This window comes from Hyaena hyaena, unplaced genomic scaffold (genome assembly GCF_003009895.1).
Source record: "Hyaena hyaena isolate Hyena2069 unplaced genomic scaffold, ASM300989v1 scaffold_74, whole genome shotgun sequence".
NCBI classification, from domain to species: Eukaryota; Metazoa; Chordata; class Mammalia; order Carnivora; family Hyaenidae; genus Hyaena; species Hyaena hyaena.
This window is the reverse complement of record NW_024080706.1, coordinates 1,336,507-1,475,140: the sequence shown is the minus strand read 5'-3', so window position 1 is coordinate 1,475,140 and position 138,634 is coordinate 1,336,507. Positions and strand designations below refer to the sequence as shown.

Below are 138,634 nucleotides of genomic sequence, written 5' to 3'. Positions count from 1 at the left end.
GCTAGGCGGCTGCATAGAAGGTCTGTCCAAGCCGACACATGTTCACTGGGAGTCTGCCATGATTTGAACCCGACCGTGGGCTGTGGGCAGCATGGAGGGTGCTGAGATAAATAAGAGGGTCCCTGCGTCTAAAAAAGAAGCGTATCAGCTGAGGAAGAGATATAAATGTGTAGCTGTAGAAGGGAGCTGGCCAAAATCTTATGGGTGGCTGGCAGGCCTTTCTCAGTGGCTCCCTCCACCCGGAACACCATGTCGTCAGCAGAAGGCAGCTGGCCCAGGCCGACTGTGGACGGCGCTTGATCACTTACAGGCCCTCGGGAGTTGCCGTCCACAGCCTGACACATAGAGCACTTTGCTGCCTGTTCTCTCTCCAACTCTGACAGTGCTTTTGGAAAGGCACTGTTTCTTGGGTCAACATGAAGGTGACCCTGTGGAAGACCTTGGAAATGTTACCTATAAGTAACCCCAATGTTATTAAGGGCTTGCTACATGTGAGGCGCCAAGCCACAGTCCAGGAATAAAATCCCTGTTTTTAAGGCATCATGGTAAATTAGAGGAGAATGTGTATGTAAGCAAATGACAAAATAAAGTATGCATTAAAAGTGGGCATGGGAAAGGGACAGTCAAAAGTTACCTAACCTTAAATCTCAGCTCTGACTAGCTGGCTCACTGACTGTAGTTAAGCCCCGTAACTTCTCCGGGCTTTGGTTTATTTGTAAATAGTCTGTGGCTGAGGGGACAGAGATCATCTGTCTGGGTTCCAAGCTGCCTTTCTTTTAAAAATTTTCTGTCTCTTTGAACCTCCTAGAAATCACCTGTGCTAAATAGGCAAGATTCTCTTTGACCTGTGTATCAGTTTTCTAGGGCTGCCATGACAAAGTACTACAAACTGAGTGTAGTCTAAACAACAGAAATTTGTTGTCTCAGAGTTTTAGAGGCCAGAAGTCTGAGATCAAGGTGTTGGTAGGTTGGTTCCTTCTGGGGGCTGTGTTAGCATCTGTTGCATGCTTCTTCCCTAATTCTTGATGGTTTGCTGGCAATCTTTGATATCCCTTGGCTTATATAGCTCTGTCTTCATGTTCATATGGTGTTTTCCTAGATGAATCTGTGTGCAAATTTCTCTTTCTTTTATACATATATCAGTCTTATTGGTCTAGTTCATCTACCTCAGTATAACCTCATCGTAATTGTATAACTTGATCTTAACTAGTTATATTTGCAATAAGCCTATTCTCAAATAAAGTTGCATTCTGAGGGCTAGGACTTCAACCTATGAATTTTTAGAGGGCACAATTCAACCTATTTTAATAATGCATTTTATTCATTTCTATCTTAGAATCTTTGATCCATCCTTATTCAATATGATAAATCTTTTTCATTTCAGTTGCCAGCTGTGATCAATTGGGATGATTACCTGAAATGTTGCATAGAAAAGCATTATGAATTGACATCCAAGATTAATGGGAAAGGTGATTGGAATTGGTTTGGATTATGGGGACAGGATATAAGGAATTAGGGGGTTTGTCGTGTATCTGCTCACTGAACAAGCTGATGACTTTAAAATCCTGCTGCTCACTCCTAAAGGAGGGATCTCACCAGAGAGTGAAAAAACTGCAAATAACTGCTTTTTTTCAGATCTCGCCAATTGAGATGATCCCCAAAAGGTGGTTGCCCATTTGTAGTCTTGATGCATTCAGTAATCTTTAGGGCCTTTCAGTCTAGCCCATGAGAATGATCAGATCTTCCGTAGGACTCAGCTAGTCCATGATAGGCATGAAGGGAGTTAAACCTTCAGGAAGGCATGATCAGTATGGACTTCCTGAATGTCTTCCCTGTTGAAACCAAGAATTTGCTTTGGCTAAAGCGTTGCTGCTGGAACCAGATAGCTTCTGGAGTCACCAAAAATGAATCCTCACTCCCACTCTTGACACCTACCACATCCAAACCACCAGATGATGACAGCTGCTGTAGAAATCTAAGCAAGGGGAATGATGCCCAGCTTGATACAAGAGCCAAGTGATGGGAAGTGACAGGAAGTGGGTTGTCTGTGTCATTGTGGATACAAAGAAAGTACTTTCAGGACACAGAGGGAAGTGGCTGGGGACCCTAAAGCCAGGTTTGACTATCCAAGGAAATCCTTCATTTTTGCTTCATCTTCTAAGGTCCTTGAGGAAAATCTAGCAGATTTTGGCCAAAACCAAAGCCCACTCAACACCAGAGAAGATTTCAATTGAGGCTCTTGATCCTAAGACATTCATCTGAATTATGACTATCATTGATTTGAAACTTTTCCCATCATGAGATGGAATCACGATCACAGGCACTGTTTCAAATGTTTCCCACTGGTGAAGGTCACATTCTCTTCCATGGTATGGTAGATTGATTGCATTAATGGCCCATTTTTATGCCTCCCTGCATCTACCTCATTAGTAGTATCCTCTCACACCAATTCTTGGTTTGGTCATGTAATCAACTTTGACCTCAACAGAGGCTTGAAAAGCACTAGTTCATTTCTGCTTACCCTCTTTGACCCTGGCCCTCATCATGAGAACATTCCCAGGCTAGTCTGCTGGAAGTAAGTCAGGAACACATGGAAGAGAGTCAAGTCATCCTGCCATCTTAGACCAGCGTCCCCCAGTCACCTAACAAACTGACCGCAGGCACATGAATGAGCCCAGCTGACCAACCCATCAGCCAACCCCAACCCAGACCAGGAGAACCACCCACCTGACCAGTAGACTTGTCAGAAATAAGGAATCGTTATTTTAAGCCACCGAATTTGGGGGTGGTTTGTTATTCAGTAATAACTAACTGCTACATATGATCTCCCACATGTAGGGCTAAAGAGGGATAACTAACTGCTACATATGATCTCCCACATGTAGGACTAAAGAGGGATAACTAACTGCTACATATGATCTCCCTCATGTAGGGCTAAAGTGGAAGAATAACAGATTAAGTATAAGCTGTGGTGTCCACTGCTAGAATTCAGTTGTGACTAAGAAACTCTATGGAGCTGACAGGGCAGGTCTGTTAAAAGAAAGTTATTTGCATGGAGTGCCTCCCAAGAGAGAAGAAATCCCAAGGGAAGAACAAGTCAAGCAGAGAAGCTTGGGCTGGAAACAAAGACTTAGTCATCAGAGGCTGAGAAAATCCACCCTAGTGTCTACTATTCTAATGGGTCTTCTGGCTTAAGCTCAATGGAGTCTTGTCTGACTTTTATGGTAGAGGGTAGAGGAAGGATATGGGCAAAAGATGATTTCCCTCCCAGCCCTGTAGGACCCTGGGATACAAGCTCCCCAGCTTTGGGATCAGTGTGGAAAATTGTAGAGCTAAAGCAGGAAGAAGGGATCTACGTGAACAAAGCACAGGTCTGGCACCTGGAAGATTCCAGCACCTCCATCAGAGATAGGGCACCCAGAAGACTAAGTCACATCTGTCTAAATAGCTACCTTAATTCACTATTTCACTCATTTATGCAATCAACCAATACTGAGGGCTACTCAGACTATACCAATTAGGTTACACTGAGGGGAGACAAAGGCATTCAAAAGGTAGGGTCTCGCCCAGTAAGGAACACACAGATCTATCTACATTTAAATTTTTGTTTAATGTTTTCTTTATTTCTGAAAGAGAGAGAGACAGAGAGAGACAGCGTGAGCAAAGGAGAGTTAGAGAGGGAGAGAGATACCGAATCTGAAACAGGCTCCAGGTTCTGAGCTGGCTTGTCAGCCCAACACGGGGTTTAAACCCACTAACCATGAGATCATGACCTGAGCTGAAGTCGGACGCTTAACCGACTGAGCCACCCAGGCGCCCCTGGTTTACATTTAAAACTAGGTTTGATCTCCTGCGCTCTGACTAATGTATAACTGCTGAGAGCACTCTGGAGCATTTGAAAGGTCACATCCTGATTCCGAGGAGTGCTGTGATTGGCTAGCAATGTCTGTTTTGGCCACATAATTGTCATCTGGTGGTTGGTCTAGTTTTATGTCCTGGCTTCACAGTAGCATTTGGTTACAGACCAGGAACTAGGCCTCTTGCTTGTATTATATGTAGGATCCATCTCCCACTGCCTGTTCCCACCTTGGCTGGGTGACCAAGGGCTGGACAGATACTGAGGAAGGTGGTTCTGAGCCAGCATTTTTTTTTATGACAATAGGACATGATATTTTCCCTCCTCTCTTTGTGCTCCTCCCCTGTGAGTCAGAGATGTAATCCTCAAAGTGGGGATGGGGTGGAGTGGCGTATGGAGCACAAACCCATGCTCAGTGACAAAAATTACCCCACCTTCCTCCGGCAGAGTGATACAGAGTTTGTGGATGTCAGGGACAATAACCCAGCCTCGAAGATAAGCACCGGAATACTACCAGCCCATGCTGACTTGGCGTCGTATGAGCAACAAAATAAAGAAAATCCCACCAGTCAGGTTTCTTGTATTTACTGGGTATGGATGTGGTTAATCTGTTGACAGCCTTGGCAAGCCTGCAGGCCCGGGAGAGTGCCAGGCCGAGCTCCCAGCGGGCATTTAATGAACACCGTGGAGGAGTCCTCAGTAGCTCAACCGAGGAGCCCGGCCTGGATTTGGATACACGATCCTTGGGCCTCTGAAGGGGAGCCAGAGGGCTAGAATTCACTGTACTGAGTTCATTGTTCCTTAAGGTCTCTTTCGTGAGCCATCTAGAACTCAAAAAGCTGAGTACTTAATAAGTGCGTAATTGAATACGCCTTTCGTAAACTGCACGACTTGTTCTCAAATCTTTGTTTTGCCATTCTCTAATGGTGTGACTTTGGGTAAATATCTTAAACCTTTTTTTGCCTGAAAAATGGGGATAATGACAGTACCTACCTAGGGGTTTTGTTCAAATAGAATGAATATGGGAAGTGCTCAAAAGAATGGCCGGCGTATGGTAAGTACTGAGTGAATGATAGCCAGAATAATTAGCAGTTAAGTTCTGGACTCTTTGGAGTATCTCCTGTAACCCTTTTATGTCTTTTCATTTCTACTCACAAGTAGCATCAGGCTCCAACTCATGTGGCCAGAAGCTCTGGGCACAGCTCCCCCCCCCCCCAGCTCCATGGGCCTGGGTCTCCCCAGGTTTGCCTCAGGCTGCCTTGCCAACACCAGCCATGTGGCAGTGTGCAAGTTTCCAAAAGGAGATGCTGTCTCTCAGTGGCCCAGTTCTCATTTCCAAGTCTCTTCTGGCATGTGTCACTCCGGACAAAGCAGTGTGTATGCAAGGCTCAGGCCATTGTGACACGGCATAATGAGAGAGGCAGGCAGGGAAGGAAAGAACAGAGCTCCCGCTCCCGCCAGAGCCAGCTGGCACAACGGAAGCCACAGTGCCTCTGGCCAGGTACCGTTTGCACTCACTGAGGACAGCGCCTGCTGCTCATAGGGGCATTCCAGCACCTGCGGCCGCGGTACCCAAGCAGAGCCATGCCTGCCGGACGGCCTCGCTGGGCCACAGAGATCTGGTCACTTGGCATGAGAGGCTGTTGGGTACTGGGGACAAGTTTTAGAGAGAAGGATTGTGGGAGAGGGAGGTAGGAAAGATGCCTTCTGGTTCTTCCTCTCTGGGTTTCAGTTTCCTTTACTGTTGAGGAAAACAAGATGGGGACACAGAGCACCTGGCCCGTTGTGTGGCAGAGCGGGGAAAGCCCAGGGTTTGATGGAGAAGTGTCTGCTCAAACACTTGCCTCGGCCGCCTTCTGCCTACATAGTCTTGGACAAGTCCCATAGTCTTTCTGAGCAGTCTCAACTTCCATACCTGTAAAATGGGGACAGTCACGAGGTTGACCGGAGGATGCATGCCTCAGCCTTTTTAAGACAGGCAATTGTGTACACAAATAACTTCCTTCTTTTGCTTATTTGTCTTTCTCTCTGTGCCTCCTTTTTCCTTTGTCCTGCCTCCTTCCCACCTCTCATTTATTTCCTTTTTTTCCCCCCTACTTTCCCTTAAGCTAGGGATTTTCAAGATGTTTCCATCAACATGCCCTTAGCAACCGAAAAGAATAAGAAGGTTAGCCTAACAGTGGCCCAGACCAGTGTGAAACTTCATGGACACTGGCCGGTGAGCCTTTGTTTTGGCTCCATGACCCACCCACCCATGTGTAGCAGTCACAGCCCTCGGCTGACAACGGCAGATCCCGTTCCTGCAAGTTCAGGCGGAACAAGACATTAAGGGCAACTGTGGATTTTAAAGGCGAACCAGAGAGTCGTGCTCTCCACACACCGGAACCATGCCCAAATCAGCCAGCAGGGGCTGCCCCGGCAAATCCCCAGTGGCACCATGCTTGAACACAAATGCCACAGCTCATTCCATGTGGGCCTCCTCACTCTGACCCCACTGGAGATGATACCGAAGACCAGGCACTACTGCCTGTGGAAAACGATGCTTCTGCCACGATGCTGCCAAAATGTAGAATCCTCCAGGCCCCCTCTCTTGGACGGCTTCCTGCCAAGTTGAATGTACCTACATGGCGCCACCAAGACACAGCCCATAGCCCAGCTACAAGGGAAACGAAGAGTGAATCCCAGCAGTGCTCACAGCAGAGGACGTTTTCCCCATAGAGAAAAACTTTCAGAATATACGATATGGTCATCAATAGGCCTCGTCAATATATTATATACTTTAACGGTAATGTTTATTTATTTTTAAGAGACAGAACAGAACGTGAGGGAGGGAGGAGCAGAGAGACAGGGAGACACAGAATCCAAAACAGGCTCCAGGCTCTGAGCTGTCAGCACAGAGCCCTATGCAGGGTTTGAACTCACAAACCACGAGACCCATGACCTGAGCCGAAGCCAGAGGCTTAACCGACTGAGCCACCAGGTGCCCCTATTTTTAAACTACCAACCCACAAGTGAAAAGAAAGTTCCGGAAACATATTTGTTTTCCTAAACTTCATGAATCTGCCATAGTTCATGTAATTCCAGGGGATAGTTACTCCAGATTAGGAAGCCAAGCCATGGGCCCTCCAGAGGCATTGCCCAGCCTTCTCAAGTATACCTGGGGTTAAAGATGAGTCATCATCCCCCAGAAGAGAGCCTGGTTTCCATCTCCTAAAAGTGGAAGCACATTTGAAACATTTTGAATAATGCCAGCTACGTAACTATCATGTCGTGCCAAAGGACCTGACTTCCCTTGACTGTCTCAGTCCCACTGTGTAGATGATCTAATGTTTCAACTGAGGTTGGCTTCTGTGGCTTCCTCCCATCCACTCTTTCCTGGGCACGCTTAGATCCTCTCTAGTGAAGATACTTCAGGCCTGTGCAGCACATCTCATGTTCAGTTTTGTTTACAGGAAGGACTTTCTCCTCTGTCCATGATTCCTCCCGGAATTGGAACCCACTGGGAGAAAGTCACGAAAGGGCTGGCGTTCTTCTTGGAACTCCGACTTTTCTTCCGTATGCATTCTAAAGTTTCATCATCTTCATTAGCAGAAAGCCCCAAGGCCATAGTTGAATCCCAGGGAGAAACAAAACATAAATTCAAATTTCCCTGCGGCTGAAGGTGAGAGGGTTGGCGCCATGAAGGTTAACATCTTTTCTCGCAAAATACAGGCTGACATTCTCCTAAAAGCATGGTCCTGTCATTGTTTGGAACTGATTCTTTCTTGTACACTCTCTCCAGGGAGTGGACTCTGAAGCCACTGGCCAGATTTCAAATATGTACATGCAGAGTGAGAGAGATTTTTCCAGTTGGTCACTAGAAATAGAGCCCAGCCAAGAGCCCTAAAATTGGAAAGTACATTTCATTGCAGTTTTTTTCCCCTAAAAATAGAAAGTTAGCTTTGCCATGCAAGAGGGAGGACTTGGGGCCCCAGCCTGGAAGAACAGGAAAGCTACCCTGGCTGGCGGGCCCTGAGGGTTTTAAGTTGGGGAGACTTTGCTTCCCCCATCTGTGGGAGAGTCCCATCCTCTGAGAGCTGACATCAAGACCCTGAGCAGGGCCCTCCTGATGCCCAGCCCTGCTGTCTTCCACCGGGAAGGTACGACCCTCTGTCTTTCATAATCCTGCCCAGACCAGCGTGCAAGGTTGGTTGCCAAAGCTTGCTTTTGGCATAGGGCTGGGGTCATTAATGCTATGTGTACTTGCTCCAAGAAAAACCAATGTTTTGGAAGAGGCAGCAGATAGGTACTTAAGGTGGTGCCCGTGTATTTGCTGAAGGGACAAGGATATGAATGCGTGTATTTTCACCTGCATTTGAAACATGACTCGCGTCTCCTGAGGGCACACCAGACAGGGTAGCAAAAATGGAATGCAGGTGACAGCGATAAATCACCTTTCACTGGTCTCGCCTGCTATTATACACTTCAGCTCTTCTCAAAGTGTCAGTAAAGTATTTCTGAGCTCTCTGAGTGTTTTATTAAATGCTCTCATAAATGAGCCCTTGTCACTTCCATTTGGTGCCTGCTAGTGTCTCCTTGTCTACCGCTGGCCCCTCCCACTGGAGACCCGTGTCCATGATTCTTCAGCCAACAGGCACTGGAAGGACATTCATGCCCAGGACCCTCTCCAGACACTCAAGGCCACCGCTCAACTCAGAGCAACTGCAAATCTTTGCTGCTCAGGTTTTTCTCATAGCCTGTCTCTCCCCAGAACTCTTACATTGGTCCATATGGAGCTGGGCTCACTAACATAGCCAAGTGACGTCACCAATACGGGGTCCAGAACCCTCCTGCCTTTCTCACAGTGAATGCTTTGTTATCAGGCCAAGCTTCTCTGCTGACATTCTCTCTCCTTAAGGTTCCTGGCCCAGCTCTGCTGTTAACTTGCTGAGTGATCTTGGGCAAAGCGTTGAACCTCTCTGTGTTTCAATTCACTCTTCTCTAAAGTATGAGAGATGTGCCAGCCGGTTTCTATAGTCCCAGCTATTCCTGCATTTGATGACTTTTGGAGGTACAGTGCCTTATCAATCGATACACAAGACGGTATTACACACCACCGCGTGCTAAACACTGCCCAGATGCTCTGTAAATAAGGAATTACTATTTTCTTTCTTCTCTCAGACAAGAAACAGACCTCTCTGACCGTCGCTTTCCTTAAAACCCTCCAATGGCTTCCCATCATACTTAGAAAAACTCCAGACTCAGTGGCATCCTACCTTGGTGACATCACCTCATACTTCATTTGCTCTGGTTTAATACATTCCAGATGCACCAGCCTTCATCCTGTCTCTGGGACATGCTGCGTCCTTTATCCCCTGGCTTTTGCAAGTGCTCATTGTCATATCTGGACTGCTTTTCTCCAAGACCACCCATGATTGGCCCTTATTATTATTATTATTATTATTATTATTATTCAGATCTCCAGGCTGTTAAACATCCTTCCCACTCTTCCCAGCTGGTCCCATCCCAGGGCTTGGCAAATTATGGTCAGAGGGTCACATCTGTTCACACCTATTTATTTTCATACTGCCTTGTGGCTGCCTTTGTCCTACAACAGCAGGGTTGAGTACTACTTACGAGAAGTAGCAGCAGAGACCAGATGGCCCGCAAAGCTGAAACTATCGTCTGACCTTGACAGGGGAAGTTCACCAGCCCCTGTCTATCCCATAGACTCTCTTATTCACAGCACCTATCAGTATCTGCACAGATGAGTCAGTCAGCTTCCTTGTTTTTCTGTTCTTCTTCCTCCACTAGACAGATGTAAGTGCCATGCAAGCCAATGGACTCATCTGTCTTATCTGGGTGCTGTTCTCATCCCTTCAGTAGCTCAGAGCAGAGGACTGTAGTTGACTCCTTGGGCGCTGTCCTCAGTTCTAAGCACAGAGCCTGCCACTGAGCCAATAAATAATGGTAGCCCAGCTGGATGTTGATCTATTTCCTTTTACTTTATTGCAGCAACAGTGAAGTTTAGCACGAGTCGTCCGATAAGTCCCACCACCTCCATGGTCACTTCCATACCCCCCTTACTGACTGCCAAGCTCCTCTCTGCTCCCACCTCTTACCACCATTGTCCCTTTCTTATTCTGCCCTGACACTTCTAGCCACCAGTGTCCACTTACCTTTCACTCTTCATGTATTTTGAGCTCAGCTCTTGCCCTCGGTGAAGCCAGCAGCCCTCCAGGGAACAGCTCATCACTAGGAGGTCAACCAAAGGGCAGCACTGCATTCCTTTCAGATATTTCAGGGTAGGGTGGAGATGTGATGGACTCACAAACTCAACGCGTTTTTGAGAGAGCTTCATACCTTCCCAACTGGAGCTTTTCTATTTGGGGCTTTTTGAAAAATGAATCCAAGCTCTAAGGGAGTGGAACTCAAGTGCCAGGATCTAAGGAGCTCTGGAGGTCAGATATGAAGGCACTCTTGAGAATCCATTTAGTGCTTGCCGAATTCCTCCACCAAAGCCCACTCGGTGGCATGTAAGAGTGATCATTTCCCCAACACAGAATAGGGGGTGGCACTTAAACTTCACCTCCCTAAATTCACAAGTAGAAACATTGTGCTCTATTTCAGGATACATTATAAAGAAATAACGATTTGTTTTTCAAACCCTCTAGCAAAACTCATGATCTACAACCCACCATAGCTTGAGCCAATGTTAGCGCTCTCCTGCCTGTGTCCCCAACCCTACTGGTACTAAGACAGCTTGGCAAGCATGGAAACTAAAGCTCCTTTTAGGGGAGAAGACTGAAGGATTGACAGAGGTGGTAATATTACAAAGCAGAGTCTTCTGCCATGTAGGCCAAATCCATTCTTACCCTTGAGAGGATGACCTGCTCTGCAGTGGGATTAGGCATGTGCTGAATGGTCTCTGTCTGCCCCTCCAGACCTACCTGCCACCCTGGTCCAGGCTCTGTGGTTCTGGAGGCTGACATGTGTGCACATCAGCAGTCTCGCTTGCCCTCTGACATGCGGTCGATGGCACATGGCAGATGAGGGCAGGGGAGTGGAGAGCGGGATGAGAGAGTGCTCGGAGTGTTTACTCCCCAGCTCCCTCCAACCAGGCCACCACAATAGCTGTGCTTCTCCACAGAAACAAGCTCTCCCTTACAGCGAGAGGCCCCCCTAGGTTCTGGGAACTACTCCATTCTTCTCCTTCTATGTAGGAGTGGTGGTGGCTTTCTCATTAGTCACCCCCAGAGTGCTTCAGTGTCCCAGCAACACACTTGTGAATAGCACTCTCTTGAATTCTCTTCAGTCCCCTTAGTCAGAGTGCTGATTGTTTTGTGCCAGGACACTGATGGTAAATGGCACCAGAAGTGGCCCAAGAGAACAGCTCTTCAAAATGGGAATCGGGGACTGGGTTGCTAAGACTATTAAGCAAACATACAACTATCTTGTGCGTCAGGGGGCACTGTTTATGCGGCTTGCTGTGCTCCTACGAATATTTACATCGTTTGCACTATGGCAAGAGATGCAATGGGATGCAGATGGATGGTATTGTTTTGAGATCAATGGCTGTGGTTCTTAGTCACGCACGCAGGTGACGATGATTATAAAGATTATGGTGCAGGCGGGCTACCTTTGGAGACCCTAAAAGAGTATTCACAATGAAAAGAACAAGTTAAAAGCTTTGAACATCCAACTGAGAATGCAGATAGAAAATCAACAAGTTGGGGCACCTGGGTGGCTCAGTCGGTTGAGTGTGCAACTTCAGCTCAGGTCATGATTTCACGATTTGTGAGTTTGGGCCCCGCATTGGGTTCGCTACTGTCAGCGCAGAGCCCACTTCGGATCCTCTGTCTCCCCTCTCTCTGCCCCTCCCCTGCTCATGCTCTGTCTCTCAAGAATAAATTGAAAAAAAGGAAGAAAGAAAATCAGCAAGTTGTGTGGTCTGAAAGGCACAAGTACTCTGCATAAGCAAGTGGCTCAGACCCCAGTGGCATTTAGTCCTTCTCCTTGCAACCATATGGATGCTTTCATGGAAAGTTGTCATGGTTAGTTAAACAAGAAAAGACAATGGCAAGTCAAGTTTATGGATGGGTCTACATGGGATCCTGACACTGACAGAAGTGGCTGCTCAGGGGTGGCCCTAAGAGATAGTGGTGATGGGAAATGCTCGGAGTGGAACTTTTGATAGGTTGGGGACTTGGAAAGAGCAGAACTGGAAGACTAGTGACAAGGAGGGTAGGGAGAGGTATGTGGATGGATCTCTGGGAACAGGCACACAGAGGGAGGATATCTGTGTCCCATATACTTACTCCCCAAGGGCATTTACTGCAGATGGAGCTCCCAATAATCAAAATGGATAAGGTGATCTGTCTGGGGGATATCAGTCTTTCTTCTATGAGACTGACGCGCTGCCTACTGCGCTAAGGAGGCACCTATCAGTCTTTCTTCTAGATGACCCTGTGCTTGGTCCTGTGTGAGAAACAGTCATGGCAGCAGGAGTGGTGGCATACGTGGGCCCAACAACATAAATGTTCCCTTGCCAAGGCTGATATTGCTATCACCATTACCAAGACCATTCTGCCCAAAAAAGAAACCAATATAAGCATGTGATGTGTTTCCATTCCCCAGGGACCAGCCTGGTAGCAGGATGATTATACTGAGTCCCTTTTATTATGGAGAAGGCAGGGTTTTGTCCTCATAGGAAAAGATCCCCATTTCATTCGTAGAATTTTCTTTCCTTACCCTCAGTACTTTGCCAGCATTATATGTTGGGGTTGTATAGAGAGCTTTATTTATTAGACTGGTGTTCCATACGACATTGGCTCCAAGTAAGGGAATCGTTTTGTAACAATAGTATAGCATAGGGTTCATGACTACAAAATTTACTGATGTTTCCATATATCCTAACAGCCAGAAGAAGTTGGCTGGATGTATTAGTAATATACTGCTGCTTAACAAACTACCTTAAAACTTAACATCTTAAAAGAACAAATATTAACTCTTCAGTTTCCATATGTCAGGAATATGGGCATGGTTTGGGTGGGTTCTTAGAGTCACCTACAAAGCTAGAAGCCAGATACTGGCCAGGACTGTAATCATCTCAAGACTTGACTAGGGTTGGGGTCACTCACCCACATGGCTGTTGGCAGGCTGCAGGTCCTGCCTGCCTCTTGGCTAGAGAAATCAGCTTCTTTCCATGTGAACCTCCCCAGAGAGCAGCTCACAACAGAACAGCTGGATTCCATCAGAACAAGCAAACAAGAAAGCAGGAGGAAGTGAGGAAGACAGAAGCCAGAGTCTTTGTAACCCAATCTTAGAAGTGACATCCCATCCCTCTTGCTATATTCTATTCATTGGAAGCAAGTCACCAGGTCCATCCCACATTCAAAGGGAAGAGACTATACAAGGACATGAATACATAGCAGCAGGGACCATTGGGAGGCATTTTAGAGCCTGCCTATCACGCTGGAAACAATAGTAAGACAGCCTGCAGAGGCCTCAGTTACAGATCTGTCTGGCAGGCAATACTCTGTGAGGTTAGGGTGCTGTCCCACAGTCTGCAGCATATGACAAATAGCCAACATATGGTACCATTTCCCCACCTGGAGAATACACAGGCGTGGAGGTAAAAGTGTCCCCTCTCATTATTACAAGAAATAACCTACCTAGAAAAATTTTTTCCTCCTTTTCCTGTGTCCATGAGCTTAATAAGACTGGAGGTCCTAGTGCCCAAAATAGAATGCATCCCTCATTGACCACAGTTATGGTTCTAATAAATTAGCTGAGTTTGCTACTGGCCATTATGGGAACCTCATAGACCTGAACCAAAAGAAAAGAGAATCACTACATTAGTAAGGAAAAATTGGCATGCTGCTACACAATGGGGTCAAGAATGACCATGGTTAGAATTTGGAGGGATTCCACACATAGAAGACCAGGAGCATCTCCTGGTACTCTTTGCCTTTTAGTCCTGATCATTGGGTAACTGTGGCATCCAAATGAAGAGAGCCACACCCAGGACTCAGGTCTTGTGGCAATGAAGGTTTGGGTCATAAAAGGTAAAGGACTTCATCCAAATACGGTCCTGGCAGAGGGTGTAGAAAGCATAGAATGGATGGTAGAAGGAAATGATGGTTATTACCTTAGACCTCACAGCTAGGTATAGAATTGGGCTCTGCAGAAGCTAATTTTATATCAATTATTTCTTTGCCTCTGCTTTCCTCCATTACCTTATAAGAAAAGCTCTGGTGGGGGGACTAAGTTTTAGATCTCAGGTGAGAGTGTGACAGAATTCATCACCCTGAAACAACACAATCATTGAGGGACTTTGAAGATGCCGAGGGACAACAGGGGTGGGCTGAGATGAATAGTTTCTGTTTGCTTCTCCAAATTCACTCTACCATTCTCCACCTATTTGCCTCTGTGCCCTGTGAGACTGACCTCTGCAGACCACATCGACTGGGTTTTCTCACCTCTGGCTTCCAAGAGGCCCTGGCAAGACATGGTAGGATGCAAAGAGGTAAATATCATAATTTGTTCCCCGAGTTCCCTTCATGCCAAGTTGTGGATTGGCAGTGGTTATAGTCCTCCACACCAGATCAGCTTTCTGTGTTTTAGTGTGAGTTCCCTTGAAAGCAGCACCTGAGAAAAGAACTGGAGTGTTGGTGGTTTACTTGGGAGTTGGTCCCAGACAGCAGAAGGGAGGGAGAAAAGCCAATAAAGTCTTCATTAATAATCTAGTTATTGCCATGGACAACTGGGGCTCAGTCACTTTGGGGACTCTCTGAGGAACTGTTAGCATGTGTCTCAGAGTGATTACCACAGAGGCCAAGGACTTTGGCTATTTATCCACTGAATCCTATTCATTACTGATTGAAATTGCTCCTGGAAACACAAACTCCTTGAACTTCTGTGTTGACTAAGTGACCTCATGCACCTTGGAGAAAGCAGCAAAGAAGAGAAATTCTTTGAGTAGCCTTTGCTACTCAAAGAGTAGCCTCTCGCTACCCTCTTGATCTGGGACCCCGGTGAAGTGCGTGGAGCTGCCCAGCATGGAGTGCTAAAGCCTGGTGGACTGAGTGCCTGTGGTATAGTACATCATCAGCCTCCTTGCTCTCACAGCTACAGGACCCGGGCTGCCTTCCTCCCTTTCCCCCTACAGACCTAACCAACCTAACACCTTCTCGCCCTTATAGCCCTGGGGTGCTTCCTTATCCCTTGTCTGCTTCCACCAAGGAGACCTACACCTTCCTAAATAGCCCTTCCTTAAACTCTCTTCAGTCATCCTTTTGAGTGGCCATTTGTTTTGTGCCAAAACTCTAGCAGGTAGAATGAATGAGTTTCCAGAGAATGAGCTAAAATCGAGACAACTAGTCTAGACAAGGCCTAGTGCTTCTGCAGCCACCATGCACATATCGGTTCCTTACTGAAATGTTCAGAGCTACTGAATCCCACTTTCTGACTCCTCAAAATCCAGAGACTTTAGGAAAACATTTTTCATAACACGAAAACGCATATTTCCTTTCAGAACTAGCGTGCAAATTCATTATTTAAAAACATTTTCTGCATGACTTTGAAATATCTGAAGAGTAGAAGTTTTAAGGAAATGAATTATATAATGTTTAACATCCTAAAACTAGCCAAATGGACATCTATCACTCTGTTTGACTGCCCAGCACCTCAACCTCTTTGCTGTATTTAGAGAATTTCCCATCTTGTGACTCTTGGTGGAAGGAAGAGACTACTTCCCAGGCTCCTTTGCAGCAAAAGCAACTATACGTGACCTGGGAATGGCCAAGCAGACTCACTCATACCAGGCTTTGCCCAGAGACGGCCAGTGAGGCAAAGAAACGGGAATCCTTGTAGCAACAATGGACGGAAGAGGAGCAGCATCATGGGCTTCCTCAAAGCAGCAGTGCCCATGCCCAGTGATGGAAGCAGGAGCGACACAAGTGCCCAGCGCCGGCAGGGGAGGTGTCTGGTTGAGACTAGTCGCGGCATGATTTTGTGTGTCGTCCTTGGCTGTGTAGATTCGAATCCTGGCTTATTGGCACTTGGAGAGTTTTGTGAGTTGATCAATGCTTTTCAAATTCCCCCTACCCTCATTTTGTTATTGTTTCTCTCTCTCTCATTCTTGCTGTCTTCCTCCCTCCCTCCCTCCCTCCCTCCCTCCCTCCCTTTCTTTCTTTCTTTCTTTCTTTCTTTCTTTCTTTCTTTCTCTCTCTCTTTCTTTTTTCTTTCTTCCTTTTCTTCCTTCCTTCCTTCCTTCCTTCCTTCCTTCCTTCCTTCCCTCCCTCCCTCCTTCCCTCTTTTCTTTCTTTCTTTCTTTCTTTCTTTCTTTCTTTCTTTCTTTCTTTCTTTCTCTTTTCTTCCTTCCTTCCTTCCTTCCTTCCTTCCTTCTTCCTTCTTTCTTCCTTCCTTCTTCCTTCCTTCCTTCTTCCTTCCTTCCTTCCTGCCTTTCTTTCTCTTTCTTTCTTTCTCTTGTTGTCTTTCTTTTTTTTACTATACTGGCCAGAATCAGTTTCTTTATTTTGCAAATAAGTACTCTGAAGTAAGAGGGAAGTTTTCATTGATAGCTCTTTGCAGGTATATAATGCCTTACAAAAATAATTATTAGATTTAGTAGTGAAACTGATTAAAGTAAAACAAATATGAATCACTAAATTCTACTCCAGAAATCATTCAAAAAAAAATCAAACATCTGTAGCTCTAAATAAAACTTACCTTTGTTCTTTTTTAAAAACATAAAACAAACAGTGATGGTAATGCTAAGTCAAAGTTGTCTGTTCCACTCAATTTAAAAAGCTTTATTATCATGAGAATCACTTACATTATATGTGTGCCTGGGTGTATGTATATGAATATATGTATGTGTATGTACCACAAATATAAAATTATGGGTTAATGAGGCCTGTTTGTGTGGAAGAGTGTAGGCTATGGAAGGTGTTCCACTTACATCACTGATAAGAGGTCCTATTTTCCTTTTCTGGGAAAAGGAGAAGTTCCACGTGACCAAGGAGTCACAAAGTGTCGCCAGACTTCCTTAGTTCAACTACCGTTTATTTTGTGCCTTCTTGAGATACCAAATCTGACTCTCCCATTTCCCCTATAAATTCAAAGGAGTGTATGTGTGTGTTGATATTTAGGTCATTCCTCCTACCAAGACACTCCTTCCTCTATCTCCCTGAGTTCTACTGCTTGTAGTCACAGGTTTCTGGAAGTCCTCCCTCTTCTGGAAATGTCCTGTAACTAAAGGATAAAAATAAAGAGAGGTCTACATGTGCCACGTCTATACAAGGTGCTCAATATATATTTGCTTCTACATGCCAGCCCTCACCTAAGGATTAAATCCTCCCTTGTCCATACATTCTTTCCTTTTCTTGTTCTTACATAGTTTGGACTGAACAACTAAGCAAATTCAGTCTGAGCCTATGAAACACAAAGTAAGGAGGATCACCTTATCAAGTATTAAGGCCTGCATGTCTTCGTTCTGAATTCAATCATAACCTCAACTACTAGTGACCAGTGTTTGCTAGGTATGATATCAATGATGGTTGTTGCCAATGCAGATTTACAAGTCTACACCGGTGCTTCTTAGAGTGTGTGATCCCTGAACCAGCAGGCTCTACCTCATGGGGCAACACGTTAGAAATGAAAACTCCCAGGTTGCACCCCAGACCTGCCAAATCAGAAACTTGGGGAGGGGTGTGTGGAGCCCAGGAGGCTGTGTCTAAACAAGCCTCTCACGTTTTCTGACGCACACTGAAGTTTGAGAACATCTTCTCTAGCACTGTGGCTCTTAACTGGCTGTCCTTTAAGAGCCTTTCAAAAATAGCAAAGTCTGAGTGCCTCCACCAATGAATTGAATCACAACATCTGGGGGTGAGGCCCAACCACTGGGAGATTTTAAAAGCTCCCCAGTTACTTCTGTTGAGAACATTGATCGAAGCACTCACACTCAATGGAGTCCTGGATTGTAAGTGGCTCTAATACAGAGTAAACCATGACAGCATTTTAGCACACAGATGCACACAAAAAAGTGCTACTGATAAGTAAAGAGTAATCTATAAATACTGCTGGCTGCTATAATAGATAAACTTCCAAAGTACTGGTTTGGTACCATTAAATTGATTTCTTGCCTGTAACAGCCTAGAGCAGATCTGCAGGTGTCTGTTCATGTAGTCACTCAAGAGGCCCAAGTTCCTTCCATCTGTGGCTTCATTCTCCTCTAAATCTTTGGAACTCTTCCCAATCAGCTGGCCGATGAGCAAAGGGAGTGAGGATCTGCGGTTGTGTGGCCCCCAAACTTCATGGGAGGGTGTGAACCCAGAAAGAAGAAACTGAGAGGGCATGAGCAGGCAGCCCTGTTGCATCATCTGTGATTTTCTTCAAATGACTGTCAACACATCTTGAACAGATGAAGCCACGGCTGCCAGGACTGGGCAGAAAGAGGGAAACACGGAGGATTCCCTCAGCTGGGAGGGAATAGAGGGAAAGCAAAAGTGGGGGTGGGGTGGGATGCCTCGTTTCTCCAAGGGCAGTTCAGAGCAACTCCACCCTGAACCCAGCGGACAGGCTACCGACGGCCAAGGAGGCCTTGAACTCCAAGTTTGGAAATAGATGGATTTTGCATTCTCATTTTTAATATATGGACTTCCGGTGCTTTTCAAAAAGCAGGAAGATGAAGGAGTTATACAGTTGGATGTTTAAGTTGGATAACTTGGACACAAAAAAAGTGTGAATGTTTTTTGGGATGTAGTGAAAATAGCAGGTTTTGAGGAGAGAGTCACAATAAAGGAAAGAAGAGGAAGAGAGGAGACTGTCAGAACCTTCCAGAAGTCATGGAGAAAGTAACTGTACAAGTCTAGAAATAGCTGAAATGTTTAAGATAGGAAAGCAACTTGAAAAATATGTCTGTGGATGTTTCCATGTACACACTGATGTACAGTCAAGCTCTCTGTACGTTGTGGAATGTGCCATTTCTCAGCTGTGCTAATCACTTGGCATCAGAATCTGCCAGAGCCTTTACATGAATTGCCTTCTGGGACATGTAATGGCAAGTTGAGGGCGGCCATGATGGGCTGTGGGTGGTTAGGGAAAGGCAATCATTCTGTGGGAGGCTGGGAGAGCTATTTACAAAGCTTTCAGTATTTTAGGTGAACCAGATTAAGAGCTGACTTTTCAAAGATGTGTCAATAGAGGTTTCAAAATAGGCTGGAGATAGTGGTTCCTAGGTCTAAGGCAAGTTAGCTACATCTCCTAGAGTCAGAATTACAGAGTTCTTTCATTCATTGATTCAAGGAAGGTATATAAAGAAGCTAATGTTTGCCAGAAATTGTCACCCTCTGGGGATGCGTTGGCGGACACTGCCTTCCCTGAGTTTGTGGTCTGGTGGGGATTATCTGAGCAACCAGGTCTCACAGAGCAGTGGGATAAGTCCTTTGTGGAGTCTCACAGGATGCCCAAGGTGGCACTGACCTAGTCTTTGGAAGAAAGAGTGTATTGGTTATAGTTGTGCTTGTTGACAAGTAAGAGACTCCGCTCCCCCATCTGAACCTCTCTCCAGCAGGAAGTAAACAGTGGCTTTAACAACTGGGAAGGTTGTATTTCTAGAAGTAGGTGGTCCAGGGTTAGACGGCGGCTCCAAGATGCCACCAGGGCTATGCTCAGTCATTCTTAGCATTTGGATCTTGTCCTTGTGGTTCCAAAATGGCTCTTAAAGTTCCAGCATCAATTCTACATGCCAGGCAGTAAGAAGAGGGCAGATGGCAAAATGCCAGATGAACCTGTTGGGTGTTTTCCAGACTCTCAATCCAACACCTTCTTATCTTTTTGGCCACAGCTGTGTCCCATGGCTATTGTAAATACGGGGTTGGTAAGAAATGTAGCTTTTGGCTTTGTTCAGACTGAAGTGGACTTCCGTCCATCAAGAAGAAGGCAAGATGACTACAGGGTGTCAATTATGACAATTTGTCCCAGGGGCAAATTGTAGACGGACGAAGAGAGCGTCCCGTGCCTCGGCACTGTGTTGTTGACCCACTGACTGCTTTGTTAGCTTTTGCAGTTACGGGGGATCGCAGGCTGGAGCAGGTTGAGAGAAAGCCTGGAATCACTTCCCCCTCAGCCCTGCCGTTTCAGGCAGAACCACCTCCAAACATGCTAGATGTGCTCCGTGTCGGGAAGCGACAGTGAGCCAGAAAAATTCCTCCCCTCCAGGGGCTTCTCACTTAGTGAAGGAGTCAGAACACACAACCATTCTTAGTTAAAACATTTCACTGTTTTTTTTCGCATCGCATTAAATCCTCCCAGCACACTCTAAGGTGAAGCAGGTGTGTGGTCTCATTATATGGATACAGAAACAGCAGGCCAGAGAGGGTAGGAACGTGCCCAGGGCCAGGCTGCTGGTTAAGGAAGAAGATTGGACCAGGGCCCAGGGATCCCACTTGCCGGAAGAGCGCTCTGTCCTCCCCGGAGCGTGTCGTGCAGGCTGCGGAGACCTAGCAGCTGCAGGCAGAGCGCAGCACTGAGCTGAAGCATCCCTCGGGGGGCAGGGAGGAACAGAGAGGAAGACATGCTGTGTGGCAGGCGTCAGAGCAGTCACATGTGTCACCTACCTGCGAGCTGATTAGGCTTCTCTGCCTACTCTCATCCAGTGCTTACAAGAGCAAACAGGGGTGTTTCTTCCTGTGATCAGAGACTTCTGGAAGGAATTCCCAGGCCAGGACCTGCGGGAATATCACCTCCCTGGACTAGTTGTCTTTTTTCTTAGTCAACCCCTCTGGTTCCTTTCCCCTGTGAACAGCTTGGGAAGGGTGGCTGGCCCTATTACTGTCCCTTCCTGCTCTCCTGGGGCCTGCGTGGCTGTCAGTAGCCTGTCCGCTGGCTTTAGGGTGGAGTCGCTCGGAAGTGCCCTTTGGTAAGTGAGGCCTAGTCTTGCCCACCCCCACCCACTCTCGCGTTCTCTTCATTCCCTCCCAGGAAGAAGATTTCCCTCTGCCTGCCAGTCCTGGCAGCCATGGCTTCAGTGCTGGATGCTACAAGGAAATTTGATGGTTCCCCCCATGGACCAGTGCCTGGGGACTAGGCTTGGCACCATGCTTGGTCCTCAAGGAAGCTCATGCAGGTGGCTCTGTGGACAGGGGTGCTGGCTCTGTCTTTCTTCCAGTGTTTCTGCCGCCAGCAATGGTCTTCTTGCTCCTCCCGAGGTCTATGTAGGACTCAGGACCCGGCTCAAGTTTATCTCCTCTGGTGGGCTACCCTTCCTCTTGTTTGCCCCCTCCGCAACTACACACTCAGGGAGGGGGAGGACGCCTCCCCACGGCCCCCAGGTCTCAAATTACAGCGCACATACCTGTTTATGTCTTTCTCCTCCCTCCCCTTGACCATGAGACCCTTACTCTCTCTAGGTCTCAGATGGCATCTTGCACTTGGCAGGCCCTCAATGTGTATTGGGTGAATCAAGGACACATTACAGTGGAAAGGTTGTAGAAGCATGTGGAAAAAGCTTTTGCCACACTCTTGAGGTAACTTAAGCTAAAGTAACTTAAGCACTTAATATATGCCAGGCACTATTACAGGCTTTTTTGCATACATTACCCAACTGAATCTTCACAATCACCCTAGGAGATAGGTGCTCACCCCTGTTTGCTCATTAGGTAGCAGAGGCGCAGAAAAGCTGAGTGACTGGCTCACGGCCCCACAGCCAGAAAGTGGTGGTGGGATCCTGGCTGTGGAGTTCAAGCCACTGACCCTTTACCACACATGCTGCACCTTTAGGCTCCAGCTCCGCGCCCTCCCTGCTGCACCAGAGCCTGTATGTAGCATGGGCAAGATATGCTCGTGTGAATCAATCAGACAAAAAGGCAACACAGCCTGCCCCAGCCCTTAACACTCGATCCGTGTCCAAATGCTAATGTGAGGGTGAGAAGCAGGAAGGAGCACTGAGAAGTGGAGCGGAGGGAGGGCCTGGAAAGCTTTCCCCCCCAAAAGGCATGTCCTTATCCAGCCCGGGCGGGCACAGAAGGGGAAGGCCCAGAACTCCCAGCTGACATACGTGGGCCATCCCTGAGTGATCTTTCCAAGATCCAAAGCCAAGGTGGGAGAGTTGCCTTCAACTTCCAACCACTGGAGGAGCAAAGTGACTCCTGTTTATCAGTCAAGGGTTGACGGAGATGACGGAGATCAGATCTTAGTAAGACACTGCTTTGGCTTTTGGAGCAGGATGGCCATTTCTCCCCTACTCCAAGAGGGCTAGGAAATAGGAAGCATCTGGGTAGGGCTTGCTGTCACCCACAGATGTCACCTTTCCATTCTGGCGCTGCCATGTTCTCTGACACCATCAGGGACAGATCTGGAAATGTTATCCCTTCCTCTTCCTCAAGATTAAAAGTTTACATAGCCATAGAGCTTGACAGGTGGCTAAAAGCATGAGGTTCCTTATCTCATGTGGGATCTCCCAGTCCTCCTGGGAAGTATGAGGGACCCTGTAAGTCGTTGTTCAAGTGCCTGAGTGATGAGGCTGTTGGAATGCCACCTCTGACCAGCTCAACCTCCCGTTGCCTCAACTTTATTTGCTTGTAAGTGGGGTGATGATAGCACTCATCTCATAGAATTATTAGGATTGAAGAAGTAACTAACATGATCAGAACAATCCCTGGCCTGTAAGTATTACCCTGATCCCATTTTACAGGTGAGGGAAACTGAGGCCCAGAGAGAGGAAGGGCTCTTCCCCAGGCCCGATAGCCAGTTGGTGGCAGAATGAAGATCTGATCTCTGAGACATGATCTTCCAGGTTCAAAGAGCCTGATGATCCCCATGAGGAGGAGGGATCCTCCTCCTTCCCCATCCTCCCCAAATAGTGATGCTCCTTGCCTTTTGGATGGGATAAACAGGCACCTGGAAGAGAGAAGTAAAAAGAAGACAATGAGAAAAGAGACCGAGGCTTGTTAACACTCCGCCATGCACCAGACCATCAGATTGGGGCTCGGCAAACTTGTTTCTGTAAAGAGCCAGCTAGTAACTGTTGAATCTTTGGGGGTAACTGTCACCACTATTCACCTCCACATCTACAGCACAGGGGCAGCCACAGGGAGCATATGAATAAAAGGGCATGGCTGTGCGCCAATAAACTTTAGTTCTGGACTCTGAAATTGGAATTCATATGATTTTCAAACAGTATGAAAAATCACTCTTTTTATTTTTCACGGCCATTTAGAAATGTTTAAAAAAATCCTTTATAGCTTAAGGGCCATATAAATAAGAGCAGCAGGCGAGTACCTGAGGGCAGTAGCTTGCTGACCCCAGATGTAGAGGTTAGAGTCGGTCAGTCTTGCCCGCAGCTTCGAGACTCATTTTGCACATGAGGAAACTGAAGCCTGGAGGGGGGTGGGGGGGCAGGGGGTCACCAGCTCAGGTGACAGGGGAGTGGAGAGCAGAGCTGGGATTCAGATCCTCTGCTCTGTCCCTCTGGTCCATAACGCCCTCGGAGCTGGTGGCTTGGGTTCCCTCTGCATTTGTCACCACTATATGAGGACATTGTGAGACCCACCCTTATGGGACAGGAGAAGCTGTCTCATTGGAGATGCCCATGTGATGGCGTTTTGGGGAAGCAGCATCTACTGGCCAATGTTTAGACAGGTTCCAGCCAGGGCACCAGGCAGGCGCCACAGTCCTGACTTTATATGCGGCATGGGACAATGCTTCTGTCTAAACAAACCCTCTCTGGGTGCTTGAGTGGTTCAGTTGGTGAAGCTTCTGACTTCAGCTCAGGTCCATGAGTTCGAGCCCCATGTTGGACTCTATGCTGACAGCTCAGAACCTGTAGCCTGCTTTGGATTCTGTGTCTCCCTCTCTCTCTCTCTGTCCCTCCCCCACTCACGCTCTGTCTGTCTGTCTCTCTCTCTCAAAAATAAATAAACATTAAAAAATTTTTTAAATAAACCCTCTCCAAGCCCTGTGGCCCTGGTGATGAGGCTCACCATTTCAGAGCTCACTGTTCTTGCTGTACAAGAAGGACAGGAGGTCCACATGATGGGTAATCATTATGGAATAATCCAGAAAAGTGGTTAGGTCTTCAGGACATACCTCAGAGGGGGCAAGTGGCAGAAAATGTGAATGAGATGTGCATGTCTGAAAGGTGAAATCGGACCATGAGGTTTCCTGGCGGGTGTGGCTGGGGGCTGGGAGAGTTCCCCAGAGGGCCATCCGGCCTTTATCTTGCTCTTCCCCATTCTTCACAAGTCAGCTCCCATGCTGGCCTCAGTCTCAGACCGCCAGACACACTCAGCTGAGCCAGCTGTGAGGCTGGGGTCTGGCATCCGGCCCGCCCCCGCGACGCCCCTGCCCCCCCCCCCCGGGGACACTGGAGACCCAGGAGTGCCCTGAACCCACACTGCTGCTCCCACAGACTGCAGCAAACCACAGCTGGGGCCGCCTGTCCTCAGGTCTGAGCTTGTCGCGGACTCACCGGAAAGGAAAACGCCACACCTTGTGCAATGGGTGCAGGCTGTTCTGGGAGCTTTGGCAAGCCTGGCCAAGGGAAGGTGGCTGGGGACCCTGGTACCTGCCTATTTATTTTGTGCCTTTTTTAAATTGTCGCTACAGAAATAAACAGTCTCAAAATAGAAAGCTGAGAAAATGCGAGTAAGACAGAAGAAGGGACAAATGAAAGGCACCCATAATCATGCCCTCCCAGAAGTAAATTTGTTTTACTTCTCCTTCTGGACTTTCTTTTCTGCGAGACCATGTGTGTGTGAGCTCCTTATCCAGATGGGCTCATAGGAGACATTCTGCTTGGAGACTCCGTTTCCTCTTCATTTCACACTGTATTTCCGCAGCAAATGCATTTTTCTTTGCCATCACTTTTGTCCGACATCTGTTTTTGGCAAGTCCCCTTTTGAAAGCGTATAAGCCCATAGATTGGGGTCTTAGGTCCCAACCAGATCACAGTATACAGCCCTATTTAGGGAAGAATGCTCAGGGCGGGCTCTGTGGCTCTGAGTAATGGAAAAGCCCCAGGCTCGCTGATGGCAGCAAGAGCTCCCGCCCAGCCCCACCCTGACTCACGGAACTCTCTTAGACTAGTCACTTCACCCCTCTGGGCCTCAGTTTCTTTTCCTATAAAACGGGATGGTTGGATTAAGGGCTTGGCCAGCTCTAATGCTCCATGACTAAGCACTTGTAGACTCACAGGATTCCAGAAGCCTCTGAAAAATGTTAGCCGCTGAAAGGAAGTTGCTTCTCCCCTGGCTCTAGGCTAGCCAAGCGGAGGGTCTTGGCCCGGAAGATCTGAAAACCGCCTGCGGGGTGGCCAGGGCCTGGTGCTCTGGGTACCAGGGACTCTGGGGACTGTTGGGCTCTCCCCACCTTCCTGCCCCCCCCCCCCCCCCCCCCCCCCCCCCCCAGTGTGGAGAGAGCAGCAGCCACTCCAGGGCCAGCAGTGACCTCTCAGCCCCACTGCTCCACAGCCACGGGAGTAAAAGCCGGAACAGGGGCCACCAGCTGTCAGTTACATTTGGAAACACAAACGACGTGGCTGCGCAAAAAGCACAGCCAGCGCTGGAGTCACACTTGGGAGCTGGTGGGATCTGGGAGGAGCCTGGGAGAAGCCCTTCTCCGCCCCCAAGTCCTATCACCCCGCCCCCACCCCACCAGCCCTTCTCCTCCTCGCTCTCCTCTGCTCCTGGAGCAGCCACTGACCTTTGTCGGTCTGGTTTGGAGAGAGCCTGCCGTGAAACTTGGCAGTCAAGGCAGCTGCTATGTGGAGGCTTCAAAAGGGCAAGAACGTTATGAAATATAAGTGGCAGAATCCCACCCCCCGGAGGCGTGGAGTGGGGGTGCCTTCCACATTCCCTTGCAGAAATCATCACCCTAACAACAGTCATAGCAGCATCACTACTGGGTAATGAGCGCTTGCTGTATGCTAGGCACGGGGCCCAAACTTTCATGTGCTTGCTGTCTTCAGTCCCCATGAAGAACTCTCCAGGGTGAGGGCCAGCTATTATTGTCCCCATTTTGCCGATGAGGATGATGAGGCTCAGAGGTTAAGCACTTTGCCCAAGACGCCCCCCCCCGCCGCCCCACCCCCAGGCCTAATGAGTTACAGGACTGCGACCAGAATCAGGACTGCCTGCACTGGAACTTGTTCCATAAATACTCCACCCTTCCACCTCCTCTAGTTTCCTGCCTCGGTTGGTCAGGATTCTCCCCAGCAATGTCAGCTTGTTCCTATATGCAGATCTCCCCAGAGGCCTCAAATTCTATTGGTCCCAGGCATTATGTACCCCAAATGTGTAAGGCTTGGTCCCCAAGCTGGAAGTGTACAATTTCCTCGATGAGACATGGGACGTTGATCCTGTGCTCCTGGGATGCATGTATCTTCCCCATGGTATTCTAGAAAGAGTGCATGCTGTTGAGCTATGTGCCCGCTGCAGTTTGAATGCCAGTTACCAGCTGGGGGACTCTGGGCAAGTCTCCTACCCTTTCCGTGCTTTGGGTTGTTCCTCTGTACAACAAGGATAGTACTATCCTTTTATATGTTGACTCTTAAGGATTAAAGAGAATGTTGATAAAGTACTGTCACAAAGTACAGTGCTTAATAAATGTTAGCTATTGATATATATGATGACTAAAAGAATATGGCCCTGAGTCAGATAGTCTGGGTCTGATTCCACCTTGCCTACTTACCAGTTATGTGACTTCGGGCTGTTTACTTGTACCATTCCGAGCCTCAGTTTCCTCCTCTGCAAAATGGGGATAATTTGGGGGTTGTTTGTAAGGAATAAATGATATACACATTATCATATACACAGAGCAGCAAATATTCACTAAGTCTCTACTATATGCCTCATATGTGTTAATTGCCTGATATATACTAAGTTTACTATTAATTATCATCATTTTGTCATTATAAGCATCATTTTATTATTATTATCATTGCTATTAGTCATGCATCTGATTTATGGATTCAAAATTACCTCGCTGCCTCTCCTAGATGATTATATTTCTATTCATGGCACCACATGTTTAAGTCATTAATTCACGATGTCATAATCATTTTTAATTTTTCTTTCCCCATCTACAATCATCCTGTCCTGTCTGGAATGTGTCTTCCATTAAAATCCTCTTTTCCATTCCCATTGGCATCATACCTTATCAGTTATTTATACCTGATGTGAATGACTGTAGCAGCTCCCTTCCCGGGAGTCATTTTTGATGTGGAGAGAAGGAAAAGATATGATGGTGAGGGGCACATACTCTTCCACATCCGCTCTCCTCTGCTTTATTATTTCTTATAGAAACATCTAACTAATTTCACCTTGAACTCAGTTCTGTTTACTCCTCTGCTGAAAAACAATCAATAGCTCCCAAGCCTTTTATTATACAGACAGATTTTTGAGATCGAGATTCAAGACTTTTCAGTCTGGCCCTACTAGTACCTACTATAGAGGAACCATTGTGGCTGACTTCCTACGTTGCACTTGGCTCGAGCAATTATTTTTATCCCATTCATGGTAGTTCCCCTGTCATTGACTGGTTGATTTTACATCAGTGGGATCGGAGAAGAGTTTGTTCAGATCAAACCATTTTTTTTCTTTCTCTCTTTCAACATGAATAACTTATGCCCTGGATGTAGTTGGCAGCCATCTTGCAACCATGAGGACGGCCGCCATGTGGGCAGCATGAACACACAGAGCAAAGCAGAGTCAAGAGAAGAATGGAGAAACAGGCATAGAGCCCTGATCAAATGGCTCTTGGAGTTCCCTTGCCTCTCTGGACCTCCAGCTGTGAACTATAGTTTCTTACTGCCTACGCCTGTTTGAGACATACTTTTATTACTTGCAGCTCAAGGAATCCTAACTGATAGACTCCAGCTTTATCTCCAGCCATACAGAACAACCTGCCTGTTCTGAAATGTTCTCACACCCTGCTGACTTTGCTCTTCTTGTCTTCACCTGGAATGCGCTCCCCAGACTCTACTTGTTAAGGTCTTTCACATTCTTCGAAGTCCAAAATCAAATGCACCAATGCGTCCTCACAGACAGAGAGACTCCTTGTCCATCTGAATCTCCAAGATGTTTTGTATTTGCCTGTGAGCTCTAGAACTCTCAGATTTACAGAAAGCTCATTTGCCTCCTTCACTGGGCTGCATATTCCGGGAAGGCTGTTCCCTTTTATTATCTCTGAATCCTTTAATCTGGAACCTGGTATGCTTAGTTGATATTTGTTGCATGAAGGTGTGGAAGTCAATACAAATGACAATCAAATATCAAATGATAGTAACAAAAATAGTCATTGTTTTGTAAGGGAGATGATCTCTATGGGTTGAGTAGTAAGGAGAGGATGCTTAGGTCCTGAGACGTGTATGCCCCCAGTGACAGGTAGAATCTGAATAGGGGGGCTGGCAGGAATTCCTCCGGGGAAAGGGCCAAGCAGGTGCAAAGGACCTGTGTTTCAGTTCCTCTAGCCGCTGCAGGATGTCTGACGGGCTCTTTGTACCCGTTGGGAAATGCGGTCTCAGTAATTAAATTCCTGTAGGTGGAGGAAGAGCAAAAGAGGTTTTGTCTGAGTAGAAACGACATCTTCACTTTTGTATGATTAAAAGTGTCCATTGGGAGTGGGATGGGAGTATCTGGAGATGGTTCTCTATTAGCCCAACTGCCTGGGGGGCTGGGGGGGCTGGGAGGAGCGAAGAGATGTTTCTTTTATCAGCAGCCTTCCTTTGGGTGGGCAGGCAGTCCCTCTGTTTCAGGGGACTTAAGTGCCCTAGGTTGTTACAAGGGGAGTTGTCCTTATAAGGTACTATGACCGGCACATTGGTGTGTGCTCACCAACGAGCTCATTTTCTTTATGGCCACACAAGACCATGAAAACCATCCTTGGTCTCCTTGCGTCCCAGTGCTGCAGGGTGACCACGTCTTGCCAGTAGAATGCGGGTGGCAGTGATGGATGCCACTTCCAAGCCTGGCTCCCAAAACAGCCCATGCAATTTTCCCTGCCCTCTCTCAGCTTGCTGTCTGGCTGAATGCAGAGCTCCTGCTCTGGTAGAAGATTCTGACAAGGGCTCAGGGCTTGGCGGAGCCACCAGATGGAAGAAACCCAGGTCCCTAAGTCATGGCTTGGAGGAGAACTGCGCAGGGAGTCAGCCAAAAACATCTGCATTGCACCTTGTATAAAAAAAGAAAGAAAGCTCTACTGTGTTAAGCCATTAGCATATTGAGGTTTTTTGCTAGTTCGCCAAACCTGCCTAAGATGGGTAATGAAGAGAGGCCTTAGGGGAATCGCTGGGCATAGGTAGATGGCAGTTCTACCAAGATGACCAGTGAGTAACAGGAAGGAGGCCTTTACCTGATGGCTGGGAGGAAGACAGCTAATAGAGGCCCTCACTGCTAGAAAGTTCAGGGTTCGTGCAACTGGCAAAGGGGTGGTTTACCCAGTTTCCTAAGGTTGCCTGCAGGTGGTCCTTGCTGGGCAGAGGCTGGGCAGTCTCTGGAAGCAGACTCAGCTCCTACTCTTGGGGCCCAGTTATATGATGATCCTTCATTCAGGCCTCATGAACCTCCTCCCTGATAATGTCCCTTCCACTTTCCTCCTTCTTCTGCCTTTAATTGTAGTAGATATTGCCCAACCCCCATTCCCCCAAAATAACCCCATTTGAAGTCCCATGGACTTGTTTATAAGGTGAGGGTAACTTCTTATATCTCTATGTAATATCCAGCACTGCCTATTTTTAATTTAAAAATTTTAATTTGGGTGCCTGGGTGGCTCAGTCGGTTAAGCATCCAACTTTGGCTCAGGTCATGATCTCGCAGTTTGTGGGTTTGAGCCCCGTGTCGGGCTCTGTGCTGACAGCTCAGAGCCTGGAGCCTGCTTCACATTCTGTGTCTCCCTCTCTCTCTCTCTGCCCCTCTCCTACTCACTCTCTGTCTCTTTCTCTTTCTCAAAAATAAATAAACATTTTAAAAATGTTTTTTAAACAATAGAACCTTCTATTATGATCACAGATGCATAAATTTTGCCATCTTAACCATTTCTAGGTGTATATAGTTCAGTGGCATTAAGTGCATACAAATTGATGTGCAACCGATCTCTAGAACTTTTCTATCTTGCAAAACTTAAATTCTCTGTCCAATGAACAGCTCCCTATTTCCCCCACCCTACCAACCACCATTTTACTTTGTGTTTCTATGAATTCGACGAGTCTAGATGCCTCACGTAAGTGGAATCACAGTACTTGTCACACTTTCTGTGATTGGCTTATTTCACTTAGCCTGATGCCCTCCAGGGTCATTCATGTTGTAACGTGTGCCAACTTTCCTTTCTCTTGAAGGCCGACTGATGCCACGTTTTGGATATTCGTTTGTTTGTCAGTGAACATTTGTGTTGCTTCCAACTTTTAGCTATTGTAAAATATGCTGCTGTGAACGTGGGTGTGCAAATACCTCTTCAAGATTCTGCTTTCAATTCTTTTGTCTATATACGCACAAGTGGGATTGCTAGGTCATCTTGTAATTCCATCTTGAATTTTTGGAGGAACCACCATACTGTTTTCCATAATGGCTACACCATTTCACCCTCCCAGCCCCAGTGCACATGGATGGCAGTGTCTCCACACCCTTGCGGGCACCTGAGATGGTAGCCATCCTCGTGGATGTGAGGTGACGTTTCACGGGAGTACAAATTGCATTTCCCTAATGATGAGCGGCATTGAGCATCTTTTCATGTTTGTTGGTTCAAACTGCTTTAGTTTGTTGTTAACATTTTTTTTTTTCCATTATATTTGGAGGTTAAAGAGGAACTCTTGCCACAATGATGTGTTTCCTCTCTCCAGCCTCGCAAGGACTACCCAGCTTTGCAAACAACAGTTCAAGTCAGGAAGGAGTTGCACTCCAGGGGTGGTAGGAGAATTCATGTTCTGATCAGCACGCTCCTCGGATGCCAGGTTTACACAATACTAAGTAATATGCGCCGTCTCAATCATCACAGCAGCCTTGCGAGGTGCAGAAGGCAGATGAGGAAATTGAGGTCCAGTCATGAGAACACAGAAATAGAAGGAGGCTGGTTCTTTAAAATCACAACCACTGAAACAGATGCCTCATGATGCGCAGTCGATGTGGCTGGCTGCCCTCCCCACCGCCCCCCCACCTCTGTTCTCCCCTTTCCCTCGTGTCAGAGCCCCGGTTTGCTCAGTGCAGACACCCCAGCTGGCTAGGAGCAGGTCCAAGACAGTAACAGGGACCGCATCCTCTTGCTTAGAGATTGGCTTTTGTCATGGTCAGCGCAGCGTAAGGAGTATTTTAGGGAAGCGTTCCTCATTTAAAATGGTAAAACAGATGGCGTGGTCCCTTTTCTTTTCCCGGGTGAGGTGATTCCTGGATGGGATGCCTAGAATTGCAGCATGTACCGCAGGACCACGAGCAGGACCAGTCTTAGGATGAAGTCAAGGGGCAGCTGACAGAGCAGAAAAAGAGAAAGAACTTGGGATATCACTGGGTATTGGTAACACCACCTTCTTGTGATAGGAAATAATGAATCTCTGTTGCCTGAGCCAATTTGAACTGGGAGTTTTGATCTTTGGGAGATGTTGGTGTTACTGACATAATCCTATTATGCTATGGATGGAACTGTAAATTGGCAGAAAAGCAATGTGACAACATGATTCGAGAGCCATCAATGCCAGGGGCACTTGGGTGGCTCAGTCGGCTAAGTGTCTGACTCTCAATATAGGCTCAGGTTATGATCTCATGGTTCATGGGTCCAAGCCTCGTGGGCTCTGCACTGATGGCGTGGCGCCTGCTTGGAAGTCTGTCTGTCTGCCCCTCCCCTGCTTGCACTCTCCATCTCTCAAAAACAAATAAATAAACATTAAAAATAATTTTAAAGAGCCATAATGGTCAGAGCTGCTTCCCTAGCTGGGGGTAGGGGGGTGCCAGCTATTGATTAACACTGTCCGGGGAACAGAGACTGTTCTGGGGAGTTATGGGGAAGGTGAAGAGAGGAGGAGGGAGAGAGTGGGTGTGACCACAGCTGAGGTCCAAATGGTGAAACTGAGCCTGTCGTCATCACGTCCAGCAGATCACTATGGGATCAAATACTGGGTCCCAAAAGAAACCTATTGTTCCCTGGCCTGGCATTTCCATGCCGAGAAACTGGAGCTAAAAACACTTGTGGGCTCTAACTTTTGCACTCTTTTTTTTCTCACAGTGAGTTTGGAGAAAGACTGAATGTTCTCCATGGGGTTCCTCCCTCTTCATCTCTTTCAGATGTGCCTGCCTGCAGCAGGGTCCCTTCTAGGCTCCCATCCACTCCCTGGCAAGTGCCAGAAGCCTGAAGGCTATTTGGAGCGTGGGTGGGGGGAATGCTTCACATTCATTTCTGTGGCTTCCCATTTAGTCCATATTCTTTTCTTCAGCTGCTCCTGCGAATAAAGCCATAATCTTCACCTCCATCTCTCTGACTCCTGAGTGTACTTCCTATTTGATTCTGAACTCGAGAAGGAAGGCGAAAGGCACCATTCATTGGACCCCTAGGCCTTGACCCAAAACACAAAATTAGCAAGTAGTTAATTTATACCAAAGCTCACATCACAGCTACTAGTCTCCTGCTCCCATATAATTATATGTCCTGCAGGATGGGGAAGGGGACGTTTTAATACACCTGTGGTCATCTGGGGCCACGGGCCCAAAAAGGCTTTGAAAGAGCCTCGAAAGAGATCAAGTAAGGGCTGAGATTTGACCAAAGTCTGAGACTAAGGACAGACACATTTTTGAAGGGAGCAGTTGGCACAATGGAGAGGTATCAGTAAAGCAAGAAGATCTAAAGTAATTTGACCCATTGGATTATTGCAAACCAGTCTGATTTTGCCTCTAGAAACATTTTCACTTTCAGCCACATGAGGTTGAGTCAACCTCGTTGAAAGGAACAGAAAAATAGTGCGAGTGCAAGGATAGTAACAGGAGCCGTGGGATGCATCCTAGTAACAGCCAAAATATATGGAATATATGGTATTTTATTTTATTCTGTCCTCACTACAACCATATGGATTAGGGACTCTATTTGCCTTCTTTTATGTCTGAGGAAATTGAGACTTAGAAAGACAGTTTGTCCAAGGTTATCCAGCTAGCAAGTGCCAAACCTATGTTTTTAACCCTATGGGGACTCCATTCTCTATACTAACTCCATATTGCAATCAAACTATTCCAACCGTTTTCATTTCTTTTTTTTTTTTTTAAATGTTTTATTTATTTCTAGGAGAGAGAGAGAGAGACAGTGTGAGCAGGGGAGGGTCAGAGAGAGAAGGAGTCACAGACTGAAACAGGCTCCAGGCTCTGAGCTGGCAGTCAGCACAGAGCCCGACGCGGGGCCCGAACCCATGAACCGCGAGATCATGACCTAAGCGAAAGTCGGACGCTTAACTGACTAAGCCACCCAGGCGCCCCCCAACCGTTTTCATTTCTGATAACTTTTTGAAGAAATCATGCAAGGAAAAGAAAACATTGTGGGTGTAAACATTTCCACTAGAATGTTCTATATAATTGTGACCAGAGGAAGCCACTTAAATGTATATCAGCAAGGAAATATTTATAATATATATAGCTGTATCCAATCAATGAAATGTTGGACACAATTTTGTCTTTTTTTTTTTTTAAGTTTATTTATTTTTGAAAGAGAGACCAGGGGAGGGGCAGAGAGAGAGGGAGGGAGAGAGAGAATCCCAAGCAGGCTCCTAGCTGTCAGCGCAGAACCAGACACGGAGCTCAAACTCACGAACTGTGAGATCATGACCTGAGCCGAAACCAAGAGTTGGACGCTTAACCGACTGAGCCACCCTGGTGCCCCTGAACATAATTTAAAAACTGTAATTCTGGAATTTACATTGAAAAAGGAGGACTACAGAATAAATGGTAAGGGAGCAAAGCAGGAAGGGAAATGGTGCGTACACCATCATGGCAATAGAAAAAAACTCAACCTGTCCATCCGTGATCCAAAACTGTTCGAATCGGCAAGAGCCCATTTAACTATAACTTTTAATAGTAAGTGGAATCTAGGTTGATTTTTTTCCTTCTTCTTCTTAAAAGTATTTTCAACATTGTAGAGGCACTACCTTGTCAAGAAATGCAGAACAGATCTGCATGGGGCCCCATAGGTGGAATCATGTGTTTGGACACCAGCAAGCTCTTTGGTGGGGAGAGGGGTCACCGGGCATACTGGTGGGAGCTTACTGTGTGGCTCAGCCTCCACTGACCTGCAGCCTCCCTGACCTTGAGAAGGCTGTATATGGATTCTCTTCCTCTCTTGCCTCAGGTCTCCTGTACTTTGAGGCAGACCCCAAGGTCATGAGTGCAGGTTGCTATAAGCATCTCACAAAGGGTAGGAAACGCTGGCCCTGACTCCAGACAGCTTTAATCCCAAAGCTCCAGAGTGGGGAGATTCTCTGGAATTTGCCCCTGGTGCTGGTGATGTCACCAGACGTGGGCGGAGAAGTGTACGGGCCAGGACAGGGGAGGAATCAAAGAGGAATACACCATAAACTTTTGTAGAGGAAATGAGATGCAAATTAGTAAAGGGAAGGAAAGAGAAAAACAAACGCTGTGGTGCTAGATGATGGTGAGAGCCTTTCTCAGATGGTTAAGACAGGAAAAAGCAGTCAATGGCTACCCTCCAGACAATAAAATGAACATGGGCTTTAACATGAGGCCAGACTTCATCACTGGCTCCACTGCTGTGTGGCTGTGGGCAATACCCTCCAGACAATAGAATGAACATGGGCTTTAACGTGAGGCCAGACTTCATCACTGGCTCCACTGCTGTGTGGCTGTGGGCAAACCACTTAGCCTCTCTGATCTTCAGATTTTCTATCTGTAAGTGACAATAGCCACTCCTACAACAGAGTTCTGTGAGATGTCCTGAAGAAGCCCTCCTCCTGCGAACAAAACTGGTACTTCCCTTGTTCTTCATCTCTCTGTAACTATTGCGACAGCCAAGCATTCTCTGTGCCCTCCATGCCCATCCCATGCAATAGCTTCTTGTCATTCTGTCTTTCTCTCAAATAAGGGACCAGAGAAGCCTGTCACTGCTTCATAGAGGAAGAGAGAGGCGTGAAAAAAAGATGTCCTGGGGGCTGCACCCCAGAGCCCTCCCTCTGCTCTGAGGGTGAGTTTCCAGATTGCGTGTGATGAGAATGGAAACATGAGAGGTCTAGGTAGGGCCACCAGGGACTGACACTCCGTGGGTGGGGAAGAAAGAGGGACAAACCCCGGCTGAGGAGGTGGCAGATGGGCAAGGCCAAGGTGAGGGGAGAGAGAGCGAAGTTGTAAAGAAGAGACTGTGTGTGGCTGGTGGAAGGGGATGCCAGTCAAGAGACAGGAATGAGGGGAAGCTGGGGAGAGGCTGGGCCATGTGAGGAGGGCAGCGGGAAAGAGAAAGGAGGCACATCAGGAAGAAAACAGAAGTTAAAAGAAGGTGGAAAAGGGTGCCTGGATGGATCAATCGGTTGAGCGACTGACTCTTGGTTTCAGCTCAGGTCATGATCTTGCAGTTCCTGGGATCTAGCCCCACATCCAGCTCTATGCTAACAGAGCTCTCTTTCTCTCTGCCCCTCCCTTACTTGTGCTCTCTCTCACTCTCAAAATAAATAAACTTAAAAAAAAGAAAAGAAAAGAAAAGAAGGTAGAGAGAATAGGAGCTGAGAAAGACAAAACGCGTCTGACAAACTGACAGACTTCCCATCACCCCTCTGCATCCTGCCGACATCAACACCCATACCCCCACCCTGTGCCCATCACTGGTAATTCTGGGCACCACCTTAAGGGGACCAGGCATCAGCCACTGGACATGGGGCTGTTTCTCCATGAGATGAGGCAACAGAAGTACCATTGTTGGCTGACTTACCTGTGGAGATACATGCCTTCCATCTTGGGGGGTCCCCCATGCCTGGGCCAAAATAAAGGGAAGTCTTCATCTTTGAACAAGGGCAAGCCATGGCTTGAACATGCCATCACTGGGGTAGCCCCATCTGGACTGGAAAAGGGGACTGCTTTTGAGAAGGCCAGCTTAGGTACACCCTCTCTTTCTGGGGTTTCCCTCTGGCTTTTCCTGAGTGCTCTGAGTTTCCATGCCTTTGCCTACAACTACTGTCACCAGGCCAAACTCACTGGTGAGGAATGGTCTCCTAGATATTGACCCAGGGGCTAAAGTGATCAAGAAGGCTTTAAAAGTTCTGAGGATAGACTTTGGAGCACCAGCTATGTGGCAGAAGAGGGGGCTGATAGAAACTTCTCTGAATAGGGGCGCCTGGGTGGCTTAGTCGGTTGAGCGTCCTACTTTTGCTTAGGTCATGATCTCGCGGTTCGTGGGTTCGTGCCCCGCGTCGGGCTCTGTGCTGACTGCCAGCTCAGAGCCTGGAGCCTGTTTCAGTCTGTGACTCCCTCTCTCTCTGACCCTCCCCTGCTCGCGCTGTCTCTCTCTCCTAGAAATAAATAAATAAATAAATAAATAAATAAATAAATAAAAAGAAACTTCTCTGAATAATGTCATATGATGGCCCTGCCTCCTGCTGCCCAGATTTTGTCATCCTCCCTGACATCGCTTTTCAGAGGCCACTCAGGTGCTGACAGAGCCACTTACAGCACCTGTGAGACCTGGCCAATTCCCCCATCCCCATTTCCCACAGGGCTGGGGTATGTGAAGATGGGCGGGACTTCCTTTCCAGTTCTATCATAGGCAGAACGGGTCCACCCAGTGCGTGGTGGAGGCTGCCCTCAGGACCAGGGTGTTTCCTTGGAGATGATGTCACAGTTACTCAGCGTGTGTGTGTGTGTGTGTGTGTGTGTGTGTGTATGTGTGTGTATGTGTATGTGTGAGTGTGTGACTGCGCACATGTGTCCACATGCACCTGAATACTCTTTATGTTTATTGCATCTTAATAAATTTTTAAAATAAGATTATTTGATTCAAAAGTATATATATATATATGTGTGTGTGTGTTATCTATAACATATATATACATATATTTTTATATATATAAACCACTAGTGGTGAAAATTCAGAATCATCAATAACGTAGTGACAGTATCGTGGTTATTTTATTTCAAAGAGCCCTTATCTTTGAGAGACACATATTGAAATATTTACTAATAAAAAGAGATGATGTCTGGTATTTGTTTCAAAATAATCAGGTGGTGAGGAAGGAAGCAGATAGGTAAATGGGCCATGAGTTGCTAACTGTTGAAACTGGGTCATGGGTATGTGGGAATTTATTACACTACTTTTTTTTTTTTTAAGGGAAGTGTCTGTGGTCAAATAATATTGGGGAAAATTGCCTAATATGGCCCTCTCCTGGAAACCTACAGTGTATTTCTGTGCTATCTTTTATACTGCTGGAGAATGGGGACCCCATGAGTGTGTTGAGGAATGATCCACAGGGCTTCGCATGGTGTCTGATGTCAGCTAACACTCAAGAAATGGTTGCTGTGTGAAAAAACAAGGAAACGTGCTTATAGGAAGGAAGCCTGTTCACCTCGTTTAACCTAGTGTTTCCCAACTGCATTTGTTTATGAAAAGCCTGTTATTGAGGAGCACCCTTGGTCTCCCAAGTTCCCAGGGAGTTGGCAAAAAAGTCACAAGTTTATAGTCCAGGACTACATGGACCATTTCCTGCCTGTAAACTGTGTTCAAGTTCCCAGATGGCTGGTCTTGGAATCAAACTCATGCTGGCTGTCCATTTTCGTTCTATTTTGCCCCAAACCTTCTCCTGATGTCTTCAGTTGGGCTTACCCAGTATTCCAGTGGAAAACAAGAAGAAAAGTGAACAGGACACGTGGAAAGTGCAGGAATGCTCAGTGCGTGAGGCCAGGCTCCTTTCTCGTGGTTGCGGCACGGTGGGTGAAGTAAACCTAGGGAAAAAGTGAAGAGACAGATAAGAACGTGGACATCTCCTTGAGGAAGTGTAAATCAGGAGCCGGAATGCAGGAAAGGATTCAGCGGAAGAGCCAGGGATGAATTCAACTCCACTTTCACCCCCTTTCCACTGGACTCACAGATGAACTCCATCGCCCAGGTGTGGCTGGAACCCCATTCAATGAGATGTGTATGGAGGTGATGGTCCCATGCCAGGCCTGGTTCATAAAACCCCCATAAACAGTGCTCCCACATGCTCCTTTGCCTTCCACTGATTGAATGGAAATGACCCCGGCAGCATTGAGAATTGCAGAGCCTCCATCGACATGAATCCCCCATCCTCCCCATCGACATGAATCCCCCATCCTCCCCATCGACATGAATCCCCCATCCTCCCCATCGACATGAATCCCCCATCCTCCCCACCATCATACCTATCCAAAAACCCTTAAAGTGGTAGATGATTCTAAAATAAATTTCTATGTATTTGAGCCATTACATATATATTGCTGAGTTAATTTGTCACCAGCTAAAATTAGACCACAAAATACAGAAAGAGAAGTCCATCTGAAAGGTAGAGTGAAAAACGGGCTCAGGAAGTACCTTTAAAGACAAGAAAAGACAGAATTTAAAGGAAGGGTGTAATAGTAACTACATATGGTAGAACTTGAGACATGAGGAGGTTGGCTGGGGAATGACGAGCTTTTGAGGATAAGTTTTCTCTTTGATTAAAGGAGAGAACCATATGATGAAAGATCCTTTTCTTCTTGCCTCCCTCCTTTCTTCAGCTTTGCACATTGTCAAATGAGGATTTAATGCCCAGATGTTCGGTGACTATTTTGTGACATGAGGCGAGCCACATGGAGAATGGAAGCTGGCATGTTAAGAGTGGTACAGAAGGATGAATAGACTTTGTATCTGTAACACTATCATTGAGCTACTGAACGAACTCTGGAACTACCTTTTTCTGTACTTTTTGTTAATAAAAGAAAATAAAGGCTTTCTTTTTAAAACAATAATAGTAACTACAATTTTGGGGGGATGCTGCTCTATTCCAAATCCCACATTAAGCTAAATAGATGCATTGTTACATTGTATCCTTTCATTTTCACAATAATTATATAGAGCATTAAATGAGTAACTTAAGCTGTAAGAGGTTGAGTAAATTGTCCAAGGTTACACGGCAAATAAATAACACTCTTCAGCCTTATATGATATTGCATCCAAAGTAATAAGTTTAAAGAGACAGACAGTCTCTTTAAAGACCCTATTGCAGACGACTGGATGGGATTGGACCAGGAAAAGAAAGGATTTAATGGGTTTGGAGTGGGTAAGATGGAGCTGGAGGGTGACCTTCTAACAAGACTCTCAAGTTCACCCCTTCTCTGTAGAGCTTTTTGGGAATACACCTGGTCAATCTCACTTCTTTCTGAACTCCTTTTTTATTTACTACTTCTCAGCCAGTTCACTGCAAACTGCCTTGGAGGGTGACTGGACTTTCTTTAAAGTAGACTTACATGCTAGATTTTTACTGCTTACTTATATTTGATTCTCCTCTACATTTAAGCACATGGGAGAATTACCCTCTCTCAGCTCCCTTACAATTAAATGGGGTCATGTGACTAGTTTTAGCCAATGGGATATAAGCAGAAATGGCATGAATTATTCCCGAGCCAAAGCATTTAATCCCTGGGATGAGATCCTCTACTGTTCTCTTTCCCCGACGCAGCAATTCTGTTAAAATGAAGGTGGTGCCAGAAAACCAAACACTCGGAATCACTGAGCTATTGCATGGAAGACAGCTGCTTGGAAGAATTGCCTGGATCCACAGAAGACTTAGCATGATAAGAAGTCACTTGGATGATCACCTTAATATGCTGAGATTTTAGTGATGTTGTCACTGCAGCATAACCTGGGACTCACCTGACCAACACAACGTAATATTCCATCCTTCTCAGGGTGGCAAACATTGATCCCAAGCGTTACCATTGCCTCGTCTTGCAGACGTCATATGTATTCTTAAGCCATCACTCAAGTCCTCCCCGCTGAGCTGTAAGGTTTCAGAATCTTTCTCATCACAGTGACCTAAGCAATCACTACTAGTTCGCCAGGGCTGGAGAGTGAGTGAAAACCCACCCAAATCATTCCGATGAAATCAGCACAAAATCCTGGCTTCTTACTGTGGTCTGCAAGGCCACCAAAGAGCGAAAGCTTACCCTCCTTTACGATCTCATTTCCTACCACTTCGCTTTCTCGCTCGCTCACTCAGCTCCAGCCTCGCTGGCCTTTTCTGTTCTTCAAACACACTGAGAATATTCTCATCTCAAACCTTTACATTGGCTCTACCTTCTTTTTTGGAAGTGCTTCTCTAATATGCATGTATGGCTCAAATGTCACCTCTTCAGACAGACTTTCCCTTCCACCTTATTAAATTTACTCTGCACCCTCCCCCAATTTCTTCAGTAATAGCAAAACACTGGTCTCTCTTTCTCTCTCTCTTTCTCTCTCTCTCTCGTGTTGTATTTCTAGTACTTAGGGTTGTCCTCGATGCAAATAAGTGACTGGCCAACCCCGATCTAGACCATAATCATTTTGAGGGGAGAGGAGGGATCTAGTTCCTCTTCGGTTTTTCCTTGGGACTGAATCCATGTACTGTGTACTGGAGATGTCCATTGAATTCCTGGTTGATGGTTAGAAGACTTTTATTTCTCTTCCTATCACGGTGGGCTCAGCTCTGTGCCTTTCTGTCCTCCCTCCACCGCTCACACACTCTCCTTCCCCTTCCCTCACCACATCCTCCCCCAATTAAATACAAGTTTCTTTCCCACCCACACAATGCCTTCTACAGCTACAGTCTACTGCGGCTGAGAAACAGTCTCCAGCAACAAAATGGGTTTTGGCCTGGCCTCACATCCAAGTTCAGTACCTGTAACCTTTTCTGCAGGAGTTAACACTGAGCCCCATCCAGACTTGGCTAGAGCGTTATGCCTGTACATTGGAACCCAGAAGTTTTACCCGTTGGGTGTTTTGAAGAGCAGCAGCTGTTACCATTTGCCAGCTGAAAGGTTTTGCTTTTGAAATAGTCTATGAGGCATGTTCAGGCAGAAAGGAGCTTTCTGGAGAAGGCCTGGGAAGACCTGCCACTCATCTGGATGGCCTCGCAACTGTGGACAAACCATCAAGAATGTCTACTGTCTGTAACAGTGAAAGAGAAATCATTGCATTCCTTGGTACGACTGGATGATAAGGGGGAGGGTTTGTAGGTGAGTTAAGGAGTGAAAAAGAACATGGAATGCAGGATCACAAGTCCTGAGATTAGAGTCACAAGTCCTGAGTAAGAACAAGCCATCTCTACCCTCTACCTTAGCAACCTTCTCTCCTCATCCCTTCTCTAACAAAAGTTTCTAAAGGACATCTTCCCTCTAAGAAGAAATTTACTGGAATAAACCTCAGTGAAAACTAATTAAAACTCCACTTGGCTTGGCATTTTTGCTAGACCAAGAATCAGAAAGGGGTCAAGATTTTCTATCCCTGCATCTTGTAATGGCAAGAAAGATTTCCTTCAAGTAAACTAAAGAGACGTTAGGCAAGTCACCAAACCTTTCCAAGCCTCTGTTTCCTCATCTGTAAAAGAGGAATGAGCTTTTCATAGGATTGTTTCAGTAATTAAATAACATTAGGTTTGGCATGTACTAAGTACTGGTGGTAGTGAGGATGGTGGTAATTGTGGTGGTGGTGGTGGTGGCGGTGGTGATGGTGGTGACGATGACGGTGGTGACGATGACGGTGGCACTGGTGTCGATAGCAGCAGCGGTGGAGTGATGATAACTAATTATTACAGAAACAAGAATGTTTAAATTGTGCTCAGCACACAGTGGTCACATAGTGAAGGAATAAAGGGAGTGATTTTCAGACAACCCCAAGGACATCAGGCACCCTTTATATGCCAAGCACGAATGTGACCAGCACAAATCATGCTGAGATGTTCATTAATCCAGTCCCTTAAAGCTTTCCAGTAGAGGTTTAGCTACCAATTTGTAGGAAATGGAAAGAAAATGAATACATCAGGATTTTAGTTACTATACGAACTTAAAAGGAATACAATTACATTTCTTTTCAATAATAATAGTACACACAGTATACACTCTCTCACTTCTCTCACTTCACTCTCTCACTTCCCCCCAGTTAACCTTCTAGATAAAGCCACGCACGATTAATTCATATTTCATCTTGAAAAATTCACATTTCTAAATTACCTACCACTGAATTGTGGGATTTCACCTATTGGCATACTATTTTAACTTCCAAAGGTCTGCATCACAGTTGCAACTGACATGGAAGAATCTAGAATGTCCCGTGGGCATTTCTAGGGTGCAGTGGCCACACCGGCTATTTTATTTACCATAATTTGAAAGCCTTAGTAATGCTAAAAGCTCAGCACTGTAATCATACTTGGTTAGCTCGAGACTAATTAGTCATTCAATGCCATTTATGCGTCAGGGAGATTACTTCCCAAATGACCAGTTTATTTAGACTTCACTAATAATTACTTCACAAGAGCTTTTCCACCACTGTTCATTTGCATGTGTAGAATTCGCTCACTGAGAATGAACCCAGAGTGGATTTTTTTAGTTAAAGTTGAACTGGAATGGCACTTGACTTACTCTGCCAGGTCACTCCTTCTGTGGTAAGCAGCCCCATGCAGGAATTCACTGTTGTCCCTTTAAAAGCGTCTAGTGGCCTGCTGTGTTTATAATCCTCAAATCCCATGATTCAGGCCCACCTCCCAGCCTTGCTCTACACACTCCTGCTCACATTTGGTTTAGATTTGACTTTTCTCTGCTTAAGAAGAACAAGATTTATTGCCAGTCAGAAGCCAGCAGGCCCCCACATTCAGGAAAAAATAAACACACGAATCCTAGCCTGCTCGAGTGAACCACGCTCAAATTCCAGTGGGTCTTCTGAAAACTGGTCGCCCAGACCAGACGCCGCTGCTTGCATGTGTCTAGAAAGCATCAAATTGTCCAACTGCTGTTGTCTATCGGTTCATGTGATTCCCAAAGTCAACCTATAAAGTGTCTTGGGAGGAAGAAGAAGTCATTCTTTATCGAGAAAGGTACAAATGCCAGGGACAGGGAATAGTCAGGAATGGAGAGTCCAGTACGGACAGTGTCTAAGGCAGACCCGTTCCTGTCCTCAGGTAGCCTAGTGGTTGGAGGCTCATTGAGTCTTGCCACGAGGCAGACGTCCCAAGAGAGAGTTCTGATGCCTTCTTTCACTTACTGTTCACAACAGACTGTGAGAAAGTTCTTCTGAACCTCATTTTGTAGATGAAAAGTACCCAAACTCCCAGAGGTTAACTGACCGAAGTAAAGTCACCCGGCTGATAAGGGGGTGAGCCTCTGCTCAGGTCGGAGCGTCCCCAGTCCAAGGCTGTGTCCTGGACTCTTACCTAGTAGTGTGACCTCATGTTAACGCAGATCAATCAGGCTCTCTCCTACAGTTTCCCGCAACCCCTGGTTTGACTTGGGAGGGTAATTGGTGCAACACACAACAGGTACTGAACATCTCAAATCAGTAGCTTTCAGGGCTTAAGCTTTATAGAGGCTCAAAAAAGAGCATGGGAACATCTTTTGAGACCATGGTATGGTCACTGGGGGTGTGTGTGTGTGTGGGGAGGGGAGAGTGTGGTGGAAAGGGAGTGAGAAGATTAGCTCAAAGAGGTGATCCAGGAATTCCCAAAGGTTGGTCCTGACTCAGTGACTTGCCAGGTTAGTTTGAGATGACTCGCTTGTGGCATGGGGCAAACAACCTCAGTCGGTCCCTCACTAAACTGTCGGGAAGCGGGCAGAGAAAGTATTTCCTCCTGGGAGAATTTGCATGGCCCTCTGAAATTTGTGAAGGAAGGTCCACCCCGAGGTTCATTTGCTGATTGTTGAAACTTGCGCATATTCAGAAGGGAACCAGGATTCGAGATGGCCTAGTTGGGTGTTTTTTATATAATTTTTTCAAAGTAAAATCCTTTGTCTAAATGAAGTCTCATTCAATCGTCTAAGGTAACAAACTGGTGAGCTTCGAGCTTTCAGGCTTGGAATGGGGTCCGGGTGGGGGAGACACCGCCCATGCCTAAGCCTTTGCTTTGATCTCTGGGTCCGTCTCTGCCAGGCCTCTCCCAGGAAACTGCAAGTTCTAGGGAAACACAATAGGACAATGCAAACACATTGTTGCAATGAATACCATCCCATTTCACGTGCCTTTTGCAACAAAAGAAACTGAAGGCCCTGGAAATAATGGGAGATGTACAAGGTCGTTCCTGGGCTCGTGCTCTTTCCAGGGAACTCACCAGCGGTGGCTTCTAGGGTGATTATGAAGATCTTCCTGGGGGTGGCACTCTGCCCCCAGGTGTTTCAGAAAGGTGGTGCCTCGGGGCGCCTGGGTGGCTTAGTCGGTTAAGCATCCGACTTTTGCTTAGGTCATGATCTCGCGGTTCGTGGGTTCGAGCCCCGCGTCGGGCTCTGTGCTGACAGCTCAGAGCCTGGAGCCTGTTTCAGTCTGTGACTCCCTCTCTCTCTGATCCTCCCCTGCTCACGCTGTCTGTCTCTCTCTCTCTCCTAGAAATAAATAAAAATATTAAAAAAAAACAAGAAAGAAAGAAAGGTGGTGCCTCTTGGTGACAGTCAAAGTCTGCTACTACCGGCAGCATTTTTCAAAGTGCCTGCTTTTCAGATAGAGCTCAGAGGCACCACCCTCTTTCCAGCCGACACCCCCGCCCCCCACTCCACTGTGAATCATGAAGCACAGTGGTTGGGGAGGTCCCTGAGAACGCAGGGGGGGGCAGCCCATAGTCAAGCAGTTTCTCCCCCACTCAAAACCTTACACTGAACTGCAAAGTGGTTGTTATTGGCTGAGTGTTTGTCTCCCCCAGATTCATATTTTGGACTCTTAACTCCCAGTGTGATGGCATTTGGGGATGGTGACTTTGGGAGGTAATCAGGTCAGGAGGGTGGAGCCCTTATGAATGGGATTAGTGCCTCGATAAGAAGGACCCACCAGCAAGCTTGCCCCTCCCCCCACCCCATCTCAGTCTCTGTCTCTGTTGCCCTCACTTCTCCCTTTCCTCCTTCTCTCCCTCTCCTCTTCCCTCTCTCTCCCTTTCTTTCTCTCTCTGTCCCTCTGTCTCTCTCCCTGTCTGTCTCCCTCCCTGTCTGTCTCCCTCCCTCTCCGTCTCTGTCTCTCTCCCCTACTCATGTGAGGATAGGAGACAGCCAACTGCAAACCCGGAAGACTGTTCTCAGCAGAACCCAGCCGTGCTGGCGCCCTGATGTGGGACTTCCCAGTCTCCTGAAGTGTGACAAATAAATCTCTGCTGCGTAAGCCACCCAGTCTGTGATATACAGTCTAGCAGCCCAAGCTGACCATGACGGTGGTGATAGCCACCCAATTTTGTGAATGTGCTGAGGGTTACTGTATGGTTGCAATGGTAAATGTTACCTTATGTGTATTTTAGCACAATAACAACAACAATAACAGCAGCCACAACAACAATGAGGCTTCTGTGGCTCCCTATTTCCTAGGGGTCAAGTTCAAACTTCCTGGTCTAGTCTATGGCCTGAGCAGGAGGGCTCCTGGTTCCCTCTCTGGCCTCCCTACTTGCTGTCCTCCCTCGATATCTTCATCTGATCCAATGTTCAAGCCGCTCTATGGCATTGCCTGAACAAGTCATGTGCTTTCACTTTTCTATGCTTAGTCATAATTTTGCTTTTAGTCATGACAGCAAACACATTTACGGTGCTTACTATATGCAGATATATACATACATCTAGTGCTTAATATATGCAGGACTTTTGAGTCACGTACTCGTACTCTTCACCAATTCTATGGAATAGTCCAATTCTATGGACTATTATTAACCCCATGTTAGACGCAAGAAATGGATACTGTTATTAACCCCATGTTAGACGCAAGAAAAACTGAGGCCCAGAGGCTAATTTACTTGTTTAAGGTCACACCATGCAATGTACGAAGCCAGGCATTCCGGTTCCTAAATCCTTGCAATTAATTACTACAGAATATTGCTGGTGGTGGACTCCTTGCCGGTTTTCTGAAGAATCCCTCCTCCTCCCTTAAGACCTTAAATATCACCTCTTTTGTGAAGGCCCCATGGTGTTCCTTGGGAAAGTGTGCAGTGTGTGCAAGAGGCTCTCTTCTCTATGATGGGTAGCGATCTGCTCACACATATTTTACAGCACATTTCTTATTGTGTGGTAACAGCCGCCCTGTGGGGCTGATTCCCCACCCGAGTGTGAGGCCCCTGAAGATAGGGCGGATCTCGTTGGTCTTGATACTCTGGAGCAGTCACTGCGTGTTTGATGAATAAGTGATAGCTGCATGCACTTTCTCTCAATTTTTGTTTCTCTCAGTAAATAACAAAATCAAAAGGGGATTACTTTGGTTCAGAAATTCTACCCTGGCTCCTTCAGGGTCTTCCCACAGTCCCTGACAACCATTACCATTTTCTGTGTACCCCACCAGGCGAGAAGCCCATTCGGATACACTTTCCATGGTCCACATGAACAACAAACACTGCTTTTGCTTTTCAAATATCAAATGACTGGATGTTCTAGGGAGATCTGAAATTATAACACGAAGTATGATTTTTCTAACTCAAAGTCCCTCCCCTGAACAATAGGACCATCTTCCTCCCCCTTCTGAGAGGTATTGGGTAGGACATGTGGGGGAAAGTGGATCAATGTTTGCATAGATGGGAGTATAAATAGGAGCAAGAGAGAATGGGTGGATATTTGGTGGATGAGAGGATGGATAAAATGGTGAATGGAGGGGCACCTGGGTGGTTCAGTCGGTTAACTGACCGACTTCTGCTCAGGTCATGATCTCACGGTTCGTGGGTTCGAGCCCCGAGTCTGGCTCTGTGCTGACAGCCAGCTCAGAGCCTGGAGTCTGTTTCAGATTTTGTATCTCCCTCTCTCTCTGACCTTCCCCTGCTCATGCTGTCTCTCTCTCAGAACTAAATAAAACATTTTTTTAAAAAAAGTTTTAAAAATGGCGAATGGATATGTGGATGACGGATGGACATGGATAGATACACTGAAGAACACATGTGGCTGGATGGCTGGCTGGAGAAGAGGACTGCATACAGACGGAGGGATGTAGGTTTATGAAGAGGTGTGGAAGAGTGTATGGGAAGGTGGGGGAGAATTTGTATGGGAGCATCTTTGGAAGAATACGTGGGGGATCCATGGATAGAAGAGAGGATGTATGCTTGGATAAGCGGATGGTAGAGAGGATGGATAGATGCATCAGCCCTGGAGGGATGTGAGCAAAGATGGGTAGCTGATGAATGGACGGACAGAAGGACGTTTGGGAGGATGAATGGGTCACTGACTGGATGGATGAATGAGTGGCTAGGTCCAGGTGCCAGCCTAGGACTGGGAGATGACACACGGGTTGCAGGAGGGAAATAGCCGCCCCATGGCTGGCCACCCTTAGCTTTCTGAGCCGCCCTGATAAGAAGCAAAACTCCACTGGAGCCGTGCGGAACTCTGCTTCTCTTTCAGGGGAAGAAGAATGCGCTCTACCTCTTCCCTGGGGAGGAATCACAAGCTCCCCACCCCTCCTTGCCACGGGGAGCCGGGGAGCGCCCCTACCCAGGGCGGGACCTCTCCACGATCCCATCTCCTCTCCTAGAATATCCAGCCGCTGGTGAAAGTCGGAGAGATCACTCTCCAGCGCCGTTCACATGGAGCCTAGCGGAGAGGAGGGGTCGGAGCTGGACCCAACGGGACTAAGGTTTCAGGACCCAGCCACCCCCTTGCCCGGCCAGAGGCCGCCCTTGCAGCGGCCGGGAGAGGAAACCGCTGCGTCCCGGGGCTCACAGGCACCCCGGGGCTCCGCGGCCGCCGCCGCCGAGGCCGCCCGGGCTTACCGTCTCCGCGGGGCACGGGGCGGGGGCGGAAGGGCTAGCGCAGGGGAGGGCTGCTACGTCTTTAAACCTCTGCCGCTGCTTAGTCACAGCCCCCTTGCTTGGGTGTGTCCTGCGCTCGCTCCCTCCCTCCCTCTTAGGTCACTCTTTCAGCCCTTGAATAAAAACTGCACCCAACTTCCCAGGCGCCCTCATTGCCCAGCCGGACCCCAGCCCCCGATAGGCTCGGGCCGCCCAGCTCGCCCCGCGCTCCGCCGGCCCCCGCCCAGCGCACCGGACCCCGCGCTCGCCCCCTCGGTTCGCTCGCACCATGGACAAGTTTTGGTGGCGCCTAGCCGGGGGACTGTGCCTCTTGCAGTTGAGCCTGGCGCAGATCGGTGAGTGCGGCGGGGGGCAGCGGGAGGCAGTGGCCGGGAGGCCGGGACGGACCCTGCAGCCACCTGGCTGAGCGGGCCCCGGGGACCGGAGGCGAGCGGCCGGCGAGCGGCGTGGATTTGGTTAAGGAGAGCGGGGCGAGGATTTGCGCTAAGCTCTTGGAGTGTGTGTTGGTGCGAAGCACCGTTTTGCTGAAAGGAAAAGAGAAAGAGCGGAGAAAGTTGGCCGGGCCGGCTGCTGCGCGCAGTTTGGGGTGAGGTCGCCGGCGCCGGAGCACAAGGCAGAAAGTAACTGTACTCCTGGTGCGCGCAGCCGGTGTCTGGACGGACAGACTCCTGTGCCCAAGGGTGCTGGAAGCCTGGCTGGGCTGTCGTCGGGCAGGGCAGGGCGAGGCGGGGCGGGGGCCGGGGCTATCAGCCAGGTGGTCATAGAGAAGGTGGTGTGAGAGCTGGTGGCGGTGAGCCTTCCAGAAAGGGGTGCCGGCGCCCTGCGGCTCCCCAGTGCGCCTGAGCCCCAAAGCTCTTCCAGTTGGCTCCAGTCACTGACTATTCAGCGCTTGTGGGAACTTGAACCAGCTCTGTGAGGTTCTGGGTTTCCACGAGGTGCCAGCCTGGGGCAGGGAGTGTGAGGAGGAAAAGCAATGACTGAGCCAGCTACTCAAACCCCCTGCTCCTGCCAATCAGTTAGGGGAAATCCAGACAGTAACGTGGCTCATGTTCCCAGCCTGGCAGCCCCAGAGCAGGGAGGGGCGCCCGGGCGTCAGGGTGGTGTTAGGCACCCTGGAGCTGGGGCTGTATCTCTCAGTGGCTGTGGAGTGGGTGGCGGCGTGTGAAGCAGTCTGGTGAGACCGAACTGCACACGTCCCTTCCCTTTGTCCGTGTATGTACAGATAATTACATGGCTGATTTGCTTATTGCTAGCAAAATTAATTCTTCTTTTAAGAAGTGCCAGCTGGGTCATTAAGACAGCTCAGCCTATGGTTAATTCCACTCAGCAAGTATTTATTAAACCCAGCTCTGGGGGTACCAAAGATACAGTCTTACCTGGATGCTTCAGACTGGGGATAAGTGGGGATCGAAGATCCAGATTCCTGAAGCAGAAAGAATAATAATGATAATAATCATAATAGTAGAAGAAATAGAAACCAGCCAGCATTTACTGCACACTTTCACTGTGCTAAATGTTTACAAGTGTTACTGTAATTTGCCCTCACCGTGGCCCAGCGAGAAGCATCCTGTTACTAGCCCTGTTTCAGGACAAACTAAGGCTCAGAGAGGTTAAGTAACTTGCCGGTTCTCACACAGCCCGAAGGATTGGTGCGCGTGTGAACCCAGGTCCGTTAGTCTGTGCTTAGTGGGAATATGTTAGACTGCATGTATGGCATGGATGTACTTGGAAAGAGTTTGGGGATGGAGGGTTGAGGTGGACCAGAGGCCATCGGAGGCTTCCAAGGCGAACTGAGCTCCACCAAGTCTTTGAAAGGCAAAAGCACTTGGGATGCCAGGGAAGAGAAAACCTGGAGTGCAGGGAGAGGGCTGGGCCGGGCCTTCTCTGTGACCTCCAGGGAAGTTTATTTGTATATTACCTTCCCTGAGACCTCCGGGGAGGTTTATTTGAATTACCTTCTGGTGATGTCTTCTGCTTTGTTTCTGAGGATCTGGCTCCTGACTCCTTCCAACTGGTCTCCCTGATTCTTCTTAAGGGTCACATCCCCAAATATTGACACTGTCCTGACCCAGAGACTAGAGGGCTCACTCCTCCCCGGGCTTTCGCGGTCCATGTGGGCAGCGTCATTTGGAGGTAGCACAAAAAGTGCCAGTAGCAATAACTGCCTGGGCCTTGGCTTTCATGTGCTTGTAACGTTGTTTGGAAGGAACTGAGACTTGGAAGGGAGACGTGACTTAACAGCAGCTTGGCTGGGCGGGCAGGGAGGGGAAGGAGGAAATGAGGGGTAGGAGAGCCAATACTATTGCCCCAGCGCCCCTGTTGGGAGTGGGGGGCCTCCAGAAGACAATGAGGAAACTTTGGAAAGGAGCAAGGGTTTGGGGAGGAAGAAAGGGTCCATGCTTCATACTCGAAAGCAAAAAATAGAGAAATGGCCAAATGGAGTCAAGCAACACTGAACAAGAAATTAAGTTGGAAAACAGACACTGTGAATTGGGTGTCATATGCAGTAAGAAGAAGAGTAGCCCTGGGTAGAGGGCAAGTGGGATGAGCTCTCCCACATCTTACCGCCTCCTTTCCCCTGTGGGCGGGAGGTCATTGCTGGGGAGTTGCGCCCCTGGCGTTGAGAAAGAGGGGTGCATCTGAGAGCTCTTGGGGGTGATGAATGCCCTCTGCTCCCTGGGAGTATGAGAGTCCTTTCTTCCTGGGAGTTAGGGCTTTGGCTGTGTTTTCGCAGGTGGAGAAGCAAAAAATCCATCACACTGAGGTTAGCATCATTTAATTCAGTTATTCACCAGACACACATTGGACATCTCATTTCCTGCAAAGGCGCTGTGCCAAGTAGGCGTGTTTGAGGCTGACAGCCAGTAGGAAGTGGTTCCATTTTCTTTCAAATTGCCCCACGCGGAAGCAGCATGGGCAGCAAGGAATTCTTAAGTTATGACAGGCCCCCTTCCATTCATTCAAAAAATATTTCTTGACTCATTGTCATAGACTCACCAATGGGGACTCCAAGGACCATTTAGAAAAACCCTTCTTTTTCCCATGGAGGAAGCAGACCCTGCACAGAAGGGAGGAGTGACTTTCCCTGTTGCAGACAGACTTAGGGCTGGACATTTTCCATCCACAGGGCTCTGAAATACCCCCATCACCAAGGACTCCACCTCTGTCCCCGTGGTGAGCCTAACGCTGGTTTGATGCCCTAAATGCTACCTTCAACATTCACTACAACTTTTTATTTTCTCTATAATACACATGGTTTGAGTTTAAGATAAAGAATAATGATACATATTTCTTACCACAAAACAAAGTTGCTTCTCGAGGAAGAGCCTCTGTACTGTCCTGGGAGCTCCCAGGGCCTCTTGGAGCATGGCCGGATCGCTCGGAGTTAAAGAGCACCCCTGTTTGAAAAGCCTGGCTGCTACTGCAAAAGAGGGTTCCAAGTCCCAGGAAGTGTATTTACTGAGAGCACTGGCTCTGGGCGAGGCATTCAGCCACAGGGGTTGAATAGATTATTCTCTATAAGCCTCATGATGTCCTAAATATGTTTAGTTAACCCCATTTTCTAGACCAAGGAGTCGAGGCTCAGGGAGGTGGCATGACTAGCCCGAGAACACACAGCCACAAGATGGTGGAGCTGGGGTTTCCCATTGTCTAACAGTCCCCCGTGTTAGACTCCGATGCTTATGCTCCTTTGATTCACTGCTTTGGAAACTGTGTGTGGATGTCGTTCCCATATCCTCCCCATCCCTTGTGACCAGCTAACGCGAAGCCTGGTGTGAGAGGCTTTCTCGCTCCCCCTGGCAGGCTGTGGGCTCTTAGCTGCTCTACCCTGCCCTACCCTGGACTGTCTCTCCCCAGTCTTGGCCACAGCTGTCAAGAGATGCCAGCCTAGTTATTTGTTACTAAAATAAGTCAATTCCCTTATCAGAGCCCAGCTGCCCTTCTAGACATGCTCTCATTTGCAGGCTTGGAAAAAAGGGAGAGGCTGTTCCTTGTCTAAGAGACAAGTTAGGGCAATGTCCTCTGCCTGAAAATTAAGGAGGAGGCCTGCAGAGGCCCTCACCCTAACCCTGCAAGCGCTTTAGATGTGTTGACCCAGAAAGCCCCTCCTCACACACTCACTGGAAACCTTCAGTGTTTATTTAGCAGGCTGTCCATGCCCCAGAGAGGGAAAGTCTTGGGGACCCAGGTGGTAGGCTGACATGGTTTTCTACAAAAGTCTAGGGTCTTGAGCTGAAAGGCAGAATGGAGCTTTAGGTGACATGCCATCTCCCAGGTGAGATTTCAGATCAGTCTACAGTGTCCAGGCTGATGGTTTCAAGCTGGGATTCCCTGACAGAGTGGAGGTGGGCTGGTGCTGGGTCTCCCCATCAGCAGGTCCCGGCCGGGACTGGGCTGTGCTGGGGCTCAGCTAGGGCTGAGCTATGTTTCCCCAGCACCTCTGTTTCAGCCAACTCCACCCAGAATCTAAAAAGGAAGTGGCTCTTGTGAAAGAAGAGATGAAGCAGGTGGCAGATGCTGACAGACAAAGCATGGTTCTCAAAGGGGATCTTTTCTGCTTCAGAAAGAAATTCTGGGGGATTGCACAGTGAGAAGCTGATGAGTCAATTTCCTTTGTGTTCCTGCTTGAATGGGAAGCACACAAGTGTTCTTTAGACTCATCAGGGTAGACTAGTGCCTCCTACCTTAAATTCAAACCCCGCTTTTCACACACTGAGCAAGTTGAGATGCTTTCTTAAAAAGTGCACTCCCCCAAAGCTGGCCATCAAGGGTGCGGGAAGCCAGACCAATCCAAAAGAGGTAGAAGGGGGTGTTTTCTAGTCTGTGGTTGTGGAGTCTGGCTTGGCATGGATAAAGTGATGCCAAAGTTTCTAGGACAGTCAGGATTCCAAAGTGCAGATGTTCTACCAGTTGACACATTGTATATATTTTGACTAAGTGTCTATATACTTTTCTACCAATAAATGTATAGCTTCATGTGATTAGAAGTCAAAAACTTTGCAAGGCACCTCACTCAAAAGAAATTCACATCCTTATAGCTCCTTAATGGATTGAGTGTCTGATTCCATTCATGTCTGGTCCTGAAAATGTGTACTTTGGAGAGAAATATTTAATATTTCTCTGCCCTCCACTTCTTTTTTTTTTTTTTTAAATTTTTTTAATGTTTTCTAGGAGAGAGAGAGACAGTGTGAGCAGGGGAGGGTCAGAGAGAGAGGGAGTCACAGACTGAAACAGGCTCCAGGCTCTGAGCTGGCAGTCAGCACATAGCCTGACGCGGGGCCCGAACCCACGAACCGCGAGATCATGACCTAAGCGAAAGTCGGACGCTTAACCGACTAAGCCACCCAGGCGCCCCACTGCCCTCCACTTCTTGATCACACCAATATGTGAAGTACAAGCTACATATTTGACTCTTGCTTGCTGCATGTGGGCATGCGTACATTGAGGGTGTGCGTGCGTCTGAGCCCGTGTGTCTGCACATAATGTGAATATTACAGGTCAGTCCTTAAGAATTTATCAGGTGTCTTCTGTGGGTCCCACACTGTGCTGGGTACTACAGAGGAATTACATGTCTGAGGTTGGCATGTCTGAGCTGGGCCATTTTAGACTGTAAGGCTAACAGCATTTCTGAGCTGAGACACAGCAAGGGAGGCTGGAGGAATCCATGAAGGAGAGGAAGTGGGAATAGGGACAAGATAGGATTTGAATATATGAAAAAAACGGAATGAAAAAGGGGTGTGTCTATTTCTGCTACCCTGCTGTTAATTTACTCACTTTCTAATAAGTTAGTCAGCTAGGCAGTGTATTCAACAAACGTCTACACAGTGCCTCCTCGGCACACCAGGCAGTTTAGGCACTTGGGGACTCAATGTCAGAAGGCCACAGTTCCCCACCCCTGACGAGCTGGCTCACGGTGGATGTAGTGTATGGCTTCCTAGGTAATGGCTGACCATGTATCTCTGACTTCTGCATACTGGACTCTGGTAGTGCACCCGCCCTCCCAGAGTTGTGAACAACCATAAAAATGGCTCCAGACTTTGCCAAATTGGTGGTGGTGGTGGGTAAACCCACCCCACTTTGAGAATCTGGTATCAGAGGAGGGCTGCCATGCCAGTAACCTCCCCTCCGACTGTGCGGTATCTGGTTCTCACAGGGTCCCAGTTAATTAGCCTTAAAGCTCCACAGTAAAACCATGCAGAGTGGCCTTTTTATCTTTTGGGGCCAAGGGGTGCTAATGACTTTCACACTTCGCAAAGGGGGAAAACCCAAAACCCATCATCTCTTCTATTATCCATCCTCTCCAGGACCCTGGGAGCCCCCTGACATCAGGGAATGTGTAACATTCTTCTTCTTCTTCTTTTTCTTTTTTTTTTGGTGGTCCCAGATCCAAGGGTTGGCCCTAGCTACCAGTAACTGTTAAACTGAAGTGAATATCCAGAATATAGATAGAAGTAACTTCATCCTGTGTACAGAACATGCTGGACACCATACATAGGATGCAAATACCTCTGTGTGTCTTTGAAAACACTGGAGATGGCTGTTTTGCTCAGGGCAGCACTGAGAAGGGCGCTTGGCCGGTCAGCTGCCCACCACGGGGCTCTCATTTGGTTTGCCCCAAACAGGGAGATCGCCTGTCTGTTTGTGGTTTTGGTGGCTGCTTGCTGTGGCCGGGGACGCCTGTCTAAGGACAGGGTTTCCAGCCTCATGGGCCAAGAAGGGAGCGGGAGCCAGGCAGACGATGACTCCAACCCCCAAATTTAAGCCTCAAAATAAAACACTCCCCAGCAGCGGCCCACGTGGAGGTCCGGTTATTTTGGAGATGCTGATCTGAGGTTGAGCCCCTTCCTGACCCCCCTGCTTCTGGAAGGTGGTGGCAGCTGGGAGAGAAGCTGAAGGGCTTCACAGAAGATTCTTGCTTTCTCCATGGGTTTTCTGAAGCCCCTGAAGGGGCAAGCCTTTGGGGAAGACTGCTGTCTGCTGGGAAAGCCGCACTGGCTACACCAAACCGTGCCACCTCCCCTCCCCGGCTCGCTGAGTCTGGAGTTGCCCATGACGGGGGCGGGCCCTGCCTACCCAGGGGTCATCTGGCCGGTGAGACACGGACATGGGGGTGTCAAGCGAGGAACGATGGGAGGGTGTCGTGGGGGAAAAGAGCACCCGAAGCCAGATCTTCCTGACTGTGCTTTGGGCTGGCTGCCTGGGTGTGTCCACCCGAGGCAAGTGGCCCTCCTAAGTGCAAGTGTGGGCAGACAGGTGGGTGGGGAGGGCTGAGTCACCCAGGAGGTGATTTGCAGAACTTGGGCCCCAAAACTCTTCCTCGAGTCTTTAGCTTTTCAAAGTGAAGGTTAATTGCAAAACTCCAGCGGGGAGAAACGACTCCCATTTGCTATGGTGTCATTGCAGGTCTCCTTTGGAGGTGCTTGTAAGTTCATCTTTCTTCCCCACAACCTTTCTTGACAGTCGGAGAGGGCTCTTGTATCTTCTTCACTGTTTCTTCGCAGTGAGTTGTGTGTTTCTGATGATAACGATCACCACAATTAGTAGCAATAGTAAATACTTACAGGGCGCTAGCCATGTGCCCACACTGGGACCTTCTGTTTCCTGTACACTTGCTTGTTTAATCCATACACCAACCTTATGAAGTTGTGCTATTATTAACCCTCTTTTAAGCCATAGGGAATTTGAGTAACTTGTCCAAGGCCACAGAGCTCTAAGGGATGGAGCTGAGATTCAAACCTAGGTGGTCTGGCTACTGGGGCCAAGCTCTCAGTCACTACTGAGTTTCTCTTAGTACATGAAGACAGCAGGGCCCCCAGAAATCCGGATGGTGATCACTGGTCGTGCTCTGGTTGTTTTCATAAACTCCATTGAGGAATCAGGTGTAGGTCGGGCCATAGCATCCACAGAGGTAGCTTTGCCCTCCCTTTGTAGACATGATGTCAGAAGAAGGCTAGAATTGCAAATACGAAGGAGAAAGAAGTGGCCATGGAAAGTTCTCCCCGTTTGTGCTCTGAGCAGCTCATTCATTCCAATTCCTGCATAGAAGTTCTTCTCTCTTCTATATGGTGGGGAGTTAGGGAAGGGAGAGGATTGAAAGGGATGCAGGGTTGAGTTATTTGTTCATTATCACTTCACTGCTTGGCCCCTGGATGAAGGGCAAAGGTCGCTGATTGGTGCTTCTCCACCATGTAGGGCTTTGGCTCGTGAATGGAAAAAGCTGGAAAAGGAGTCAGTCAAATAACAGGAACATGTTTGCTCTCAGTGCAAGGGTCCTTGGTCCCGGGGCCTTCTCTTTACCAGCTAGAATTGATGAGGAAGGGAGGAAGCTCAGAGGAAGTCATCAGGGATCAGGCTACACTCAGCCTGGCGTAGGGAATGGAACACAAACTAAAAGTGGATGCACCTCTCCTTCCCAGCCCTAGCCTAAACCTAAAAATGGCCTGGCTTCTGTGTGTCCCAGCAGGTGACCCTTGCATGGGGAGGTGGGGGAGGTGGGCAGGGTTTCCTTTGGGTACTTTGCCTGAGAAACAAGCCACCCAGGAAGAGTGGAGGCAAAGCCCCCTGGGCACATCTGACTCTGTCTATAAGAAGTGACCCGTGCATTCTGCCTGAGCTCAGAGGTTCACATAGATTCCTTACCTGTTTGAATCTCACTTGAGCTGGTCTGAAGTGCCTTCCATGACACCACTCATGGGTCTAGGCAGCCTCTTGTTCCACTTCCTCTCTCAAAGAGAATCTGCCGAACCATTAGGGTGATGACCGTAAAGCCTCTTCCCCAGTGGTCATCATTATGCAACTTGAGATGCCAGGGAGAAGCCGACACTTCCACGCAAGCAATTCCTGGTCTCCTGCCACCGGTCTAGAAGTTGGTTTTTGCCCAGGCCCCCGCCCCTAGCCTTCACACACTCCAAAGGTGGTAAATGTGGATCTACCATCTGCCGGTCACAAATGCTGGTATTTCCGGGCGTGAGGTTCGAGAAGCAGACCCTGGAAGTCTTATGGCCTGCAGGAGACCAGTGGGTGTCACTGAGTCAGGCCCACTGCCGCCGGCTTGTTGCACAGTCCTGTTTTCCTGCAAAGGGAAGACACAGGCTCAGGGACCTATAAGAGTGCTGGTCACACAGAGGTAGACCAGACCCGAAGAGGGAAATGACACCGCCAGAGAAATCTTTTGCCAAGAAGTTCATCTTTGCAGAGGATCTTCTGTCAAGGGCAAGTTGGCTCCTCAGCGTCAGCCTTGGAGGTCAGGTACATCCCTCCTGACTTCCAAGTGTTGTCCTGTTTCTCCCTGATAACTCATAAAAACGTCACAAGCATATCTCCATCTAAAAGAAAGAAGTGTCAGGGATGCCTCTGAGCTGTGCTTGGCCAACTGATGTCTTTCACTGGTGAGCCGAGAAGCTCGTTAGGGAAAAGTTCATGCTTTATGTACATTATATACATGTCTGTATTGCTGTAGCCCCCAAGTGTCATTTCTCCAATTAATGTAGATGCTCAATAAATATTGGATGGCTGGGGCGCCTGAGTGGCTGAGTTGGTTGAGCGTCTGACTTTGGCTCAGGTCACGATCTCACAGTTCGTGAGTTTGGGTCCCACATAGGGTTCTCTGCTGTCAGCATCGAGCCCGCTTTGGATGCTCTGCCCTGCCCCCATCGCTGTACCTCCCCGGCTCATGCTTCCTCTCTCTCTCTCTCTCAAAAAAAAAAAAAAAAAATTGGATGCCCGACTGAATGAATGAAATTTCTAGATTTGGCAAAGCAATCTTTCTCATTTACCTTTAGTGATTTTTATAGGTTTCATCCTTCCCCTCCCCACCTTTCTGGTCTATAAAAACCTTTTAATTTTACTTTTTCTAGTGTCCCCTGTAGTTATCCTCAGACCTCCTTGAAATTACTTTTCCCTGCATTCTCTTTGAGTGTATCTTTCTTAAAGTCTAACATGTCAGGCAAGGCGGGGGAGCTTCAGAGCTCGTTAGGTCCTGTCCAGTAGGACCTGGATCCTGATTTCCTATAGGTCTGTCTGCCGCTTCGCTCCGGCCCTTCCTTCCAAATCTGGTCTCAAGTATAAAAAACTCCAACCCTCAAAATCATGTTCTAAATGACACTTAGAGAAAACATGTTTATGTTTGGCCACTCTGTTAAGAAAAAAAAAGGGTGGGTGGGGGAGTTGTTTCTTTCAATGGTTTAAAAACCTTCCATTCCAAAGACCACTTATGCCAAACCAGAGGTTTAGTGTGGTGCAGTGGAAATCGAGTTTGGCTTTGGAGGAGGGCTGTGGAGAAGGAGTAAGGGCTGTGAAAAGGGGCAGACCTCAGGTTGATTCCTCCCTTTGCCACTTCAGGGTGGTGTGAGCTCAGGCGGGGCACATGTTAAATGTCTGGAACAACATTTAGCATGTGGTGTCTAGAGCTAAGTGTCTAGCACATGGAGGGCCTCAAAAATAGAACTGGCTATTACGTTATATTATTATATTCCAGTTTGCTGAACAAATCATTTCACCCCTATTTACCTTCAATGTTCCATGCCTAAAATGAGAGGGTTGGATTCTAGTTGATCTATAAAGTCCTTTCCAGGCCTCATGTTCTATAAATCCACCTCTCTGTGGGCCACGAACACCTAAGCCTCATAAAACTTAATGGAAAGAATAACACGACTATAATGCAGTGCCAAAAAAAAAAAAAAAAAGTGATGCCTGGTTAGTATTAAATGTCAGAAGTGAATTATTAATCCATGCGAGAAACAAGTCTATTCACCCAGTTACACTCAACCTCAGTGGGCAGGCATGACTCTTAGGAACAAGGTGCTTTGTTCAGAGGATTCAGCTGATTCCTTTCAATTGCTTGGGCATCAGCATGTGAAGAAACTTGGGCCAGAGACGTTAGGAACATGTCTTAGTCACACAGCTAAAAATACAGGAAGCCTGTCCTGGGATTATCTGCAGGATCTGAATGCAGTGCCCTTTACCTGAAACTGTACTTTAAAAAAACATTGCTTCAAGTGACCAGAAAATCTAACTCATGAAGAAGAGAAAAGGTTCTGTCCTTCACTCTCAAAGTTCCATGCATAACCTAGATTTCTCAGTCCCCCTAAAGGAAACGCTGTAACATGTTGGTGCAAAACAAACCATAATATTCAGCCAAAGCAGCACGTAGAGGATGAGCTGTAGTAGCCTGTAGAAAATAAGTAGGGTGGCAATGAGGGTCTTAAAAAAAGAGCAAACAAGACACACACACACACACACACACACACCAAGGCACTGGCCAAGGCAGACTTTTGAGATGGCAAGGTACTGCTTCTGCTGATAACTTTCTAGATTCTTGCTAAGATATTTATTTATTTTTCATAAAGCCAGAGAAGCCCTATTTGCTTAGGAAAAGAAAAAAAAAGAAAAGGAAAGAAGGAAGGGAACCTCTTTCTGCTCAGGAAAAGACAAAAAGGAAAGGAAGGAAGGAGGGAAGAAAGAGAGAGAAAGAGAGAGAGAGGAAGAATGAAAGAAAAAAAAGAAAGGAAGGAAGAATGGAAGGAAGGGGAAAAGAAGGAGGGAGGAAGGAAGGAAGAAATAGTGAAGAAAAGGAAAAAAGGAAGTTGTAAAGATGGCACTACTTAAGAAGCGTGCCAAAGTGGGTCAGGTACTAAATGCCCTGTCAAGGTTCTGACCTTCTGCCAGTCACTGGAAGTCCTTACTGAGATCACATCCATCCTGGGTGTGCCCATTTCACATCCGTCTAGAATCTGTCAACCAGAAGCTGAAATAAAATACCAGATGGGTTCCGTTCTCCTGTCACACGCAGTGCCCTCAACTATCGCTTGGTCATCTGTACCTCCAGCCAGTCCCACAGGCACAGCATCCTAGGAGAAGTGACAACCGCATGCAGCCAGCGGAGGTTTGGTGTTTCTCCCTCTTAGTCACAGAAGGACTGTGGGCACGACTTGCCTTATGGTTTGTCCATTTCACCAGCTCTAAAATGGTGATAAACTCACTAAATCAGTTCACTGAAAAGTGTAGTGTGATTGGCGCCATGGAAAGAAGGGAGGGCAGTGGGAGATCTAGTTTCTGTCTTCAGAGAGCTTCTTCTTACAGTTTTGAGGGGGAAAAGTCAAACAGATGGAAGAACTCTACCAGAGGATGTATCTGCCAGTGCTGGAAGATGACTCTCTGTGAGGGACAATTGTGTAGGCTTCAATGGAAGAGGTGGGATTTGAGGACGAAGTGGATGAGAGTGTGAAAGAAAATGGACAGAGAGAGGAGAGAATGGGGCAACCCACTGAAGTGCAAAGCTTGAGCCGAAGACTTCAAGTGGGCGCAAATAATGTCTGACCTGATGGGGTCAGGAGAGGGCTCAGCCTGCCCGAATAAGAGAGGCCCCGCTGAGGAATGCCAAGGGATGACTTTGGACAGATTCCAGGTGATCACGTGTCAGTGGCGCCGTCTGCAAGATCCGATTCTTCTGCTCCCGGGACAGAGGTGTTTTCACGACACCCTCTTTAGAGGCTGCTCGACAGAGTTCCGAAGTGGGGCCAGACCCCAGCACCACCTGGGATAAAACTTCATCAGCTTTGGCCATGTTGGACAGTGGCAACTTACGAGAATCCCAAGCAAGCCCTACAGCGCCAAGAGCAAATAGACTTCATGTCCCATTGGTTACCAGAGGCTGCCTGCGGGGCTGTGCTCAGAAGCTAAACCTTGACTCAGCCTCGGACGCTGCTGTGGCACTTTCTAAGCCCTAGCAAAGCATCTGAAAGCCCTCCTATACCCTTGCCTCTAGTACTGTTACTGAGTTAGTGATGTCTGCCCCAGGCACGGGATGGAGGGCCCAACCCCTGTCTCACGGGGATAACATCACAGGGGAGCAGCAGGCTTTTCTGGTTTTCCCTTCTGACAGTTGCATGTAACTGGGACTTGACCCACTCGAATCCAGTCAGCAAGTCCTTCTGTAGGCTCCACCTCCTTCCAGAACACAGTATAAATACAGTCTGTTCCCTGGGGGAGTTTGGTTGCTTGAGCCCTCTCTTGGGATTCATTCGCACTGCTTTCCCGTCACCCCAAGTGAAGTTCGATGCTGGGAGCCAGGAATCTCCTCTGTTTGAACCAGAGCCAGACGCCTTGGCAAAAGCCCCTTCTCCGCATCAGCTTCTCCATCTGCAAACTGAGAAGACAAAAATGATGCCTCACCCATGGGGGTGATAGGAATAACTAGCTAATGTGAGCAAAGCCCTTGAAGATGAAAGGGTTGTAGGCACACGTTAATTACAACTTTTATCAGCCCTGGAGCCTCTGCATTCTCAGCTGCCACTCGGGGCTCTTCCGTGCCTCTTCGGTGACTCCCCAGTGCAAACAGTAACAGCATTCCACAGACTGGCCTCTCTGGGTCCTGCTTGTAACATCTGAGTCAAGAAGGCTGGATTCTGAATGCGGGCGGGCAAGCCCACCCTGGACCACTCAAGTTTCCCACTATCCATGCCCAAGGGAGAAAGCAAGCTCACTGCCTGGGCAGGTATGATGAGACAGAACCAAGGTATTAACAAAAGGCTCCACCAAGAGTCACCTAGAAATAGCCCCCGGGTGAGATTAGGACACTCCGCTCTAATTCCCACCGTGTCAAAGCCTAATTGTGTGACCTTGGGCTACTGGCTTTATCTGTCTAAGGCTTCAATACACTGTGTGAACCACCTGGGGATAATCGTCCCTCTGCCTCCCCTGGACCTCTCCACCTTTGCCTGCTGGTGTGAAAGTGTTTTGTGCGGCTAGGCAGGAGCACGTGATGCAGAATTACAAGGTCCTATTATTACCGGAGGTAACTTTCGCCTTTATCTCTGTCTCCCGTTGCTGGTTGACCCCAATCATTGAAATTGTATTCTTCGGAATGTTCACCAATCTCTCCAGAGCTGCCGTCCCCTCCTGAGCAGGGCTTATCTAGGAGGACGTGGTATGTGCCCAGGCTTCTTGACTGTGCCATTTCCTGAGGCCTGTGGGTGCAGTCAAACTGCCAGGAATGGGAGTGCCCTGTTAAGTTGAATCACAATGCTCCTGCTAGGCTAACTCAGTAACAGTACCAGAGGCAAGGGTATAGGAGGGCTTTCAGATGCTTTGCTAGGGCTTAGAAAGTGCCAGCCGGGCCGGGCCCCTACAGCAGAAACAAGGTATGGATCCAAAGAGGGAGAAGAGGAGAAAGGGAAAAAGGACCCTACATGAGAAGTTATCCTGGGCTGGTGACAAAAAGCCAAAGATGATGGCATGTCAAAATGGGAAAGGATGGTGGAAATTATGTGGCCCACTCGTTACTGGACAGATGGGGGAAAGGCATCTCAAAGACGCTGCAAGGGACTTGCCCGAGGTCGTATAACTAGTTAGAATCAACACTCTGGTCTTCTGATTCTCAGTCCAGTGCCCTTTCTGTTTCGTACTTTGAGAAGATAGAGGAAAGGCACTAAACAAGAGGAGGCTGGTAACCAGGTCAGGAAGCCTGGGAGCACAAAGAGAGGACGCTAAAAGGGGATTGGGTGTTTTAGCACAATGGGAAATAGTGTAGGTGTTCACACTCCACTGGAGCCTTTACTGTTCTTGGACCTGGTTTCCTGTGCCATACCTTGCATATCCATATTTGGTGTTCGTCTGAATCCTTTTTGACTTAATGAGCGTTTGGAAACCAGAAAGCCCAGCGCAACCTGGCCTGGCTTTTGCCCAGCCTCTCTGAGCAATTCTGTGAGCTGAGTCAATAATCAGTGGTTTTCAAATGATTCATTTGTTCACTCAACACGTGTTGATTGAACAGTACCGTGTGCCAAGAGCCCTGCCGGGCACTGGGGATACTATTGGGAACAAGGAAGACACAGTTTCTACTCTCATGGAACTTACAGTCTATCTGGGAAGACGGAGGGTAAACAAATGATTACTCCTTTATTGAATTACAGTTGTGGTGAACGCCATGACAGAGAACCACGGGGCCTTTGAGAGCATGTGACGGGGAGCCTTCATCTGATCTAGAGCATCAGGGGAGATCTCTGAAGCCCAGTAGTATGAAGGGCAGTAACTGTGTTTACGGAATGTCCCCAGTGCTATGGAGGCCCTATTCGTTGAGCTTCTCAACCCCAGCAGTGCTCAGGACCAAGAAACAGCCTGGCAGGTGGGCCCCAGACCCCTTCAGCAACCCCAGCCGAGGCAGCCTGTCTTCTGGATGCCTCACACTTGGCTCATTGAGTAAGAGAGCAAGCAAAGGAAGTTCTCCTCAAAATTCTGAAAGCAGCTGGGTGGTAAAAAGAGAACCATGGGTCCCTCCAAGCTGAGTGAAGCTTTTATTATTATTATTATTATTATTATTAATTATTTTAATGAACGAGACCTTTAGAAGTATGTGTTGGGGGAGCAAAGTGACCCAAACTCTGGGAAACAGAAAGTGTCCTATGGTGCTGGAGTTATTTTAAACCATGGGGGAAAAATCATAATTTCCTTAGGAATCTTGAATGGTAAGCCTTGGTTTAGGGTCAGATCTTATTGATTTTATTGATTTTATTACGAGTTTCTTGGGGTTTTTTTTGTTTTTTTGTTTTTTGAGCACTTTGTTGACTGGAGCTGGGGCCCCGGGTTTGGTTAGTGTGAGCGTGGGGAGTGATTTTCAGGGTGACTCCCAGCAGTCATGCAGGTGCATCTCTTGGGTCCAGGCAGCAGGAACGGGCAAGACCCCTGGGTACAGACGTCCAACACCTGGCTAACAGGACCTGACTCTTTTATCTTCTTTGTTGCTGGTAATGCTTGGAGAGGACTTGTAGATGTTGTCGCTAACTACTTGGAGATGATGTGCCCCCATGTAATTCCTGTCTGTCACATGTTTCTTGGTATACCGTATCAGGGCAAGCCAGCTGAATATCTCTGTCACAGAATAATGAAACAGAAACCCTCGTAAAATGTTATCTTGGACAACAAGAAATCTGGAGGCAGGATGATTTTAGGAGCTCGGTGATGTTATCAAAGACCCCGTTTTCTTCTGACTTCCCACTCTGCCATGCCCATTGTCTTTGTACACGTTAGCTCTCTTCATAGTCTGAAACGGGCTCCCAAAGTTCCAAGCATCCTGTGAGAAAAATAGCAGTATCTAGCAGCAGAAGGAGGAACGCTTATTCACAAATGTCTCTCCGCGTCCCACCCCCCAAAACTGGAAGAATGGGTTTTCCAGAAGTCCTGACTTCCCTTTCTTTTTCACTGGAAGAATGGGGTCACATTCCATGGAATGTGGACAGATAACCAGTCATTGGCTAGGAGAACTCTGACCACAGTGCTTCACTTAAGCCAGTTATGATTTACCCACCGGAGCTGGGAGCTGGGGCCTCACACTCCATGAAGGACACATTCAGGATCTTGAACAAAATCAAGATTCAATTAGGAGAACTTTGTTGCACTAATAGCAATGCCTGTTACAGTGAGTGAGGCCCCAGACTGTGTCCACCCACCTAAGTAGAATTGTGGTTGGAGACTGTATATAGAGTAAAGAAAAAAAGCAAAGCAGAGTTCTTAAGTTCCTCAGACACACCCTCCATCTTTTCATGAGAAGACACACCTAATGGGTAGAGTTCACATGGGGGACACACTGCATTTTGACACTTTGTGGCTTATACTCAATCATAAGAGCTCTGACTATCCTTTTTTCTCTCTCCCAAAAAGCATATCAGGGAATAGCCTTAAATCTGTCATAATTTACAAGAAACAGTCAATTGTTTGCACACTTGAGCACGTTATTATTAGAAACTCATTACTGCAACCTATCTGAGCATTGCTGGAGCTGCACCATGCATGTGGGCCACTAATCTGTAGTGATCCATTTAGAAAGAATTACTATGTCCTTGAATGAGTATCTCTTCCTGTAAATTATGAGACGACCATCCCCAAGGGAGATAGCTAGCTTCCCTTTTCTGTAACTACACTCCTAGAGTGTTTTGACGGGTGTGAAGTGTTTTCAGCTCCATTATATAAGCCAGCCCTTAATTAACTTCATGGTTAGCACCATTATCCTCCTGTATAGGGGACAAGTTTAATGACTTTCTTAAGGTCATACAGCTAATTAATGCAGATTTGGGACTTGAACTCTTGGTTTCCACTCCCAGAGCTGATGTCACCGCACTGTGTTGGCTTCCAATGGACCTGACTGACTGCCTTTCAAGGAGTCTGAAATTGACTATTGAGTTTTATATTAATAATTGCTCCTTCATAAGCAGGAAAGCACTTTCCTAATAATTTCTTTGAGTCTGAAGTTCAAGGGTCTAACATCTTAACATTTTAATGAGCCCAAAGATGAGCAAGAGGGTTTTCTGGGACGGCAGCCTCCCTCCATGCAGCTAGCTCATGAATCTAGTGAGTGGCATGTGGGGGGAAACTTTGGGATTTTGTTTGTTTGTTTGTTTTCACCTAAATATCATTAAAGGATTTATGGTGACTACATCCAGGAAAGAGAAGCCCAAGAGATGTTTAATACAGACCTCAAGGAGGGGTCTGCTTGTTTTGGGTATCTAATGATGAAAGTGCTGGAGGAAATGGATTCTATTAAACCAAAATGATTTGTGGTTTATTCTGAGGATGAATTTCCTGACCATGAAGCTTGCTGAGCATTTCCGTGGGTAGCTAGTTCCCAATCTACCTCTGGTCTTTGGAGAGGCATCCCTTGGGGACAGCAAAGGCCTTGAGGAAGAAAGGCTTCCCATTGGGCTAATCACTCAGCACCTTGTACTTCTGTTACAACATGCATTGTGCTGTGCTGTTGACTTGTTTAATATCTGTCTTCTTCTATGAGCCGTAACTTCCACTGGGACCATGACTGTGCCTCCCTGGCTCAATGCCCGGGTCCAAGGGCTTACCACATGGGGGCTGAATGACACCTTGCTGAATGAATGAAGCTGGAACTGGAATTCTCTTTTCTGAAGGCCTGAATCCACTTCAGTGTTGGGGTGGTTTTGTGGGATTGTAGTTTACCATCGTGGATTCAGGCCGTGATCTCTAAATTCAACCAACAGCACTTTATCTATCTGTCTGTGTCTGTCTATCTGTCTGTCTATCATCTATATACCTACCTATCTTTTATCTATGTATCTATTTATGTAAGTATCTATCTACCTATTTACCTACCTGCCTATCTGTGTATCTTTCCATTTGTATATCTGTCTCTATCTATCTATCTATCTATCTATCATCTATCTAATCTATCTATCTATCTATCTATCTATCATCTATTGAATCATCTTTTCTATCAGAGTAAGAGACAAGTGCTTAAAAGCAAAGGAGGGTCAGCTAGCAGGCCACATTGCTCATTCACTCCTTCTCCTTTGTGGTTCACACCACCCCAATTCCCACCTCCCCTCCCTAGTTGGCATCCTCTAAGAAACAGTCTCTTCCATGACTTTCTGCAAGGGCACCAAAGGGAAGTTGAATATGCACAATGTCTGACCACTCAAGATGGATGTGAAAGACAAGAAGGAAACATCTTCTGTTTTGGCAGAGGAAAAATGAGGCAAGGCTTGGGGGAAGCAAGCCTTGGGTCCTCTAACACTCTCCTTGCTGGGGGCACAAGGAGGGATTCCCCGTGGCTCCCTCTGGGACATATTTGGGGCAGCTCTCTCTCCTTTCAAACAAGCGTCACCAGATAAGCCCCGTGTTCCTTTAGGACTGTTTCTCAGGAAACAGGAAATGGCTCCTATTATCTGTTGGCGCTTCCTGTTCTTTATATTGTTTGGGAGGCAAAAGTCAGCAATCACTTCCGCATCGTTTGCTTTGTTAAAAACTGGAAAATTAATTTGGTTTCTTCTCCGAAGGAGCTTCCTATACCCTCTGGAAGACATTCAGAAACCAGCCTCACTTCAAATAAGCCAGGAGGGAACAGTGGCTCTTCAAGCTGGATTTCCTACCTGCTTCGGAAGGGCTGGCTTTGATACACTTCAGTGCCCGGGAACAAGTGCAGGCTGTCCGGGATGTAGACGGCGAATTGGAGTCTGGTGTCCGGACGCACAGAAGGCAGCGTGGGTGCTAGAGTTAGGCCCTCGTTGGAATCCTACCACTCATCACTTATGTGGCCTTAAGCAGTTTACACAATGTCGCTAACCCTCAGGCTTCTCATCTCTAAATCAGAGCAACAAGACCTACTTGTCGGGCGATGTAAGAATGAATGTGATCGTGTACATGAAGCCGGCGACAGCATTTGTCAGTAATCAGTGTGAGCACTGTGATTATTAGACCCCGGACCCCTCCCCCACTCAGCTCTAACTTCATTTCTGCTGCACTTAAGAAATGCTTCCCGCTGCCTTTGGAAATGCTTCCCGCTGTGCCATTTCTGGGCAGAACATTAGCCAGCGGACTAGGATTGGATTTGGTGAGGAGGGCACCCCGCGTGTGCTTACGGGAACGATTGTTGCCAACCAGATAGAGCAGCCTGGGATGTTCCGGGAACCTTGGCCGGCGCGGCCGCCGGGGAAAGCCAATGGGGAAACGCACCGCAGGTCCTGTCTTGTCTTGCAAAATGACAGTCTGTCCCCTGGGCTGCTTGTCTCAGCAGGACCGGCCTCTTCCTGCCTTTCGTCCTGGGAGTTGGTGGTGGGGCCAGAGGAGGAGCTGGTGTTTTCCTCCCTCTCAGGTAGCAGCGTTTCTTTACAGCGCTGTTCTCCAGCCTCGCAGTATGGAAGGGCCCTGAAGGGCAGTTTAATGCCGTAACTTCCTTCTCTTTCTGGAAATGTTAGAATTTCCCAGAGCCCACTTCCTCCCCAGAAGCCCAAGCTTGGAATTTCCTGGTCGTGGATGAGGGGCCAGCTTCTGAGTGTATCAAGGGCCCCGCCATCCATCACTGGGGGCTTCAGTTCTCTCATCTCCAAAAATACCATTAGTTGCCTCTAACCGCTTTAATTGTGCCAGATTCTAAAGAAAGGAAGAGCTGGCCACTCCCAGCCACACCTCAGAAGTGACTAAGGATTTTGCACCTTTTAACAGGAGTGTTGGCACTTTTGTTGGATTCTCATTTTGCTTTTAATTTCATGACAGTGTGGCTGTGGACCGTTGTGCAGGCTGAAACAGAAGAGTATCAAAGCACAAAGGGCGTTTTGTGGTGTAAAGACATCATACATTAGAACCTATGGATACCCCTGTGATCAGGGAGAGCTATGGCCAGTCGTTCAAGATTTATCTCCCTGTGGGAGAAGGAAAAAGATGGACATTTACTAAGCACCTATCATGAACCAACCCCAATGCTGCCGCTTCATGTATATTTATGTTCTAACTCCCATAAACCCCTCTCTGAGGTACGCACACAGCCGATATCCACCAAATACATGATTGAATTTCATCAGAGCCATTTTACAGGCTGAGAAACTGAGGCTCGTAAAAGTGAAGGAACTTGCCGACGATGGTTCAGCTCTCATGTGGTGGGGCTGGAATTCAACTCAGAGCTCCCCTCTCCCTTTTAACATCACACCGCGGGCTTGCATGCAGCTTTATGGGAAGCTAATCCTGTTCTCCCATCCCCAGATCCAGAGGTCTCAGATCTCGAACATTCAGAGCATCTCCTTTTCCTGAGCATCGGGGTTTTTCTGGCTCCTTGCAAATGAAGAGCCTTGAAACAATTTAGAACGGCTGGGAGTTCTCTTCGGGAAAGGAGGTGATGGGACCTGCTCTCCCTTCCCCCTTGGCAAGGCAGTGGGACCTCCAAGACCGCTAAAGGTCGGAGAGTCAATGGGGGGCGGCGTCTCGCTTCCTACGAGGGCAGGTGGAGGCCAGGTGGAGGCGGCGGAGAGCAGTGCCTCACTTGAGGATTGTCTCACAACTGAAGAATGGTTTGACTTGGCCCGTGATGCTGAAATTCACTGTAGGGAGCACTGGGGCTGTTTGTAGTAATTTAGGAGGAGTGTCTCTTAGGAAAGCCGTAATTCTGCTGTGTTTCTCTTAATCGAAGCCAGTCTTTCCCTCCAGCTTCGATGGGTCAGGTTCTAATCTCCGTGTGCTGGAAGACATTTACTTGGCGTAATCTGAGAGCGGGAACGTTCTCTTGTTGTGTCTATTGTCTCTTTCTGCTGGCCGTCCACCCTGCCTGGCGTACTGGGCCCAGCACCTCTGCCTGGATTCCAGAGCGCGATGCCACAGGGTCGCAGGCCAGAGGGAGCCGCTTATGCTCCTGGGGGGAGGGAGTTGGAGGAGCAAGTTAGAAAGAAGTGGAGACTTCTCCTCCTCGAGACAGGAGTTTGGGTCGGTTGGGGATCAAGAGGCCACCAAGCCCAACTTCCTCCTGGTCTGATGAAGAAACCGAAGCCCGGGGAGATAAAGTGACTTCTCCAAAGAGACTGACAGCTTGTCAGGAAGAAGCCTGGCTCTAGACCCCAGGTCACTGGACTCTTCGATTAATGCTTCTCCCATTAAACCAAAGGAACATTTATTGGACACTGTGCTGTATGTTGGACACTGGGGATATGAAGGTGAACAGGCGTCATCCCAGTGGAACCCACTTTGATTTTAGGGGTATCACATAGGCAGGCTTCTTCCTCGGATGATATTTTACAAATAGACAATCTATCAGACAACACACGATGATGTAGAGTGAGAGCTACATCTCTGGATAATTAGGCTCCTGGCTCCTGATTAAGTGGAGGGCTTGAGTGGCTGTTACCAAGGACACAGTGGATGGCTGGCTAGTTAATCAAGAGTCCAGTCAGAGTACGAGGCACTTCATATTTGAGCTATCTTAAATACACTTGAATCTTTACGAAAACTGGCTCATGCTGACCGAGCACCAGGCACTCGGCTGGGTGCCAGCTCCTTTGCTAAGTGTTTCAGGCGCTTTTCTTCATTTAATCCTTAAAAGCCCCCCATGAGGTAGGCATTGCCTTCCTTCTACTAGCAAAGAAATGGCGAGCCTAACATTCCTTAAGAGCCCACGCCGGGACTTGGAGCCAGGCGTTCCTGAGGTGAAAGGCTTTGAGCATGGCCACTATGCCATCGGACAGGATCAAGGGTAAGGTGCTCCAGCACGGGTTCCCCATACCTCTACAGGGAGGGTGCCCAAGACGCCGGCTGGCCAGGAGATGGCCACAGATGGCTGTGAGTAGGCACCTCCCAGCTGCTCCATCCTTCCGTTTGATTTGCCTCCATGAAGTTGAGGCCAAGCCCTGGCAGGAACAGGTGCACCCCACTTCCACCAGCTCTGCACCCCAATAGAACTCTTACCCCAGAAACCAGGTCATTCGGTTGCCGGCGTCTTTGCTTTCAAAGGGTCCCCTGTGTACCTTACTAAGCCCAAATCCTAGGGACCCTGGAAGGCAAAGACGAATTCCCAATTTGATTTTATCTGTGTGCGGAAGGGGAACAATTTCCTTTTGCTGGGTATCCAGGCACACCGAAATCCCCATAATGAATGAGTAAAATATGTCCATAAGTTTACAGAAAAGTGTCAGACTGCACAGACTGTCTGGCAAAGCAGCCCCCGTCATTCTCTATCATAGAACCCTCTTTTATTGCCTATGAGGCTCTCCTAGTACCCGAAATTGCCTTGTTTATATATTAATCATTTACCTGTATAGTATCTGCCTCCCCACACTAGAGGGGAAGCTCTTTGATGGGAGGAACCTTTTATGTCTCCCTAGCTCCCAGCTGTCATGTCTGGTACACAACACTTGTATCTTCTAGAAGGCGTTTTGAATGGGCACCTTGCACCATGCCCTGGGGATACTAATGGTGACATTGGAGGCCGGGATTCCATAGGAAGAGGCTCACTTGTCCTCACCCTGATGTTTTCAGAGCACTTCTCAAATATCCATCGTGAAAGGGACCCGGGCCTTCACCAAGTCTGGTCTCTTGCCGTGGCCGGTGGCCATTTATTTTAAGGAAAATCAAGTCTTATTAACTTGGGCAACTTCCCAGAAGTGTCATTTGTTACTTCCTCCATTTTCAAGCCTGTGCAGGAGCCATGTTCCTTAAAAGCAGGAAGTTATGTTTGGCCCATCATAGCTAAACATGAAATGGTAAAGATTTTGGTCCAAACCCCGTGGCTTGAGTCGGATTGAAAAGCTTGTCAGAAATGAGTTCTCTGGAACCTGGCATTCAAGACTGGCATCTGTTGTCCCAGATGAGATTTCACAGTTTGAAAGCCCAGGAAAGGGTGTGAATTACAAGCTATTAGCTCACGGGGCAATTGCAACTGTACTGATCCTGGAAATCTTTTGGCCCAGATTTTTAAAACCATGCCCACAATCCAGCCTTTCCTGCCATAGGGCTTCTGCTTTGGAACATTCGCATTAGTCTTGAAAGCATCTGAGGAATAAACAGTAGTAGGGTTCTCGGACTGGGAAGGAGAGTCTGCCGCTTGTGTGAGCGTGCATGCGCAGACACACCCACGTGCCGCTTCTCTTTAGCACAGAGACAGAGAGAATGAGAAAAGAGAGTTTGAGTCATGAAAATGTGAATCGATGATATCTGAGGCCTCCGAATTTGATACCAGTGGAAATCAGAACTGATCTTAGCCACTTGGAATACTTGTGTTTGCAGATAAATACTTTCCCGGCTACATCTCTTCCCTGCTGATGTGCTTGAAGAATGGGAGTCATCCAGACACATGATCTTATTGTCTCAATCCACTGCTGGTCAGGATTGGTTGTAAATGAATTGTAAGAACAGGGCTATTGGCAACCAAGTGCCACGGCTTACAAATCCCTTTCCTTTCACACAAACTGCAGCAAACTCACGGCTATTCCTGGAAAAACTTGCATGCTCACTCAGTTGCATTCGGGTAAGATTTTTTGAGTGACAAGGAAGGAGGCCACTGGGGACAGCAAGGCACCTGGTGCCCATCGGAGTATGATCGGCATCGTCCTTCCTACAGATTGCGGTGGTGTCGTGAGGGTGCTGAGAGGGAGGGAGGTGAAATCATCAGGCTAAGGGGTATCTGAATCAGACGCCCACCGTCGTGGGAAGAGCAGACCAGGCAGGAGTTCAGTCCGTTCATCAAGCTTGCCCTCTGCCTGTGGCCCTGAGATGGCCAGCTCCGTCTAGGGCACAGGCTTCCTACGTCCCAGGGCAGGACCGACTTTTCTGTGGAATTTTTCCCTTCTCATTTGGTCCATTAACTACCCTCCTGGAGGAGGGGGTAGTAACAGCCCTCACTCACCAGCTCTATTTGCATGGCACTAGCAAATATTAACCCAATGACGCTCAAACCGTCTGGCAGGAGGTATCACCCTGAAACCCGCCTGGAACTTCCTGAAGTTAAGCCGTGAGAGAGGCATTTGTGTGTGGCAGCTAAGAGAGAAGGGGCCCGGCTGCCTGATCTGCTGCCCGTACAACCGCGGACAGGTGTCTTAACCCCTCTGGACCTCAGTTGTCTTATCTGCAATATGGCTTGATGCTAATAATAGCATGCACCTCATATATTTCTTGTGGGGATCAAATGAGACAATCAGTGCGAAGCATCTAGCACAGATCCCGGCACACAGTAGGTGCTAAATTAGTGTTAATATTACTGGCAGGCCAGCCAGAGGCCCAGCAGTAGGAACTATAGGATCTTCAGTGTCCCAGCCACACCCCACAGTGCACTGGCATTTCAAGCCTCCGGGGTGACAGTCTTTGTGCCCCAAGAAGAGAGGCGTGGCTTTGGTGAACAGTCTGGACTGACTCACGTCAGAGACCAGGTGTCATCCCCGGGCTGGCCTCCTGCCCCTGCTGCTTCAGCGGTGGGATGTTGGGGTCATTTGTGCTCTGAGCCTCACTTACTTCATCTGCAAAATGGGGATGATGACTTGACCTCTCCAAGGTGCTCTGGGGAATCACATGTGTGAAATCTCTTACAGCCCCTGGACTAGTGTGTGACTCAGAATAGCAGCTCTCTAAACTCCGGAACCTTTCGTTTATCCTGGAGAAGATGCTGAAAGAGATAGGCGGGAGGAAGTAGAGTCAAAGTCGGAGGTACTGTGTGGACTGTGGTAATGTTGGACTCTGTGGGCCTGGCGGTCTTGTTCCCCTCCATCTGGGTGCCTCTATCTTTTTTTTTTTTTTAATGTTTTATTTATTTCTAGGAGAGAGAGAGAGACAGCGTGAACAGGGGAGGGTCAGAGAGAGAGGGAGTCACAGACTCTGAANGAGACAGCGTGAACAGGGGAGGGTCAGAGAGAGAGGGAGTCACAGACTCTGAAACAGGCTCCAGGCTCTGAGCTGGCAGTCAGCACAGAGCCCGACGCCGGGCTCGAACCCACGACCCGCAAGATCATGACCTAAGCGAAAGTCAGATGCTTAACCGACTAAGCCACCCAGGCGCCCCAGGGTGCCTCTATCTTGAAGGACAACAGCCTCACCTCAGTGTCTGACTCTATACATCTTGCCAAGTGCATTGTTACCCAGCCTTGTCCCTCTAGAATAGGATTAGAAATTCAGACTTTGCTGCCTCCTCGCTATAGGAGAGGACTAGGGACAATTTTCGGGAGAACTTTAAGTTGCAAGGTAATTTTATACTTGAGATGGAGGGAGGAAATACAAAAATAATCATGCTAAGCCTGTGTCCCTTGTAAAGCATTTTTACACATTTGCATTTCACTGGGGCTGCAGCCTGGGAGCTGGGAGCGCTGTGCTAAGTACTTAACGCCGGACTCTGTTTCCATAGCTATCACGAGGAGTGACTAACCCTCTTAAGGCTCCAAATGCTTTGGAGCCCTGGCACGTTGCAGGCCTTGCTAAGTGATTGCCATTGCCGTGACTGGCCTGTACCGTGGTGGTTTCCAGAGTGTTCCACTGAGCCTGCTAGAAAGCACTATGCAGGGTGTCAGGACCAGTGGTGGGGTGTGGGGGGGGCTGGGTAAGAACGAGGTCTGGGGTGCTTCACTCCAGCTCCCACTGGGACAGCTTTGCCGTGACCTGCCCAAAATATTGTGGTTCTGCCTCAAACAGCATGGTGGGGAGGGGCCTGAAAACCGTCACTCTACTCTCTGAGCACCCACCTTTCCCCTTTGCTCGGTAACAACCCAAGATGCAGAGGGCAGCGCCACCAATAATGGGGGGAACGAGAAGACCTTGAAAACCTGAGCTGAGGTCTGGATGTTATTCAAAGTCTGTAGAACTTTGCGTCTGTGGATCTCTTGTTCCTTGGTTTCTTCATCTGTAAAATGGGTCCACGGTATCTACCCGATGGGCCTCACAGAGCTGCTTTGGGGTGTGGAAATGCTTTGTAATTGGAGAAGGAAACCACCCACGTGGCAAGATTATGGAGGCTTGCTTACACTTTGATCTGTCTGCTCTGCTGGGCTTGCAGCCCAAACGCGGTCTTAATTAATATTGGATTTTCGAGAAGCTATCTGAGAGTTTAATACTGTCCCAGGTGTGCGTATCGCTCCTCCCCCTTTCCTCCCACCAGCGCCAAGTGTTCCCTAACTGTTTATTTCGTCCTGGGAGGTAAGAAGGCGAGGTGTGAACCTGGGGGCTGGAGTGAATTACTCAAGGTCATGCGGCTTATAATTAACAGGACTTAGGCTAGAGCCAGTTCCTCGTCCCAAAGGGGGGCCCCTAGCTCACCAGGGTGTCAGTGACCCACTAACCACCCTGAAACGCAGCTGCCACCTGTGAGTGACAGTCTCGGTCTGTCTCACATTCGTTGAAGTACTTCCCTCGCACTAAATAAAGTCAGCCCGTTCTTCAAAGTACAGGTGACAAACCTGAGCGAAGGCTGTACAAGAATGAGGTGCTGCTGCTGTAATTGTCACTGCACCAGGAAAAACCAATCTAGTTACCATAGTGGGACCCCCCTTTTTTTTCCTACTTGCAACAGGAAAAACCCCATGTGGGCCCCTGAGATGCTTTTTCATTTCATTTACCACATCCTGGGTTTGTGCTAGTCAAATCTGCTAAACTGATATGATCAAAAAAGAAGAAAACACGGGTTTCAAGGCCAGACCCGAGTGTTTCCTGATCGCCATGGCAACATGCAGGTGTACACACTGTGGTTTCTCTCTTTCTCTCTTCCTGGAGACTCGTTCACCAAAGGCCACTTGACTTTCCAGAGATGTACAGTGAGATGACAGGTCTGGGGCACACCCTGTCCTTTGCTGGAAAGACCATGTGGGATCCAGGATCGGGTGGGAACCTAAAGAGGCTCTCTCCACCCCTTCCCGTCACCCCACGAGGAGGCAGGGGTGAGGTCTTACTTCAGGCTGGGGAAACAACCCAAGAGCTCCGTTGGGTGAGTCCAGGGTAGTGGCCGAGGGCCCCCTTGGACTCGTCCCTGACGGAGCAGCCATAATGGGCCCCCGTTGGTTCATGTTGGCTGCCATGCTGGGCTCTATGTTCCATGGACAAGAGGCTAAAAGGTCAGGGGGTGCAGCCAGACGCCAAGAAGTTGGGGTGCGTTTCCTTTCTGAGTGCCAAGAGATGAATAGCTCAGTTGAAAGCAGCCCAGGACACATTCTGGAGGAAATTCTCTGGGTATAATAGTGGATGACTATTTTCTCTGCTCATTAAACCCTCACCCACCTCCGGGGCAATTCCGGGAGAGACTGAGTCACCCAAGACTCATGCTCTGCACTGGGCAGCCAAAGGCGATTCGGCCACTGAGTGTGATTTTGGCCTCATTCAGATATGGATCCTGAACAATAGATCCTTTCACCCGGCGCCCATCACATGGGCATCAGGGGATGGGGGAGGGTGATGTGGGGGCAGCGGGAAGGTGGCCAGCCTTCTGGCCTGGCGGGCCTGAGTGGCAGCAGGGGCTCTCAGAGCTAGGAGAGTCCCGGATGGAAACTCGTGGGCTTTGAAGACATCAAACAGTCAAAGAAATGAACAACAGAACGGTTTCTTCATGTCCTATTGAGACAGTGGGTTGTGGTTTTATTGGGAACAACTTGCTCAGGCCTCTTATAAAAGGAATTCAGGAGTAAGAGCACTGGACTAGGAGTCAGCCATCTAGCAGTTATGGACCCCTGAGGCCCTGCTTTTCTCACAGCTCGCTGGGGGGACTCTGCTCAGTCATTCTGGATTCCGTTTGCACTTGTGTCCCAAGAGAATTTGGTTGGAAGCTGTCTGCTGCCCCACCTGTCTTTAAGCACAGATGACCAATTCGCCATAATGCCTTTTAAAAAACGCCCTTTTCTCTGCCTGCTTCTATCAGAATCAGTTCAGTTAGGTTTGTGAGTTGTGCAGTCTTTTTTTAGACATGAGCTCAGCAAATCAGAAGACAGAAACAGAATCCTGGCTTTTTCATGACAAACACTATGAAAATGCAGCTGCCAGTGCCCGGGAGGCTTGCATGCCAATCACTCCCTGGAGCCCAAAGGAGGTGACTGCCATCAGTCTGGAGGGCCATGCTCCCTGCTTGATTGGCCTGGTGTTTGTTTGGTCGGTTGAGATTTCTGGGCTGGGCAGGAGACGTCCTCAGAATGGTACAAGGAGAGCCTGTGGTCTGGTGAACCAGCCCTGGGCCAACCCTGAGTCCCGGGATCCTCTCTTCATTTGCCCTGCCTGGTTGGGCCAGAGGCTGTGAAAGGCATGGGAAACCTGAGGCTGTCACTCGGGCTGGATTCTCAGCTCCCAAGGGGATCATGGGACAAGCACGGGTAGAATCAGAAAGAGGTAAGCAGCCTGCTGTTGGGGAAATTCAGTGAACATGGAGACCTCCGAATCTTCTCCCCAGGGGGAGGGTGGGTGTTCCATTAGGGAGGGCTTCTGAGCCTTAGGGCCCCGAATCAAGGGACCTCTGATTTTAAAATAATACCCCAGAAGCTCAAATTCCTCTTTCCAGAGCTCTCTTTTAGTGCTTGCCTCTCTGCACTTTAAAAACCACACAGAGGACAGTGGCTTCCCAGAGTCCTAGCATCTGGCCCATGCACAGGGTGCCAGTCACACCTCAGTGTCATCAGCTGGACCACCCAGTCCGAACGAAACCCAGCCCCTGCTGGTGAGCTGCGGTTACCATGTCTTCTCAATGAATCAGTTACCTCCTGCCTAAAACGGAGTGTGCCAACCGCACAGGATTGTGGTGAGAATTACATGAATTCTGAGGTGTAAATGGCGAAATGTCACATGGCCCAGTGCCCGCGCTGGCCCACTGCTGGCAGTCCTCTGCATGGCCGTGGGAACGGCACAAGGCTTCGGGTCTCAGCAACTGGCCCTATTCCTAACTTCGAGAGAAAGCAACTTCCCCAGACACATAGCCAACTCTGGGACCACATCAGTAGAAAAGAAATCCTATTCTAGCTTATCCCTCCGGGGGAAACGACAAAAGGGACCAGGCACATCTGGGTGGCTCATGATAGAGAATAAATTAGTTCATTTGGGACCATCTGCAGAAGTCTGGTTTGTAGAACCAAGAGTCTCTGGGCACAGGATGACTGTGGGCTGCCTTCTGGTGGCCTTCACCCAGGACACAGCAGGGCTGTCACCCTCTCTCAGGAGACCTGACCTCAGAAATGGCCCTATGACAGGATGCCATTGTAGACAAAACTTAGACCAAGCCAGTTCCAAAACTGAAAGCTGGTCTCTTGAAACATTGGCTTCTGGGGAGAATAGCAAAGGCTCTCAGAAGCAGATGCGTCGTGTTGAAGACATTTTAAGTGTCCAACAGGGAATTCTCAACAAGGCCCAGCTGGTGAGTCTTCCCATGTCATGTGGGGAATGGACTTGAGAGCTCTTCTTTTCGCACCTCCCAAGTCTACTTGTCCTGAGTGTTGAGGGCGCCATAGAGTATTCACTCATTTATTTATTCATTCATTCATTTGTTCAACATGTGCCTACTCTGTGCAGGGTTGTGCTGGGTACTGGGGACACAGTGATGAGGGAGAAACACAGTCCCTGCTGTCATAAGCCCACAAGGAAGTTCCAAAATTCCAGAATCCTGGACTCTTTCATTACTGAAGAGACCCTGAAGATAATAGTTTCTTGTTATTCTTTACCCATTGATGTCGTAGACTTCTTTGAGAAACTAATGGAACCTGGGGATGCTGTTCCACCCAAACAACTCAACACACACACACACACACACACGCACACACTTGCACACATAGATACACATACACACATAGGCTTGCACACAATTTCACAGGTTTATAGATGCCCCCCCCCCAACTCCCCCATCCCCAAGACCAGCTGGTGGATCTGGATGGAAAGGCTCTTATCACTCAGCTCTATCACTAGGGAGCTGTGTGACCACCTCAGTCCCCACTCACCTCTCAGGAAGTGGACATGTGGCTGATAGCAAGCTAGGGAACATTACACAATGCTCTACTCAGCAGATGGTGTGATTTTTCTACCACTTAGGGAGAGACTGGGGCAAACCAAGGAGTTATTCATCTCCAGCCTTGCAATCTCATTTGGCAAGGTTTTAAAATGTGTTGGGGCCGATTTTACTAGCGAGACCTATTTTCCTTGATCTGTAGCTTAGTGGAAAATATAGGTAAGATTAATGGTGTTATGGGTCAGGTAGGATTTATCCAAACAAGAATGGATTGATCCCAGAGCCCTGCATCATTGGCAGCAAAGCACAGTGGTTAGATCCCTGCCTTTCTCATTTGGATGACCAGGGACAAGTTATTGAACCTATTTGTGCCTCAGTTTCCTTATCTCTAAAATGGGTTTAGCAATAGTACCTCCTTCGTAACATTTTTGTGAGAATTCAATTGGCTGATGTATATAAGCGACTAATAGGTATGCAATACCATTGATTCTAAGTAAGTGCCAAACACCGTATCAAACCCTGAAGGGTTGGTATTGTCAACCCATGGAGGAGAAGACAGAGTGTCAGAGAGGGGAAGGAACTAGCCAGCCTTATAACCTGGAGTGAGTGACTATGTCAGGATTTAAAGCCAGCTGTGGGAGGGTCATCAATAAGCTGAACTACCAGCCTGCTTGTGAGTCTGGTGCCAGGGAGTACGTTAGACAAGAAAGGGACTCATACTTATTCCCCTGTGGGTGATGAGCTCTCTGGGTGCCGGACTCCATGACCCCTCTGACCCTCCTATAGTAATGAGCATTCTGGTGGCTTGGGTGGCATTTCTCCCTTCAGAGAGGCTCTTCCCTGAATCTGGAAGTGGCCTTGAATAGTTACTGTTGCCTGTTGGGTCTCTCAGAGGGAGGGACTTGGGACAGTTTATTTATTACACGATACAGGAAATTTACTGGAGACCAGAGGGTTCAACGGAAAACATTCTTGACTTCTTTTCAGTTGGAAACATTTATTTGAGAGATAAAATTGGACATTCAGTATTAGCCTTTTGAGTCATAACAGATCCCTAATCACAGAAGTCTCAATTTTTCAGGAGAGACGCACACACATCTGGGAAGTGCTGCTTCTATGTTTATAGTGTGGTCAATGCCACGGCCACTGACTGGTGCCCTGTCTGGGGATCTGTGACCCACGGCTACCCACACTTCAGCCTTGCTCTTAACCTTGCTTAAACCTTGGAAATACTCTCAGCTATGTACTGGGGAGGCTGAGAGGTCATAAAAAGTTACCTAAATCGGGGGGCGCCTGGGTGGCTTAGTCGGTTCAGCATCCGACTTTCGCTTAGGTCATGATCTCCCGGTTCGTGGGTTCAAGCCCCGTGTCGGGCTCTGTGCTGACTGCCAGCTCAGAGCCTGGAGCCTGTTTCAGTCTGTGTCTCCCTCTCTCTCTGACCCTCCCCTGCTCACGGTGTCTCTTTCTCTCTCCTAGAAACAAATAAAACATAAAAAAAAAATAAAAAAAAAACAAAAAACGTTACCTAAATCGGGGTTGGGAGTAGCAGCCTAGGGGTCAAGTCCGTGGATGCGTGGTATCAGACTAGCTGGATTTGAATCCCAGCTCCATCATTACTGGCCCTGTGAACCTGGCCATGTTTCCTCCCTTCTCTGTACCTCAGTTTCTATATCTGGAAAGCAGGGCTATTACCTACATCGTAGGTTGTTTTAAGGATAAAATTGAGTTAGCGCTTGTGAAGTGTTTAGAGGAGCGTCTGGCATATATTTGAGTGCACAATGCATATTTGCTACTGTTGTTGCTGTTGGTATTATCAGTATCCTTTGGAGTCATAATTTGGGTTTGCATAAGTGTTAAGGAAGCCTGTTGGAAAGTCTTCATAAATTATTAAAGGATACACAGCCCTGACAGCTTAGTTCCTTTTAAGGTCAGAGGGACCCAGAGGGGAAGGACTGTAAGCCCTCACAGGGAGAGTTGCCTTGCTGTGAAGTTTCGGGCACCATCCCTCGGCAGCTAAAATCCATCAGCATTAGCAGCAGGACCTCGTCTGTTAGATGAAGGTAAATGGAAGCCGAGGAACCTCCAGTCTGCACAGGATTTCTTCATGCTCGTGGCGGCCCTTTGCCGATCCTTGCTGTGTGGCAGGCCTGTGGATGCCTCCTAGTCGAGGATGGCTGAAGGCTGAGTTTACCTGTTTCCCCCTGTCGTGGCTGGAAGGACAGGCGCACGCAACCACGTGCACTTCCTGCACTCAGCCGTGTAGACAGGCTCCCACTGTGTATGCGCGTATTGTCTGGCCGGTCAGGCCGGCCGCTGCATATGGAACTCAAGGCATTTTATTCAAAAGTCTCAGTTCCTTTTGCATTTGCATGTTCTGGATGCCAGGTGGCAAACTAGAATTAATTTTAATACGACAGAAACTGCCATTCAGCTCCAAACCATCATCCGTGGTGGCTTATTTTTAACCTGGGGGTGACAGCGGCCACCTGGCTATGCGCTGCCGGGCAGTCGCCTCTCCTGGCATCTGCGGAGGCCTCCCCCGGCAGCCTTACCTCCTAGGAGTTGGTTGGGAGGCTGTGTTTTACTTTTGTAGACTAGCCAGGGAGAGCTGCCGGAAGGGCCGACACCCCGGTTTCCCCGGTGTGCAGATGGGCTGACAAAGGCCAAAGCTGAAAATGTCAGTGAGAACAAACAATATTTCAAAAGGGCCTCGTGCATTTCCCTCCTCTGTGTTCCTGCCTCATCAGCCAAGTGTGCGTGGCTCCAGAAGGACAATTAACCACACGAAAACACAACTCTCCATTCCAGTTAGTTCTGATGCTTTTAAAAAGAACCTACGGCCTAATGATACAGAAAGAGAGAGAGAGAGGAGCGATTGATATCGGCTGATGTCTTTTCTTTCTTTTTTTTTTTTTTAATTTATTTCTAGGAGAGAGAGAGAGACAGCGTGAACAGAGGAGGGTTAGAGAGAGAGGGAGACACAGACTCTGAAATAGGCTCCAGGCTCTGAGCTGGCAGTCAGCACAGAGCCCGACACGGGGCTCGAACCCACGAACCGTGAGATCATGACCTAAGCGAAAGTCGGACGCTTAACCGACTAAGCCATCCAGGTGCCCCTGCTGATGTCTTTTCAAAGCTTCATTTCTTGTTTCTTCTTTTAGTATTTTCAGGGTCCGGAAAGTCATACGGAAATGTTATGGTTCTCTCTCTCATCATCTCATTTTGCGATCTCCAGACACCGTTGGTGGGTGGTTGGTGCCTGCTTCCTGCTTAGAAAGGAGAAAGCGCTTGCTGTCCATCCAGCGCAGTAATGCTAACCCTATCTTAGTCCTCATGTACTAATCGTGTAGGGGTGCCTCTCCCCCGTAGAGCCCAGGCTTGCTCCAGGGATACGAAGGAATCCCAGGGCACGCAGCGAAGTGTTTGGAGGGGGGTTGGGTGTGACCCAGACCTGAGATAGGATCCCAGCTCTGCCTCATAATAGCTGGGCAACTTCAGGAAGTTGTTTCTGTTTCCTGAGCTTCAGTTTCTTCGCCTATAAGCACTACAGACATACATATGGTTCACCTGTCAGGGTCCGTGGAAGATGATGTGACACGGAACCCCAAAGGTGCTGGGGGCCCGGGGACACTGCAGGAACAGGCCTCCCCCTCCCCCTCCCCTGGCTACCGGCTCAGAACCATAGACCAAAGCAGCTGAGATTCAGGAAGTCAACCACAGGCTCTAGACAGAAATGTTCGCTTCCTGGGGTAGCTCACTTCTCTGAGACTCAACTTTCTCATTAATAAACACACGGCATCTTCTGACCACCTCTGGAGCAGGCCAAGTGAGAGGTGGGGTCTGAGTTAAAGTCAGTTTTGTCTGAAGCCAGACCGGGCTCCTGACTAGTGATGTGGTGCCTGGCCTGGCATGTGGGCCACCATGCGGTAGGCGCCGAGGAAGGTAAGCTTCCTAAGGTAAGCTTCCTTAGGAAAGGACTGCCCTTGAGGCTCGAGGAAGAATGCTTCACCGGGACAGTTTCAATGACTTAACCTTTCTGGGTTGGAGTTTATCGGGGATAATACAGTCCTCGAGAAATAATGGGTTTTCTATGAAGGGGTCGGAAGCCTTTTGAGATGGTTACACAGGATCAGGTAGAGTCAGATAATTTTTTAGCTCCTTATTGAGAGTTTAGGTTAATGTCTGCAAAATCCACAAAAGCTCACAGGTTCAATAATTCCTTAACCGGTTGATAGCCGTTGGGCTTCATTTTGAATGTCACGGACTCTTGGGAGGCAGCAACTGATCTTGGCTCTATCTGTCAACATGTTGAGTGTGTTTCTTAGGAAGTTTCAATGAGTCATTTATTCATTCAGTAAATATTGGTTGAACATCTACTCTCTGTCACACTGTTGTGAGAATTAAAGAAACACTATAAACAGAGAAAATGTTTTGCTTTTGGGGGGGCTTCCATCACAGGAAGGGTGGATGGATAAGAATAAATACACAAATAAATAAACAAGTTGCCGTGGAGGCACAAGGGCAGGGTGAGTGAGGGAGACACCGTGGGTCGGATAACAGTGTTCAGGGAAGTGAGGGTGACGTGGAGCCAAAACACAGAAGGCCATGATCTAAGGACAGAACATTTCAGACAGAGGGATGGCAGATAAAAGTATTCTAAGGTGGCAAAGAGCTCAGAATGTCCAAAGGAGCTGAAGGCAAGCTTCATGGCTGGAGCAGAGTGAGCTACACAAGGTTAGAGAGGGAGACAGGAGCCAGCTCATGTAGGTCTTATCAGCCATGATAAGGACATTTATTCTGGGTACAGCAAGAGGCCACTAGAGGTTGTAAATTATGGGAGCAATACCACATGGTCGTGGGAAAATGCTCATAGTATAGGATTAAGTGGGAAAAAAGGCCACCAAATCAAAAACTGTGTATTTAGTACCATGTTCACTATGTAAGTACATAAGTATATACACAAGCATATGCGCGCACGTGCGCACACACACACACACTCAGAAAACTGAAAGAAGATACAGCAACATATTTAAACTGTTGGCAGTAATTTTCTTAGTGGTGGCCTTGCTTTTCCTTCATTACTTCCCTGAATTTTGTCGATTTTCTACAAGTTATATTACTTTCATAATCAGAAAGAAATCCTATGCTTTTTAAAAATTTGGTGGTAAAGCAATTGATGGAGAGAAAGTCAGAGTGACCCTGCTTTACTGTATCTGATCTCAGCGTTGAGCTGAACATGTGGGGCTTTGGAACGCTGTGTGAATGTGGAAGGCTCTGGCCAGCAGAGAGGTTTTATAAATGTCTTTTTTTAAGTTTATTTATTTATTTTAAAAGAGAGGGAGAGAGAGAGAGAATCCCAAGCAGGTTCTGTACCGTCAGCACAGAGCCTTAAGTGGGACTCAAACTCATGAACCGTGAGATCATGACCTGAGCCAAAACCGAGAGTTGGATGCCTTACCGACTGAGCCACCCAGGCACCCCCTAAATGAGTCTTTTTAATGAATCTACCCTAAAACAAACTTCTTACCCTTCCCAGGAATGTATGCAGAAGCATCTAACATTTCTGTCTTATCCACAGATTTGAACATAACCTGCCGATACGCAGGTGTGTTCCACGTGGAGAAAAACGGCCGCTACAGCATCTCGAAGACGGAGGCTGCTGACCTCTGCAAGGCTTTTAACAGTACCCTGCCCACCATGACCCAGATGGAGAAAGCCCTGAGCGTCGGGTTTGAGACCTGCAGGTGAGAGGCAAGGGGGGGGGTGGGGCTTAGAACCGGGAGGCTCCTCCCTGACGGATGATGGATGGACGGTTGCCAGAAGGGTGGGCCCCACCTATTAATTTGGCCACGTCAACCTGAAACCTGTAAGGCAACTGGAGTTTAAAGCTGGCTAAAGACACCTTTGTGACTCATGGTGGGGTTGCCCAAAGGGGGCCATTAAGGGTCAACGGTTGGAATCCTCTTGCCAAAAGTGCTTCCACAGCGCTCTCCCCACTTTGAAGAAGCGTGCAATATCATTGTCGGGACCACAAGAAAACGTAAACCAAATAACAGTGTTTAAAATAAATACGTGCCTGGTGGAGTCTTGGCTCTGCAGACTTGGCTCAAAGCAAGGTTTTTCAAATAACTCCCTCTCTCAGTCTCTCTTCTGTCTTTTTCTCCCTCTCTCTCTCTGTCTCTCGTTTGTTTGTTTCTCTTCTGTGTTGCTCTGGTTTGAGACCGTAAATAATTGAGCATGACGATTATTAAGATTCGTTATTACACACGAGTGGGAAGTGGTCAGAGGGACCCAGAAGGCCTCTTGAGGGACCTCGTACAGGACATCACGGTGCTCCGTGACCCTTCTGCTGCAGGACGGTCACAGCAGGCAGTGGCCTCCTGGTTTTGAGTTTTCAATGGCCCTGTGGTGAGTGGGGCACATTAAGAGCCGGCAGTGGTGACAGCCACGGTGAAGTGGTTTGTTTTGTTTTCACTAGAAGAGCTCTGGGTAGCGTGGACAACTGCTCTGAAGTCACCACCCAGCCGGCAGCCTCCCCCTGTTTTCACAATGTGTGTCATTAGGTAACACGCTTCCTCTTTCTCATCATACACGCACACATACAAACACAATCTGCTTTACAAAAGTCAAGCAGCAGAAGTCTTTACCCAAGCCATGAGATGTGAGTTACATACGCCCATCCACGTCTTTGGCTACAGCGTGACGCACCCACATTTGGAGGTAGCAGAGACTCTTCTGTTGAAAAGGAAAATCTTTACTCCAAAACTGCACTGATAAGGTAGCCACTCACCACACGTGGCAGGTTACCCTTAACGACCATTAAATAAAATTAAACGTTGGTTCCTCGGCGGCACGGTCGACATTCGACATTCGAGTGCGCGGCTAGCTACAGATGATTAGTACCTGCTGTACTGGACAGCACAGATTATAGCACTTTTCCATTGTCGCAGAAAGTTCTACGGAGCAGTACAGCTCTGAAAGAAAGGGCAGATGTGCACAGTCGTCTGTGTGTGTTCAGAGCGAGGTCTGGGAGAAGAGGGAAGGAGCGGAGCAAGGGAGAAACTTTGCTATCTCCCAAACCCCAGCTGCAGGCCACAGTGCAGAAAGGCCAATTAGCAGATCCATTTATTCTGTTCCCAAGGCTAATTGTTTAAACACAGCCCTGACTAGGCCAGTAGCCTAAAAAGAGTAGACTTACTAAGCTGACTTTTGATTGTGAAATACAGGCAAGACATACTTAGGAGACACAGAACTGTTCCCATCTGCTGAAAACTAGAGAAGTTCTTCCGGCCCCCACTAGCTATCTAGTGCACTTGGAGGTTGGGCGCCCTGCTGCTCACTCGCCCACATCCCCTCAATCCTCAGACCACACCCTGGGTCGATCCTATTACTCCGCTTTCTGGATGAAGCCACTGGGGCTTGGAGAAGTGGGACAGCTCTCCCCAGGGCCACGTTGTACACGGGGAGGAGTCCAGACCCCAGTGGTGCTGCTTCGCCTGAGCCCAGGGCCAGAATTTAACGACCCTCCCCAAGGGCGGACTGCAAGGGGGCGGAAGCAATGTGCATGGATTTGTTGAGCATTTCTTTCCTCCCTGTGAATGGCAACCTGCTGGGCCAGTATACACACATTTAAATGTTAAGGGTGGGACACATAGAGGTGGCAGTGGGGGCGTGATGTGGCAAGGACTCAGGAATAACTTACAGAGGGAATGCAGATTCTAGAATGTCGGTATTCCACAGATCTCCCAAATGTGATGGGGGTGGGGTGGGGAGTAGGCTCACCAGGGATATTGTTAATTTAGAAGGAAGGAAGGGAGGGAGGGAGAAAGGGGCACCTGGGTGGCTGAGTCGGTGAAACATCCGACTTCTGGCTCAGGTTGTGATCTCACAGTTCATGAGTTCGAGCCCCGAGTGGGGCTCAGCAATGTTAACACAGAGCCCATTTCAGATCCTCTGTCTCCCTCTCTCTCTGTGCCCCTCCTCTGTGCGCTCTCTCTCTTTCAAAAATAAACATCCAAATCTTTTTTAATTTAAAATGAAAAAGAAAGAAAACCAAAGGGGCCTAAGAAACCTATCCTTCCACCCATAGCAGGTAGTAAGTGTTGCAAAACGTATTTCCATAATTTTGCTCCGAATCAGATACCTGCCACAGGACAGGTGGCGAGTCTCCGAGGCTCCCATAAAACCTTAGCAGCCGCTCTCTTCTGTGTGCCCCACCCTGATTAGTAGCCTTTCCCAGATATATGGAAACCTATTAACATTTAATTGCTCTCTCTCTGCCCACCAAGCTCGGGAGTTTGGAGAAACCAGTCTGTCCTTTCAGATGGGGAATTAGTCATGCGCTACAGTTGCAACATAGACCTAATGAGTTCTGTGTGCTTGCACATTTCAGTTTCGCAGCAGTTTCGTGGGTCTGGGAAGGCGATGGATGCACCATGTGCTGTTGCCTCTGGCAGGAAAGATGAAAAGGATCTACGCTGAGCAGTTTAGCCAGCGTTGCGATTTCCGAAACTTGCTGGATTTAACCTCTTCCTCTTTGCCCTATCCCTGCCTCCACCTCCTTCCCAGCCCCACATCTCGTTTTGAGGCACCTTCTATTCCGGAGAGATCGTGCAGTATTTAGCTTCCACGATGCGGACACAAGAGGCCAGGTGCTGTCTGTCGTATCCAAAGGGGCCTCCGGCTCGGATCTGCTCCCCTGCTCCTGGAAACATCCTGGTGGGGGCAGAGGGGGCTGATGCGCTTCTCTGACTGTGCTGCCTCTGGAAAATTCCTGAGCTAAATGAGGCACCACTATCTACTTACTTGATCACTATTACTCCCATTTTAATGACATTCAATTTACTTCCACTGGCAATGAAATTATGCCCGGGATGCTCGTGAGGCAAAATGTACTGTGTTTCTAGCCTATAAATAAGGCTTTGTGTTTGCAGTAATAGAGTCTGGAGCAAGGGAATCACAGGAAAAGGTGAGGTGGGGAAGGAAGAGGAGGGGCCAGGAAATAAGGCTGTTTGGACATTCCTGGGCTGCAGTGAAGAGCCACCTAGTCCTGTCCTGCGGGAGCTGGTGATATGTATTTCCTGGAAGATGTGAAGGTAATGGAGAGCCAGAGTGGATCTCCCATCATAAAGTGGTCCGTTCTGCCCTCTCCGTGGCTCGGGCTTCCCTCCGCATGTTTGAACGGACTTGACGCTGCTGCCCACGTATTTCATTTGAAACCAGGTTTCTCTTTCATGCGTCTTTCTTTTGTAAGGCTCTGTATAGAGCTTAAATCAAATCAGCTGTGTTGATCCCCTTCCTTCTCCCTTTGCTGCTGTTTTTGGATTTCACGCAACTCAGTTGTTGAAACCTCTGGCATCCCCAGGGGTGAATTGAGGGAAGCAGTGCAGCGTGTGAGATGTCAGTTGATGGCGGTTATGAAGTCCCCATCACAGCCTTGCAGGTGGGTGACCTCTTCTTGTCTCTTGCAGGTACGGGTTCATAGAAGGACACGTGGTGATCCCCCGGATCCACCCCAACTCCATCTGTGCCGCGAACAACACGGGGGTGTACATCCTCACATCCAACACCTCGCAGTATGACACGTACTGCTTTAATGCTTCAGGTTGGTCCCGAGTGGATTGTCGTTGCGTTTGAGGTTGCTTGGGGGCACGCGGGCCTTTGGCAGCGTGGCTGACAATAATTCAAGGTTGGCTAAAGTGGAGGTTCGTGTAGCTTCCGTTCACGTAGCAGATGCTCACTGCATATCTGCAGAGACAAGATTCCCATCTCCAGGGTGCTTACTCTCTAGACAGGGAGGCGACATGAAACAGAGGAACGTAAAATACCTTAGGTGATGGGAGAGAGTGATGAGAGCTGTAAAAAAGAAAGCAGAGCAGGGGGCTTCAGAGTGCTAGGGAAGCTTTTCTCTGAGAAGGTGGCCAGGGAAGGTGCCTGTGAGCAGGTACACTTGGGAGAGCCCCAGCTAAAGTCAGGGAGGAAAGCCAGAGGCAGAGGGGACAGCCAGTGCAAAGCCAGGTGTGTGTGTGGGGCATTGACCACGGGGGCCAGAGTAGATAAAGCCCTGCTATCTATCAGAAGTGAGAATGTGAAGGAATGAAGCCAGAGAGGTAGGCAGGGGCCATTTCACATAGGGCCTTGTAGGCCATGATAGAGAATGTGGATTTTACCCTCAGTGTCATGGGAAGTCATTGCAGGGCTTTGAATAAAGAAGTGACTTGAATCTAATGATAGCATTGGTGTATAAGCCAAATGGCTTAGCTTAGAGGTATTTATTATATGTCGGGGCTGGAGAGAAAGCTGGGAAGATATGCTGTAACCCTTTGACCTTCTTGAGTTTCCTTGCCCAACAACTGAGAGCCTGACAACTGGAGAATAAGAACGCCAAGCTACGGTGTGCATGCTGGCTGCTGGCCAGGCCCCTCTCCCTGTCTAAGGGACCTGCTTCCAGCCACTGGCCTAGAAACTCATGCTCATAAGTCTCATTCCGGCTCCAGCAAAATTCAAGAATTTTTCAAGATACATGCATCATGTATCTTCAGCGTCTATCAAGAAGGGTCAAAAACGTAAATGTCAAATTTTGAATGCCAGCAATGAAACAATTGATTACTTACTTCTCAGCCTGGGCCTTCTGTCCCTTAGGAAGGTTTTAGATTGTGTGAAGGGAAGATGGAACCACAAGATAAACTTGACACATCTCCCTGGCATATCAGTTTTCCTTAAAGATGGGAAGGAGGATGTTAAATTAGCTGGATAGCAGTTAAAGACAGTATCTGTATGAGACTACCACAGATTATTATACAGTGACTTAAGGCATTGTTTGCATAAGACAAACACAGATGTCATATATGGTAGTAGAATATCAAATCTTCATGGAGTTTTAAGTGCAAGGGGAAGCATCAGAGTATTTGTGAGGTTACTCAGTAGCTTTCACTCTCCGGCCACCCACTGTGGCCATGACCAGTGGGGATCGGAGTGGGAAATCAAAGGAGAAGTCTAGAGCTTAGGAGAAAGACAAAGCTTCAGGGTTGAATAGTTGAAATAGAATGTGTGAAGCCAATAAATTATGTCAAATACATGCAGGTCCCTAAGCCTGTGGGAGGGACATTCAAAACACGAAAAAGAAAACTGCAGTGTTTGCTCTTCCCTGGTATATGAGCAAAGAGTGCAAATGAAGTTTAACCAAAAAGAAGAGAGTCCAAATGAGGCTAAACAGTACATGGCCCGTACCCCGTTCCCACACTCATGGCCACAATGTCCGTCTAATGACACGATGGTGAGAAAAACCACATGCAAATAAAGGAGAAATGGACACAAAGCAACATGTGGTCTAGCTAGCTCATTTTATTGCCGGAGGTCAGAGAAGGGCTTTGGGAAGACGTTGTGCTTTAGACACATGGGACTGCATACACCAGAGTCCCTGTCCTGCTTGTTTCTTCTCCCACTGAGTCTTGTCAAGTGAATGCATGCAATAAATTATGTTGTTGCATATCCACATTGTCTCACCTGTTTAACAAGTTAGTATCACTTGCTGGAAAGAACCTTACCTCAAAAAGCTAAAAGCTCACACCATTTTATTGCCTGGAATCGCAGCCATCTAGACAAGTTACTGCGGAGACTTCTCTCCCTGCCCTTATTTTTGCCCGTAAGGATGGGCCTATCCCCAGAGAAGGGAGTGAACAGTACTGATCAACTTTCTTTTCCTTTGAGGGGGAGGCGTGAGTCCAGCGGAAAAGTTGGAGAGGTTCGGGGCTGTGTTCATACCTAAATGGCTGGAGCAAAGTAGTAAAGTTTAAGGTTAAGATTTCCTTTTCTCTTATCCATATTTACTTAATGTAGATAGGTCGCTTTTATAAGTTTTTTTCTTTAAGTTTTTTGGTTTGTTTTTAAATGTTTATTTATTTATTTAGAGAGAGAGAGAGAGGGCACTAGTCGGGGAGGGGCAGAGAGAGAGGGAGACAGAGAATCTTGGCACAGAGCCCAACACGGGGCTCGATCCCACAAACCTCGAGACCATGACTGAGCTGAAATCAAGGGTGGGATGCTTAGCTGACTGAGCCACCCAGGTGCCCCAGTTTTCCTTTAAATTAAAAAAAAAAGATTATTTATTGATCAACTATATGTACTCCATATCTTGCTCGGCAAGTTGGGTAAGAAAGAACCAGCGGCCATATTTCTTGTTTGGGAGGTAATTTCATTGAAGCTATGAAAAACAACAACAACAAAATTTGAAAAGTTAGAGAAGATTGTTTATCTCAGGATAACCAAATGTCTTGGTTTAGACTCAAATGATAGAGGTGGTAGGGGAATCATGGGTCTTGATAACCTTCTCTTCCGAGAATCTCATCGGAAAGACCCTTGAATCCAACTTAGCCTGAGAGTTGCCAGCAGGTGGTCAAGACCCAATGATGAGATCGCCCACAAGACCTTTTTGGTCTACAGGGACCAAAGCCAGCTCAATCTTAGCAGACCACTTCCGTGTGCTTACGGTTTCAGCAGTATTTTTGTAAAACATGGCCTGTGGGTTACAAATGAGAATAAGGCAGACCTTGGAAAGCCTCCATGATTTTTATTTTTATTGCCTCCTCTCTCAGGAAGGCCCAGCACAAGCCTGGTGGCCTCTGTGTTAACAGCCCAGAGAACTGGGTTGAATCAGTTCAGTTTTCAAGTTTGCCTCCAGTAAAACACCCCATTCTCTTTTGAAGGGGGGATTTAGGAGAAGATTCTACATTTGTTTGTCTCTTCACTCACTCATCCATTCAACAAATATTTATTGGATACCTAGAATGTATCAGGCATTGAGGAAGATGTCTTTCTACCTGACACCGAGTCATTGGCTAGACGGAATAATTGACAGTTCTTTGGGCTGTTTAGCTGTAATGGAGGCCAAGTTCAAGGTGCAGCCTGCCAGAAAGCCCACCCCAGAGTCTTTCTAACGACTCCTGGGGTTCAGGAGAAGCTCAGTAGGCCTGATTCTCCCTCCCAGCAGTGCAGTGCTCATTAAGTAGAATAGAGACCTGTCAGTGAACCCCTGGAGTCCGACATGGGAGCGTGAAGGGATTAATTGCACATTTGGGTCACCATTCATCCTAGTGTGTTCGGCAGATCTGATGTCCTTTATAAAAGTTAAGGTGAACTAGAGCATGAAGAGGCTCCTTTGGAACAAATGCACTAATGATTTACAAAACTGTCCTGATGTTTTTTACATTGTGCCCCATTCTACACCAACCTAACTCCTGGGACTTCCCTCCCAGGGCACGGCTGTTGCCTGCAGTTGTGTTTGAATTTGGAGAACGTTGTTTGATCCCTGTCATTAAGAGGTCATCCTCCAAAACCTGTTTCTGGATTTGTGCAACGTGACAGTATCAGAAGCATCCCTGGGGCACCTGGGTGGCTCAGTCAGTGGAGTGAGTGCTTGACTCTCGATTTCGGCTGGGGTCAGGGTCCCAGAGTCATGGGATTGAGCCCCATATCAGGCTCCATGCTGAATGTGGAGCCTGTTTAAGATTCTCTCTCTTTCCATCTCTCTTTCTGCCCCTCCTCCAGTTGAGTGCTTCCTCCCTCTTCCCCCCAGTAAAAAAATTTTTTTTAAATTGAAAATTTAAAAAAAGAAACATTTCACAGGTCAGGCCGGTTTCTGGTGGCGTTATCACAACACACAGGATAGAGACTTCAAGATCTCCCAGGTTGGCTATTTGTCTTGATTTTCAAATGAGGAAATCATTGGGAAAATTATTTGAAAGCTATAAAAATCTGAAGAAATATTGTTATTGTTCCCCATGACCTTGTGAATTCCTCAAAAGCAGGGACAGGAACATTTTCATCTTTTTTGCTCTATTTTTTTTTTATCTGTCACATGAGTAATGCTTAAAATGAATAAATCAACTGACATTTCTAAAACTTTTAAAAAAGTATTTCTTATAGCATTGCCACTCAGGGTTTATCTAAACATTTCTTGACCTGTGTATAATGGCAGTGCATTTGGAAGGTTAACATCTTAAGTATGTTTCCTGGAAGAATGGACCTGTGGGGAATTATAATGGTATTTCTCCTGTCATTGATTAAACAAATATTTATCAAGTCCCTTTCTGACTCCATCACACATAAATGTTCTGCCCAAGACAGATAAGGTCACCACTCATCTTGTAGCACTTACATATGTCTATGGAGCAGGGGTTAGGTTTGGGACATGTGCTATGAACAACCATGAGATCAAATGAACAAGATAATTTGAGAGAGCAGTGATCCAGAAGAAAAGCTGCGAGCAAACACGTGATGGCAGTGTTATGTAGGGGACTGGTAAGGGGCTGGCTGAGATTGGATGGTGAGGGACAGCCTTACTGAGAAGGTGATTCTCTGAGACCCTCTTCTGAGAAATCTTTTAATTAGGCTTTACAAGAATGGCTTTTCCTAAAACCTGTTTTTTTTCCAGTTGAACATATAAAGCTGCTGGTTAGTTTCACTATAAGGTCAAAGAAATAGGTAGGTAAAGGGCATCCCCTTACCAATGTTATGTTATGAGTACCCATTAATTTATGGCAGAACACTTAAAATACTTATGATCACAGCCTTGCTAGTAATAGCAGTCTTCCTACCTCTGTCCATCCATCCATCCATCCATCCATCCATCCATCCATCCATCCCTTTCTTCCTTCTTCTTTTCTAAGAAGCAACTCTAGGGAGAAACCAACCTAACAAATAAGCTGCCATTTTGGGCACAGGTCACACACACACTCATACACGCGGTATAAAAGCTATAATTCACAAATGGATCCAAACTTCCTGCAACAGCAAAGCTAGTTTGAGGCTATCTGAGTTTTTGGAGCTCTATACCAAGTCTAGTTACCAAATAGAGCATTTGGGCATAAATGGAACAGCTGGTGAAGGCATTCTTCGATCTTCTATTTTAGGGCTCAGGTATGCAGGGTGGAATTTCCAGGGCGTTTTCAGAAGGTTTTACGAAGTGTTCTCAGACAGCTACTTAGTAATGTCTCTGGGTGGTTAGGAGAATCCCAACTACAGTCAGAAATCTTTATTCCTGAAGAAGAGGGGAAAATAGAAGACAGACGGAGGACAAAGGAAAAGAAACCAGGGTGCCCATGGTGGGGTATGCCAGCACAGTGGTCTCAGGAATTAGTCTGGGCACCTAGACCAATGGTGGACAACCTACCTCATTAACCATATGTTGGAAGAAGTCTAGACAGAGTAGGCTTAGGAGTCAGCTAAATTAATCAACATACCAGTGCATCAAAAAGGAATATTTCTATCAAGTAAATTCTTGGTGCGTATTTCAATCTACATAATCTCATGTGGTTCATGTTGACAAACATTTGATTATATTGGTCTGTCATGTGTTTCCTTCATTTCTATAGAGTACTGGGATTGCACATCATTTTTTCATTATAGTTCACGCACTTCTTTATTAAAAAATGTTTTTACAATCCTCCCACATTCCTTTTATTTATTTTTTTATTTACTTTATTTTGAGAGAGAGTGCATGTGTGGGAGGGGCAGAGAGAGAGGATCCTAAGCAGGCTCCATGTGTCAGCACGGAGCCTGACATGGGGCTCCACCTCACAAACTGTGAGATCATGACCTGGGCTGAGATCAATGCTGAACCAACTGAGCCAGCCCGGTAACCCCCCACATTACATCTGTAATAGCAAACTTAAAAAGTAATTTCTAATGTATGCCTCATATTATTAGAGATATTATTTACCATAATATCCCCAGCCTTCCACAACACCTGGTAGAGAACATATATATGTATTTGTTTAATGAATGAATCTATTAGGGTGGAAAGAGGAACAAGTAAGCTTCCAAAAGTGTATGAAGGTAAGTAAAAATGGAAAATGCATCACAAAGTTCAGGGAAGTTCCTAGGAGGCTTCATCAAGTTTCAGAAAAAGAAAATTACTTGTTTCTCTTATATGTGGAATCTAAAAACCAAATGAACACACAAACAGAAACAGAATCATAAATACAGAAAACAAATTGATGGCTGCCTGAGGGGAGAAGGGTGGAGGGATGGGTGAAATAGGTGAAGGGGAATTAAGAGGTACCAACTTCCAGTTACAAAATAAGTAAGTCATGGAGGTGGAAGGTATGGCATAGGGAATAGTCACTAATATTGTAGTAACCTTGTAAGATGACAGATGTCGTGATGACCACTGAGTAATGTGTAGACTTTTTGAATCCCTATGTTGTACACCTAAAACTAATGTAACATTGTATGTCAACTGTATTTCAATAATAAAAAAAAGAAAATTATTTGGGATAATTTTTAATAAAACCCCATCTGAACTAATAAAAATCAGTTTCGCTCATAGTTTTTAGTGTTCTCATGCCTTTTTTTCCTTGGTACCCCACAGCTCCACCTGGAGAAGATTGTACATCGGTCACACACCTGCCCAATGCCTTTGAAGGACCAATTACCATAAGTACGTATTTCTTGTAACCCTGATTGCATTTCTCCATTCTTGGGAAAGGGATCAGGTGTATTTTCTGTGTTTCACATGCGAGTAGAAGAGTTGTTTCCCTCAGCTAGGGACACTGGCTGTAATTCACTGTCCCTTTCCCTTCTCCTGCAGTGGCTTGAAACTACAGTTTGGTTGACCCCAACACATTGTTCCTCAAACTGCCGTCATTTGAAAACCACTTTCACTCTTTTTGGCCCTTCTAAGTACACGGAACAGTCATTGCCTTGGTATTTTGTGTTTAATTGGTCCATTCTTTTCTACTTAAACTATGTTTATTTAAAAACAAATACCTGCAAATGGAAAACCCGATTCTTGGTCACAAGCAGAAGGTATCCTTAATCATATACTTAAAATGTAGGACAAATTAAGGAGCCTTCTTAAATTCTAGCTGCTGAAGGTTCTGAGTTTAGGCTGTGTTCTCTCTCATAGAAGGAGATTAATAAGTGTTAGGGGGAGAGGGATTCGAGCCCCCTAAATTTTATGTTTAATTGTAGCACTGAAAGATAATTATAAAGGGCATAAACTTCCTAATAGGGATTTCAACACTATTTATACCACATCCACCTAAACTCATCTTGATGATCCCAAGAAATAGACACTATGAAAATAGAAAATCTCAACCAAAATTTTCAAAGAGGTCAACTTATTAACCCTGATCTTCTGGCCTCTGAACCTCGTTTTTTTTTTGAGAAGTGTCACAATGTTGAGGAGGCCTGATTTCTGCCTTCTAAGAGCCAGACCCCTCAGTGTACAAGGGAACAATGGTGGCAGTGGCGGAGGGCCGAGAATCTTCCTGGCCATGCACATCCAGCCCTGTGCTGTTAGATAAAATTGTCTCTGACCCGTGCCTCATGGGAGGAAGGGGAGGCCCACAAGGTGAGATGTGCTGTCTCAGTCAGGCTTGGCCTAGTTCCTTACCACCTGGGTGATCTGATAGGAATGACTTACACTCTCTGGGCCTCAGTTTTCTCATCTGGATAATGGAACAACAGGTGAGATTTGAAAGGAAAATGAAGAAAGGTAATATGTCTAATGCATGCTTGGCCCACAGTCATGTTCAGTAAACATCCCATTTCCTTGGTGCCCACCAATGCCTTTCAAAGTCCAGACTTATCTGAGTTTCATCATATCTTCTGATCAAGTCTTCATCTGCAGAGGTTATTGGGCTATTTGAGACTTTGGAATATTTTTTTTCTTTATGTTTTATCAATAGTTCCACTTGGGCAAGCCAGACAGGTGGACAAAAGGAATATTTAGTCCAATGCAATATAGCAGAAAATAATTTCAGCTAAATGCATACTTGTGCGGTGAGTGGGCCAGACTTGGCAAAGGCAGCAAAATCCTTTGAGGGGGAACAGTGAACGAATTCATCCTTGCTTTTTCTCCTCGTGTCTGTTATCGGCATTTCCTTGTTGAAATCAAAGAGTTTGATCTTTATATGCCTCTGCGCTTCTCAAATTCAAGTTTGAGTGTCACAGAGGATGGGCATGGGCTCTGTCACTCTTTAGGCATGCTGATCCCTTAGCCAGAGTAGGACTTCTCGAAGACTGACAACATTTGCCCCTTAGAAAGAAAGCCTAATTCTTCATGGATTCGCAAATATATATTCCCTGTTGAGACTACTAACCTCTTTGCCCCTACTTCGAATCCTTTCTAGAAATAGATGGAATCAATAGCAGCAAATTTTACGTGTCATTGAGAAGGGGTGATAGGAACCAGCGGGAGAATTATTATTTTTTGAGACTATGCTGAGGACTTTACCCTCAGTGTGTCATAACAGAAGGTAGTACTCTTCCCATTTGACAAATGACAAAACTGAAGCTCAGTACCAGCTTTGTCGAGAGGCACACAAAGCTGAAATACAAATATGGACACTTCCAAACACACCCACTTTCCCCTCCCCATTTCCAGGAGGTGTGGGTGGGCAGGGGAGGGTACCCTTCCTTAGTGCATCACCTACTCCCCCCACCCATCCAGATAGGTAGGTAAGTGTTGGTTTGCCTAATAACAAGGAAAAATAGCTTTGAAAGTCACGGTCTTGTGTGATAATCCAGTCTTCCCTAAACTCAGAAACTGTCTGCATCAAATTCTGAGAGTGCTTCTCTCTCTCCCAGCTATTGTTAACCGTGACGGCACCCGCTATTCCCAGACGGGTGAATACAGAACTAACCCAGAAGACATCTTCCCCAGCAACCCCACTGACGATGACGTGAGCAGCGGCTCATCCAGTGAAAGAAGCACTTCAGGAGGCTACATTTTCCACACCCACCTTCCAACTGCATACCCGACCCAGGACCAAGGCAGTACAGGGGTGTCCAACAATCCAGAGAATACCGCCATTACCAGTAAGGAGAATGAATCACTGTGGCTTTCCGGTGGCAATTTGTTTGCAGAAATGTCTCTGATCTTCCTGAGGGACGGGCCCTCACTTGTGTGTTGATTTTCACCTGTCTCTAGAAGTTGGTGACCTCGTTTGGGGAGGTGGGCTATTATGGCTGTCAGTGCCCTGTATGCATTGACTGCTGCTACTGCCTACAATTTTTTTCCACCTACTCCTCTGTTTTGCTTACCTTGGGAGAAGAAGCGCCATATTGGAAGTGTTTTTAGAAGAATTTTTCTTGTTCTTTTGTCTCAGGGATGTGGTGACAAGCATGATACAGAAGCTAGTTTTACTTTTACATGTTTCTTTCTTGTTCTTACCCACCTTTGGATAAGATTGTTTTCGTAAAGTTGGGATCATAACGTATGCGTACCATTCCATCTGCTTTTTTCCACTGAACTTTACGTTTTTATGTTTTAACTTGATTTATGCTGTTTTATTGATGGTACGATATTCAGTCACACTCATCACCCATGATTTACTAAACAATCCCTCTGTTTTGGGTTTAAGGAAGCATATCTGAAGGAATTATCTGATCAAATTAAATCTGCTTGAAAGTTGTATATCCCAGCCTGTAGGGGAAGGCTGTTCATACTTGCTTGGTTATGTGGGTAATTCATTACTTTAGGACTGCAAGAGTGGAAATATGTAAACATTGCATTTGATTTCTTTGAGATTTTTTTTTTCCTTGCCCTTTGTGCCCACTTTCACTGGAAAGTGTTTGCATCGCCCTCTTATCTCCCTCTTTGCCTCCCTCTTTGCTTTCTCCCTATGGTTTGTTTTAAAACAGGTTTGCAGATTGACTGCGTTCCTTCTGTGGAGGGTTACTCAAAATGAACAGGGCATTTGCCTCTTGGGCGGCTTTCCCGGTATGGGGTGGATTTTCTTTCTTCCTGTCTGTGGCTCTGAAGGGCTGGAACTCTGGTCCTCAAAGAGCGTGGCAGAAGTTTACTGCTTTGTGAATGCTCAAGATAGGGCCCCTGTCTGTGCCTTGCCACCCGGAAGCCAGGGCAACCTTCAGAGCACTATGACTTAGTGTAAGGTTACTTGCTTGACAGTGTTTGAAATTTCTGCGAGCAGCATGCCGAGGGTGCGGAACAAATAGGCGTGAAGGCTGGTCATTCTCTGCAGATCCTTTGAAGCATTTCAGGGAGCACATGTGTTCAACCTACCCATGCTTTCCCAGATTACTGGCTCTCTGAGGATTGTCACCTCACTGTCTATTGTCCCATGGAGAGCCCTTCTTGAGAGGAGCTTCTATAAACCAAGCAGGCAGTGCTGCTGGCTGCCTGCTACTTCCGGAGTGCCCTGCCTTGGTAAAGTAACCCTGACGAAGGTGCCTATCATCAGGGCATGCAATTTTGTCAGATGTCGGCAGGCATAACAATTAGTGGTCTCAGCAAGAGGCAAATCAAGTCTACTCTAAGGTACTATTTCCCACCAAGGAAGAAAATCATGACAAAATATATCTTTTAGGAACTAGGTGAAATTAACATTCAATCCATTATTAGCCTATGTAATATAGTGAGTATTTCATGTGTACTTTGGAAAGGCAACGGGGTCATTTTATGGACAGTCATTGCACATCTTTTAATTTTTTTTTTTTTACTGTTTATTTTTGAGAGAGATAGAGAGACAGAGTGAGCACAAGTGAGAGAGGGGAAGAGAAAGAGAGAGGGAGAGAGAGAATCCCTGTTGCAGAGCTCAAACCCATGAACTGGGAGATCACGACCTGAGTCGAAGTTGGATGCTCAATCAACTGAAACACCCCGGCTCCCCACACACCTTTTAAAGGATTGCACATTTTCTGCTCAAGTTAGTTAGTCAGCAAACATATTTTGAGGACCTACAATGTACCAAGTCTGTTCCAATGCTTGGGATCCAGTGGTGAATACCCTTGGAAAGTGATACTGAAGGAAGATAAGGATTAGTAAGCTACTAACCAATATTTACTAAATATTAACCAATATTTGAGGTCTCCTCTGGGCCAAATGCTGCTCTAGCTACTTAGGATCCAGAGTTGGACTGAGTTTTTTGGAGCCCATCTACTGTTCAGAAATCCAGAAGGAATGCTTTGAGACCTAACTACAACACAGGATTTGGGTTGAGAAGAGAAGTGTTCTTTCCTCTTTTCAGAGCACTTAGCTAAGTTTCTCTTAGTAGTTCAGTAAGAGAGAGACTCGTTTGTCCAACAGAGTGAGTCCAGGGCTAACCTGAGAGTCATTGAAGTGCTCTGGCATCCAGACAGGCCAGTGACAGCTCCAGATAAATCCATTCGTGCAAAGAAGGGCATCCAAGAAAACAACCAAGTAGCAACTTGAAAGCTGTCCGTGGTATCTTAGAAAAAGTTACCAGTGGTAAGTTTCTGAATAGACCCCATTTTCTGAGCCCAGTGAGGAGATTCCCAAAGCTTTGTGACTTCGTGACTGTTGACCAAAAGGTAGAGCTTGGCGGGAGGGAGTGACAGCAAATCCTCCTTAATGGATACAGGAAGACCGATGTCCAGAGGAGGTCTGGCTGAGGACAGAGAAGCACATCTCTAGCTTGCCTGGCTCATTCCCTCCTTAAGTGTCCTTCGTGGGTGGCAGTAGGGAAAGCCAGTAAGAACAGCCATCTGGGGAGATTTGGGGTTTCCAGCAGGTTTCTATTACAAATGTGATTTTGGGGAGAGCCTTCCTGGGGGCATGCTGTCAGCCTCTTTTCTATCGGTGATCTGGAATTCTCTGGAATCCAGAAACTTAAACCAATTCAGAAAGCAGCCTCTTACCTTGGGACACTTGATTTCCTTGTCTTCTGGGTGTCAAAGAAATATATATATATTATATATATATTTATATATATATTATATATATAAATTATATATATTATATATATATTTATATATATATTATATATATAAATTATATATATATAATATACACACATGTAAAAAATATATAATATATATTATACACGTGTATATAATATATATATATATATATTATATATACACATGTAAAAAACACCTTTTATTGGCCTGGCATGGCCCACATAGGGTGGGAAAATTGACGACTCTGCTGAATTCCTGTCAGGAAAATAGAAATATTCCTATTTCTATCTTGCACTTGTATTTTTACTTCCTCTTGGTCTCTTCTTGGTGTTCTATAGGGCAAGGGTGGCAAGAAGGTCTATAGCTTTAATAAGGTTTCTGAGGACAGAATAGGGTGCATGAGAATTTTCCAGGCAGATGCTCAGGCTTATCTGGTGAAATTGGCTCCTCATCTCTCTACTCTGTACTCTCTATTCTGTTCCAATGTGTCTTTGGTAGCACAGAGTACATTGCACAGGTTGTTGATGTTTGCTGTATACAGAGTCAAAGGTTTTCACCTGGAATTAATGGATTTCTTGGAATTAATACCTACTTCCAGTAGGTTCAATGATAGGTCACAAGGTATTCAGGAGCTACCTGAAATAATACCCAAACTTTTGAGAATGCATATATGTCGGATCACTTTTTTGAGGACAGAAGTCATAACTTATATCAGATTTTCAAAAGGGTATATAACTCAAAATGGCTTTTAAAAATCTTGACTGGTTTAGATGTTTATCTTGATGATCTTTGCTCTTTGTCTTCTGTAGGGAAACATTCTATTTTTTATGTTTATTTATTTTTTGAGAGAGAGAGAGACAGAGTGTGAGTGGGGGAGGGGCAGAGAGAGGAAGACCCAGAATCTGAAGCAGGCTCCAGGCTCTGAGCTGTCAGCACAGAGCCCACCATGGGGCTCAAACTCACAAACCATGAGATTATGACCTGAGCCGAAATCAAGAGATGTTCAACCAACTGAGCAACCCAGGCACCCCTACAGGGAAACATTCTGGACTCAAGTCCCACTTGAGAGTCAAATGGAGAATTTCAAAATACAAAACATTACTGATTATCCTTTTTCTAATTAGAATAGAGTCCAGAATTTCTCTGACTTGGACAGTCTTGTTTCTTTTCTGGAAACACATTCTCAATCAGAATTAAAAGTGACAGGAAGTGATAGATGGATACTCAGCAAAGCTTATCTGAGTTCAACATTTTGAACACACACCCTTTGCAAAGTTCCTGCTCAAGCATAAAGCATGACTTGAAGTTAATGAGTGTGGGCAGAACTTTGAAATGGCGGTTGTCACCATACACTACCAGCACAAAGTGATAGACCGAAAAGATACAAGAAAACACTCTAAAGCCACTCGAAAAATAAATGAACAAAAGCAACTTGATGAAATGCTGCATCGAAGATCTTCAGTTCATGGCTGGGTCACCCCATCAAGTAAATATAAAGTCTCTTTTCCTTCATACAGGTTATTAAGTTCCTACTTGATTTTGCTCTGAGCCTGTGTTCAGAGGGTTTCGTTTGAAGAACGAGTAGCACTGACTTGATACCTGTACAGCATTTGCCTTTCTGATGTTGTTCTAAGATTCCAAGAGACATTAGGAGAATGGAAAGATAAAAGCAGGCCTCGATCTTTCTTTTCTAATCTTCACTCTGTAATAGATACAACTTTATATGTACATGCAACTGAGTGTAAAGGTTTTGTAGAAAAATCTCACTAAATGGTATTTTCATAATTGATCCAGTTACTTCAGCTGTGCACTCAAACAGCCACGCAGCAGCTCAGGAGCAAAATAATTGGATGTGGTTCTGGTTGGGTACCTCACAGCCTAAGACTCAGGATCATGCAGCAGCAACAACAGGTAAACGGTTATGTCTTTTGTTTATCCATTGTCCTCAATGCCAGGTTTTTCAAGATCAAGGAGAAAGGACATCCATTATCATGTAGAAATTTCCCACTGATGTCCCATCTCCCTCCTTTGGGAGAACAGGATCTGGTGCCATTTTATTTATTAGAGGGGCCTGTGCATCTGGGGACACAAGTGGATTCTCTTATATGTTCTATTTGTTTTCCTTAAGGCAACATGCACATAGAATCAGAATTATTTTTCCTTCAGAAGCTTCAGTTAGGAAATTCATGCAGAACATAGCCTCTTGAAAAGAAGTCTATTAGAAAGTGCATACTCCTACCTTCTGCTGATCTCATCATCACAATCAATGATAAGAGAGGGAAATGCTGATTTATGGATGGAAAATGTAGGCCCTGTGCACCGGTTTGGACATCTAAATCCTCAACTGTGAAGTGGAGGCAATGACTTGTTGCTTTCCGTCAGAATCTAGGCCTGTAACCAGTTTCCTGGACGTTTGACTATTAACTCCAAATCCTTCCAAAGTATTCTGAATTGAGAGCTTATGTGGGAAGAGATTCCAAGTCTCTAACAATGGGAGATGACAAGCATATCTTCCTTTATGAACTTTTATTGATGGACGATATGACCATATTTCAAAATAATTGGGCATTCTTTTTGCAGAAGGAGAGTAATAAAAATGGTCTTTAACCCTTGCTTAGCTTATAACACATTGAGTAAACTATATTTTTTATTTTGACAAATACTCATGTAAGGAAAATAGTGTTGATGTTATGTTGTGATTACATGTCATAGTGAATAAGGTAATGCTGGAGGGGATGTGGAGAATAAAGAATACACTGTTTTTAAATGTTGACAATGTTTATCTTCATAGAACAAACATTGTGACGGAAAAGGTCTTTCTTGTCAGTTCTTCATCTTGGGCCATTTCTGGGCTTTCTTGATAGCTGAAAAAAAGATATCTCATCACCTTACTTTTGTCTTTGGGGATTTAATAATGGTTTTAGCCTCTCTGCTTGAACTTTTTTTCAGCTTTTTATCCAAAGAATATGAAATATTCTTCTGGTGGACATTATGGTTGCAGAAATGGCAGTCTTGGGAAGTCTCAAACCAGGACTCTTATTTCTGATTTTTATTAGTGAGATCATTGGTTCACTTTGTGCCTGCCTTTCCTGATTGATTACCTTCCTTTCAAAAACATACTCAAAATGTCACGTTCTGCTTTGCAAAATATAGTGTTGACATAGAAAGTGGCCATGGGCAAAATTGCTACAGGATCTGGACACTAAATGGAAAAAGGTGGAAAGTCATCTTTTTTCATCTTTCCCTTCATGTGGTATCCTTCTGTGTGTTGGGGATTGCGGGATTATGTATCTGGGCTTGCTGGTGGAAATATCATACCCTGAATTCATGGAGAATGATATTGTTTGGTGAAGATAGAGTGTGTTGAAGATGGTGGGCTAAGACTGGGGAGCTTGGTATCAGAATCATAGACTCAGATTTGGAGAAGATCTTCAATAGTTTCACTCAATCAACCCTTCTAATCATTTGATCTCCTACACAGTTTTCCTGCTAAGTGATCTTTCTGATGACGGGGAACACAATACTTTATGAAGAAGTTCATTGTTGGATATTTCAGATTATAACCTTTTTAAAGCCAGCGTTTGGAAGAATAGTCATCCCCTGCAATTCTTGCCACTGGTCCTGGTGTGGCCTTTGGGGGAGCACAGACAAAAATTTAATCCCTCTGTGATGTTATAGTTTTTAAAAATTCAAAGACTGCTGTCATGCTGTCTTTGAGACCTCCCATTTGGCCTTTCTGACTCCACACAAGGCAGGGTCTGTCCAGAACAGTTTTTCCTCTTTAAGATGAGGATCATTAACCGGATGATATTTAAGGTCTTTCCATTTCTGACATTCTATGACCTGCAGTATGGGCTTCTAAAATAAGTGGAACTTCTGTGCTTTTTCTATTTCTTCCCGCCATCTATATTACATATAGATGACTCTCTTGAGTAGTGAAAGAGGCAAAAGCATATTCAGTGCTAGTTCTTAGGAACTCATAATTAACCTTTCAACCATCAATTCAATTATGGTTACAACAGCTTTGATGAGCTCTAGTGGTACAACTCCCAAAACAGCAACCAAGAGACAAGAAGCCCAGGATTGGCTTTCGTGGTGGTTTCAACCATCAGAGTCCAAGAACCATCTTCACACAACAACAGTAATGGCCGGTAATGAGCTATTATTATCTCATTTCATAAGATCTCTTGACAGTTTTCAATAGTTCATTGACCTCAGGGATACTATCTAAGTCTAAAGTCCATTCTGGTTTCACAAATGTTTTTGATGACTTTTGAAAGATCATGAGCTCTGAGATCCATGTTTGATTTTATAGCATTAATAGTCAGATTTCTTTTTTCTACTCTCTAGAATTAATACAGCCCCAGAGGAGGCTGATAAGAGCACTGTGAAAGGGGATCAGGTCTCTCTTGATGACAGAACTAAATGTTGGCCCTGAAAGATATTCTAACATGACAAAAGTCATTGAAGCTTCTTGACTTTCCATGAGAAAATAAAATAGCATAGCTAGAACTAGAAAAACATAGAAAATCTCCATCCGTGGAATGATTCTTGGGGTAGACACTGGCTGTAAGAAATGGCTGAAAGACAATCGGTCGCTCCAAAAGATAGCATGAATCTCATTCAAAATACAGGAAACCCCTTTTCCGTAAAAAGGCATCTTCTACAGTAACCAGTAAAAAGAGGCAGAGGGTTTCCATCTTCTTTCCAATGATGCAGCCCAAAGGGAAAACGTGAGAATTTCTCAAAACCTTGGCTCCAGTTCACTTTAGTCAACCCTTTTGGTGGACTAATAAATGCCAGGCATGATTTCCCTGTTAACGGATTCACTTTATTTTTCTGTATGCTGCAGTGCTGGTGGGAATGGGAATTCAGCTTTCATTCGCGTTCAGAGCTAGGGTGTTGTGATGCAATAGAAAGTCAAAACATGAACTAACCAATCATGAGTACAACTATGGGATTTTAAGAATGATTGACGTATGTTTAGATTCCAAAATTTTTCTGAAGGTTGCTGAACCAAAAAAAAAAAAGAGGTATATGGGAAACGTTTCCAGTCTATTCTTGGCACCCTAGCTTTGATGGCATATGTTTAATTAATAAGTTAATAATCGGAAAGCCTGGAGGGGTGGGGGAGTGTTTACTGGCCTTTTTTTCTTTTGTGTCTTTGGTGGGATTATGTCCATATTTATTTTTTTCACTTCCTTAAAGATAACATTCAGTTGTAAAAGTCATAGCCGGTTGTTTTTCAATCTATGCATTAGCTTCAGAGACCAGGATGCAAGAATTTGGGGATACACAAGCTAGATGTCTCACTCTGCTCTTAAAATGTTGGGAATTCCATTATATGTTCTGTGCCTCATTTTCTCCCTCTGTCAAATGGGTTGTTTGGCATCCAGTCCAGCCACTAACATAAGTCACCATAACAGGTATGGATTCAAATATCATCTCAGCAGGCTGGGAACCAACCGAAGAAAACGAAGATGAAAGAGACAAACACCCCAGTTATTCTGGATCAGGCATTGATGATGATGAAGATTTTATCTCCAGTACCAGTAAGAATAATCAATTACAGTAGAACCATTTATGCAAGGCTTGATGATTAACCCGAGTGATGCCCAGGAGGGTCTATCTTGGAGAATCGTTAATGTGGAAAATGAGCATAAGCCCGTGATCACACTTTGGTTATACCTTGATAAGAGTATGAAGGAAGAAAAATGATTTCTTCTAATGGAAGCCCAAAGATATTGGGGGAAGCAATGGGGCAAATATCTTTCATAAAATTCCAAATGCCTTAGGTCCTTTCTGTTTTGTTTATTTATGTGGTTTGCTACAGCAGATTCTTCTTGAGCTTTGTCAGGGAATGACATAGTAAAACGTGACAACAGATATATATTGTGTACCTACTGGCTTGTTGCTGGGAACACAAAGATGAAAACAGCATTAACTATGGTTAATGGGAGCATTAGCATGTGATTGGGAGGTTACTGATTAAAAATTGCAGACGATTCTAAAGTGAAGACTTAGACAGCCCTAGAAAGCCTTAAAAGTTGGGAACCAGCCTTCAAGACTTGTAATCAAAACTTGGTTGAAATCAAGGGAACAAACCTAGTTGTAACAAATGAATAGGGCACCAACAGGACTGAAAGACATTGAAGGGAAGGACAAATGTCAGCTGAGCTTTAACAAAACAACACCAACTGTTAAAAACAATCGTGTTTCAATAGCGAAACCACTGAATAATATCCACATTTGTGACAGCTATAAAACTTTGTGAGAACAGAGATGGAACTTAAGCTGAATAGCATCCTTAGGAAAAAAACAGGCAATGATCACTCATATTCCGCCAGATGACTGGGTTCCCTAGACATATCCGTATGATCTAAGTATTGCTGAACAGAGATGAGACTTCTGAACTTGACTCTCTCACACAAGTCCTTAGAGAAAGTATACCTTTGCAGTGTGAAGCAGACTCTCCCAGGTCACTGAAGTCCTCTCTGTCTATTGAAACCTGAAAGTACTACCCCAAGTGGGTAGCACCCAGGAAGGGAGGAGTCCAAACAATAGCTTGGATCCTGAGGCATCAGAGTATATGGGATTGAAGCCACAAATACTCAAGAGAAATAGAGAATACTCAAGAGAACTAGATGCTTTATATCTAAGCTTGTAAGTGGTGTATTCTTTACACCTCCCTAGAGCTTGGTCCATAAAACAAGGCAACCCTTTTTAATGACTTCAGAAAGAAAACCAAAAAACCAGGAGTTTTATTTACTATTACACTGTATTGTGGGTTGAGGAAGTGGGCCCATCTTCCAGATGGGGCCATCAGTAAAGATGTGGACTTGATACTTCAGAAACTCAGCTTTCTTGGGTAGTGACCCAAACAGATCAATCTGAAAATAAACCGTGTGATCAAGCTCCTGGGGAAAACTCCCCTGGGTAGTTTTCATCTCAGTGGTTTATTTTCCAATTTCAGTTCCCTTTTCTGCTTGGTCCCTGTGCACACAATTCCACAGGATGCCTTCTTTCTTCCATAGGGCTGTGTCAGCTGCCACTTTTTCATGCTTATTGGGAATGCAGATAATTATTTGAAACCTGACCTGCTTAACTTGTGAAGTAGAACTGATAGCATTATAGTTCTGAAAACAATTTTGTATCAGTTGAGCATCAAAATTCAGTTTGAAAGAATTTGGGTGGATTTACAAATAATATTTTCACAAAAGCAATTGATCCCAATTTTGTCAGGATCCTTCTATCAGGTGCATCCCCTATGCCAGTATTGGGCTGCTGGTGGAAGGTTGCCTTTCTCTTCCGGGATGTGCTGTTAATGGTGGTTGGTTATCTATGGTGCTTTTCTACCGAATGTGTGAATCCTGTTTTTCCTTCATTGGCTGTGAATGGCTTGCTCATGAAATGCTTGGTCTTTGATGAGAATACCATAGGTGTTTGTAACTATTTGGAAATGGATAGCTGAATCATATGGCTGCCATAGGAGGATATTCTTTCTTAGAATCATCTGTAGGAAATCCATGCCTGCTGAAAGTGTTCCTTTCCCCGCCGAAACTACGAATGAAATAAAGTGATTATCACGGTATACTTTTTAGGTATCTCCCTCTTCAGCCTGAGGATCTACATGTAGCACCCTTGCCAGGGATACCAATTCCTTGGGCTTTCAAATGCACAGGGCCATTACAGACTGCATGGATGGGCAAAGCTCTGCTGTTTTTGGTGCTTCTTGGTGGAGGGCTGGTGTTTCCAAAACTGTCCTTCCTTCTGCTGCAGCTTCTTCGGCTGCTTTCTCCGGAAAAATCTCATGTTCTGACCCCAGCGTATTCTATGACGGAATGCAGAGGACACTGAGATGCTTAACAGTATGGCTGAATCAAGCTGAAGTCCTTCTCTGCTTTCCCTCCATTTCCACTCAACCATCTATACAGCCTGGTATAGATGATTCATTCACTGCATAGACTAAAGAAGGGAGACATGTGCAAAACAAGTGGTGAAGGCTCAAGAAATAACATTTCCCTAATTGCTTCAATCATCATTATCACAGTTTCAACCACACCACGGCTTTTTAACCACCCAAAACAGAACCAGGATTGGACCCGATGGAGCCCAGGCGAATCGAATCCAGGAGTATTACTTCAGACAACTACAAGGATGACTGGTAATGGGTTATGCATACTTAATTAAGGATTTTTTTCCCCCTCAAAGTCTGTGATGCTGCAAAGGTCAATCATCAGGACACAGTGGGAAATTTAGTTAATATCTCATCACAGATTCCTAACTGTCACGAGGATACTCAGATTGACCTAGGAGCCATTTATCAATCGTACCATCTGGGCTCAAGATGCTTTATGTTGCCTTATTATAAAAATGAATGCATTAAAATGGTTTATGGTGCTGCCCTTGACAAAGTAGTTAAAGTAGAATAACAGGTAATCATTAAGAAATTTCATGCCCATTGATTTTTCTCTTGGGAGAGATTGGTGGAGCCACTCAGCAGTTTTGGGCATAGATGCTCCGAGGTACTGTTTAGGCAGGGTACTATTAAATAGCATGCATTTTAATGGAAGAACAGAACGTCAAAGGTTGGTTGATAAAAAGTCACAGTGTATATAACCATCGTCACGGCAGATGTGGACAGAAGTGGCACCACTGCTAATGGAGAGAGCTGGACCCGCGAACCACACTCTACTCTCATTCACCATGAGCATCATGATGAAGAGGAGACCCAGCATTCTACAAGCACAAGTAAGGAGGATGGCGGTCAGCCATTCTGGTTTAGATGAGTTTGCGGAAGTCGTTCTGAAGAATAGGAAAGACTTTTTTTTTAGACATTAGCCACATCTTCTATTTCTATGCAGTGATCTCGTTTATCCACAGAGCACAGAAAACTGCCAAATCTATACACAAGTTTTAGAAACTGGAAGAAGCATGCTAACTTGTTGCCCAGAAGGCCAAAATGTTGAAAAAGTTAAAAATGTTTTTAATGTATCTGAGATAGGTTTTGTGTGTGTGTGTGTGTGTGTGTGTGTGTGTGTGTGTGTGTGTGTGTGTATTAGAGATTCCTAAGGGTTCCGTTTGGGTGATTTGCATGTGTTTATGGAAATGTGTGATGCAGAGTGTATCTTTCGGTGCTGAGCAGTGGGATCCAGAAAGAAAGCTTGACCAGTGCATCGATCTTTGGAATCCTTATCATCTGTGAAGATCTTTGGTGAATCTGGTTTCTGTTTTTTTTTTACATTTTGTTCCTCACTGCACTATAGAAAGGCATCCCTGGTCCCCTTGGAGGAAAGGTCAGTAGCTCATATAGACTGTATTAGAATTTCCGTGACTGTTCTTTTTCTGTTATTAAGCCTGGAGTAACTTGAGGGAAAGCTTTGATGCTGCTATTTCTATGTATGTCCAAACATCTCAGGTTTTCCAAAACAATCTCAAGTACCACTACTGGTCTGTGAGGATAAGACAAAAAAAAAAAATAGTAAGAAGTATATACTCTTCTTTCATCTCTCTCTATTGGAGACATGCCTATCATGTTTGGAATAAAAGAAGCCTTAATTTAGGATAACAGCTTGTAGCATCTTTAAAACTGTGGTTCACTGTCATTAGCCTTAGATATTCTGAACACAAAAACATAAGAAACTACCACTTAGAAACCAAAGGGAAAATGCCATAGTCTGAGGGAGGCCTTCAGATGACAAAAGAAACATTTCAGACATCAACTAGGGCATGGATTTTATGTCCTGGCCGTCGTACTGAGTATGCCCAACAGGCCTGCATCTCATTACTTATCCCAGTGGATTTTATTTTTGTGTGAGGATTATGGGCTGAGTTAACAAGAATCTTCCCATAGAAGACAGAAATGAGAAGCAGAAGTCTCTGGATTTGGAGTGGGATTCCATACCAATCCTCCTGGGAACCTAAGAGTATATCTTAGAATTTAAGACAATTTGTACTTAAAAAGCAGAAAACTACTTAAGAGGCTTGGAATTAATGAGTCCATTGTTGAAAGGTGCTGATGGGGGGCAGGAGGGGACATCATGACTGGAGCATAGTTGAAAAACCAGACGGAACAGAACCTGACAGAGGGAAAGAGAAAGCAGTAACTACAATACCAGTGCCCTTATAGGTACTTGCAACCTAAAGAGATTCTGGATGGTGACTTCGGGGCTTTATTAAAGAACATTACAATTTCTAGAAGAGAGTCACCTTCTAGAAGAGAGTCAACCTTCATATTTTATGATGGAAATCCTACACTCTGCTAATCCATATGTTGAAGACAGGAGGGGTTACTGGGTATTTAAATGATCATTATGTTTATAAAGATAGTGATAGAGTAGTGTGTGTGTGTGTGTGTGTGTGTGTGTGTGTATGCACGCACGCACAGCATGCATGTTTGTGTGCATGTGCCCACAGGCATACATTTTTCTTCTTTCTTTTCTAAAAAGTTTTGAATGGGCAGTTTATGTTTGGGTTAATTTTCCCATTTTTTGTAATTATGCCCCATGGTTTTTCTAACTTCATTATTCGTCAGGAGGTAGTTGATTTAGTCAGTGAGAGGTAAAACCGAAGATTTGGGGCATCTTCTTTCCTCCCTCTGGATAATCAGTTAACCCCAGGAATGTTATGGCCAATGCAAAGGTAAAACGAGGACACAAGTTTTATTTTTTAAAGGTTTTTCTTTTTATCAAATCACACGTATCATTTTCTAAAATTATGAAATGCAGCCAGTCTTACCGGTTGCAAAATATACTTTGCCTTGGCAAGTTTATAGACTCTCGTTTTCTTGATGAATTAAACATTTGCTATTAGTTGCTATACATGAAAATGACAGTGGCTTTCTGATTTTTCCCAAAGGCACCCTGATACATTTTATTCCATTCAATTTATTCTTTTTAAAACTGGACAATTACAACACTGAGAGGCTGGCATTTTTAGCCTGTCACACATCCCTATTGTTTACACAATGCCAAACACTGGCTAGAATAGTTTTCTTCCATTGACTTAATTTTGTTAAAAAGTAATTTTGGCAATTTTAGAAGCCACATAGACATAACGTCGTAATGTGCTGGTGCTGCAGCGTCCCAGTCATCGTCAACATCTTTCTTGCTGGACAAATCCACTGCAGGTGCATTTCCAGGGCTTGTGACCGTGGGTTACGTGACCACCACTTAAGAAGTCTTCCCACTAGGTTGATCTTGTCCTCCGCTGGTATATAATATATTCCTCCCCCCAAAATCACTGTAGCAAAGAGGTTAATTCTTTGAACACACAGTTCTCTCCAAGGCTATATGAGGCTGTGGACAACAGTAAATTAAGAGTCATACTGGGAATTCATGGACTGTGGTCTAGCCCTGACTTCGTGCCAGTCTGGCTATAGGATTTTGAGCAAGACTCCTTTGGGTCCTAGTTTTCCTATATGAAAAATGGAAGGATTGGGCCACTGATTTCTAATACCCCTTTCAGAATATGAGTGGTCTCACTCCTTGCTGCTTCCCTTTTCTATCTTTTCTCCCATGTATATATGGCCTGAAAGTAGAAAGATACATGTTGGTTAGGAAACTGAACAATAAAGGCTCACAACTGACGTCTTCTCACAGCCCAGGAAATCGCTAGTAGTACAATGGAAGAAACAGCTACCCGGAAGGAGCCGTGGGTTGAGAACGGATGGCATGGGGGATATTCCCAATCACCAAAAGAAGACTCTCATTCAACAGCAGGGACAGCTGGTCATGGATTGTTTAATAAGCAGTCTTGGGTGGAAGCTTCCTTCTTGGTTCAATGTTGAGCACCAAGGACACAGAACAGAAAGACATTGAAGGAATTGTCACAAGATGTTAAGATTCTTTAATAAATTTTGATGTGGTCAACACAGAGCCAATCCTTAGATGCTCATAACAAATCACCAAAGGAGGAATGGATAGAGTGTACAAAGGAGACAGAGAATATACCCCTTTTGTATATCACTTTCAGATCCAGTTTTGGGCATCCCCTAGTGAGATTGTAGCAGAGACTCTGATCTTCTCAAATACTCCCTTTTGTTTTGTATGGACAGCATGGCTTTATGAAATACTGGGCATGTTAGAAAGCCCTTGGTTAGAACCCCAGTGTTGGAAGAAATGGAACTAGAAGGTTTGGGAAAAATACCTCTCTGATGTCATTTAGCCCTTTTGTCATGTCTATCAGGAGCTTTCTCTTTGAAGTTATAGTGCTTTCTTCTTAGATTTACAAAAACCCACACCTTCGCTATTCCTGACTTGTGGGATCATGGAAATTGGACTCGAGTCCAGTCATCATGTCTAAGTGATGCCAGATAACTGGACGCTGCAGGCCCCTATGCATGACTCTTTGTGTGGCAGAAACATGGAAATGCCAGTGTGTGAAAGCCTCTGAATGTGAACTTGGCAGAGCTATGGATTTGGTGACTGGCCATGTGATGTGATGGTTGCTAAGGGGCTACTGTTGTACTCTTCTCTACCTATATATCTCCACTGGCTCAGAATGAAGCAATAGCATGTGCTGAATTCTTATATGTCACTCGTGCCGGGAATCCCATTGTTAGGAGGTAATGCTTCTAACGGATTCCATTCATGGTTTTGAGATGAATGGCATTTACTTTCATGTTTATCTTGTGGGAAGTTGTTACCTGATTCCTTCTCTAAATCACTACCAGCCTAATGTGCATTTCACTGGGACGTGGTCATCTCAGAATGACATCATGTGCTCAGACTTCCTCTGTTAGGGGATGGTGGCAACATGGCGTGTGGTTCAATAACTACTTCTTCATCCTCACTTGATGTCTATAAGTCATCCTGCACTCACTGCAGGAGTCATTAATGATTTTGTGTCCTCTAGTTCACCTGCTGACTGCTAGGTAAATGCACATGAACAAACTCATACCTGCTAAAACAGTCTATGTTTACACAACTTCTTTGCCCTCTATACCAGGAAGATGGTTTCATTGTCTTGTCTAGAGAATAAAGTCTTTTAAAAGGTATCAGTGTATCCCTGGCCCGATGTCAACTAACACTTTGACAATTGCTTGAACTACATGGTCACAACAGCCCCAGCCCATGACAGCCATCCAGATCAAAGAATGACAACGCCAAGTCAAGAGGACAGCTCCTGGACTTATTTCTTCGACCCAATCTCACATCCAATGGGACGAGGTCATCAAACAGAAAGATGGATGGGTAATAGCCTCTGATCTTTTCTATATATTATCTTTCTGAAAGCCACCAAATGGCTATTTAACTAGAAATGTGCCCTTGGTTTTAGAACAGTCTACTTAATAAGGAACTTGAAGTTGCTTCAAAGAGTAGTTTTTTTAGGTGGGAATGATATGTACATTCATCTGAATGGGAATTCCTGGGCTGAGACTGAAAAAATTCAGCCATAGGGGGTTAAAGATCTTAAGATGGTGAGAGTGGAGGTTATTTTCTCTGAAGAAGGAGCATTTGTTTCCCATTTCCTTTTAAGTGCAGGGTTCTAAAAAGACTGAAGTGATTGAATTCAGTGACTACTTTCATTATAGACCCAAAGATGTAACTTGTCTTTGGTAGAGAAATCTTACAGGTCAAAAACTGGTGAGTACTCAACTCAAAAATGTAACTAAAAAGCTCAGAAAACTTCCTTATTCAGTCTTGCCACATTTAGAGAGAAATAGGGTACACAGTGACTTAGGCTTTAGACCACTCTTGGCTCTCAATAACTGTTTACAAATTTAATGAATGGGCAACTTGTAGACAGGAAGGAATCCCTGTTTTCTTAAATACCACTCTTACTTACCTATAAGCAATTAAAAACAGAAATGAGAAAGAGAAAGAGAGAGAGAGAGAGAGAGGAGGGAGTAAAAAAGATACGAGTTTCAGTTCTGCAAGAATGGAAGATTGTGATTTTATTTGACCAATTTTTATATGCAAAAAGAATTCTTTCTTTACCAGAACTAATGACAGCTTTCCTGAGAGAATGTGCAGGACTTGGCTGTGGGTGGTGTCCCTCTTTTCTCAGTCCTTACTTAGCTGAAGATTCCATGTTCCTTACCGTACCCATAAGTTGAACTACTCAAGTTTTATTTTAATTATTCAATAAGATATCTTGATCACAAGAATGTAACATTCCGAAAAGAGAGATAGACAAAGAAACTCAATAGAGAAAAGTGAATTTTCGGTCCTACCATTGACTATATTATCTGGATCCAAACTGCCAAGGGCGTACATAACACAAACTATTGAAATGGGTACTAAAAACACAGTGATGAGGTCTCTTGATATTGAGTTGATCTAAATTATCTCCGAAATGAATCCCACAGTCTCTGTGGCTTCATTCCCTTAAAACACCCTATGCTGTACCCAAATATTAATGATCAGATATCTCTTAAGCTATAATTGTATTAAGTTTCTGCTAATGTGCAATTCATTATAGATACCCATTGATGCATGGGTCCACGCTCTTAAGGAACTTAAAACTTAGTGAAGGAAGGAAAACATTTATCATCAAAATATATCTAACAATACTAGACAATAAGCAATAGATGTCAGATGAATTTTGCCAACAATAAACCCAAAAATTCAGAGGACCTCCTAGAGAGTGTCTAAGAGAGGTGGATCAGATGGGTTTTTCAAAGATGGCAAAACATAGGGGCGCCTGGGTGGCTTAGTCGGTTAAGCGTCCGACTTTCGCTTGGGTCATGATCTCGCAGTTCGTGGGTTCGAGCCCCGCATCGGGCTCTGTGCTGACTGCCAGCTCAGAGCCTGGAGCCTGTTTCAGAGTCTGTGTCTCCCTCTCTCTCTGACCCTCCCCTGCTCACGCTGTCTCTCTCTCTCCTAGAAATAAATAAAAAATATTAAAAAAAAAAAAAAGATGGCAAAACATGGATAGTCAGAGAAAGGAAGTCAGGGAGTTTTTCTTTTTTTTTAGGAAGGAGACTCAGGTAAGGAGAAGCATAAAGGAAGGGAAACTGAGGAATGAGTTTTTCAGAGTCATTGGGTCCATTTGTTATAATGGAAGATGAGTTGAATGGCTAGGCTGTGGCCACTGTGCTGAGTGGTTCAAGTTCTCCATGCAAACCCAACACACACACTTACACACATGGCTGCTGGAGGCTCGAGGGTGTCCACGGTGGAAACCCACGCCAGCAAAACAGCTTCAGAATCAATATTAAGTCTCCATACTGATGAACAGAAAGAAAGTCCATTAAATTAGACATGCGAAGGACAGTACAGTTGGCTTCAACCATAGAATGGTGCATTTCTGGGAGAATAGCCATTTGGGGTTTTAATTTGGGTTAGCTAGCCTTTCCTCTTTTTGGAGACCTGGGATAATACAGTTAGCCACGTCTTGTCCTACAAAGATCTTGATTCTCTTTTCTTGTGTGTAAAGGCCGCAGTATAGATGTGAGGGCCCTGTATTCCAGTGTTTCCCACTGGAGTCATCGGGACCTGATCAAATCTCTCCGGAGGCAGCGGTGTGGGTGCACTTTGGGCGGGTGAGCCAGCAACACTGATGGTGCTTGTGGGTTGATTGGTAACTCTTTCACTGAGGACTTGCCGTTTCAGCAGCACTCTGATTTGTGACGATTACTAGATACAGGATATATCAATATGTCAGTGACATTTCTGTATCACTCAGTGTTGTACATGTTAAATTCCAAGGACACCTCATACTTGTGTTTACGGGGAGAATGATTCACTGACATCTGCTTCTTTTGTCTTGTGCCTGAATACTTCCTGTGGCCTTCCAGGAGGCAGTGTTTCATAATAATTTTATGTGTTATATGAACATTCACCTTGTGAAGCAAAAGAGGGCCAGAAGAGGGAAGAGAGCTGTAAAAAAAAAAAGAAGCTTTTGTGCCAAGTGAGGGAGATGTGATAAAATGGGGTCTGAGCGAGGGCATTTTGTCTTTTCCCTATGATCCAGATCACATGCGTCTGTAAGGGGGGCAATGTGTATGGAATGAGACAGGTGACACATAGGCTATGTTGCTGCCTTTTTGCAAGGCTTGGGAGGCACGTCATGTGCTCATTTAGAGCCCTGCCAGGCCCAGCAAAAGCAAACAAAAGTTGTACTTTTTATACACTCAGCCTTTAAGGGAAAGCCAATTACTTCTTACGATACTCGTTTGAAGAAGCAGTAATTTGTTCCAGTTCTGCAGGCATGAATCAGTATTCACTTTTTTCCCTCTTGTCTGGGTTTGAATAGTTTGTCTATAGATCCTAAACCACCCTCAGGTAGTGGGTTAGTCAATCAAGCAATAACACTGATTTAATTCCTTCAGATACGGACTCCAGCCATAGTACCACACTTGGGCCTTCTGCAGAGCCACACACACCTTTGGTGGAAGACTTGGACAGGACAGGACCTCTTTCAATGGCAACTCGTAAGGATGTAACAGCCCCTTTATTGGCTGGTGCTCCTGCTTCAGCTCTTGCTCACACTGGCCTGGACGCCGAGCTTGGCGGTCCAATGGTATAGATAGTGCTATGTGGCTTGGCCTGGCCCAGAGGATGAAAGGGACTTCGTTCCCGACTTTTTCTTGGCGGGTTCTTTAAATCTGATTTTTCCCTCATTCTTGGTGACTTCCATACTCAATGGCTTTATCTTAAGGAAAATAAACTGGTGGTGGGATTCAGCTCCACTTGATTTTCTTTCTCTAAATAGTTACTTGAGTGAAACCCAAGACCACGGCTAAGACGGTGGTTTCTGTATATTTCAACCATCTCCTTATGGTTCCCATCCTTCCTCCAGTCAAGGCAGAAGAGGTGTAGGGCTGCTTTCATGATTCTGAAAAGATAATTTGGGGCTGGATAATCGTAGAGAGTAGGGAAATCACAGCAGGCCACAGAAGAGGGGCAAGGCATGTTGTTGACAATTAACAAAGGTGACCGGACCTTGGAACAGAAGAGGAATATTTGCCAATATCTCTTCCTATTGCTAACCATCTGGTAGAAACAATGTTCAACTCCTCAAGAGTCTTAATCTCCACTATATGGATAGGGCTATCCTAGAGATCTGCCTGAAATCATTCACAATTTCTTCACAGAATACAAAAGAAACCCAGAATCTAGAAATTCATTTCACTGCTTGCTACACATAATGGGTAGAGTCCTTCATGTGAGCCCTTCTAGGCAAAGGAAAACAGCAAGCGTGTGTTAATCACCAACAATGTGTGTAGTACAGTGTTAAGTATCAAAGGAGATGGAGATAAGCCTAAGAATGGTCTTGTGTTTCCACTTTATGTCCCTGCTGACTTGTATTCTGATATCGGGATTGGGATTTGGTGAATGTCTCTCTCCTGGTTTGTAACATTTGCTTGGTGATGGACATGGCTTATGGTTGTGGTTTAGGGAATGCCTGCACCTGTAACTCAGAGGTCAGTACCTTTCATAGAAGAACACAAAAGAAATCAACTCAAAGCAATCCCAAGTGATTTCAGAGATGGGCAATGGTTCAACCTCAAATTGATATCTGTCAGTGAAGGTCCTGTGTTTGCCCAGGCAAGCGTGTGAGAATTTTAGTGGAGTGCAGTGATGAGAATCCCCACTCACACACAAGATCAAAACCTAATAGAGTAAAAATGGTAACTTTAATTTAATATTCTTTAGAAGCTACTGAAGTATTTCTTTGTGTACATTTGATCTGACTTACTTGAGCAGGTTATTCTAGATTCTAGAGCTTCTCCCTTTGTTGTCATTAGAAGTAGACTACATGCTTCCATGATATTTATTTCCGTACAGTTGTACTTCTTGAGCTGCAGTTAAGTGCTCTTGATCATTTATGGAAGCACTGGAATTCAACCATTCCTTTTCCCCTGTCTCTGTGTTCTCTGGTTTTCCTGAGCGACGTGGGCCGGGATGTTCGAGGGTGGGCAAAGTCTTGATTCAGGCTTCACTTTGGCACTTTGTCTTTGTTGATTACATTGAAAAAAGAAGTGTTTAGGAGCCACTTAAGGACAAAACAGAGTCCTGTTATACATCCCTATCAATCAGGAGAGAATGGTGTACGTGAACTATTGTATTCCTCCGCATCGACCCATGCAACCTTGCTATGGTTAGATCCTCCCTGTCAGCAGATAACAGGATTTGTTTCATGGCTCCCAATTAATGCTGGACTCATCCCTCCTTGAAACAGAACAGAGTAATACTCAGAGCTTCTCTGCATCACATGGAGGCTGGGAAGAAGATAAAGACCATCCAATGACTTCTACTCCAATATCCAGCAGTAAGGATTGTAAAGCCCGGGTTGGCTCCAACTCTTGATACAAATCAATTAATTATGGATGTGTTTTCAGTGTCTTTGGTGGAAGCGTATCAGTTGGCTGCTGCTGTGCTGTTCCTTCTGATCAGAAGGTGTGGCTGGTGATGGTTCTTTGATTTTTCTGCTTTGTAGACCTCTTAGAAGCTATTGTATCTACACTGAGTGCAGACTCTATATCATAATCGTAAAGGTCAGGTTTCTTAAGCTGTAGAATTAGTGGTGTGGTTTTAAAATGACATCTTGCTTATATATGATTTGTAAATGGTATAAAGGTCTGAATTCTATCACTCTCTATTTCCCTTTCATTAATAATATTATTTTGCCATTCATCATCTGGACATAAATCCATGGTGCTGGTGACTAAGAAGGAGTGCCCTTATGGCAACAGAAAGAATAATCGAAGCATCAGGTCTTTGGAACCTTGCATTTGCTATCCCATTTGCAGGCAGCATGATTTTACTTTTTAGTTCAGTGATGTGTTTTTTCCACTTCATCAAAGATGGGTCCAACTGAGCAAGAGCTCAAGATTATCTAGTGCCTGAATTGACATCAAGGTCACAGTTAGTTGTAGTGACATAAACCTGACTTTAATTAAATCCAGGCAGATATTGCAATGAATGACTCTTCTGGGTATGGGGATCACCAAAATCGCCTCCATCGATGTCCAGGTGGTGCCAATTGCAAAATATTGCTTCTCTTCAACAGTATAAGGAAGTGCACTGTCTTTTGCTTCGTGAATAACAAGTGGAAAGCTTTTGTCGCATTTGCACCTTCTGAAGACAAGCACCCGATAGACGGGTGGTGGCCTTACAAATGTGGGTTTATCATTGATTCCGCCTCCACGCAGATAGGACTGATGGCAAAGGTGGAAGAAGAGGTGGACATCTTCCTGAAGACTCAGCTACTTCAGTGGGAGGTTTTACTTCTCCCTCCCCAGCCACAAGGGAACACAGGACCCTCATCCCAGTGACCTCTGCTAAGACGGGGGCTCCTGAAGTCACTGAAGTTAATATTGCTGGAGATTCCAACTCTAATGTTGATCGTTTCTTTTCAGGTAACTTGGCCATTTGTTATCTGGCTTGATTTCTCTACAGAGAAACAACGTGTACTTGAAAACTATGGGGGACATTTTCTGTGTAGGCTGTGATTAGGCTGATTTGTGACATGGGCATGGCTTTTATCACAGGTCATCATTCTAATGCAAATAATGTTAGGTTTATTTTAGGTCAATAATGCTTTTATTTGTCAGTGCAATCTCCATTTATTTTTGTGACTTGGTTGTTATGGTAGAATTTCTTTCTTTGTTCTTAATCTTGTGATATACTAATTTGAACCATACGAAATCCATGTTTTTATAGGTCCTAGTAGTTAAATGTTAGCAATTTCATTTGATTCAACTAAAATATGCTACCTGTTTAGTAAGGTTTTACCCGAAATGTGAATAATGCCATATGCTAATATCTTTGCTCTGAAATTATTATCTTTGCTGGTGATGGACTAGCAAATTTTCCTTTTGGTGAAGGGTGTGTAGCTAAATCTACTGATGATTTGCACCTCAAACTTTATGATTTAATCTACTAATTATGAATAGTCATGATTTCTCTTGTTGTAATGGCAAGAAGACTAAGGATGACTTACTCAATTAAGTTAGACACAGACCTGAAAGAAGAAGACTTCTTTTTTCAAATAATGGTCTCCCCTGCTTCTCCCTCACTTTGTTCTTCCATTTGCATTAAGAAACTTCCACTGAAGGAAAGAGAACTAGAAATACGACCCCCAGCTAACAAATGAGAATTGAAATTGCTCCTCCTGGTACGCTTGCCATTCAACCATTGAATTATATTAAAGATTTGCGATTTAAAAAATAAACACACACACACATCTATCTATCTATCTATCTATCTATTTATTTACTTACTTACTTATAGCAATATCTTTCTCTCCTTCCCCCCCAAAAGAATAAATCTTAGGAGAACCTAATATATGAACCAGATGATATCTGTGAGGCTGTAACTGATATGAGAACATAAGACTCTGAATGCCATGTACTTGGATTCTTTCCTCTGGGCTGCTCACCACACAGCTTCCGGGAAAAAAGTAGTTTTTAAAAATACTTGCTTTGGTGATATTGGCACGACAAAGCTCCTTACACCCTTTGGTTCTTTTTTCACCATGGTTCTGCCCTCCGTTAAACAATCCAAGTAGCACTGTCAGTTTTGCTCCAGAGAACGGAATCTCAGAGCACTGCCTGGTTTCTCTTGGCAAAAGAAGGCCTGTGGTGCAATTGAGTGAATTTAAAGTTTAAATGGCAACTTTAACAGTGATGGTATCCTAGGGGATTATATAGCCTATTTGTGAGTAAATAAAACTCTTTCTACAAAATTGATATCCACATATTCTGAGTCCTTCTATATTCCATGGTCAGAGTTTTCTTGGTCCTCCATGGATTAAATAATTAGTAAGTGATCCGACTGTCATCCTTGGTTGGTTTCCGTCCAAACCACGTGGATAAAGCTCATTTCTTCCCATACGTTTTTCTCAGTCTTTATGCTTAACATTAAGAACAAAAACATTTGCACTTGTGATAGTGGTGGTGGTGGTAATGGTGGAGATAATGGTGGTAGTGGTGGTGGTGGTGATGGTGGAGATGATGGTGGTGGTGGCATTGGGGCTACTTGTGTTGACATTTCAGCAAATGCTATTTTCAGGTATTCTAACTAAGGAACAAAGCAATCTGATTTCTCTGTACAATCATACAAGACATTACAGGTCGCCTATTTCTCCCTTCTCAAATCAAAGAAATGGTGATGATCAGATTACCGTAATCTTCATAATGGATGACTACAGCCATTGTATGATCCCATTGTCTCTTTCTGTTATTGTTGTTTGTCTTGTTTTTGTTTTGTTGTTGCTTTGGTTTTTTTTAAGATTCCCGTGTAGTGTTGGAAATGTGTGGGGAAGAGGGGGACGAGCAGGGGTTTCCATATGCTGACTCCGTGACCTGACCTGCGGATCCAGATTTTAGAACTCACAAGCTTGTTTCAATTGAAAGCCTTTTGCTGATGGAAGATTGAGAAGATGAGATGATATTAACTCTTGGTGTTGAAAATACATATTTAATTTTTGAAAAATATTGGCTTTTTTGGGAACATATTCTAATAACCAGGTCCACATTTTTCACATATTAGCTATCCCCTTATTCCTTTTTCATTTGTCTTCTGACTTTTTCTCTAAATAAGCAGTTGAGCTTTCTCTTTGAATCTTTACATAATTCAGCACCAAGATCCTTTCCTGCACACCAAAACCATTTTCTATTTCCTGCCTCAGAGAAATCTCCTTAAACGGCTTGTGCCCTGAGCCAGAGAGTACATCCATACCCAGTGATCACATTTGTGTAATTCAAAGCATATCATCTTCATTTCAAAGACACAGTATCAACTTCCAACCTCAGACCTGAGAAGACATCATAATCTTTTTGTTAGAATATTATGGTTATTAGAGTTCTATCAAAACTACACTTCCTGTGGTCACCCTGGATGGTCTGTGCTGTCCCAGTTTCTTTAATTTTGATTAAAGCTCTCACCTACTCACCAATGGGTCAAGCAATGAACAGTGATTTGTACCATGGGGCCATTCGAGGCTCCTTTGCCATTGCTTTTTGGGGACCTTTAAAAGACTAAACTTGGCAATGGATTGTCTAATGAGGCCAAAGTGAGGAAGTGCAGATGGCAGTGTCAACTGGAACACCCAGTGATGATCCTTTTCCAATTGCTCCTTACAGAAGACCAGGACTCACCAGTTCACCCCAGTGGGAGGTCCCATACCACTCATGGATCAGAATCAGCAGGTGAGTTTGAACTGCTTTAGTAATTTACTGTTATCATCATCGAGGCCGCTGATGATTAATAAAGTATGAGTCAGTGTCTCAAGAAGAGTGTGGTTCTCAGACTTCCTTATGCATCACAATCACAGACAGTGCTTACTAAACCACACTGTTAACGAAAATATTATGATGCTAACTCCAGTACCATGGCTGAGACTTATGGTAACTGCTTTACATGGATTTCCTCGTTTAATCTTTAAAACAATGCCCTGTGACATTATTATCCCAGTCTTAATCATTAGGAAATTGAGTCTCAAATCTCTTAAGCAATATCATCAGTTAGTATATGGAGGAACTGGGATCGAGCCCAGACCATTCTGCCTCCTAAACCCATTGTTCTTAATCTGGCATAGTACAATGTTAAATTGAGACCCGGCTTGAATTCTTCCTGATCCTTCCACATGGAAGACTTTTCTCCAACGCAGTAGTTCTCAAAGTGCTGTCCCCATCCCTGCAGCATCAGCATCACCAGGAAACATACTAGAAATACAAATACTCAGGCTCTACCTCAGACCTACTGGATTGGAAACCTTAAGGATGCGTAAAGCAGTTCGCATAACCCCCAGAACATGGTACTGTAGCTAGCATTTACTGAGAATTTACTGTGTGCTAGTGGCATTCTAAACACTTCATGCATGCTAGGTCGGACCATAGGAAGCTGCCATTTTTGTAGGTCAACAACCAAATAGCCACAATGTTGTGTGGTTCATCTAATGTTACCACATTTCATCATCCTACAAACCCTGTGACTTATGTAAGTACTATTATCATCCCATATTACAAACAAGGACACTAAGACTCAGAGAGGGTAGGTCCCTTGGCTGGGTTGACATGACTGGTGAGTTGAGTGGTAGAGCCGGATTTCAAGCCTTGGGGTCTCGTAATGCCTCTGTAGGCCTGTTCTGGAGAAAGCACTCCATAATGACCATAATCACTGCCAGGCATATATTATTAAATGGATACACGTTTGCCATGACTCAGATCATACCCCTGGAAATATTACTCCAGGCAACAGAAGTCTGACATGAGGCAGGTTTGCTTGTGACCAGAAACGCTGGGACCACTGAACGGTTCTGCCAGTACCGGTGTCCCTGGTATTGTCAGTCCAGTGATCCATGAAAACCAGGTAAATCCATATGAACCATGGTCTATCCTTCGTGAAGTCGGGACCAAGGTTGTCTGCTGGCCCAAACGCTCACACACTTAAAGCAGATATGAAGATTGATATTTACATGGTGCCTTGGTAATAAGGCTTTTATGTAAGAGCACAGGATATGGGGGCTCATTAGAAATGTTTCCAAAATAAAGACCGAAGTCTCAAGCTCTCTAGGTTCCATGGGTAGGGCATTTAGCAAGTTAGCCTTTTCAAGTTTCCTTTACGTTTCCTTCTTAGTAAAAGGGGATCAGGATACCTGCCTCATTTATCTCCCAGAGTTCTAATGAAGAACATGAGGTATCAGGAAAATGAAAAAATCCTGGAAATGATAGGGAGTTATTAGTAAAACCCATGCTTTCTAAAATCAAGAGACCCTAGCTACTCTAAGTGTGGTCCTTGGACCAGCCGCTGGGATATCTCCTAGGAGCTGGTTGGAAATGCAGAGTCCCCAGCCATCCCAGACCTACTGCACAAGGCCTGCATCTTAACCTGACCTCCCCCCACACCAGGTGTGCACTGAAGTTCGAGAAGCTCTGTCCAAGACTGTTTTTCTCACAGTTGGGGCCAGTTGAACGATCTCTATGCACATGTCTCAGGTTAGATCTCCTCTCCAAATTACAGCATCAGGTGTCCCTCTTTGCTGAACTTGCTTTCCTGGCCAGTCCTACCCCAGCAGGGTTTGCACACCACTAGGGTGCAAGGTGAGGCCTGCTGTATCTCGTCCATCTTCTTTGGCTTTTGCTCGAAGTGAGAACCAGGTGGGCGGGAGCAGTCTCTTTTGTTTGACTCCTGTGCAGGTGTGTATTGTTCAAGTAGGAGGTTTCATCTTGTTGTACACACACCCCGATCTTTCCTTGCTGGGAGCACTTTTTTTGAAAGCCAAAATAAAGAGATTAAGATCCATTAGTGGCCTCTTTTTCAAATATCAAAGGCTGCCGTGAGTCAGAGAAAGACCAGCGTGAGTATCTGCACCACTTACATGGATTTCAAGCCCAGAGATCTCCAGGGTACATGGCCCACATCCTCTCACCTGTGCAGGTGAAAACCTGCCAGTGACCAAGGACTCAGCCAGGAAAAGCACCCTGGACTCCTCAAGTTTGTAAAGTACGAACGAGGCCACTGTCAAAGTGACAGGAGGTATGTTGCATGGTGAGAAGGCTAGTAAGCATTTGTTTTGTTCCATTTCGAGTTTAACGAAAGCATCGGGTTGCATAACCAGGAGTCAGCTTCTCCAACATAACCACCGTCGTCAAGATTTCACTGTCCACTGTGCACAGTCTAAAGTTTGACTGTCCGTGGAAATCTTCCTTTAATTCAAGCCTGGCCATCTTCCTGAAATGCTTAGCCAAACAGACTGCCCTGATGACTTTCTTCTCTTCCCTTGGTGGACTTGAGAATTTTGCAATGGGTCCCCCATTGGGGGGAGTTCATTTTCATGGGATATTTTCAAATTTTGTTTTGAAGCAATGGAGGAAGCATAAAAAACACAAGCAAAAAACAAAGCATTAACTTAGGTGGGTCTCTTCACCGATGCCTTAGAAGTTTCCTTTAAAACACGATGACTCCCTCATTTTGATGAGCCTCCCGTTCAGACTTGTGGATGCTTTGTCTTGTGACACTTCCTTTCAGTTGGAGCTGTTTTGTTTGTTCCTCTGTTTTGTTTTGAAGTGATAGAAAATATTTATTCTTCTGAAAAGGCATGTTTCAATAACATAATAAATAGCAGGGACTCTCCTAGGGTGATTTCCCCCAGACAGAAAGGGTCACCGTCTCCTAAACCCTTATTTTTTATTATTTATGTTTGTGTCTGTGAAGACACTGCATGCAATTGTTAGATGCTTTGGAATTTCTGGAGGTATTAAATCCTTTAAGGATCTTGTTAAGATGAAGATTCTAGTTCAATGGGGGCGAGGCCTGAAATTCTATATTCCTAGCAAGCTCTCATGTGTGACACCTATGCAGCTGGTCCAGGGACCACACTTTGAGTGGCTGGTCCAGGACCACACTTTGAGTAGCTGATCCAGGGACCACACTTTGAGTAACAAGGTCCTAAATCAGACACAGAATGGAGCCACTACACACAATTCCCATCCTTGTGCCCTTCTTTAAACCTCTGTAAATTATGGTGAAGTGGATTTTATTCTCATCCCCATTCTGTGAATGAGAAACTGAGATTTGGAATGCATAGCTTGAGTCAACAGGCATCGCTAGCAAGAGGTGGAGGTAGGAGTCGAACCCAGGGCTGCCCGGCTCAGGAGCCCAAGCTCTTAAACACTGTGCCATACCACTGGTGAGAATTCTCATGTTCTTGATGAAAATAACACTTCCGGACTTCATCCTTAATGAAACCAACGTTTCTGGGGAGATATCTTTCATGTAACACTTTATAAATGTCAGTGGCTTGAATCTATAAATAGCTCCACAGTGAGCAGAAGGTAGAGAGGTTGGCCCTGTGTGCTGTTCTGTAAGGAGCTCGTGGTCATGCATTCCAAACTCGGGTTGAGAGATGTTGTTTCTTCCCCTTAGGACACACAAGTGGGAGTCATGAAGGTAGGGCAAACACGACCTCCGGTCCTACGCGGAAACCTCAAATTCCAGGTACGTTTCAATCTATAAAGCCAAAGAAAAAAAGGAAACAAAAACACATTCTTGGGGCACCTGGGTAGCGCAGTTAGTCGAGCATCTAACTCTTGATTTCTGCTCAGGTCATGATCCCAAGTCGTAGGATCGAACCCCGAAGGCTCCACACTCAGCATAAGCCTAAGATTCTCTCTCCCTCTCCCTCTGCCCTTCCCCCGCTCACATGTGCACTCTCTCTCTAAAAAAAAAAAAAAAAAAAAAAAGAAAAGAAAAGCATATTCTTTGTAAGCTAAAGGGTGAATGAGAGTACTTAGTAGGAAAGAATGAAACTTTCTTTTCTCTGGGCCCCATAAATTGAATGAGCTAATATTCAGAACAGTCCCTGCCTATCCCAAAGAAGTAGCATGTTAGTTAACTAATGCTTCCTTACCAAATGACAGACTCTCGGACTTTATGCTGTACCCAGATCCTTCCCATCCCAGCCATTTCCCCTTGATTTCTGGGTTGGTGGTAAAGCATGAAGCCTTCCTCTCACACTGCAGACAGTGAGGGGATATAAGGGCCATGTGTGTGGGGTGGAGTAAAGACATTTTTCCGATCCCCAAACTGCTTCTTTTCAAGGGACAGTCTTTACAGATCCAGACAGAAGAAAGTGTCTAAATGAGTCACATTGCGCGGTGAGGTGGCTGGGACACCCGATTCTCCTGAACTTCAAGATTTAAGTCACTTGAAGCAAAATCTTTATTTGACTTGGGCTCAAAACTGAGCATTTCTAAGGCGGGGTTTGTGGGAGAGGTAGATTACAAAGAAGAAAGGGTTTTCCTAGGGTTGTAAATTCTCTTTTTAACCTTCCCCTCTTCAGAGGCCTCCAAGTGGAGTCTCCCTCGGGGAAAGGGAAGAATGTAGGAAGCACCTCACCCCCTTGCCTCGGCTTGCCTGAGCACAGCTGAGAGAGGAGAAAGTGGAGGGAGAGAGGGAGTGGGCTGCAAGGGCCGTGGGGGTGGGGATCTGCAATTTGCAGTAGCCTAGCTAGGGCGAATGTGAGGCTTCCCAGAGAAAAGACCAGAGAAAAGAACCCCCTGTTGGCCTCCCCGCCTCCTGACTCCACCTTCCTCCCCAAAGCCACCTAACCAGGTGGCAGTCAAGCAGAGGAGTCCAAGGAGGAAAACCAAGACTCTCAAAGACGAACGGACAATTGATGACTCCTCACCCTTCTTGCTTCTTGAGCTCGAGCTCATTGCACGGACACACAACCCACTTGGCAAGAGAATTGATTCAAGTTGTCACGTGTTTGTGCCATTAAAGCTTGATTTTGAGACCCATATATAAGGCTTTGGTGGCCCACAAGTGACACAGGACTACTGGAGACATTTTAGAAAATTCACACCAAAGGACAAAAATATAAATCATTTCTTATCTACCTCGCCATCCAGAAATATGGTTACTGTTTTCACTTATGTCCTTACCAGCATTTAAAAATGTAATTTCTACACAAAAATGTAATTACAGCATGTGTGCTGTGCAGTAAGTCGCCACTCCCAGCTGGTTGCCCATCAGGTTTCCAGTGTCATTAAATATCTTTCTCCAGTTATCACAGCCCAGAATACAGTGCGCATACCCTCATTAATTGATCACTTACTATTACTTTATTTTTGTAAATTTTTTAATGTTTTATTTATTTCTGAGAGAGAGAGAGAGTGTGAGAAGAGGAAGGTCAGAGAGAGAGGGAGACACAGAATCTGAAGCAGGCTCCAGGCTGTGAGGTAGCTGTCAGCACAGAGCCCTACATGGGGCTTGAACCCACGAACCATGAGATCATGACCTGAGCCGAAGTCGGACACTTAACCAACTGAGCCACCCAGGCACCCACCCTTACTATTATTTTAGGTCGTTTCCAACTTGCACTATTATAAACATCTTCATAACTAATACTGAGGTGCTATAAATTCCAGGGAGTGTGACTGCTGGCTTGAAAGTAGGCGCATTTGGAAGGACGAGTTTTGCCTAATCACCACCCCGCTCCGTTGAATGTGCATAAGTTCAGACCTCCGCGGGTGTCCTTTTTCCACCCATTAAGTACATGGTCCCCTTTTTGTTTCTTCATAAAATGTAAGGTGGATATTCTTATATAAGAGAAAAATGTTCCTTTCAAGGGAAACCTTTCAGGACATGTCCTTTAGTCTGCATAATAATATCACACAGAAGGCATTACACAGAAGTTTCTGCAGGCCATTCTATGATTTTTTGGACATTCACCTCTTCTGGAGGAACTTGAAAATTCTGACTGGAGATAGAAGTTTAAAACAAGAGGCCTGTTGGGCAGACACCTATAGCAGCATTGTTCTAGTATCATCGGCCAGTTGGCGGGGCCGTTTGGCCAGACTCATCTGTGGTGCTGAGTGTAGTTCTTGTTTGGACCAGGTCAATTTATCAAGTGCATTTTTGTTTTTATGAAGTGTATTTCCTAAGCTCACAGGTGTCTTTTGGTTCACTCTCACCAGAATGGCTCATCATCTTGGCCTCCCTCCTGGCCTTGGCTTTGATTCTTGCCGTCTGCATTGCTGTCAACAGTCGAAGAAGGTAAGGGGATGCACCTTGGGGCCTTTGAAAGGACGTCACATAAATGCTGGGCTTTATGTCCTCACTATTCAGAGTGTAGCGACTGGATCCAGGGACCGCAACACTCTGGGATCTTGCTAGAAATGCAGAATCTTGGGCCCTACCCAGATGTCTTGTATCAGAGTCTGTGTTTTGACAAGATCCCAGGGATTCCTGCACACTTTAAGAAGCCTGCTTTTGCACGTTCTTTAGATAAAACAGACACTGTGATTATTTGGACCACCACTTCTAAATTGTGTGGAATCTTTTGAGATTCTTAATTTTTCAGGGTTAAACCCTTGAGGATTCCATCTGATGAAAGTTATAAAATATCTCACTGGGAACGCATAAGAGTATGTACTCATTCATTGATTGATTAAACAATACTTAGTAAGTGCATCCACATTGCAAAACTCACTGTATAAAGATCTAGGAATTGGTTATCTTCTTTAGCCTGTCTAAAGCCCACGGAACCTTCTAGAACGCTCACCTAAAATAGGCATTGGATTTCTGTGATTTTTTTTATTGTTTTTGTTTTTGTTGTGGTGGTTGTTATTTATAATGATACCATTTTCTATTTTCTGGGAACTATAGTTGAAAGGATTTGGGTGATTGAGTAGGAAGAGCTCCCCCGACATTCTATGAAATGATGAAGAATTTTCCTTAAAAACATCTGAATAAAGACAATCAAACAGCATGTGGGCTGTTTGCGTATCCTCAGAGGTCCCTCTCTCTCCCTAACTCAACCAAGGCCTCTCACGCTGGAAGTTATTTAAATAATACACATACCTGATTGAGCTGTGACCAGGCTCCAGAAATAACCACCTAAAGTGAAATGAAGGAATATAGTCATTCTAGCAAAATTCAGGACATGAATTTTGACAGGGTACATAATACCCTGTAAGTACAAGTCTAAATTTCCTGCTCAAGATGCTCTAAAGATGCATTATTTTCCCCTGGTCATATGTAGAGGAACATTAAACTTTCTGTAAATGTCCCTTGAGATTGCTCCTTATATGGTATAAGAATCTTATTTCCAAGTACAGCTGCCTTTATTATATCACTAGATCATCTAACAGGCCAGAAAATGCCCCTAGCTTGGGTAGAAGACCTGGAGAAAATGCTAGAATGTAAAGCAACAAATAGCTTATCCAATTGCCATGTGCAGCCTATGCAGTATCTCTGTCTGAGGAAATCAAATAATGTCACCCTACCCTGGTACAAGTTCATAAAAGCGCTATATTAAAGTCAATAGCTGTTTCTATCTGTACCTTTGAGAGAATAATAACAAAAATTACTCACGATAGCCAATTGTATAAGGAACAAACACTAGGGGGAAAAAAAAACCCGAAAAGACCTCCTAGAAGCCTCTCCTGACTAAATGGAAAGAGATTTGGTGTGCTGAATTTGAATAATGTGACTTGAGGGAGCCCTTACAAAGAGTCTTTATGCTCTCCCTCAGCCTTCGTGTTTTCTCTTAGATTACTTTTGCTCAATTAAAGATGAATTTCCCATTGTTGGAAATGAGTCCTTTTGTTCCAGGGCCTAGACTGGACCCCTTCTGCTCACATACACACATATACAGCTTTGCGCGTGTCTCCATGGAAACGCCGCCCCAGATGCTGTCCATGTGGGAGATTCCTCAGAGACACATCTCAGCTGTCTCCGAGAGCAGCTGGAGGCCGTGCATGGGGGCTGGCCAGCTCACATGTCTCTCCCATCATGTCAGCTGCAGAAAGGGGCCCCTCGGCTGCCCTTCCCCTCGTCCCAAGACCAGTAGTCACCCTAGCAACAGGCAAACAGGGACACGCGGGATCCGGCACAGCGAGTATCTCACCGGGAAAGTAGCTGCTTGGACCCGTAAATTACTATGTCCTGATTTGATAATCTAAACCAGATTTGCCACGCAGCTAGAGGGTGGTTAACGGCTGCACGGGCCCCTTAATGTGTGCTGAGTTTCTAAAGCCTCAAGTCCATTTCTAATCCTCTTAAAAGGCTGGGGCCTTTCTGCTTTGAACGTTGCATTTTAGAGAAAGCCAGAATCCTGTTTTCATCAAAGAAAGTCTGGTGGAAAATAAAGGCCTGTGACAGGCTTCTGTGTATTCAGCAGATACCTTTAGAGTAGCTCCTATGACAGGGTGCTAGCGAGGAAGAGAAGACTAAAAGCTGAAAGGGCAAAGGGCGCCATCCCGTTCCAGAGAACCTTAAGGTTTAGCAGCTGTATTGCCTTGCTGGGTCTGAGTCAGCTGACTGAGAACATACCATGTGCCAGGTCCAGGTGTATGAATTTTGGTTAAAAGATGAAAGTGGAAAAGCAGTTACTGACATTGGCCTGCCAGAGTTGATCACGGGCCTCCATGACAAAGTGATCCATGGGTCACGCCTCCTGAAGATGCCAGTTTAGGGGTCCTAATTAGTTCTTCAGCTTTTCCCACCCCCACATCCTCTTTCCTTGCTGTTGCTCGTGTAACCGGACTCCTTGAATATCGGCTTTCCAATGGAAATCCTACTTCATTTTCCTTAAGAGCAAACAATTGTTTGAGGAGTCAGTTGGGTTGATAGATATTGGATGGGGCCCAACAGAAGTTAGGTGTCTTTCTCTTAAAGAATTGATCTGACATGTATGAAGAGGAGGGAAAGAAATAAGAGGCCCTTACAAGACAAGGTTTCTCAAAACAGAAATGATTCAAGGATGATTGTCTCCGGACTGTGCAGAAAAGGCCTTCACCGGCTGTCAGCATCATGGGACTAACCACCTTCTCTGTAAAACCCAGAGGCCAGTAGGTCCCCTCTAGAAAGCTCCATGGTTTAGAAATGCCTTCCTTCTCTCAGGCTACAGGCAAGCGCATTGCAGTCTGCATCCACACAGCCTCGTTCTGTCCTCGGTAACAAAGTTGTCCAATGAAACTTCCAGTAATGATGCAAATGTTCTACATCTGCCCTGACACATGACCACTAACCACTGGTGGCTCCTAAGCACTTGAAATGTGTCTAGTTTGAAGAGTGAATTTTTAACCTTGTTTACTTTCAATTGGTTTTAAATTTAAGTAGCCACCGTTAGCTAGTGGCTACCATATTGAATGTCACAGCACTAAGACAAGGTGAAATAAATCTCTAAATATCTTTAAGGTCTGTCAGGTGGAAGAGACATAAGAACAGTTGTTAAGTTACTCCCCTGAATCTTTCAGGATAAATTCCTCCATGCCCTAAATGCGTGTTACCTGGGTTCTCACTCCACCCAGCCTGTCCACTGTCTCCTGGTAAGACCCAAGTATGGCTCCTTTCACATCTCGTGGTCACTGTTTGGTCAGTGGATTGATGCCTGAGATTTAAGGAGAGGGAAGATGAGGGTGAGGATGCAATTCTGTAGAGATCTCTGACCTTTACGGTCAGAAAATCTAAGTTGCAGATACTCTGTTTGCTGCTGTACCTAGTGGTGTAGCCTCAGACGATACCCTTGACTTCTTGGACTCAGTCTCTGGTTTACCTAATGAAGGGGTTGGGCTGGATGACCTCTGAAGTCCCCTCAGCTCCAGTGTTCTTTCTGAAATAGAACTAAGAATGAAAAAATTAGAACTTGTCTTTTTAGAGTACTTACTAATGCTTCTGAGTTGGTGAACAGTGGAGATTTTGAGAGAATGGCATTCTTAGGGAGGCACGGAAGTGCCCACCCTTTTCCCAAACCTCGCCCTATGCAGTCTCCCATCAGGCTTCTGCGTTCCATCCTTCTGAAATAAACCGGTGATGTAGTAAGTTTTTAAAAAAGGACTAGTTATTTATGAGAATCATCCTGTCCTCCTGGAAGAACTCAGATAACAGAGCCACATAAATCAAGGGAAACGAGGGACAGAACAGACACAAGCACAATATTTCTGAGCCCTACAGCTCTGGTGTTACCCACTTTTAAAATCAGCTTTGTTTAGGGGCACCTGGGTGGCTCAGTTGGTTGAGTGTCTGACTTTGGCTCAAGTCATGATCTCACGGTTCATGGGTTTGAATCCTGCATCAGGCTCTCTGCTGTCAGCATAAAGCTTGCTTTGGTTCCTATTGTCCCTACCCACCTCTCTGCCCCTCCCCAGCTCATTCTCTCTCTCCCTCTCCCTCTCTCTCTAATAAATAAATAAATCAGCTTTGTTTAGACTAACTAACATGAATCCTTAACTCCCACCCATGCACCGTTTTTTACAATTATTAATCACTTTCCTACAATATTTGATTCAACTTCAAAATCACCCATTAGGTCAGCAAATGGGAATTGCTTTAATTAGACACCTTCCCTCCAAAGAGCACCTGAGATACCAGTGGAGAACTGAAAATAATGCAAGCAGACTCCCACCTTCAGCCCTCTGGGTCGCTTCAGAGTAAATATAACAACTAGGCGGAGGCAGCCAGAAGAAACAAGTAAAACCCAGACTCATATGGCTCTGGTTATATGAACAGCGACAGCCAGGGCTTCTCGAAAATTTTCTGTGTTCCAGATTCTGTCCTAAGTGTTTATCCAAGGCCTTAGCTTCCTCGCCTATTTAGTAAGAGCAACAAATAATAACAATAAGGGACTCGTGCATCAATGCTGGGCTTTGTTTCAAAAGCTTTCCACAAACCTGTGAAATTGGTACTCTTAACAGCCTGCTATTACTGTTAAGAAAACTGAAGCTCAGAGAGGTTAAATGAGCTGCCCCAGGTCACATAGCAAGAAGGTCTCAAAATCAAGCCCCTACCCTTGTGTATGTGGACTGCACAAGGCCCAGCCCCACAGATTTGCTCCAAAGTCCAAGCAACCCTCCCTCTGCCCCTCGTCAAGCACACATCATGCCAGAGGAGACAGGATCTACCTCCTGTTGAGAAGGTATAATTTCTATTTCCCCAAATAAGAGATTAAAGTTTATGGCCTTGGCAGTTCTAGAGGGAGTGGCCCATGATCATGAATAATAGAGGCTTTGTCTGTACAACTCCAAACCTCCAGCGGCAAAGTGAACAATTCCGACTTCATACTCTTTCCAAATCTCCAGATGGTTGGCAGCATGAATAGAGCTGGGCAGAGCCCAGGCTTCTGGTCATAAAGGCGTAGATTTGAATATTGACTCTGTCTGTCTTACTAGCTATGTGACCTTAGGCTAGTTATTAAACGTCCCTGGACCTCAGTTTCCACTGCTGTGTAACTAGAATAACAGCTGCATTGCGGGATTATTGAGAGGACTTTATGAAATTTTATGTAAAGCGCCTGGCATTCAGGAGGTGTCCAATAAATGCTAACCTGCTGCCCCTCATCCCCACCCCACTTGTAGTTGTGAGGCTCTGCAACTTGGCTTCCATCAAGCAATCTGACTTCTAGATGTGCAGCAGGGATCGTGTTACAGGAAAGAGGGAGTATTGCATCAGGCTGGGTGGGGAAGGAAATGCTACAACAACGCTATGACCCAGGGACATGATCAAGGTCATGCTCTTCCATACTAGACCTCCTGCATTCAAATCTTAAGTCATGTTACTGAGAACCCTCGCGGCAACAGTGAACAGCTTGCCTTATGTAGTTAAGCCTCTTGTGTCCAGGGTTATGTGGAAGTTACCCAATGTTAACCAGTGAAAATCAATACGGCCTTACACTTCTAGAAAAATGTTGCATTTTTCTAAGTCCATGCAGTCAGAACCCTGGTGAGCAAAGTGTCGCTGGGGAGAGGAAGTAAATGGACTTGGTTGAATACACAAATCAGAATGATTTATAGTCATCACGTTTGTGGTTCATCGAAGTCTGCTGAAGTTGCTAGAGTGCCTAAAAAAGGCAAATGTTGCCATCGTGTAGGATGGAGAAGGGGAGTTAGAACTTAGGAGTCAGACACAGAAGGGCCGGAGTCCCAATTCTTTTATTACTGAATAACTAGGGCAATTTACTGAATTTTCTGAGCCTCAGGATCTCTTCACCTGCAAGAGGGGAACAATACTAGCACTGGCTTCCCAGAGCCGTGACCACAGATTTTCGAACTCAGGTGTGCATCAGATCCCCCCTTGCGGGCTTCTTAAACCACAGATATTAAACCCACTCCTGGAGTTCTCTGATTCAGTGCATCTGGTGTCAGGCTGATTATTTGCTTTTCTAATAAGCCCACAGGGGATGCTTTTGCTGCTGGTTTAAGGACTCACGTTGAGAAGCATGGATGGTCAAGAGTCAGTAACATGAAACATGCTAGGACCATCGACAATTGTGATGGTGATGGTGGTGACGACAACAATGGTGGCTTGAGTCGTAGCACCTTCTCACGTGATTTTTTAAATCACTAGGTGCGGGCAGAAGAAAAAGCTGGTGATCAACAACGGTAATGGAGCAATGGAAGAGAGAAAGGCAAGCGGACTCAATGGAGAGGCCAGCAAGTCTCAGGAGATGGTGCACTTGGTGAACAAGGAGTCCTCGGTGACCTCTGATCAGTATATGACAGCCGATGAGACCCGGAACCTGCAGAATGTGGACATGAAGATTGGGGTGTAACACCTACGCCGAGGTGACCTTGGAAAGAAATGGCAATTGGAGACGTAACCAATTCAAGGAGCTGGGACACTTCACAGATGCAATGTGCTACTGATTGTTTCATTGGGGATATTTTTTTAGTATAAAATTTTCTACTCCTTTTTTGGTTTTTGTGTTTTGTTTTTTTTTGAAGTCGGGTCCAATGTATAAAAATAGCATTGCTTTCTGAAATGAGGGCCCAGTTAATAATCCACAAAAATTTGACTGTTCCAGTTCCCACCTAGAAGCCTCCATCCCCCTAGCGCATGCTATGGATGGCTTCTAACAAAAGCCACAAATACATCTTCCTGATCCCCATTCTACCTTCCACTCCCCCTCCCAGGCAACAGCCACCTGCTAAGGACATCCCTCAGGGCTAAGGGGATTGGTCCCTGGGAGGAAATTTGGGTCCTTATCCCCCTCTCCTGCAGCCCATTCCCTGGGCATTTCTTTCCAGTGGGGTAGGGGGTCAGAATGTACTGGTTACACATCCCCTTCTACAGACCCCCCCTGGAAATTTTTCAGATGCTTCTGGGGAAATACCCAAAAGGTGAAGCTATTTATCTGTAGGAAGCTATTTATCTGTGTTTTTGAAATATTAAACCCTGGAGGTCCTTTGATCAGTATGGTTTTTTTTTTTTTTTTTTTTTTTGGTTACTTTGTCAGAGGCATAAAGGGTTTCAGCTGTTCATAATAAACATCTATACTTCTTCCACCATAACCCTTTGTGCTGTGATCCTTTAGGTTTTTTTAACCAGCAAGGTCTGGTTCTCATAAACTCATCAGAAAGATGTGAGAAGGTCCTCCTTGAAAGTCTTCATCTCAGAGCCACTAAGCCCCCATTCAGGTTCAATCAACCAAATCTCAAGGAACATCAAAGAAGACAGTGCTCTGTTATTTCTGAGGCTCCAAAAACTTTCTCCTGTCTGAGCATTAGAATTAGGAAAGGAGGAGCTTCAGTTGCCTTTATGTTTTAATGGCCATCAGTTCTCTGCCCTGAAAAGGCTGTGAAAAGTGACATTACATCACATGATCTACCATTTGTGGCACCCCATTTCATAGACACCCTGCCAAGTGATGTCCAAAAGCAATATGGAAGTATCTTTTGATCTCTTATAGTAAAAAGAGAGGTCAATGGACATGAAAGAGAGTATAGACAGTCGCCAGCTGATTAGCACAGGTTGGGGAAGAAGGGAGGGAGTTGTGTAGATCCTGTTTGAGTATTTTTATGACTGTTATTTGTTTATACTCTAACAATCCAGTTGTCTGCCCCTGATGCAGTTACAACTCATGATAAGTCAAGTGCCTGGGAAGTTGCTTACAAGGTTACAGGGCTTCCCACCATTGGAATATTAGCACTAGATAGGCAGGTGTGTGACCACATAGGACAATAATAGGGATTTTTTCTTGCTTGGTGGTCTTTATTCATAAGTTCAGAAGGTCTCATTGGTCCTGGAACTTCCAAAGGTGATTTGTAATAGAAGAAATTGAATCTATAAAGTAAGGGCTTTTATAAAATGGGACCTCTTGCCTTATGCTCCCACAGAAAGTCATCTGTTGTGTAAATTGATATGTTTAACTGGCAACGTTTCTAAGACAGAAAGGGAGAGAGAATGAGAGAGAGAGAAGAGAAGAAGAAGAAGAAGAGGAAGAGGAACAGGAGGAAGAGGGGGGAGGAGGAAGGGGAGGAGGGAGAGGAAGGAGAGGAAGGAGAAGAAAATAGCTTCCACATAAGTCAGGGCTGGATTTATACGCGGGGTGATTATGAAGGATCTATTTTTAAAAGCGATGCCCACTTCCTGCACTCATTTCCGATTTCCATTCTCCCTTCTCCCATGTGAACATAATCGGTCAGTTCCATATACAGCTGTCTGGTTTTCTTTTTATCTTCAAGTTGGAAGAAAAGAAACAGACATATAGCCACTCTGTTGTCGCAGCCACTAGTGTTCAAGTGCTCCCTGCTTTCCAAAAGCACAGTCTTCAGACAGGTTCACCCCATCTCTTTAGCCACTCCAGGATCAGGTGCAGGAAAGCTACAGCTGGCTCTACCTGTTCCCACATTCTCTTCAGACCGTGGAGAGTGTTAAAAGTCTCACAGCTAGAGATGGTTTTCCTTTTCCAGATCTTTCCAACAAATAGGCTAAGAAAAGCAATTGTTTTCTATTTCATTTTAGAATTAAATATGATCTTTTCTTTTATTATTATTGTATTCCTTACTTGGGTTTACTTCTGTGTTTTCAAGCTAGGAATGGGATAGGTCTAGAGCTTTCATTCCTTGGCTTCAATACCCCTGCGATATTGCCTGAAGTTGTGGAATACGATATATTCTCTCCCATTAAGCTGAGAGCTTAAGATGCAATTTTTCCTACAATTGTAAATCTACTGTGTCTCCTGGGAGCTGCCTTTAAATTAACACTGGGTGAAAAATACAATGGGACACCTTAATATCCACATTTTGCAGTTTCTAGCCTGGCTGAATGGATTTCTCCAGCAGAACATCTCAAAGTTTTACACTGAGACTATGATGCCAAGAATTGATTACGTAGCCAATGTTTATTCAATGCTGGTACAGCAGAGGAGGGAGAGAAAGGAATCTCTGACTTCTCTAGAAATATCAAGTGTACTTAAGAATAATGGGGTCCATTCAACTTCATGTAATAGGTATGCCCTTTTATACATTGTTTGTGTTGCATTTTAGAAGAATAGCTCGTTGTTCATGCATGTACAGTGACCATTGTAACTTTGATTTTTCACAGCACACCCTTCCACTGATTTTTGTATATTTATTGATGGACAAGTAGTAATGAGGAAAGCATATGTATATTGCCCAGTTGAAAGCACTTATTGGAAAATACTAAAAGGCTACTATTAAAAGGCTAAACGAAATGGACTCAGGATTCTCTGATTTAAAGGGAATGGACATCTGGGAGGGGCAAAGCTGTGATTATCTGGCTGTCTGAGTAATTTAGAACCACCAGGCTAAAAGTGTTGAAGTGACCGAAGCTGTATACTCATCTTATTTTTTCTAAAAAGAAAAATCAATTATGTGGACTTCTATCACTCGAGGGTCTCCTTCTGGAGAAAGTTCAATTTTCTATAGTAAGTGTGTGGCCCATATATATCTCACACTAAACAAGATATCATAATGTATTAGTTCTTTAAACACTGAGATCTACTCCTGGATTTCCAGATAGAGAGAATAGTGAATACACTCACTTCCATTTTCTCATGCAGGCCTCTGAAAAATCGATAAAGAGATATTCCAGAGTAAGCCAATGGGATCAAAGAGAATGGAAGAAGAGACAATAGGAACAAAAATCTGAAGCTGGAAAGTGACAGTTCATTAGTAACTGCGCAAATTTGGAGAAGGTAAATCCTAAGCCAGCAGTGGGGATGTTGAGACTCAACCAGATTTGTGAAGCAGAACTCCTCTCCCTTGACAAAGTTTCAGAAACTGGAAGCATTAGCCCCCTCTGGAATGTGCTAGAGAAGATGGAGCTAAAGTTAGGAGGGTGGGTTTAAAGTCTATTCTAGATGCAGTTATAACCCCAGATCTCCCTCTTCGCTCAAAGTACCTGAGTGACTATTTTTTCCCAGTCCCAACTAATGACTAGAAGATTATTCTCTCAAGAGGGAAAAATAGAGTCTCTGAGGGGCAACAAGGCATATCTAGTTGAAATTAGAATGCCATAGTGAGAAGTGAAAACACGTATAAGCAGTGTTGGGACTTGCAGCCTTCTCTCCCAGCTTGGCTTCCAGAATGCCAGCAGCCAACCATCAGCCAGAAGTTCAGTATTTCTGGGGAATCTGATAAGCCTGAGAGAAAACACTAAAGATACTAACATGAGCATTCCCACAAGGAAATGGCTCAGCAAAGCAAGCTACGCTGAGATCACATCTCATGTCATGCCAGGCACATGGGGCTTTTAGTTTCCTGTGGATTCCTCTTACACATCAGAATTAGAGATAATTTACAGAGAAGAAAACTTTAAAAAAACATCATTAATAACCTGTTGAGATAAGAGGAGATATTGTATCAACCAAACAAGAGCACAATGCTAGGATAAAAAGGAACATGGAGGACCACCTACAAAAAAGAAGCTCCTTAAAATTGAAACTCTAA

General features: G+C 45.8%; 1 protein-coding gene across 4 annotated transcripts; it reads left to right on the top strand.

The window, feature by feature from the left end:
• The first annotated feature begins 47,820 nt into the window (after positions 1-47,820).
• Positions 47,821-137,401, top strand: CD44 (CD44 molecule (Indian blood group)). Of its 4 annotated transcripts, XM_039233343.1 has the most exons (17): positions 47,821-48,055; positions 83,456-83,621; positions 87,348-87,481; positions 94,247-94,315; positions 96,469-96,699; positions 104,970-105,095; positions 107,594-107,707; positions 108,178-108,294; positions 111,144-111,272; positions 112,608-112,736; positions 115,820-115,921; positions 117,673-117,762; positions 118,646-118,852; positions 121,580-121,645; positions 125,364-125,435; positions 127,919-127,997; positions 134,289-137,401. In XM_039233343.1, exons 1-17 carry the CDS (start codon positions 47,989-47,991, stop codon positions 134,491-134,493), a joined length of 2,103 nt encoding a protein of 700 aa, XP_039089274.1. In that variant the 5' UTR covers positions 47,821-47,988; the 3' UTR covers positions 134,494-137,401. The 4 variants fall into 4 exon arrangements, with proteins under 4 accessions (XP_039089274.1, XP_039089275.1, XP_039089276.1 ...); XM_039233344.1 differs by lacking the exons at positions 107,594-107,707; positions 108,178-108,294 and having other exon boundaries at positions 47,823-48,055; XM_039233345.1 differs by lacking the exons at positions 104,970-105,095; positions 107,594-107,707; positions 108,178-108,294; ... (2 more) ...; positions 115,820-115,921; positions 117,673-117,762 and having other exon boundaries at positions 47,828-48,055.
• The last annotated feature ends 1,233 nt before the right edge of the window (positions 137,402-138,634 follow it).

Coding starts and splice junctions, on each gene's coding strand:
- CD44 (XM_039233343.1), top strand. CDS start 47,989: ATGGACAAGTTTTGGTGGCGCCTAGCCGGGGGACTGTGCCTCTTGCAG. Junction 107,708..108,177: donor GACAACTACAAGGATGACTG/GTAATGGGTTAT, acceptor TCGTCACGGCAG/ATGTGGACAGAAGTGGCACC. Junction 118,853..121,579: donor TGTTGATCGTTTCTTTTCAG/GTAACTTGGCCA, acceptor TGCTCCTTACAG/AAGACCAGGACTCACCAGTT.